Here is a 144,179-nt window from a genome sequence, read left to right on the forward strand (position 1 = left end):
TTGATTTGGGTCTTGCTCTTTGCCTTATAAATCCCTTCAAAGTTTTCATAAACCATTCAAGGAAAAACATCCAACAACTATGAATGCTTCCTGCAATGGCAACCTCATCAACTATGTGTACAAGTAAGTGCACCTGATTCATCATAATGCTTGAGAGAAAGTGCTTCTCAAGCAAGCACATGCTTTGATGGAGTCCACCCTAGCCTAGATCCACCTATTTCATATGCCCATGTAAGATTCACAATTTTCTATTGATCATTCAAAGTGGAATGAAATAGAGTGAAGGTGATATGATAGTAAGCATACCTTGCAATGCCACTGATCTTGTAGCTAGCTATTCTAACATCTTTTAATAAGTACCCTTTCACTATAATTGGGAGGATAAAGCATCCCAGAAACAAATGAATTATAACAAAGCATCACAATCATAGCTATATGAAGAATGAGGACAATCATAGTTTTATTAATCATTTAAGCACGTAGAATAATTGTAAGAACTTGTGCCACTCATGGGACTTGAGGCCACTAAGCTTATTGTCCTTTCAAAATGCTCCTTTCAAGAAACAAATATGTCCCATCAATGTCCAAAAAGATGCAATGTCCATCTTGATCATTGCCTTCTCTCTCTTGGAAAGGATTGATCATGCTTTTGGAAGAACCACTTTGGACCATGCATTTAGGGCCACTACTTAGGCATCATCTCCATGTTGCACTCCTCTTGTGTCTTTGTCACCAACCAAATGTGCCCAAATAGAAGGCCCCACATTCTTGAACATATGCAGGGGATGATCCAAGAAATGATTTATTTGGAACTAACCCCAATATGGAAGCTCCTTAAAAATCAACAGCCTCTTCATACCAAGAGGAGAATCCTCTCCATTCTCCCTCCAAGAGGTAATCCAATTGCTTATCTTCAAATATGGTGGTGGTGGATTAAGTTGACCTTCACACACAGGATGGTCGAGTGGAAGCTATCGAGCATGACCTTCATAAACCATTTACATCATATGTTTGGAGTGTCGTGCAAGTGCATTCAAACTGCCATGACAATTAGGACAAGCATGGTACCCATTTATAGCAAGTCCCATATGCATGCATGAAAAGGTCATTATAAGGCATGCATAGATCACACCAGAAAGCATAAAAGCATCATTAGGCATGCCCATATCTACAAGCACATACTTGAGCACTCTTGATATCTTGGAAATTCATGCATGGTCCACATCAAGAATTCCCTTGATGAAAATGTCATGGGTATGCCTCAGAGATCTAGAAATATCAAAGACACATATGCCTCTCCATAGGGTCTGAAGCTCCTCTATTGAAGGTGCCATATACATGCCATATTCTTAGCCTTGTACTTCCCTAGCAGGGCAAGCATGAGGTGTCCTTTCTTTATTGTTAGACATGGTGTGATATTGTAATTGACTAAGGCTACGACCCATGTTGACCAAGATGTCAAGTTTAACCTGACAGTGTCTATTACAAGGTTAGAGCATGGTATCACATTATAGGGTTGAGAGAGCATGGAGCCAAGGACAAAAAGCACATGAACACCAAAGTGCAATGGACACTAAAGCCCAAAGAGTAGGAGCACAAAATTCCCCCCACTTTAGGGGGACCTCTTGGGTCTATACAAAGTCGCGGAATCTCATGGCAAAAAACTTCTTCTTCCCTTTCCTTCAAGGTATGTCCTTCTCTTCTCTTTCTTTCATATCTAAGTTCATTCTTTCTAGGTTTTCTTTTGCTATGTTTTACCTCTAATTCCCTCAAGTTTTCCTCTACTTTCTCTCTAATTTCCTTCTCTTTTTCCTCTAAGAAGAATCATAAGGAATAGCAAGATGTGATGGGCATAGGAAACCCTTATCTCCCTTGAAGTCCCTTTACTCTCGCTCCCTCTCTTTCTCTCGCTCTTTATCTCTTTCTCTTTCGCTCTTCCTCTCTTCCCTTCCCTTCCTCTCTTTCTCTCTTCCTCCCTTCTTGTCTTCCCGTTTTTCTCTCTTCCTTTCTTTACTCTCTTCCTGTATTCCTTTTGCTCTTCCTCTCTTCCTCTCTTCTCTCTTTCTCTCCCTCTCTTCCTCTCTCTCTCTTCCCCTTTCTCTCTTTCTTTCTTTTCCTCTCTTTCTCTCTTTTCTCTTTTCCTCTTTCTCTCGTTTCTCTTTCTCTCTTTTCTCTCTTCCTCTTTCTCTCTTTCTCTCTCACTTTTCCTCTCTTTTCCTCTCTCTCTCTCTCTCTTGCTCTTCTTTCTTCCTTCTTCTCTCTCTTTTTTTTTTCCTTCTTTCTTTCTTCTTTCTTCTTTCTTCCTCCAGTCTTCTCTTTCTTTCTTTCTCTCTTCCTCCCTCTTCCTCTTTCTCTTTTTCTCTTTTTCTCTTTTTTCTCTTATCCTCTCTTTCCTCTCTTTCCCTCTTCCTTTCTTTTCTCTCTTCCTCTTTCTCTCTTACTTTTTCTCTCTTCCTCTCTTCCATCTTTTTCTCACTTTCTCTTTCTCTACCTTCGTATTTCTCTCTTCCTCTCTTTTCTATCTTCCTCTTTCTTTCTTTCTTTTCCTCTTTCTTTCTTTCTCTCTTTCTCTTTCTCTCCTTTCCTCTCTTTGTCTCTTTTCTCTCTTCCTCTTTCTCTCTTTCTCTCTTTTCTTCTTTGTCTCTTTATCTCTTCCTCTTTCTCTCTTCCCTCTCTTCCTCTCTTCCTCTCTTTACTCTCTCCCTCTTTCTCTCTTTCTTTTTCTCTCTTTCTCTCTTTTTCTTTTGCACTTTCTTTCCCTCTTCCTCTCTTTTCTTGCTTCCTCTTTTGCTCTTCCTTTTTCCCTATTTGTTTCTTTCTCTTTCTCTTCTCCCTTTTCCTCTTTTCCTCTCTTTCTCTCTTCCTCTCTTTTCCTCTTCCTCTCTACCACACTACTTGGTTTATCAGATGTATTTGAGTATTCTATTGGAGTAAGCTTGCATTCCAATGGGATATTTTGATTGTGACATAAACTAAGCTAAATCATTTATTTCATGTGGATATCTAGCAAGGTGATAGTCAAGTAGATGAGTGATCCAATGAATTGTCCATAATACCTATCATTCAATGTAGGCTGATCTTCATCCCTGGTCTTTTTCAAATTTTGATCCTCATCCCTATCATTTAATGTTGTCCACCTATCATTTAATGTTGGCTAATCTTCATCCTTGGTCACTTTCAAATTTTGATCCTCATCCCTAGCATAATGGATGTCATGTGGGTAGCATACAGATAAAGACAATGCAATAAGAAGCTACTACATGGGCAACACATATGTTGGAATGTTGGCAACAAACCTAGAAGCATACTTGGGAAGGTAGAGCTACCCTGGAGAATAAAAGAAGTAAGGATTTCCCATGAGACTAAGTTTAGATCTGATGTGCATCATATTACCAAGCTAGAAGGTGACATCAATAACCCAAGATCTACACAAAGTGTACAGATAGGTTGTGCCTATTGTACAAACCTGTACAAGTAGTTTTATAGAGGTGGAACAAGGTGTTTGTAGCTTAGGATCAAGCAAGAGCTATACGGGATCAAATGTACAAGTGTTTTAGAAATGAAATCTCTATATAGGGTATGCCATAGTGGAAGACTAATAGAGTGTCCCAAGAATTACACGCGGTAGTGTTTCACTATGGAATGAAAACTTCTTTAACTTGTGTGCACTTCACAAAAATAGATGCCTATGCAGGCCAATAAATAGATAGTGCATCCAAGACAAAGATGAAATCCACAATTATATATTTTCGTCCAACACCAGAAACAATACAAAAGAGATGTGAAGTCCCACCAAAATGTGGTCCTCCAATCTTATCAAAGCTCTTCTGTTGCCTGCCTAGCACTGCTAGATCTCTAAAGTCTGATGTCTCATAACTATTGCATGTGGGTTCCACATTGATACAAAGATGGTTGAGGTTGTGTTTAATGTAAAAAATGAGATTTTAGCTTAATTGACGTAAGATCACTCGTACGATTACATGCTTGAGAACAAAGATGGTTAGAGTAGACTTACATGACGAGCACCCTTAATCGATGTGGTATCCCTGATGCTCCATTTCTCCAAAGAATAGCTTTGCTCCTACTCTCCATGCTTGTCTGTACTCCTCATCTGTAGGACGTTAACCAATCAAAGATTTTTATGGATCCAATTAAGAGAGTTAAATGTTGTGCCATATATGGGTAGTTAAACATGCTTCTTTGCCTAGCCTTCCGCCACTCCCGAGGTGCAAAGCACATATGGTGTCCAAACGCCTCCTCACCCCCTCCTTTGATTCTCCCACTTGTCTAAAAAAAATTTGATCACTACCTTGGAAATCCTCCAATCCTCTTTATGCACCCTTGTGGGCCTAGACTTTCCCTCCCTGATCCTATCTCTCATCTCCAAACTATGATGTCTAAGTATGATGCCCATGTGCACGTGCATGTATTCATCATCAAACTAGTATTCCTTTGGCTTTGAAATTTTTTGCTTAAGCTGAGCTGTGAGAGCATCCTTTGTTGTAAGGTCCTATAGGCACCAGTCTACAAATATTTTTTTTTGAAAACATATGAGCATTAGGGGTCTCATATGAGAGAGAGCTTTAAGCCCCTTCTCATCCTCAATAATCTTGCGCATGCTATTGATATTATAAAAAGGGCCTCATACATGATAAACTCTCCCTGCCTAAAGCCTAGGGTCATTGTTTGCTTAGGTGTAGCCATTTTTTGGGAGGTTCAGGGAATTTTCTATTTATAGGTATCTTGCATGACCCATAACTTATGCATTGCTTAACAAAATTTGGCAAACTTAGTCTTCAAGTTATAGTAAACATTTCAAAATTAAACATGAGACTGAAAATTTATGGAATAAGGATTTGGAACAAGACCATTAAAGTATTACAAGTGCTATGTTGCATATGAATCATGCATCTTGAAGACTATAGGATATAGTAATCTATTCAAAAACATCAAAATTGTGTTCTTTACATACATGCAACCAAGTAATCATTCAAAAGTACACTACATGAGCTCCTTCTCAACCCAAGGACACACCTAAATGAGAACATTAGGTATGGGTTAACAGGCCCCCAATGTTGTGTAAAAGTGATGCACACCTATTTGAGGTCACGCTCCATAACTATTTTTTGATTTGTTGAAAACCAATACGGATTGTAAAAACCGGCAAATATGGCTATTGGGGATAATGGGTCTAATTATAATCTATAAAATTCATTATCTACGAATTGAAGCATTGGATTTCAAAGGGATTTGTTACGGCAAGTTTTAATTTTGTGTTTCAATTGTTTGTGCACTCAGACATTGCATTGCATCAAAGATTCTTAGATTAGCAAAATTTTTTTAAAAAATAGTTGCTAGCACTTTAGCCTAAGTTTAATCCCTAATCTAATTAATATAGCCTATTTTAATTAATTGACCTAACCTAACTAACCCTCCCTCCCTCTCCACCTCTCTGCCCTCCACTCAGCCTTACCACACTGCTCCCTCCACCTCGCTACCTCACCCTCCTCCACCCCCGCTCTGTGTATCATTGTCCTTCTCTCCCCCCTTGTGCGTCTGCCCAAGTCCCATCTCAGCCTCTCCCACTTGTATAAGACTTCTTAGAAGTGCTTTGTGACTACTTAGAAGTGCTTTGTGATAGTTATGTGAGTGCTTTGTGACGACTATATGACTGCTTAGTAGAACTTTCTAACAGTTATGTGAGTGCTTTATGACTGCTTGGTAGTGCTTTGTAAAAACCCAGTAGTCTCATAACAATGAAAGCTATGTGCATGCCTTGTGACTCCTCTATGACTACTTGATCAGTGCTTTGTGATTGTTATGACACTACTTAGTAGTGCTTTGTGACTTTTATGAGACTTCTTAGAAGTGCTTTGTGACTGGTTGGAAATGCTTTGTGATTGTTATGTGAGTGTTTTGTTATTGTTATATGACTGCTTGGTAGAGCTTTGTGACAATTATGGAGTGCTTTGTGACTGCTTGGTAGTTCTTTGTGAATACCAAGTAGTCTCATTACAGTGAAAGCTATGTGAGTGCTCTATGACTACTCCGAGTGCTTGATTGGTGCTTTGTGACTACCATGCTTAGTTGTACTTTCTAATTATTAGGAGACTTCTTGGAAGTGCTTTGTGATTACTTGGACTTCATGTCAAACATAGTCATAATGGAAAGCAAGATATCCTATTCTATTGTGTTGAGCATAATCTAAGTTAAGGCCTATGTAATGTGTTTTTATTTATCTCAACAATCCCATCTGGGATGTCTTTCCTTCTGTATCACTGATTTTTGTTTTGATACAATTAACATATAATATGGGTTTTGATTTCTCTCAACAATTAATCCCATTTGGAATATCTTTACATAGAATTATTCTCTCTTATTTGCAGTATATATAACATGAAGCGTTAGTCAATGGTAGAAACATTGAATTCAAATTAAGACTCAAGGGTACCTTCTTACAATGCTTTAAATATAGCATATGGGAAATCAATAAAATCAACAAAGGTCAATATCTTATTACTTGTAAAAACCATAAGCTTTCCATTTTGAATAATTCATGTACAAAAGTTTCATATAGGATTAAAAAGATTTAGTTTGCATTAATGTTTGTTACAATTGAAGGAGGACTGTTACAATTCAAAGTATATATACAGCTTTAGAACTAGACTAGTAGCATAGCTTCTCCAATATGTTTCCTCAATAATTGAGAGTATAGAGCTAGAAAGATTAGATTACATTTTGTTTCATAATGGCATTTGTACAAATACTGTCAGCATAGTTGGACTTTAGATTTTGATTATGACTCACTCATTGTATTGATACAATATCTGTGTAGTGTGTTTTTATTTATCTCAACAATCCCATTTGGGATGTCTTCGCTTGTGTAACACTAATTTTTGTATTGATACAATTAACATGTAGTATGGGTTTTGATTTCTCTCAACAATTAATCCCATTTGGGATATCTTTACATAGAATTATTCTTTCTCTTATTTGTAGTATATATAACATGAAGCATTAGTCAATGGTAGAAACATATGGTAGAAACATTGAATTCAAATCTCATTCAAATTAAGACTCAAGTGTACCTTCTTACAATGCTTTAAAGATAGCATATGGGAAATCAATAAAATCAACAAAGGTCAATATCTTATTACTTGTAAAAACCATAAGCTTTCCATTATGAATAATTCATGTACAAAAGTTTCATATAGGATTAAAAAGATTTAGTTTGCATTAATGTTTGTTACAATTGAAGGAGGACTGTTACAATTCAAAGTATATATACAGCTTTAGAACTAGACTAGTAGCATAGCTTCTCCAATATGTTTCCTCAATAATTAAGAGTATAGAGCTAGAAAGATTAGATTACATTTTGTTTCATAATGGCATTTGTACAAATACTGTCAGCATAGTTGGACTTTAGATTTTGATTATGACTCACTCATTGTATTGATACAATACCTATGTAATGTGTTTTTATTTATCTCAACAATCCCATTTCGGATGTCTTCGCTTGTGTATCACTGATTTTTGTATTGATACAATTAACATGTAATATGGGTTTTGATTTCTCTCAACAATTAATCCCATTTGGGATATCTTTACATAGAATTATTCTTTCTCTTATTTGTAGTATATATAACATGAAGCATTAGTCAATGGTAGAAACATTGAATTCAAATTAAGACTCAAGGGTATCTTCTTACAATGCTTTAAATATAGCATATCGAAAATCAATAAAATCAACAAAGGTCAATATCTTATCACTTGTAAAAACCATAAGCTTTCCATTATGAATAATTCATGTACAAAAGTTTCATATAGGATTAAAAAGATTTAGTTTGCATTAATGTTTGTTACAAGTGAAGGAGGACTGTTACAATTCAAAGTATATATACAGCTTTAGAACTAGACTAGTAGCATAGCTTCTCCAATATGTTTCCTCATTAGTTGAAAGTATAGAGCTAGACTAGTAGAAGAGGTTCTCTAATATGCTTCTCCAATAGTTCAGAGTACAGAAGTAGAAAGCTCAAGAAGAGATGACCATAAGGTGCCAGAATGTATATTAGAGGAACAACAATATAGGAGGAACTGGTGCAGGAGAAGCAAATAGAGGATTGCACCATTGCATCACATGCTCCAGGTGCGTCAAGTCCTCCTGAGGAGCATCCAAGTATAGCAGAAGCTAAAAGTCTCCATCGCAATTAGCAATAGAAATTACATTTAGAACAAGATGATCCAAAAAAGCAACAGCTTGTGAATGAGGATCATCCTCCTCTATGAGTTGGACCGTAGTAGCTATCTACACATGTACACAATTACTAAGATCAATGTGGCTGTTGGTCAATAAATCATTGAGAAGTACTATACATGTACAAAAATCATGAGAAATCCTATACTTTGTTATTGAGAAGTAATATAAACAGTCTCTTCAGAGATGCTTTTGTATTGAATTTTTCTCTCCCTCCTGTGCAATAGTTGTTGCAATATTTTGTTCGTAACAAATGAAGACAATGAATGAATCATGTAAATATAACAAATGAAGATAATAAAGAACCGATTTGTAAACATTCTATGTACCTTTTTGTAGTTGATAATGAATGATAATACTATCCTCTGTCTCCACAAGAATGCCGTGATGCAATTTGGCTAGTGTACAGCACTGTCGTATTGAGATTACACTTATCAATATTCCATCTTCATAGACCTTGATCTCTAATCCTTCATTTTAGGGCCAAACGAGTTAAGGTCTTACGTCCATTGGACCTAATTTATCCAAAATGAACCTACTGCATTTGTAGTAAAAAGAAAATATAAAATTATGGCTTACAATCATATACTTAATGGTAACCGTAATTGGCACCACCTCATAATAGACCTTGTTAGATATTGATTTATCCCAACCATCATCCAAGAAGCCAAGGTTCTCTTCATTTCTAGTTGCTCTATAGGTGAGCGTCATTTTGCACACCTTGACTGGATGCTTGTTAAACAAGTCAACAAAAACAATAATTGGCATGGCACATACATTGATTTTTACAATTCTTGTAGCAATGCCTAGATGTAAAGATCATTGAACTTCTACAAATAGCTTAGCCCTATATGTATTTGTCACACTACTAGGAGGCATTGATCAGTCTATCGTCTTCCATGGCAGAAGATCTTCTTTTCTCAACACACCGTGAGTGTTTGATTTGTCCAACAATTCATACAAATGGTCATAGAAGAAGATTCATGTCTGTGCTAATTGAGTTGCAGATCTACCTTGATATTGTAATTCTCCTAATGCTCCAAGCAAGACATCCAAGGATCCCAAATTGCACTACACCAGCTATCATTCTTCATATGATGATGGATACAGATCTGAAACCAAAACATGATTTAGTTTACGCAGAAAATAGCAATGTTTAAAACTACCATTCCAAAATTAAAAGGGTTAAAAACTCACAATTGGGCCTATGCCATGGAAGATAACCTGGATAATCACACAGAACAAGTTCATTGTGCATATATACATTCTCGACCAGTATTTCCTTAATACCTTTCTTACCATTTATTTTTCTAAAATCTTTGACCCTACCTTTCTAAGAGGCCAGAAATATATTATTCGACCGTGGTTTTTTCCTCCTCATTAGCTGTATTAGCACCCAACTACCTTTTGACACAACCATCTTTTGCAAGCGACCATCTGCATTCACCCTATTGGCAAACTCTATAGGTGATATGCATGTTGTAGGTCACCGAGAAACAACTCTCACCTCTATGTCAAGGTCTTTTGCATTCTGAGTTACACACCGCTTTGCATTAGGATGCCCTGCGTTTCCTACTGTCATGGATGATTTGTGAAAGGGAACCAAACTTGCAAATGGGTGACTTGCAAGTGAAAAAACTAGGAGGAAAAGTAGGAATGCAAGCAACAAATCCCGTTTAGGCAAGAAAGATGCCCTAGGGTGCCTATTGCCATGGATGGAAAGCACAAGCAAGAGAATTGGGGGGGAAAATAGGCCCAATCGTAGACTGGTGGAGAAAGCACATTTGAATCTTCGATAGTCTTGCCCCAGTGTAGTGGACATCATTAGGTTCAGCCATAGTGCAACCTAGGGAGAATCAATGTTTCAGCATGCACTTATGGATGTCGTATATCATCAATACTTAATGCAAATTAGTGGTTGGATCCAGGATTACAGATCTATCCCTTCATTAATATTTGGCACCTCATATGCCTCATGGATATGTGGCTGACTTCATTAAAGGACTAATTTCTATTTTGAAAATAATGCTTAAGTAAACCAAATTAAAAATATATGTTATTTCCCATTTATAGTAATCACAAATGAGAGTTATCCATTCTTACCAACCCATTCTCATAGAGTTAATAATTGAGAGTTGAATAAATAATCATATTCATATTAGTAAGCTATAAAAAAGAGAGGAAGACTAGTCTTCATACAAAGAGGTAACCAATTTTAGACTAAATGTACAGTCGAAGCAAATTTTGCCTTTGAAAAGTCCTCTTGTATTTATGATCATCAAAACTTTATCAAAAAGCTTCTTGTTCCAAGTCACCCAAGTGTTAGAAGATGTTGTGCATGCACTTTAAATCTTAGAATAGACCAATTTTATCAAACAAGGCTAAACTATATATTATGGATTATCACAAAAGGCTCTATAGTGCTTGTATGATTAACTCCAATAGTTTTCTTGGAGAAGTTGAGAGTTATATACAATAATGCCAAAATAAAGGAGAGCTGATGAAGTTGCTATATCTCATGTGATTGTACAAAATAACTTAGAACTTCCATATGATAAGTTCTCTGAAATCTAGAATGGTTCTTTGCAAAAGGCCATCATAAAATGTCCACCAAGAAGTAATCTTCAAAGTTGCCAACACCATTTGTTCAATCCACAATGCCATTGCAAAGATTCTACTTTGTAAAGATCATACCAATTCATTGGGCACGATCACCAACCAAATGAAGGTTAGGACAATTCATTTAAGTTGTGAAATCCATGCTTCAATGTAAGCACCACTTAATATCCTTGTCACACTATTGAGATTAGCATTAATCAAATATTCACATTTTTATCTTCAAAAACTTGATGAAAGTTTGGCATTTATAGTTTTCCAACATCAATCTAAGTTTTGTGGAAAGAAAGAAGTAAAATTGAAACTTTAAAAGGCTCAAATTTTGTCCTAAAAAGGCTTTCAAGCCTTATTTATTAAACCTTAAAAACTGGATTTAGTTTATTATCTGTCTTTTCTTGAAATCTATGATCTTTTTAATAGACTAAGATCATGATTAATTGTTGAAAGCCAACCATGAAATATTCCCTTGCATATCATTATCTTCCACTCTTTTAACATACAATTACTCCAAATAATTAAATAAATGGGGTAAGATTTTGTAATAAAATTCTTAAAGGGAAAAAGAGCTAAAAGTAAAAAGTGCAATAAAAATATAATGACATTTTGCTCTTCATTTCAATTGAAAAAATGATTATGAAATATGTGGCCATAAAACATAATCATGTTTGATGGTATTAATTGCCATTCATGGAGTAAAATTCCAAAGGGAAATAGCCAATCCTAGGCATAAAACAATGCAATTGTGCTTCATTGGTAGTATCCTATTTGCAATGCAACAAAAGTCCATTGGCAACTTCTTTTATCCTTAAAGGAGCTTAGTTGTTTTAGGCTTGGAAGTAAATGTTGGAAAAGATGCATGGAGCTTTGACAAATAGGACCTTTTAGATTGTAATAATATCTTTCATGCAAGAAAGCATGAATAATTATATCAATGTATGGAGTGTAAATAAAGTTGAAGTAGCTTAATTGATAAATTGAGTTCCCAAAATTGATAAATGCTCCTTCCTGCAAGTTCAGTAGAATATGGCTCACAAATCATCCAAAGCAATAAACTTATGGACCTTATCATTATTCTTTTCCTTTCTTTGTTTGTAGGAGGCAAAGTTATAAGAAGTTCAGAACAAGCAAATGTGTAGTATCTGTAAAAGATCTCTTGTTTGGGAATGAACAAAGAGATATGCAAGAACAAGGAAATATTTTTAAGTACTTTCATTACAAGTGATGAAAAAAATCTTCAAGGGACCATTTTTACCAAAAGAAAAAGGCACTTATTCTTCACAAGGTGCCTTGACGTATCTTGCACAACATCTAATCAATGACTAGCATATTTTTGACACAAGTAGAAGCACGTTCTAAATGGTGACTCATGCTCACATCCTCTAGATCAATATTATGATGGCCACTCATATGAGTTTATTAATCGCAAAGAAGAGAAAATAAAGTTCAGTTAGCATAGCTATGGCTAATGACCACAATTATACATTATTTAAACTTCCTATAATCCTTAAGTGTAGACGTAACACATATAAACAGCAAGGAGTTTATGGAAAGAGAGAATAAGGGTGTATTGCGAGCTCAGGCAAGAACTTCATGAGCTATTAATCGTTTAAAAAATCTAGACATATTTGACATGAACTTGTCCATTCACAGTTTGCTCTAGCCATAGATCCAATACCACCTGTAAAACTGAGGAGTATAGTTAAAAACTCATACAACACTATTCTTTGGATTCATACTTTCTCACAACATTAAAGCAAGACAAGTTCCACGTAAACAGGTGATATCCCAAGCAAGCCCTTTGTGAGCTCATGATGCTACAACCAAGTACTACGTACAAAGATCATAATGGAGCAAGTATCCAAGGGGGTCATTATAACCTCACTTCTACCAAGTATTTTGTTCTAGAAAAAGATGGGGACTATACTTGAGACAAAGGTTTTAGACATATAAAAAACATTCCTAGTTAAGATGTTCCTCCTTGAACTATCATCTAGGACCATAGTGAGCAAAAAGTTGGGAAGCATATTTTGTAGGGGACATGAATAGTCAGGGAGTAGTATGGGCTCAGCATATCTTTAACACACTAAACTTCAATTACATACTCAACCAGGCCTATATCATAAGGTCCTAAAATCCAAGGGAATGTGAAAGGGAATACATTAGAGCTAAGGGACAAGCGATGAAGTTTATAATCATTCCACAAACTCTAAGTAGGGAGAGAGATAAATTTTATATGACAAGATAGTATAATCTAATCACGTCAACCCATAAGATAAACCCTGGCGGTACTGAGAGAGAAGGCTACATATCCAAAGTATATGTAACACAATAGGCATCCTATATGATTTCTCCTTAGTATCATGAGGAGTAAAAGCATATTCACAGTAGATAGCAAGCTCATTTTGGGGTCGGGGGGTTCCAACATGGTCCTTTTTGCCAGCTACCATCAACAGACATGCATGTACAAAACGAACATTTGAATAATCAATTGTTAAGTATTAAGTACCATACATGAACAAAGAATGAGTAAGATAATGTTGCTCCTCAAACTCTGTTTTCAAGAGACCCATCCTTGGGGGATGGCTGGAGGTGCATTGCAGGGAAAGACAAAACTCGAGTTGTTCTGCAATGAGGTCCTAAAATGACTAAATCCCCAAACTATAGTGTGTCCATACAATGCATAGAGAGTCTATTGTAAGAATCAATAGACCATCCCCATTGGATCATCGAGTGCATAAAGCAAACTCAAGGGTAGGCAAAATCTGAAACCTGCAAGGTCTTGCTAAGAGAAACCAGCTGTTGATGGGCAGTAGTTCTCATGAATGAGGATGACAACATAATAAAGAAAGTTGTGGCATGTGAACGAAAAATCCACCCGATGCATTTTTACAATAAGACTAGGTTCACACCATGGGCCCGCCATCCTCCAACAGGTGATGTGAAGGGTTGCTATCCTAGGTGGCCCTATAAGAGGAAGGAGCCCAGACAAGACACAAAAGATTTGTGTTCGACCCATGAATCTTGCCCATTTCATGGGATCATTCCATCTCCTCCAACCACTACACAAATCAAAGGCTGGTGACATAAATTAGCCAACTGTGTGACCATGGGGTGGTGTGCACCACCACACAATGCGACCGCCATCCTCAAATCTATTTCCTCCTCCATGGGTAGGTGAGTGGTGTGAACCTAGCCGAACATCTGTGAATCGGCGGGCCTAAGCCCATTGGGGCACCTGCAACCGTGTTGTGAGAATGCCATGTGGGAAGGAGTAGCAAGTGTTTGGGCCTTTCCAAGTTGGTTGGATAATGTTTAGAACTTTAAATTTGACAAATTAGCCCAAAATTAAAAGTGGCTAATTTTTAGAGCCTCAAATTTGATAGATTCGCCCTAAAAGTGGTAATATGGCTAATATTTATAACTTTATATGGGGTAAGATTCGCCCATTGACCTACACTGTCATAATCTTGTTCCCTCCTTATTCTTTACCCTAGCTGGTGGTCACACTGAGAGAGACTCGAACGATTCGGACAAATGCCAAAGCAGACATGTGGCATAAACAAGGTGACATGGGCAACAAACACGTGGCAGCCACACCGACAGGGATAGAGCAAGCCAGTTGGCCCACCTCTCCAGATAGAGGGAGATAGAGACTGCGAGTTGTTAGGGAGTGCACAGATGGAGTTGTTGATTCCGGGGAAAACCTGCCAATGTGGTATGATGCCGGATGGGGCAAGACTCTACCTAGAGATCCAAACTATGAGTGGAAGCCACATGTTGCCACTACCAAACGAAAATTGGCCACATGGCATTCTAGCACATGTGGACAAGGGGGGAGAGAGAGAGAGAGAGAGAGAGAGAGAGAGAGAGAGAGAGAGAGAGAGAGAGAGAGAGAGAGAGAGAGAGAGAGAGAGAGAATATAATATAATATTGGGGAGAGAGAAAGAGAGAGAGAGAGAGAGAGAGAGAGAGAGAGAGAGAGAGAGAGAGAGAGAGAGAGAGTATATTATTGTATATTATATAATATTTATTATCATAGATATATTATATGTTATATAATTTATATAGAAGCCTAGCAAGGCTCAGACTTTCCAACATGGCATGCCAACAAAAATTGGTAGACTGTGCAAGGCTGAAGCTGCTTAGAGAAATGATGTGGCAATGGATCAATGTGCAAAGATACCACATGGCACAGCTAGGCATGACACATGGCAAATTAAGACATAGACAATGAGAAAGAGAGAGAGAGAGAGAGAGAGATTTATAGCTATCATTTTTGTGACTTTTTCCATGGTAGTTTCAGAATGTACATCTATCTCCTTCACATTCTTCCATCTCATTCAAATTCTCCTTCCTTCAAATTTAAGATCCTCCAAAAGGTTCACAAGGGCAGCGCCCATGTGCAGCCAAGGTTAGAATCCACAAAGAATGAGCAATCCATCTCCCATCTTACACAATTTATAACTATGCAAAGAATGCATACAAGCAAGAGCTCATACTTGTGGTAATAGAGGGAAGTTTCCTACAATTGATATTCTTGGAAGTTGGACTAAGGAATAGTGGTCATTGAGGCCATCCTTTGGTAGTGGCATTGCAATTGACTACATGCTTTCTGTGGAGTCTTGGTATTTTTACTACATTGTGTAGCCTTTTGAGGTCAACCTGAGGAGCATTCACAAGAACCGAAGGTCTAGACGACTCCCATTAGGCAGCGTCTGACTGCCATCTTGATTGTTGCTTGAAGTTTCCTCCTTTGGTTACATCTTCCTTGCCAAATTGTATAGGTATTGCCCAAATACGGTTAATACAATCATCCCAAAATTTTGTATTTTTGCTACATTATGTAGCCTTTGGAGGTCAAGCTCAGGAGTATTCATAAGGATCTGAGGTCTAGACAACTCCTAGTAGGCCTCTAACTGCCATCTTGACTGTTGTTTGAAGTTTCCCTCTTTGGTTACATCTTCCTTGCCATATTGTATAAGCTATTGCCCAAATACAATCAATACAATCATTGCAAATTTTGCCAGCACTCATAAGACATTTCTTGCCCTATAACCAACCATATCTTAACATTTTTCCTATGACTTCATCCCAAAAAGGGAGAGGCTTAATTTCAAGGGAACATGGTTTGGTCTAAAGTTCTCATGTGTTGATGGAGATAGAATGTGAAACATATTTGTAGCTAGGACTTTTTCCGTCACATTCTTCCATCTGATTCAGATTCTCCTTCCTTCAAATTTAAGATCCAGGTTTACAAGAGTAGCGTCCATGTCTAGCCAAGGGTAGAATCCTCAACGAACGAGCAATCCATCTCTCGTCTTACACAATTCATAATTATGCAAACCATGCATACAAGAAAGAGCTCAAACTGGTGGTAATGGAGGGAACTTTTCTACAATTGACATTCTTAGAGTCTCTAACCCATCATAGGCGGGTTATGCTACTCGTCATTAATGATGCTCATGGGCAAGGGAAGGGAGTCTTACTTGCCCTACTTGTCGAGGCAACATGATTGCTAAGATCAATTACCGTGTGGCACGTGGCAACTCACCCAGCTGCGACCTCCACTAAGAGCCAATGCACACGATCCTTCTAGTGCGACTCTTCTCTGACGAATTAGATGCCTCCGGTGATTTCCGGTCATTTTGGTGGGTCTCACTAGGCCCCCAACCACCTTCCTTGTATGTGGCGATGCCACGTGGGAATTGCCAGATGGGCGAGAGGACACGTGGCGGGTGTTTGGGCTCAAGAGGAGGAAGTGCCAAGGCAAAATGCATGATCATCGTCGTCATTATCATCATCATCATCATCCTCTTCGTCCCAGGCCAAAGCCAAGCTCTGGCTATGGCGATTCGAGCTCCTTCCACCTCTCCTCTCCATCTGGCCTTGTAGGTTGCGCTCTCTCTTTTCTCTCGCACTTGCATTGTCTTTGCATTCACGGTTTGTTGCCAATCCAGAACCTCCATCTTATCAATTTTGTTCTCTTGTTCGATCAGCGCAGCGCACTCCTCTTTGCGCGTTCTCCCCCCCGCTTTCTTACCTGCGACGTCCGCCCTGCAAGCAAATTTCAGGTAGCTCATAAGGTATATCTTTCATTCTTCGACTGTTGTACAGTAAAATTGGCTCGCAGCGTGATTTGAAAGCTTGGCGATTGGGGACTGTCAAAGCCTCTCAAGGGGTCGCAAATGTTCCTCCTTTCCGAAGGAAAAGGTTTTGATGACGCAGAAGTATATCTTGAACATTCTACATCCAGTCTCTGCAATAGGACCAGATCAAGTGTCCCTGCTGGGTTCCCGTGGAAGCCTACGCGTTTGCTGGCCTCTCGTGGGCTTTTGAATGACGAATTGCTACTCGAATTTGACTTTTGGCTTCCCTGCGTTAACAGGCGTCTTTCCAGTTTTTGCCTGGTCATCACTTAACGCTGTGCAGACAACTCGATCATCGGCCTCCTCCATTACAAAGCAGGCGTTACGCAGCAAGGTGGATACAATCTGCTCATCTACGCAGTGCAACTGCCACCAGAGCTCACAGCAGCATGGCGACTGTAGATTCCCTCCGGCATTTGCATGATCCGGATTCAATATCTTATCTCTCTCAGGCAGAAGCTGCTGCCATTGATGAAGAACTCATGGGACCCATAGGCTTTAGCCTTGACCAGTTAATGGTGGGTGCGATTGTTTGTTTCCTAAATGTGTACAAGTTACAATTGTTGAATTTACTAGTGCGGCGCTCTCTGATTTCTGTTTTTCCTTTCAGGAGCTTGCTGGGTTAAGCGTTGCGTGTGCTATAGCAGAGGTAATTTCAGGTCTTGTTTGTGAAGGTTGTGCCTTCGTCGTCCTGGTTTCAATCCTTCCTTTCAATTTTCATTGACCGGCTGGCATGTAAACAGGTTTATGAAGTGCATCAATACAGCCGTGTCCTTGTCATATGTGGTCCTGGAAACAATGGTGGTGATGGGCTTGTGGCTAGTAGACATCTCTTTCATTTTGGCTATAGACCTTCAATCTGTTACCCGAAGCGTACAGACAAGCCTATTTATCATGGATTAGTGACTCAGGTTTGTGAAAATTGTTTTAACTAAGGTTTTTTTTTCATTAGCTAATCGTTTAGCCAGAGGATAAATTATTAATGTTTATGATTGCTCAGCCAGAGGATAAATTATTAATGTTTATGATAGCTCAATAGACAGTGTGTGTGTGTGAGAGAGAGAGAGAGAGAGAGAGAGAGAGAGAGAGACGTTTAGTGTGATGATGTTCTCTAGATGAATTTGTCCAGTTGCATTTAGTGTTTAGGGAGGAGAATATATGTGTAAATATGTTCGTATCTATCGGTATTATGTAGCTTTATATAATATATGTGGAGTATACATATGTGCGTATGTATGTACATGAACATATCTATCTGTATTATGGAGTTGCATCAATTAACATATAATCCAAATCTGTACATGAGATCAATGTATACAAGAGCTGCTACTGAAAGGGGTGATGTTCCAGTCAACTCCAAGTGAATGACTGTGACGGGGATCCTAGTGCTCATGGACCTTTCTTGAAAGTTAAAAGTATATTTGCAAATTTGAATCATTAAATAGAGAGCATCACACTAGGAGCAAAGCAGAGGCGCCAGGACAAGTGAGTCAAGGAGTTATTCTGACGCCCCGTGAGATTTTGTCACAAGTTTGCAGTATAGAGTTGGAATACAGCTGCTTAAAAAAAGAGAAGCATTCTAGTTTTTGGCTTTGTAAGGATCGAGTTTTTCTTCAAACATTTGCAGAGCTTTGTGATCTTTTTGTGGTTATGGTGGAAAATGCTCTTCTAAAGGGCTTCTTGTAACCACACTTTGCTTTCTTATCATTAGAACTATTTTCTATGCCAAACTTGTATGCAAATGATGCTTATTTCTTAAAGTTAGAACAGCTTTGAAGAATGATAGAGACTGCTCCCTTAATGAAGGCCTTTTGTCTTACCAAGTGAAAGCTATTTGTCACTTTTAATTTTAGGAAGGAGGTTTTTCTATCATGGAGCCCCTTTCTCATTGTTGTTTAGTGCCACAGGCTTGCTATACACACTTTTTTTTTTGTGAGAAGAAATCTTTTATTTCTATGGAATAATTACATTCATAGCTGCTTCAAAAACGAAGTAGCTACTACTCAACAAAAGATCTCAGTATAAGCTGTATACACATCCTGATCTATCAAACGAGTCTGAAAACAATCGTAGAATGATTGTTGCAGAGATCGTTTGAAAAAAAGAAAGGATGAAAATAGTGGATCACCAAAGACTCTATGATTTCTATCCATCCATAAAGTCCATAGGGTCCAATATCGCACCCATACAAAAAATAAATCAAAACCCTGTCTCTGGGGATGAAATTCAAACAACCAGAAAAATCTGCCAAAAGTAACAGTAGGAAATCGTTGTCGAAGCCTCTGTCTGATGAGAGCAATGAGATCAGAAGTGTTTGGACAGGACCAAAAGATATGGAGCATTGATTCAGTAGAGTGCGAGCATCTGTGACAAACAGCTGAAGCAATATGTCTGTGTGCGAGTAACTGTCCAGATGGAAAAATGCCAAGGAGAACTCGCCATAGGAAAAGCTGTTGTCGAAGAGGGATTTTGTAATGCCAAAGGAGACGCAGCCTTTTTCTCCACCACTTCATTGGACGATCCATATGCCAAACAGTATTTACTCTGTTGGAAATCCAAGGTGGAGGTAATAACACTTTATATAGTGATGACACATAGTGATGACACTGTAATATGTGAAAGCTTCAAAGGACGGACATATGAGGAAGGAGAGCGTAAAATCCAATCCTCAAGCCGATGCTGAATTTCTAAATGAGGTACCGGCAAGTACGGTTGGAGCATTGCTGAAATTTTATGCCATAAAGGACGATAATGAGCTCCCAAGCCATATTTGTGAGCAGCCAAAGAAAAAGATAGAATTGTGCCATCATCCTGAAGTACATCCGCCACAGATGAAATGCCTTTGAAGGAGAGAAAATAAGAACGTCGGGGTTCTTGTATGGCCAAAGGTGGATGGAATACTTTAGACCAAAAGAGATTCTCTGCCCTCAAAGAGTTGCCCGAGAGAGAGTCCCTTCCTTTCCATTCCAAGTGGGATAGAATATGTTTCCAATCAAGAAGCAGAGAAGAGACAAAAGGGCATCCTCTGATCTTGCCTTGGATAGAGCCAAATAAAAATTCCCACTGAGTAGGCTGCCAATTCCCAAAAGCAGATGTATGAAGATGTAATAAGAGAGAGCGGATCATAAAAGCCCAAGGCTGATCTCCTTGTAGAAACTACATCATCATTTTCCCCCTGTGAGCAAGCAAATGCATTTGAATATTGAGAATGTTCAGACCCCCGTGCATCTTTGGAGAACAGAGACGGTGCATGGAGAGTAATCTGAGACTTTTCTTGCCATGTTTTGAACGCCAGAAAATTTCCATGATAGCTGACATAAATGAAACCAAATCTGCCTTAGTGAACATAGTGAGAGGCAGATAAAATTGTATGTATGCTATCAAAATGGATTGTGTAATTCGCAGACGAACATGTAATGGCCAAGTTGCAAGCTTCCAATATTCAAGTTTTGCCCTTAACTTTACTAGCACCCAATCAGTTTGTTGTGAACGGGTAAGTCCCCAGCCTAGAGGATAACCAAGATGTCGAATAAATTGAGAAGCAGGGACAATTTCCCCAGGCCACAAAAGATTGTGCCAGTCCTGTGCATGTAAAGGCAGCAATTTTGATTTTTGAAAATTGACCTGAAGGCCAGTAGCCAATCCATATGTAGAAAGAGCATGCATAATCATGGACAGATCAGCCCGAGTATTTTTTGGAGTAAAGAAAGAATCATCAGCATATGCTTGAGCAATCATGCTGTGACTGCCAAGAATCTCCAAACCGTGCAGCTGGTCAGTGTCCAAGAGGTGATCCAGATATTGAAGCAGTGGATGAGTGGCTATGGCAAAAAGTAAAGCACTCAGTGGACATCCTTGTCTGACAGAGCAAGCAAGAGTCCAAGATGGAGAAATATCTCCTGAAAGTATACAGGCAGCTTCACTATCTTGATATAGCCAATTAATGAGTTGCTGCATTTTTGTGCCAAAACCCAAAGCCTGCATAGTCGATGAAATGAAATCCCACTGAACTGTATCAAAAGCTTTGGCAATATCAACTTGCAATAACAAAACATCCTGCTGTGTGTATTTGGCATATTCAATTCCAATGTAGGCATTGGCAATGTTATTGGTGATATGCCTACGCGGGACAAAGCCATATTGTGCAGGATGCAACCCATCATGTAAAAACCCCTTTAGCCGAGCAACAATCATTTTGGTAGTGACTTTGTAAATTACAGGCATAAGAGTGATAGGTCTCCAGTCTGCCAAAGACTCACAAATTTGTTTTTTAGGAAGGAGTTTAACAAGACCTCTCTTCCATGTGTCTGGCATTTTCTGATGTTGCCATGCAGCATTCACCATATATAGTAATGGATGCTTCAAAATAGGCCAGTATGCTAGAAAAAACTCGACTGTTAAACCATCCCATCCGGGGGATTTCCATCTGCCACATGATTTGATTGCATCTGACAGTTCCCTCTCAGTAAAGGGTTCCTCCAATTCCAAAGCTTGAGTAGGGGAAATTATTGGAGAAACATTTTGCAACAGTGAATTCCGTGCAAGCAAAACTTGTTGCGAGGGCGGAGCTGCAGAGCCAAATTGCTGGGAGAAGTGATGCACACAAACAGAGGCAAGCTGTGACCGTGAAGTAGTCCATGATCCATCGGGCATAAGCACTCTGCAAATTTCTGTTTTGATTCTCCTCTGATGCAAACTCTTGAAAAATTCTTTGGAAGAGCAACCTTTATCTGTGAAGGCTCTTTGTCTTGCTCTAGTCTCCCATTTTGCCAGTTTCCTGTGATCATTTAGTTTAAGACAATGTCTAGCCTGACATAGTGTGGTTTGCTCATGCATGGACAACGAACGATGATGACTGAGTTCAGTGAGGTCTTGACAAGTAGACTTGGCCTGAGTAATGGTTTCCCTCAGAGTCTTCATGTAAGACTTGCCATAAGCTCTAATCACCATTTGCATTTTAGAAATAAAAGAAGCCCAGGCATCATCAGCATGAAGATAGCTGCTAGAGGAAAGACAATGAGCTGCTTCAGTAACCATTGCCCTGAATTCAGCATGTTGCAAATAACTATTGTTGATGATTAGATGTCGCCTTTGTGGCAATCTATCTTCTGGCATCTTATGAAAAGATAAACGCAGCCATAGTGGTGCATGGTCTGAATGCACAAAGGCATAGTCAATCCACATTTTGCATGCGAGATCCCCATTTTGTTGGGGAGCGACACTATACCAACGATCCAGTCTTGCCTGATAAGCGGAAAGAGCATTATGTTGAAAAGTGTAAGCCCGGTGACAAAGGCTGCAATTCCTTCCAAAGGTCAACCAGATTTAAATGCAAAAGTAGTTGAGACCATGCATGCCTTTCAGGAGATAACATATGATCGTGGCTGGAAGTGTTGTCTCCCTGTTGTGGAGCATTATTGAAATCCCCACATATGTAGGCATGATATCTCCACGGGTATTGTTGCATAGCATCCCAAATTACAGTTCTGTCTCGAGATGACTGAGGTGCATAAACTGAAGCAAATTCAAACACCTCTCCTCTAATAATGCATTGGAGAACAAGCCATCTGCCTTTGTTGTCATTAATGCAATGACTGGTTGAAGCTCATGTTTGATCAGAAGGACAACCCCTGAGAAAGAGTGCTCCCCAGCATAGAAAATGTCATACCCACAGAAGTGTCCTGTCTTGCCTACATAAATATGTTGGTTGTGCTCTTGTAATGCCACTATGTCAGGCTGAAATCTGTTGATGTACAGCCACACAGATTTCCATTTCCTACTGTCACACATGCCCTGGACATTGAGTGTAAAACATGTGATGTGAGCAGTCATATATACAGATATTTATAGTAATGTAACAACTATGTACAGCAGCAAAAAGTATGAGGTCAGCCTTGCATTTCTATCTCAGGGTCGAGGCCTCGCCCCTGAGAAGAAGTAGTCGCCTGAGAAGTAGACAGCAAAGCAGCAACCTCTTCTTCAGGGAAGAGTGTTCTGCTGGCTGTTACTGCAGCCCATGTAATCCCAATTCCTGTATTGATCTCTGGGGTGTTTCCGCTAGAAGATGCACCATTCCAAGTGCGGGGGGGTGGAATTCTTCGAGCAGAAATAACTTTTCTTGGGCTCTGCCAGCCATCAGTTGAAGGTTGCTTTCCTTTGGGCATGGATTGAGTAGCAGGAGGTGAATGTGAAGTGAGATTCACATTGGTAACTACTGAATCTTTGCCTTTATCCTGACTTCCAGGATGCTGTCTACTGCTTTTATTTTTGTTGGCAACTGGAGTAGGAGCATCTTTGGTGGGCATGTGTACTGGCAAGGTGACATGAGGCATTTTATGTGGGTTCAGTGGACACTGTGAAGCCATGTGTCCAAACTTTTTGCATTCAAAACAGGCCCCTGCAAATAAACCCCATTTGAGTTTATAAAATGCACTCCCCATGTTCACATTATTCACCGTGACTGAATAAGAGTCCGGTGTGGGATTATCAGTATCCCAGAGAATGCAAAATCTGTTTGAATTGCCATTTGGCCGTGGTGGGGCAGACCACTTTACCTAAAGAGGCTGCAATTTTAGGCAAAAGTGAGGCCATGCATTGGGGGAAATCAACTACTTCAACCCAGACTGGGCATCTGTGTCTGATTAAAGCTTGAAAGTCCCTTGTGGGAGACCATGGCAAGACATGCACCATTTGCTGCCCAAAAAAGAGAGGTGAATGTTCCAAAAGCATTTGTCTGTGGATCTCATCCACCATGATAACCTCGAAAAAGCCCCTGGCTGCATAGTGTACTTTACGAACAAAAGAGCCAGCCAATGTGTGTGTCAGCCAGTTGTCTATCTCTGCAGCAGGTGGCATCCGGCCTGGAAAGAATAATATAACTGCATTCTTGGCATACTCTCTGACTGGATCCACAATTTCATCGACCTCAACCATGAGGCCAACTGAGGGAACCGAGTCTTTCCAGTCTTTTCTCGTATCTGCAAATCCTTCATGCATTACATCATATACTAGTTGAGCCTCAAGTGTGTCATGCATTGGGTCATGCTGACCCTCAACCTGCTTTTGCTTCTTGCAGGGAGCCGAGCGCTCCTTTTGAAATGTTTTTTCATATGAATACTCTGCCATGACTTGGTAAGGAAAGGAGCTTGAGGATGAAGTACCTGTAAGAGGGTGGCGAAAGCCAAAAAAAACAGTCCCAAAGGAAAATTAGAGGAAGCCCACAAGAGAGAAGAGGAATTGTATGACTAGTAAGGAGTGAGCAAAGGGATAGGTAGGAGTTGGCAGAAGACCAGCTAGGGAAAAAAAGCGAAAGGAAACCCCAAAGAAGATTCAGATTATACGGTAGGGCTAGGTTTGTACGGGAAAGTACGAAAAGCGTACGGTCGCCGTACGATGGCCGTACGATGGCCGTACAAGCGTACGGATGAGGATGGTGCAGAGATTACTAACAAGAGACAATGATGTTGACGGAAGGCGATCTGATTGAGATGTACAGAAGTGTACGGATGCACAAAGTAAGGTTATGGAAAAAGGAAACGATAGCGGCGCACACACACGCAGGGTTGGAGCGAGATCACGCAAAGATTTGCAGAAGGAGCAGTATAGTCGTACGGGCTGTCCGTACTGGCGTACGATACCTGTACGATAGCCGTACAGGTGTACGGGGCAGACGGGGAAGCTGTACGGGGCTCTCACGACCGGATTGTCTTTCTCTCCAAGCGCTCACGCTCCCTCTCCACGAAAACAAACACGCGCGTGTACACACACACACACACACGGCTTGCTATACACACACACACACACACACACACACACACACACACGCACGCGCGCTCATGCGGGGGCGTGTACACATTTTATGCACCTATGTACGCACATACATACATACATATAAATTTCTAAATTTGCACGATTGGATATATTCTAGTCGTACAAAGGTAGATGTACGCACACATAAATACATATATGGGAAGTAGGTTTGTACACATTTTATGCACCTATATACGCACATACACACATACATATAAATTTCTAAATTTGTACGACTGGATATATTCTAGTCATACAAAGGTAGATGTATGCACATACATACATACATATATGTAGAGAGAGAGAGACACCAGTCTTTGTTCATTCCAAAGGCAGACATTGCCTTGGATTTTGTGTCTGGCTATCCAAAATTACCCAGTGGTTCAGATCAATGTAATTGACTGTTTTAGCAAATATCCTTCCATATAACAAGGCTTTTAAGACACTTTGTCTCGTGTCCACATTATTTATGCAACAGTTTTTAATGCAGTTTTATAGCTACTTTAGTATTGTGCATGTTTATGCAACAGTTTTTAATGCAGTTTTATAGTTACTTTAGTATTGTGCATCTGCCTCGCCTGTTGATTCCTTGGTGCAATATCAGATGATATGTGTGACCTGAGCTTTAGCTCCCAAGATGTAGAAAGAAGGAAATATTGGTTATCTGAAAAAGAATTGCCTCTAGGAATGCATTTTAGAAGCAATTCTTTTCAGAAAAGGGTGTGCAGTAATTGGCTGCACAAATCCTTCATTTGTGAATGATATAACTCTTTAGGGTTTATTGAAAACCTAAAAGTATGAAATGCTAAAACTGTAATATCTTTGTGCAAAGTATCAAGAAAGAATTGGTTATCTGAAAAAGAATTGCCTCTAGAAATGCATTTTAGAAGCAATTCTTTTCTGAAAAGGGTGTGTAGCAATTGGCTGCACAAATCAATCCTTTGTGAATGATATAACTCATTTAGGGTTTATTGAAAACCTAAAAGTGTGAAACCCTAAAACTGTAATATCTTTGTGCAAAGTATCAAGAAAGAATTGTGAGCTTTACAATTCTTACTGTTTTTGAAACCATTTTAAAAAATTACTTTGAACTTATAACACCTTTTTATTGCTTCATATTCTGCAATGTGTTGACTCAAGATGAAGCCAATCAATCTAGAGAAGCCAATCAATCTAGACTAGTTTTTTAAAGAGAATGAGTCCCTCTTAGCAAAAAACGAATTTCAAAAGTCTTCCAAGTAATGAGCTTGAGAACAAGCCAGGCAAGAAAAGACATAAACATAAGACATAATTTTTAAAAGTGCAATGTGAGGAATGTGGAAATTGAATTGTGTTGTAAGAAATGTGATTACTTTAGGAAGATGGATGACATATCTAAAATTATGGCAACAAAGAGTCTTCACAATTTTTTTTGATTAGCTAGCCAAACTTGGAAATCCTAGATATTATAAATTCTACATCCCAAATTGCAAGAAAAGCTATAAATCTCAGAAATTGTATTCTATAAGGGTAGAAAGATAGAATTATGTCATGTGCAGCTCCCCCTGTAGGGTGCGTCAATTGTACGAGCAAAAACCTATGAGCAGGTTTATCCGAGCGTGTTTTTCAAGAGATTTAAAAAATGGTATTTCTTTAGGAAACATGGTTTTTGCACTTTCATTTTCACTAGAACTAGATCCCTTTATCATTATACAAAATAGTCACTCATTCACTTTCACATAACTTTAATTTTCTTGTTCATAGACATCCTTTGTACCTTTGTTATTACCTAAAAAGAGTTTTGAAAATTAAATTCTTTAAGAAACATCCCTCATAGTCACTCTCAATGTAATAATATTATACATATATAATTACTTATTTATTAAATACATTTATATCAATATGACAAGAGCTTTCTAGTGTTTCTATAGCACAAATAGCAAGATATGTATGGATATATCGGTAACTATGCTCTAGATGTGGGTTTCTTAAAAAGCCATCCCATTATGTTGTTCACCATCCCTGAAGATTCATGTAAAGATTTGTGTATGAAATAGGCATTCCTATAATACTTTGCATATTTCTAAGTGAAACTATGTGTTCTTCTGATCCATTTTTGCTGTATTTTTAGATAGTTGGAAGCTTTTTTTTTTCCTTAGCTCGAACACTCCGAAGGTTTCACTCAAAAAATGCTCGTCCCCTTGCAGCGCATGGCATGCTGCCTACATTGCAGTTCTGCAGCCTGGACTTACAGCAGCAGGTTGCCAGCAAGGACATGATGATGCCAGTCTGTGCGGCTACTGATGTCAGCAGCACAGGTGGTCTGCACATTGCAGGTTGGCGGGAATGGCTAGAGCACTGCAACGGGCAGGTGCCACATGGCAGGTTGGCAGTCTGTAGCACCAATCAGGTTAGTCTGTGGCATCCTGAAGGCCATAGACTGGGTTGGCCCTTCTCCAGCTCTATCCCTATGTATGCAGCAGTCTGAACAGCCTCTTGAGCAGCCATTGTTGATTGAGTAGTCCCAGGAGCCCATGCAGCTGCAGCAGCAACAGTCGCAGTCGCCTGTTCAGCAACAGACGCCATAGTCTCTACAGGAGCCCTCTTTCATGGGGAGAGTTCTTCCATAATCTACAGCATAGTGCAGCCTTAGCCTCAGCTATGGACAGCCTCATAGCCTCAGCATAGCCATCCAATGGGGACTTAAAACATTCCCTCTTCTGGTGATTTCCAGGCCCCAACATAAGAATGAAGATAATAGTTAGCATAACCAAGATGTCCATAGTTTTCTCTCTCTCCCCCCCTCCCTTACATAGATGAGCTTGAGAACTTTATTGGGACCCTTGGAGGACTGGTGTTGACTAGCGTGATCCTTGCTTCAAATACTCCTCTATGCTAATAATGTGGTCCTATTATCTCCTCATCAGAGGGACTCCAGCGACACCTAGAAGCACTCCATACCTTCTATGAGACACGTGACTTGAAGGTCAACCTTGGTGAAATCATCGTCATGATCTTCAACACATCCGGGGCAGCCATGCACAGAGAGCACTTTACCTTGGATGCGTTGCCGGTGGAGGTACTTGCATCCTATACATACCTAGGGGTCCTATGCTCGGGCCCGATTTTTACAATGCGACTAGCGCTACAGGCTCGACTGAACAGGGGGTACACTGAGTTGGTGAGACTCGAGCAACAATGCTTTCATTCTCATTTCCAGGACCCTCAGACCAAGACTCTTCTCTTCGACCAGTAGGTATGTATGGCAACTCTTTGGTTCGACCAGCAGGTCTGTATGGCAGCCGTTGTTGGGGGCCTAGAAACGGAGTGGGCTCGAGTTGAGAGGTTTTAGGTTCTCATGCTTTCACGGATGATCCGCAACAATAAGCCTTTTGTTCCACATCATATAGTTTTGGCTGAGTTCAAGCCATCCCCACTACAACTCGATGCAGCACTCTAGGTCATCACATATCTCCTCCGCATTCGACATTATAGATCTTGCACCACAGAGCGTTGTAGGCTTTCTTGGTTGGCTTTATCCCCTCCCATGGCACACTTGCAGCAGAGGGTGACCAGAGGTGTTGGTATGCACGTACTTGCAAATGGTTTGAGAGTCTTGGGCTCCACATAGACATGCTACCTCCCTTCCAGTATAGCATTGAGGCCCCCTCTATCCTGCTCACATATCATGAGGTGAACCAAGTCATTCGAGGATGTCTCCTAGAGTTACACACATTTAGGACTTGGTTGGCACTATGAGCTCCTTTTGAAGATCAACTTCTACAGAGACCATTGCCTAACAGATTTTAGAGGAGGGCTTCATCGCCCTACCAGGAGACACGCGGATCCACCTCTCCCAATATATGAGGATTTCGATTTGGCAATTCCGGGTCTCATCACATGTCTCCGTATTAGAGGGCATACCCTGAGAGGGTTACCTTCTTGCAATGGGGCCCTATTTATAGGTCTGGATGGCCTCGGAAATACTCAATTGGTTGGGCAGACTGGCGGACCAGTCTGCCGTCCGCCAGTCTGCCACCTACCCTAATGGGGCCCCCTATCGACCGCAAACTATGGTGTGCTGACCAGTCTGTTGTTGGTATGTGGGGCTTATAAAGTCTGCTCCTTTCAAGCAATCCTGTTTCTGGCCCTGTTGCCCACATGGCAGCCCTTGTACCTGAAACCGGCCTCTAATCACTCAGAGGGCGGTGGAACTAAACCTTTAATCACTTCAGTACTTATTTACAGCTCACAAAGCATATATCAGAACCATTAACCATTGCATGATCACCATTTGGCATTTACCCATTTGTCACAAACAAAACCACTGAAAAAGGGATGGAGGCTAGAATGCCCCTGCTCAACAAACATAGACAAGTGCACCTGATTGGCCCCAAACACTGTGGCGCCCCTTTCGGTATTTCTTTATATTTCACAGTGAAATGATTACAAGTTGCATCTGGGAGACCTTCCCTGCAACTGAGCATGCAGCCCCAATTCACTGAGCCTTCGCAACGCTTTCAAGTCTTCTTTCTTGCTGTCCATAAAGCCCAAATTCTTCTCCTGTATTCATGCATATGCTATCTTTGCATTCTCAATTAATTGAGTCATAGAACCCACCTTGGTTTTGATGCAATAATCACGTAGCTCACTAGGCAATCCACACTATTTGCTCTTTCAAAGAAACATGCTGGTAAGAGCTCGATGGCAGCAAAACATCCCAAAACCTCTTGGTATAATCATCAAGATTCTTGCAAAGTTTGTATGACAAGTCATGCCAGTGTGAAAGTACTTTAACTTCAAAAGTTGGAGTAAGCCAAGTAGAAGAGAACACTGTGCTGTCCGCGCCATGAGAAGCTGATGCAGTGTGTACTTTCTCTTTCTGTGCTTGTGCTTTCTTGATTTCTTCTTCTTCTTGGCATTTGTTTGCACAATTTGAGCCAAGTTTTGAGTCAGCTAAGTCAAAGCAGTCACTGCACTTGCAAGTTGTGCATTCAACATAGTAGCATCATCTGACTCACTGCTAGAACTAGTATCACCGTTGAGCTAAGTTGTAGCTTCATGTGTGGCCTGCTCAAAAGGCATTTGTTGTGCTCCCTGCAGTTGTACACTAGCTGGATCATTAAGGCTTTCCTGCCTTCTCCTTTGAGGAGTTGTGGAGCTCTCTTGCTCATGGGTACTCACCATGTTTATGGCTGTAATATTCACCTGTCAAAAGGTGTAGCAAAGATATCCTTCCACCAAACTACCGAGGCCCATCTCTTGAGGAAGAGTGTGTGGTGTCTCGGCAATTGAACCAATGAAACCGGCCTCTAATCTCTCAGAGGGCAGTGGAACTAAACCTTTAATCACTTCAGCACTTATTTACAGCTCACAAAGCATATATCACAACCATTAACCATTGCATGATCACCATTTGGCATTTACCCATTTGTTCACAAACAAAACCACTGAAAAAGGAATGGAGGCTAGAATGCCCTTGCTCAACAAACATAGACAAGTGCACCCAATTGGCCCCAAACACCGTGGTGCCGCTTTCAGTATTTCTTTATATTTCACAGTGAAATGATTACAAGTTGCATCTGGGAGACCTTCCCTATAACTGAGCACGCAGCCCCAATTCACTGAGCCTTTGCAAGGCTTTCAAGCATAGAACACTATCACATAAGTGCACTTAACCCATAGGCTCAATCTAAAGGCATTCTCTTTTCCGAGTGCAATTCCATTGGCTATCCAGATGCAATCACACTGCACCCCAGCTGCACTCTCTTTGAGTGGTTTCCAGATGGCATTCACAAAGCTTTTCAAAGCTCCAAAATAAAATCAGCAAAGTACCCAACCAAAGAATGACTCGTGTAGCACTGCCTGGGCACCTGTGAACCAAGAAAGAGACGGCACACGAGGCCAACCAATAGCTTATGGCAAAAAGAAATTCAGCAACAAAATCACAACTCACCGAGCCCTGAAAACTCGAACCAAGTCCTCAATCGCCAAGAGGACATAGTAGCCAATGCCCAATTGCATTCTCAGCCAAAGAGGAGTGCAAAGGCATGAAGAAAGAGCATTTACAAGAGCCGACCAGCAAGAATTCCACTGAAAAATGCAAAAAGAAGCACTTCTGTCGCGAAGAAGTGGGAGTTCTTAGGCTCAAAAGACACGTGCTTCAGAGAGAAATACATTGAGAAGGTTTTTAAGAAGCTTCATCGCCGGAAGTCCTCCAGCACGTGGGACCACTCGAAATTTAATAGAAAGCTATAGCTTTGCAAGAGGAGAGGCCTTGGAGGTTGTAGAAGCAAAAGGGTCTAGAAAAAGCCACTTTTGCAAATTTGACCAACAAAAGAAGTGCTCAGCTCTACCCATTCTACTAAACGCACGGAGGGAAAAGCGTATCACTGTGAAGGGGAGGCAGAGGGGAAGCCATTGGGTCAAACGGAAGTTGAGGAATCCAAACGGGTGAGGAGTTATGAAGAAAAATGGAATTCAGCTGAAGAAGGCTGAAAAACCAGTCCAAAATCTCAACAAAGGGAGAAGATGAGAGAGAAAACCACACATGTGAAGTTTAGAAGGCCCGGGAAGGTCCAGGAATGGCAAAGGAGCATGTAGAAGGCACTAGAGCCATCTGGAACTCTAGGGGGGCCACTGAAGGTACATGGCCCTCTAGGGGGCCCATTAAAAATGCCACGTCATCATTTTCCAACCACCACTCTTTTAAATCCTTGGAATGCCTTTGGGCCTAGGGATTAATTACGCTTATGTGCTAGGCACCATGCCGCGTTTAATTACACATTATTAAGCCCACGCTTGGACTTTTAAAACCGAAGTTGTCACAGTCTTGTAGTACATTAAAGTACTTAGAATTTCATGCCCACGTGACAGTACCTCCTGCAATAGAACTTACACCTGCTGTACCAAATCTGTCATGGACCTACTTGATTACTGACCTGCTTCAGGTGCTGCCTCCGTACCTCTGCAGTGAGTTTTGCACCAGCCTAGGTACCCACTTTGTTGCTGCACACTGATGCAGTTCTTGTGTCCATGTGCCAGCCATTCCTGCTGGTGTGGGTGGCCCACGTGGCTGCCCCAAATCAGCAGTAAGAAGGATCTCCTGTCTGCTGTCCATGTGACAGCCATCTTGTTGCCCACATGGGAACCTCAGCCCATTCCTCTACAGATGCATCATCTACCCTTATACATCCTGAGGTATCAAGCCCTGGGCTCTCCTCATTTGGGGGCTTATAGGCGGGGCATTGGCCCTATTCATCCTACAACGTAGTCATTGGTGGTTGAGGTAGAGTTGCAAGTGAAAACTATCAAGATGCAAATTTAGTCTGAACTTCCATGAAACTGGTTTATTTGATCTGGTTTAGCATAGCAATATGTGGTTGCTGTGCGAGTGTTTATTCCTTCGTTCAAGCTGCGTCCTGAAAAACTCCAAGCTGGATCCTGCAAAACTTAGTTGTGGGTTTCGAACATGTAGTGCTGATTATAACCGTGGAGTTGAAAATTGTATTAATGATTTCAAGATGATCACATGATCACGGTATGGCATGAGACATAGGAAGGGATTATTTTTTGACAGGCACCTGCTTGTTTAGATGTGTGTGTGTGTGAGAGAGAGACTCATAATGACCATATTGGTGTGTGTGTGTGTGTGAGAGAGAGAGAGAGAGAGAGAGAGAGAGAGAGAGAGAGAGACTCATAATGACCATGTTGTGCAGCTACAAGCCCTGTCGGTGCCAATTCTTGAAGCTGAAGAGTTATCATCAGCTTTTTCAGGCAACTTTGATATAATTGTAGATGCCATTTTCGGTTTTTCATTTCGTGGTATGGACTTCAATGAGCTATTGCAGTCTCATTAATCATTGCTGGATACTTTTTAAACTTTCATCAGCTTGAAAATTATATACCTCAGTTTAAGCCACAAATTCAGCGCAGCAGCTCAAAAATCTTTGTGGGAAATGTGAGGTATAACAGGATGTTGAAATTGATATGAGAAATGAATAAACTGAGATTGCATAGGACAAGCACATATTGGGTTTATATGTTGTAGCATGAGACACACATTGAGTCACTTTATGAGGTAGCCCTACCACAGTTTTAAGAAGAGAAGAATGTCATGCCAGTGCTAAGGATAATAGTTGGAATCCGTAGCTAACACAAGCGCATGAGGGACTGATGTAAATTGAACTGTACGTAGCATTCCTTGAAGGAATTGGAATCCTTGATGCTGCCTCATCACCCACTGGAAGGAGAAGGTATTTCTGCCTGATCCTTTCTTTTCTTATGTTTGACATAACAATCAATTTTAGAGCAAGTTCCGAAATTTGGAACCATTCTGTACCTGTCCTTAAGGGCCATTTCATTCTTTCTTGATTTGTGAGATAATTGAATGGACTGAGCAACTTGTGCATGCCTCTACCCCAAACTCACTCTACAATGATGAAAGTTGTATTGTTGGATCTCAAAGATTCCTAGTCAGACGCTAGGGCTTGAGATAGACTATGCATGACTTTATGTCATTGGCAGGGTTGAAGATTTTGATTTGGCATATCCCCACATGTCACTAGTCTTGTCATGAAAGATGCCACTAGGGTTCCCTTAGCAAGCATATTGTGCTTCATAACAAATCCTAGTTTCATTATGAAGCATCAAGTGGCTTCTCAATAAGATTGCATTGAGGGTCGGTTCCCCATGCACGAAATAAAGTGCATCTTGGAATGGCTTAAGGGAGCTCATGGAGGTATTATTAAGTCCACATACATAAACCAGCTATATACAAGTCAGCTTTCCACATAGGGAAAACTCAATTTGAGCTTGTTTCCATGCCCTTTGGATTCATAGGTGCATTGACTGCATTCAACAAAATGATGCTCATGGTTTTAAAAAGCTTGCTTGCCAACAAGAACTGCTTGTCTTCCTTGATGACATCGTACTTTTCTTTAGGGATCCCGAGTAGCATTGGCAATATCGCAAACAGGTGCTACTGCTTTAAACTTATCATTACACATCAACGCAACGAATTCCTATTGGGGTTTATTACTTGGGTACATCCTCACTGCCTTGGATGTTAGAATGGACTGCTTCAGTCCAAGGCATTGTGGAGTGGGATACGCTGTCCAATAACAGGAGAAGGGAGAATGTTCATGGGTATTTGGTAGAAATATCAAATGCATATGTAAAAGATTTGTCCAAGAATTCAGTACAAGGAATATAAGACAAGAAGTTGAAGGTCAATCACATGTATAAAAGGTTTGGCCAGGATTGCAGCACCCATCCCAAAACTTTGCTGCAAGGAATCAAAGTCAAGATACAGAAGGTCACTTCTATGAAAGAAAACAAGATGGAGGCCTTCTAGATTAAGATGCTCACGCAATACACAACTAGAATCAAATTGCACACACAACCTAGCTACAAAGCTCTCATGGAGATGGAGAGATGCACACATATAGACTGCAGCAACTAACTGCAACAACACAAAGTGAACCCATACGTTACACAAGCTAAGGAGGTGTAAGAGTAAAGCCACCCTTTGATTTTTTAGCAGAGCTAAGGTCAATCCTTCTATGTGGCATTGACACAGTGTGCCCAATTAGAATGCATTAACACACATGCATAGATGCAATACTAACATCTAATTGGCTGCCCTAGAGAGCGTGAGGTGGTGACTGCATGACACGTGGCAAAGCCACACTAGGTAGATCCATAATATGGTACTATGTGGCGCCCATTTGCTTCATCCATAGTGGATGCATGTGGGGGTATGCCTCTAACCAGGTGCCAATGATAGGTAGCCTAACCTTGCAACTAAGATCTAACTACCACTATATTGAAACCATTAATAATCCTAACCACCAAATGACCCAAGGGTAGGTCAATGAGCCAAATCCATAGTTGATGACTCATGTTTCCAATACTCCCCCTCGATTAACAATGAATTAGACTTTGTACCCCATCATGTGGAAATCTTCTCTTACCTAATCCTAGCAAGAGGTTTGTTTAGGATATCTGTCACTTGATCCTTTGTCGGATAGTATACCATGTCAAAGGCTCGGGTCCTTTTTGGCACGTTTCATTAGTTCCTTGTTATGACTAGTGATGACAATGCCATCAATATATAATACAATGAGAACTTATATTGCCTTTGCCGTCATGCTGTATATAGATTATGATCAGATGAGCTCTTATTGAGATCATTTTCTTGAAAATGTTCATTTCTCTCTAAGGACCAAGCACAACGTGCTTGCTTGAATTGATACAAAGCTCTTTGTAATTTATAGACGTCCTCTCCTTGCAAATCCACGTGCTTGCTCGTATAGACTTTCTCTTTCATATCACCATCAATTCTAACGTTTATCTGAACAAGAGGCCGGTGCAAAGGTCCCACCTTCTTTTTGGGCATATCTCTTTGCAACCAATCTAGCTGTGTGGATGCTTGATTTCAGTTTGTGTTGCTGCAGGATTGGTATTCGGGCATGCTTTCCAGGTATTGTTTCAGGGCTACAGAAATAATACATGTTGGAGCCCATGCGAGGGTAGTTAGTAGGTAAAGATTTGAGGAAAGAAACGGACGAAATTAGGAAGAAAATACAGCTAGGGTGGGTGGGATTTGCTTCATACAAGCTGGAATTCGCTTCATGCAGTCTTCATTTCAGAAATCGTGGTGAGTTCTACTGTTGTTGCTAAAAGGTAGAAGCTGGAGACAGTTTGTTTGGTAAGAATTCAGTTCGCAGGAGCTGCCGGAACTGATTTGCTGGAGGCGATTGTCAAAAATGGAAATCTGCATGTAAAATTGGGCTGTTTTCGCCTGTTTACAGCAGATAGTGCAGTGTAAAACAGTTGTGAAACTGATCTAGGTCAGTGCAACTATGAATTAGGAACAAATTTGGGTGCTTGTGGAGCCTTGTGGCTCAGTTGGGTGTGCAATGGCTGAATCCTATCTCTCCCTCTCTCTAAGCTGCCCATTTCTCCTGCTGCCCCTTGCTTGGTGGATCTGTTGCCTCCTAGAGGTGTTCCGGCTTGGAACAAAGTACTTGGGAGCCGATTTGATACTCGTGGAAGCTGATTCGATCTCATTTGCTACTGTTCCTTCATTTGCTCGTGATTGAAGGTCTTCTATGCGCTGCTAGGGGCCGGTTAGAGGATAGATGCGAGGGCAGAGCTTGCCTTTCTTCCATGGACAACGGGTACGGTTGTTCTGACCTTCATTTGGATTCCATTTGTCATTTTAGAATCTTGTTGTTGCTCTCTTGTTATTCGAAGTTCTCTATTGGCCATTCAGGCTGCAGACAGACACCTAGATACAGAGGGTGTGCCTAGATTGGTGCTAGAGGGACGATGTTGAGAAATTCTTCCTGCCTTGAGGTCACTTGTGCAGTTTGGGATGTATGTTGTTGCATTGTTGCCCTAAGAGGCTAGACATTGGTTTGTGGGACAGCCAAACACCCTTTGGCTAACTGGATGTGTTATTGAATGCATTGACAGCTTTCAGTTGGACATTTCAGTTGGACACAGACACTAGGAAATGCCTTAGCCTTGCCTTGGTAGTTGGGTGCTAGTGTGTGCTTGGGATTGGATGCCTATTGAAGCTAGGAATTGGCTTGGACAGTGGAATTCCTAGTGAAGCAGAGTGCAAGGGTGAGCCCTTGTTGTAAAAGCATTTCCATTGCTAGAAGAAATAAATAAATACTGAAAGGGGCGCCAAAGCATTCGGGGTCAATTTGCTTCTCTTGTGTTTGGTTTCTGAGCAAGGGCATTCTAGCCTCCCGTTCAATGTGTTTAAACTTGGTTTCTTAGTGATATTTAACTAATGGAAGTGGCTGGAAATGATGCATTGTGGCTGTGATTGATGTGGATGACTACTTAGTTATAGTTTACTGCCCTTTAGCTTGCTAGAGGCCGGGGTCAGTGGTTCCGTTGCTGGGAGTATCACCATCTTCTGAAAGAGGTGAGCCCTTGTAGTGCTGGGACAAGGAAGCCTTTGCTGCATTTTTATTACAGCCACCAAGTTCAGCCATGATGGTGAGAACACCCAATGATTGGGGGGAGGACTTAGAGTCCTTTGACTTCAAATATAGGGCATTGATGATTGCATGAAGAAGAAGGAGAGCAGAATGATGGGAATGCATCTTTACTTAGAGTATGCAGCTAAGGCCTCTCAGGATGAGGCAGACGAGGCTGAAGAATTAGATAGGGAAGCTCTTTTTAAGATACAGTTAGCAAGCGCAGTGGGCACGCTCACACAGTTGACACAAAACCTTGCGGAAGTTTTAAATGCCCCTTCTAAAAGCAAAAAGACAGCTAAAAAGGAGCATAAGAAGCAAAGGTATACACCTCGTCATACACCCTCTGATGGACAGCCACCTGTGATGCCTTCAGTTGGTCCTGGAATGGGAAATCCCCAACAGGCCAACAATTCTCCCTGCATTTAGGGTATTTTGGAGGAGGCTCTGTTTTTCAGGCAATGGTTGGACAGCCCACAAAAGGGATGGCCATGCTTGGCACCTACTTGGCAAGTATGCAGCCAGGAATGCACAATTTCCAGCAACCAATGATGGGGGATATGCAGGCTCGAAATGCCGATATGATGTATGCCAATATAGGGATGCAGCCCGGAATGCAAATGGGAATGCCTAGGATGATGGGTGTTTCAATGAAAATGCCTCAAATACAGGGGATGGGACCTGGGCTGGTCAACGCAGCCATGAAAAGTGGCAGTAATGCACAGAGCACGGGACAAATGATGGCACCACCATTTTTGTAGCCACTTGTATATGACAATCTTGCACCCAAGGGTATACTGCAAAGAAGGTGGGGCTGCAGTAAAGTTTGAGATTGAAGGCCTTGACCTTTGTGCAGCAGGATAGGCTGAAGGCCTTGACCTTTGTGCAGCAGTTTGATGCAGCATATGATGGTGGGAATTTTACCAAGTCATCAAAGGTAAAAAAGGCAGCCACCTTTGTCAAAGACAATGCACGTTAGAGGTGGGCCAACTTGCTTTTGCAGGGTAGAGCTCCTGCAACTTGGGTGGAGTTCGAGCAAGTGTTTCAGCTGCTTGGCTCATGACCACCTTTGAGGTGGATATCATGACAGCTTGGCATAAGCTTTATGCAGCAAATTGCAAGAACTTGGAAGAGTACAATAAGAAGTTCTGGAAGCATTGCCGCCTATGAGTTGTTACAGACATGTGGAGCTGTTAGAGGAGATAGAAAAGTATTGTTGTGCGCTAAATTGGTGCTAGAGGGCAGCGTTCAGAATTTCTTCCTGCCTTGAGGTCACTTGTACAGTTTGGGATGTGTGTTGTTGCATTGCCGCCCTAAGAGGCTGGACATTGGTTTGTGGGACGACCAAACATCCTTTAGCTAGCTAGATGCCTTGTGGAATTGCCAATAATTTTCATTCAGTGAAGCAAGTCCTCCCTCAGCCCATGATGCATCCAGGGTACTTTTGAGGGGGATCAGTTTTTTCAAGCAATGGTGGGACTGCCCACAGAAGGGCCTAGAATGCAGAATTTCCAGCAGCAAATGATGGGTGGAACGCCCCCCTGCAAATGCCATATGATGTATTCAAACATTGGAATGCAACCTGGGATGCAGACGGGAATGGCTGGGACGATGGGCAATACTTGGAATATGCCACAGATGCAGGGAGTGGGACCTGGGATGCTTAACCCCACCATGGGAATGGGTGGAATGGCCCAACGTGCAAGAGCATTGATGAATCCGCCCTTTTTACAGCCCCCTGTTTATGATAATCTCACCCCTAAAGGCAAGTTGAAAGGTTACAAGGAGGGAGGGGCAGCTGTAAAGTTTGAAACATTCAATGGGATGCAGGACAGGTTGAAGGCTTTGACATTAGTGCAACAGTTTGATGCCGCCTACTCAGGTGGACACTTTACAGAGTCTTCCAAAGTCCGAAAGGCAGCCACCTTTTTGAAGGGAAATACGCTTCAATGGTGGACCAACTTCCTCTTGCAAAGTAGAGCACCTACCTCTTGGATCGAATTCAAACAGGTCTTCAACAGCATGGCTCACTACCACGTTCGAGGTAGGTATCATGACCGCCTGGTACAAGTTGGATACTACGAATTGCAAAAATTTGGAGGATTACAATAAGAAGTTGTGGGAAGCTTTGTTGCCAGTGAATTCATGCAAATATGTACCGCTGTCCGAACAGATTGAAAGGTATTGCTGCGGGCTGCCCAAGGAGATTCGGGACTATTGCACAAAGACCAAGGTCTCCAATATGTCCCAGTTGATTGAGAATGCCTTTACCGCTTATGCCCTCATGCAGGGGAAGGTTTCCGGGTTCAAAGGTAGCCAACAGAAGACACCGAAGTCAAAGGGCAGCAAGATGGAATCTAGTAGAGGAAGAGTCTCATTTTTCTAAGCTGGAAAAACAGCGGACAGATTTTCTTTTTCAGTTGAAGGAGTGTGCTTTTCTCTCACTTCCACAGGAGTTGCCCTCTGAAAGGCCAAAAGACCATACGATAGATATAATTCCCTGTAGCAGGCCTCCTAACCAACCTCCTTACAAGGTCAGTGCAGCCCAGCAAGAGGAAATTATGAACCACCTCAAGGGCCTGTTGGAGAAGGGGCTGATTCAGCACAGCAATTACCCTACTGTTCACCCGTGCTCTTGGTCCAGAAGAAGGATGGATCTTGGCAGATGTGCATTAACTACAGAGCCCTCAATAAAATTTCCATTAAGAACAGATTCCCTATACCCAGGATAGATGATATTTTGGATAGGTTACAGGGATCTGGAATGTGCAGCTGCATTGATATGAAGAGTGGCGATCAGAATTCAGCCAGACGATGTACACAAAACAACATTTCGTACCACTTTTGGTTTGTATGAGTTTCTTGTCATGCCATTTGGGTTAACGAATGCACCTACCACCTTCAACAAAATGATGGACATGATTTTTAGAGAGCACCGAGCCTTTGTTAGTACCTTCTTTGATGACATCATCGTGTTCTCTGAGGATGAGGCTGAACATAAGAAGCACCTGGCAATTGTCCTTGAGGAGCTACGGAAGCATAAGTTGCTTGTCAATGCCAAGAAAAGTGAATTTTTCGCATGAGATCCATTTTCTCGGGCACATTGTTTGTGCAGCCGCATTGATATGAAGAGTGGCGATCAGAATTCAGCCAGACGATGTACACAAAACAACATTTCGTACCACTTTTGGTTTGTATGAGTTTCTTGTCATGCCATTTGGGTTAACGAATGCACCTACCACCTTCAACAAAATGATGGACATGATTTTTAGAGAGCACCGAGCCTTTGTTAGTACCTTCTTTGATGACATCATCGTGTTCTCTGAGGATGAGGCTGAACATAAGAAGCACCTGGCAATTGTCCTTGAGGAGCTACGGAAGCATAAGTTGCTTGTCAATGCCAAGAAAAGTGAATTTTTCATGCATGAGATCCATTTTCTCGGGCACATTGTTTCCAAGGATGGAGTTTGGATGGATCTCGCCAACGCAGAGGCCATCAAGAATTGGCCACACGTGAAGAACATCCATGAAGTACGCAGCTTTTTGGGCTTGTGCTCGTACTACAAGAGGTTCATCCGGTATTTTGCAAAGATTGCATATCCTTTACATGCCTTACAGAAGAAAGGGGTCACCTTCAAATGGGGTCCCAAAGACCTATTGAAGGAAAAACTTTACTCAGATCATGTTATTATTTTGCCATGTCTTCACAAACCCTTCGCTGTCCAAGCAGATGCATGTGGGAACAACGTAGGAGGGGCACTTATGCAAGATGGTAGAGTCGTGGCATATGAGAGTAGAGTACTCCAAGATGCTGAAATGAATTTTGGCATCTGTGAGAAAGAGATGTTGGCTTTCATACATGCTCTTTCGACCTGGAAGCATTATCTTTTGGGTGCTGATTTTCATGTTCAGACTGATCACCAGTCCCTGCGGTACGTTCTCACTTAGAGGAAGTTGTCTGAGAAGCATATGAGGTGGACAAATTTTCTTTCTATGTTTCATTTTCAGATTGTGCATGTGCCTGGGAAGAAGAATGTTGTTGCAAATGCACTCTCACGAAAGCCCACCCCAGATGCAGTGTCTGTTAAGCCGCAAGTTTCAGCAGTAACCATTGCATATCATGATGAGCTTGATGCCATGAAGGATCAATATGCCAATGATGCTGATTTTGCAAGGATTTTTTATCAGTTGGTCGATGGACAGAGGCATGAGCACTATACTCTCAAAGAGGGTTTTATGATGATGCATGGGAGACTATGTGTCACGAGATAGTTGAGGCCAAAAGTGTTGACAAGAGAGTCATGCTCCACCCTATGCAGGGCATAGAGACATTGAAGCCACCATCAAAGATGTGGAGCACTATTTCTTTTGGCCATCATTGAGGAAGGATGTAGAGGCATATGTCAGGACATGCATCACCTGCCAGATATGCCGGCTGGACTGCTACAACCTTTACCTATTCCCGATCGACCCTGGCAAAGCATTGCCATGGATTTTATCTTGATCTTCCTCGTACACCATCGGGACATGATGGGATATGGACCATTATTTCCAGACTCAGCAAGTAGGCCCATTTTATTCCCGTTGTTGGAATTATATCTATAATTCAGCAGTGACCAATGTAATATAATAAGTTAGTTAGGGGCACTTTTCCCTCTTTTAGAGGTTTTTCCCCCTAACTGCAGTTAGTTCACTAACTATGGTTAGTGACTACTAAGGTTTTGTCACTATGACAAAACCTTATCTACACTACTTTGTGTTGTACTCTTTTACACACTCTATTTGAGCAACTACAGCTTCTAAGCTTTTGACTCTCTCACTCTCTCTAGCTCTCACACTCTCTGGCTCTCACACTCTCTATTCCTTCATTTGGTATCAGAGCAGGTCTAAGAGTCTCGTGCTCCTTGCTCCCTCAAGCTTCAACCATAACCTCGACTTTCAGCCTCAGCAAATCTGCCCGTACAGTCCGTACGACTGTACGGATTTTTATCGCCTGCCGTACGAAAAGTCTCCCGTACGATTTCTGACGCCCGCCGTACCTGCAGCCGTACCACGCCGTACGCCGTACAGATCTGAGTTTTCGTACCTGCAGCCGTACCTCGCCTTATGCCGTACAGCTTCGAGCTTTTGTACCTGCAGCCGTACCTCGCCGTACGCCGTACAGCTCCGAGCTTCCGTACCTCGTCGTACCTACAGCCGTACATCGCCGTACCAGTTTGTACTGCTCCGTACCAGATTGTACTGCGCCGTACTAGTCGTACTTAGCCGTACAACGCAGTACCAGTTTGTACTGCGCCGTACATCGCAATCTGTGCTGTACCGTACAGCTTGATCCTTGGCAGGTGATCTTTGACAGGCTGAGTTTGCAGACAGCCATTGTTTGGCTAAGGATTCTGCAAGAAAATTTGGGGCATTTTACAGATTGAAGCCATTGCAATCATTGGGCAAATTTGAAGCTATCACAAGAGCAAAATTGCAGATTTTTCTGAAATTTGGGGCTTTTGTATTAAAATTGCAGATTTGGGGCTTTTGGCTTTTTTACCCCTTTCTGGCTGCAATTTCTAGCCACAAATTGGGGCTTTTGTGTTTGGAGAGCATTTTTTGGAGTATTCAGTATATACTGCCTTTATTGGAGTGTTTGGAACACTTTTGGCAGATTTTGGAGAGTGTTCTATGCTTGGACAGATTTCTGACAGCTCAAGTGCAGAAATCTAAGTTGCTTATACAGCCCGTGCTTGGGTGTGGTTTTTGGGAGTTGTGCATTTTATTCCCAGTAAGGGAATTCAGCTTTGTATCTGCTTCAATTCCTTTTTCAGATATGGCCCATCAAAATCAGAATGATTTTCAGTTCGGTGGTCTTTCTCAGGAAGACAAATTGGATGGTACCAACTACTCCCTCTGGAGTTTCATGGTACGTAATATTCTGATTTCTCGTAATTTATGGGATTATGTCAATGGGGATGAAATCCGACCAGCAGATATTGCACCTGCTACCCCTCCTCATCAAGGAGGTGGAAGAGGTCGTGCACAAGGTGCAGCTGCAGGACAAGTTGTTGGTGCAGCTACAGTTAATACTCCTGAGCAAAAGAGATGGGATTCACGGGATGCCTTAGCCTTGTCTTGCATCTCTCTTTCAGTGAAAAGATCAATCATTCCGCATATCCGGTCGTGTAAGACCTCCAGGGCAGCGTGGGATATTTTGGAAAGCATGTATGCAGCACGGAATGATGCCAGGGTATCTTTTTTAAAAAGAGAGTTGAGCAATACACATATGGAGGAGGGTGACTCCATGTCAGCCCACCTCACAAAGCTACAGGATCTCAGAGAGCAGTTGTTAAATATAGATGAAATTATTCCTGATTCAGAGATGATTACAACCACTCTGAATTCTCTTCCTGAGTCTTATCTCAGCTTTCATACTTCGCTGAATTTATCATTGAGGGGGGGTGCAAATCCTCTTTCTTTTCATGAGCTGATAGGACTTCTACTTCAGGAAGAGCAGACCAGGAAAAATTTGGCTTCACGTGCAGGTGAACAAGCCATGCTCTCAAAATTCAAATAAAAAACAAAGGGACAGGCAAAAACAGCAGCAAATCAGCCTTCCAGTGGGTCAGGACAGCCTTCACAAAAGGCTAAAAGTGATGCAAGCAAGCCCAAAAAGAAGGGTTTCTGTCACTACTGCAAAAAGCCAGGTCATCACATAGCAGAATGCAGGAAAAGGATTGCAAAGGAAAAGAAAAACAGCTCAGGAATGGCTGTTTCAGATTCAGCCCCTTGTGCATCTGACAGTGGGGATGCTGCAGCCAACTTTGTTGGTCAAGATTATGCCTTTTTATCTTGCATTTCTGATTCTAGGTTGGCTGTTCCAGATGCTCGGGATAGTACAGCTTCATGCAGTGATGACACTTATGCATTTTTGACTTGCAGTTTTGACTCTCCTTCAGATGCATCTGCTTTCAGTGTTGATGAAACACTGAACATATGGTATTTTGACAGCGGTGCATCCAAGCACATCACTTCGAGGAAGTCTCTTTTTACTTCCTTGCATCCACCTCCTGTTGGTAAGAAAGTCACTTGTGCCAATAACTCCTCATATTCAGTACGTGGCACAGGAGAAATTGAGCTCACTGCAATTGATGGCTCAATTTTCAGACTTTCTGATGTTTTATATGTGCCTGGCATAACCAAAAATCTTCTTTCAGTGTCCACTCTTAACAGAGATGGATTTCAGGTCATCTTTGAGGATGACAAATGTGCTGTCCGGGACAGGGAAGCTAACTATGCCTTAATGTTATCTGGTACTCTGCTGCGTGGGCTTTTTCAGCTTGATATTTTTCAGAAAAGAGCAGCTCATGCTTTGGCAATTTCTTCCCCTACAGTTGCCATGCAAAATGCAGAATTATGGCATGCCAGATATGGCCACATGCATTACAACAGCTTGATGACACTTCAGAAATTTTCAATGGTTGATGCATTGCCACCTCTTGCAATACCTCCTCCACATGCCTGTGAAGGGTGCATTTTAGGTAAAATGCATAGATTTCCCTTCAAGAAGGATGGTTCAGTTAAAGCTGTTCGCAAATTGCAGCTTATACACAGTGATGTCTGTGGTCCCATGAGAACTCCTTCATTGGGTGGTCATCTCTACTTTGTCACATTTATTGATGACTACTCCAATTTTACTTGGGTTTATGGGCTGAAAAAGAAATCTGAAGTGTTCACAGTGTTTAAACACTTTTCAGCCATGGTTGAAAATGAAACCGGGCTCAAGATACAGATATTACGCACGGATAGAGGTGGGGAATACCTTTCTGCAGAATTTGATGCTTTCCTCAAACAAAAGGGTATTGTGCATCAGCTCACAGTCAGGCTAACCCCTCAGCAAAATGGCAAAGCTGAGAGGAAAAATAGAACCCTCATGGAGATGGATAGATGTATGCTGAAAAGCAAACACATGCCTCATAAATTCTGGTTAGAGGGTTTGATGTGTGCCAATTACATTTTGAACAGGGCTCCCACTAAGGCTTTAAAAACAAAAACTCCTTTTGAGGTCTGGAATGACAGGAAGCCTTCAGTGGATCACTTCCGAGTCTTTGGATGCCTTGCCTATGCACATGTGCCAGTTGAATTTAGGCACAAATTGTCAGATAAAGCCATCAAATGCATATTTGTTGGATACAGTGCAGAAAGCAAGGGGTATCGTCTCTACAATCCTGCTACACGCAAAATCATTGTAAGTAGAGATGTGATCTTTTCTGAAAATTCAGCTTACACTCAGGCTGATTTTCAAATGCCTTCACCTTCAGAAGATGTATTTCAAGGGTTGCTACCCATTGCATTGGGTTCCCCTGCTGATTTTTCTGATCCACATCAGAATTTACAGCAACCTTCAAATGCTTCAGTTCCGCCACGGGATGTCATGCCTCCTCCACAGGAAGTGGAACAAGTGGTACAGCAAGAAATTGCAGACATACATGCAGCAAAAACAGTCCCCAACTGGCTGTTACAGACTCTCCGGGAGAGTAAACTTGATGCCCCGTTACCTGGCAGGACTCGCAGTGCAGCAAGGCACATGGAAGGTGCTAATTCAGTGGAATCAGCATATGCAGGTACTCTCCTTGATGAAGAGGAGCCTGCCACATTTGAAGAGGCACAAGGTAATGTGCATTGGATGAATGCCATGCACGATGAGTTGCAGTCCATTGTCAAAAATCAGACTTGGGATGTTGTGGACTTGCCACCGGGTAAACATGCTATTGGCACACGATGGGTATTTAAAGTCAAACGGAAGCCAGATGGCTCCATTGACAGATATAAAGCCAGGCTGGTTGCTAAAGGCTATGCTCAGAAAAAGGGCATAGATTATGAAGAGACTTTTGCTCCTACATCCCGGATGACCACCATCCGATCAGTAATTGCAATGGCTGCACATTTTGAGTGGAATGTTCATCAGTTGGACATCAAAACAGCCTTCTTAAATGGGGACTTGCTGGAAGAGGTGTATGTCAAACCACCTCCGGGTTTTGAAATTACAGCAAATGCACTTCAAGTCTGCAAGCTTAATAAAGCTTTATATGGGCTGAAACAGGCCCCTCGTGCATGGTATGCCAAGATACATGCCTTTTTGACCAGCAAGGGGCTGCACAATAGTCCTACTGAGAGCACCCTCTACATCAAGATGGATGGGGGGGAAATATTAGTCATCCTTCTTTATGTTGATGACTTACTGCTCACAGGGTCCAATGACGACAAAATTGCAGATTTCAAAACTGATTTGCAGACCCACTTTGATATGTCAGATTTGGGGCTGCTTCATTTTTATTTGGGGATCCAGTTCTCTCATGAGAGACGTGGCACTGTTATGTCTCAGTCCAAGTATGTTCAGAAACTTTTGGACAGATTTAACATGCAAGAGTGTAAGCCCATATCTACTCCTATGGAACCAGGGCTGAAACTCACAATGCATGATGCAGGAGAATCAGTTGATGCCACACTTTATAGTCAAGCTGTTGGATGCCTCATATATCTCTGCAATACTAGGCCTGATATTCAGTTTGCAGTATCTCAGGTGAGCAGGTATATGCACAGCCCTAAAACTATGCATTGGCAGGCAGTTAAGCGCATCTTCCGTTATTTGCAAGGCACCAAGTCTTTTGGCTTACTATTTCCCAGGGGGGGTGACTTGCAGATGCATGCCTACAGTGATTCAGATTGGGCTGGTGATTATGACACTAGGCAGTCCACTAGTGGCAATTGTTTCTTTTTGGGAAAATCTTGCATTTCATGGCTAAGCAAGAAACAATCTACAGTGGCTACCTCGTCATGTGAAGCTGAGTACAGGGCAGCTTTCACAGCAACAGTGGAATGTGTCTGGCTGAGACGTTTATTTGCTGATCTTTATCTGTCTTTGGAGGGTCCTTCTCCAATTCTCACTGATAGTCAGAGTGCCATTGCAGTGGCAAAGAATCCAGTGTTTCATGCTCGCACAAAGCACATTGAGGTTCACTATCATTACGTCAGAGAGAAGTTACATGCAGGAGAGATCAGTATGATCTTTGTGTCCACACATGACAACGTTGCAGATATCTTCACCAAAGCACTACCACGTGAGAAGTTCGAGGCATTTCGCAGTGCCCTGAACTTATATCCATTTGGTGATTGATCAGCCTTGTACATGACATTGGCACTGCAGGGGGGTGTTGGAATTATATCTATAATTCAGCAGTGACCAATGTAATATAATAAGTTAGTTAGGGGCACTTTTCCCTCTTTTAGAGGTTTTTCCCCCTAACTGCAGTTAGTTCACTAACTATGGTTAGTGACTACTAAGGTTTTGTCACTATGACAAAACCTTATCTACACTACTTTGTGTTGTACTCTTTTACACACTCTATTTGAGCAACTACAGCTTCTAAGCTTTTGACTCTCTCACTCTCTCTAGCTCTCACACTCTCTGGCTCTCACACTCTCTATTCCTTCACCCGTATGGAAGAGACCAAATGGCGAGACTTTTTATTTCTCATGTGTTCAAACATCACAAGATGCCTCAATCAATTGTCAGTGATCAAGACCCGCGGATGACAAGTCTTTTCTGGAGGGGTATCTTTGAGACTGTGGGTACCATGCTGAATTTCTCATCCTCTTTCCATCTTGAATTTGATGGTCAATCAAAAGAAGCCAACTCCACTGCCTTGATCTTCTCAAGTGCTATGTTGGCAAGGGGGTGTTCCTATGGAAGGTCTAAGGTCATTGTGGATGCATGTGATAGCCTTGAGGCTGCTTTCAGCTCAGTTTGCCAGTGGTATGGATGCCTGGATGCCTCTCAGCTTGATCAGGTCAGAGTGGATAGCTGAGATTGCCTTGCCAGTTGGTCGTCTGGTGGTGCACTTGGATTAGATGCCTTAAAGACAGATAGAGGATTTGCAGAGAGGAACAGTGTAGGGGTGAACCCTTGGTGTAAAGCATTTCCATGAAGCATTAAATAAATACCGTAAGGGGTGCCAAGGCATTTGGGGCCAGTGGGGTGCATTGTGTACTGTTTTCACTGAGCAGGGGCATTCTAGCCTCCCCTTTGTTGTTGTTGAAGTTTGTTTCTAAGTTTTGCTAAGTGGTGGAAGTGACTGAAGCTTGCATTGTGGCTATTTATGAAGTTTATGACTGAGTAGAAGAATATCACTGCCCTTTTCCTTATTGAAATCCGGTTACAGGCCACCATGTGGCAGGCAACAGCAAGGGCAGCAAGCAGGCTACCAAGGCAGTATACAGCAGTAGAGCAGCCACCTGTCTATAGATGGGTACTCGTATGCGTTTGGATGTGTTGGATATTTATATAGGTGGGAGACCATATGTTATGCTATGGTCTACACCCACCGTTGGATGCTGATGATGTTGGTGGGGATAGTCTAGAATCGTTTGAAACCCAGATGGCAGCTTATGCTTGGGTACTGATGAGAACGTACGGGTATCTTGCTTACTAAGTTATTTTATTTCTTTTTCTCTCTTTTACTCTTAGTTTGTCCGTTGCTTGTTTTGCTGTCTCCTTTGTTCTTTTGCTCTTATTACAAACATTTTAATTAGTAAGATTTGGTTATATTCTATTCTTATGAAGGTGTATATGTACAGTCCCTGCTCTGTGTGAGAGAGTTCATAGTTTTTAACCTCGTGTGTCCTATCATGAAGTTAGAACTAGGCAGGCAATAGGGCAGGAGACAGAAGCAGCAGCACATGAAGGCTGCCACACAGGTGCGGAGCAGCAAACAGCAGGCAGGAAGCAACTGGGTGCCATGTCGGCAACCTGACCTGCCATGTGGACACCCAGGTCTGCCTAGGAGCAGTCAGGTCCCTCCAGTTTTCCCAGGATTGACTGTAATTTTGCCAGCAAGAGGTGGATGTGTTCAGCCTCAATTTCAAGCACCCAGTAACAAGACTTACAGGTTACTCAGTGCAACATACTACTGGCCTCAAATGAAAAGCGACGTCATCAAAATGGTTACATCTTGCTTATCTTGTCAACAAATGAAAGCAAGCCGACGACTTCTAGCAGGATTTCCTCAGCCTCTTCCAGTTCCAACTGAAAGGTGGGAAAGTATTTTCATGGATTTCATTACAACACTACCACGCTTCCAGAGGTGACACTCAGATTATGGTAATTGTTGATCGATTGTCCAAAATGGCACACTTTGTTGCTTGCAAAAGAAGTGCACAGGCTCCAGACATCGCCAAACTCTTCATACAACACATCTTCCGATACCATGGATTGCCCAAGAATATTGTATCCGACAGAGATCCTAAGTTTACCAGTCACTTTTGGATTTCACTGTTTGAATCTTTGGGTACAACTCTACTGTTCAGTTCAGCCTACCATCCAGAATCAGATGGCCAGACTAAAAGAGTCAACCAAGTTCTGGAAGAAATGCTTCGACATTATATTCAGTCACGCCTAGCAACTTGGGAAGAGTATCTACCACTCCTTGAGTTTGCTTATAATAACTCTTTCCATAGTGCCATCAGCATGACTCCATTCCAAGCAGCTTATGGACACACTCCGATTGTACCAACGAATTTTGTACTTCAACATTGAGTGGCCCTAGTTGATGAACTGGTTCAAGAAATGCAAGACATTCTACTCCAAGTCAGGGATCATATGCGAAAAGCGCAAGAGCGGTATCAACGGTCTACTAACAAACATAGACGTCATGTGGAATTTGAAACTAGTGACATGATGCTATTATTTGTAGCCCCACATCGCTAGAAGACGGTTAAGTCTGTGTTTCCTAAGTTGCGACCAAGATACTATGGACCTTTCTGGATCGTCAAGAAAAATTCACCTTTAAGTTACAAATTGGAATTACCGCCATCATGGGGTAAAATCCATCCGACATTTCATATTTCTTGGCTAAAGATATACATTCCAGGTGATGAAGCAGTTCCTCCTGCAGGTGATTATGTCCCAAAAATCAAAGACGATTATGTTCTCCTTATCCCTGAGCGTATTCTGGACCATCGATAGCGAGAGACTCGACATCGACTTATCACGGAATTCCTTGTTCTTTGGCGAGATCTGGACGACTCCGACGCTACTTGGCAATCTGACGAAGACTTACAGCAGTATCCTAACATTTTACAGCAGTATTTTCAGAATTTATCATGATATTTTCTACATCAGTTCATTATCTCCACCAGGGTCTTATTTTGAGTGGGAGGGATGTCACGATCTGTGACGTATTCCTTTCTCTATACCTTAGACTTATGGATGGTTTGATGAATGGACACTTGTGGAAGGGTATGCCCTTTCGACGGGACACTTCCTATGAGGCACAACCCTTCACAAGAGACATTCTATTGAAGAGACACTCCCATTGTAATGTACCCTCTCATTAAGGGTCACACCCTTCACAAGGGGTACACACCTCTTCATGCACATACACTTTGGAGTACACATCTTTTCATGTGTGACTCTTCACTCTCTATATAAGAGAGGCCCAACTGTATGAATGACACACTACAGACATTCAAGCAATACAAATATTCCTTGTTCTCTGCTATTTGAGTCTCTTTTCTGTTCCTTAGCACATTTCTAAATATAGTAAATTTAGGATTTCTTACAAAAGTGACAGTAGAGATTGCAGATCTATGAAAATGGCAAATGGGAGGTAGAGGCAAAGCACATGTCAAACACCAACCTATGTTTGGCTTTAGTCAACTTAAGCTGCTTGTCCAACAGCCCACATGTTTGATCTTTAAGATAACATTGGTTTTTTGTCCTTATCCCATATCCATTTGCAGCTTGAATATTGCCGAAGTTCGTGCTCCAAGTCTCCATTGATGGCTTCTCAAGGCCTACGTTTTGTGGCCAAGATTAGGATTTGGAAGCTCTCTAACTTTTCCATTCCAAATGTAAACAGGACTAATTTTTAGGTTCAACTGCCAAATGATATTAATTCTTGGCTGTTCACATTTTCCACTTCGGTATTATCCTGGCTCTATGGGTTGTGTGACTCTCAAAAACAACGAAAGGGATATTCAGGAAGCTTAAATGATTAATAAAGAATTACTGAGCCAGAAACATAAATTTTGATTACTTTGCTTGAGACTCAAAATTTGCTACTTTTGCCGTTGACAATATGCTGTATTTTAACTCAACATCTTTTGATTAGTTATTTCCTACTTGCATTGCTGCATTCTAATTAGTCTCTTTGACTTAGTCATCACACTCTGTTTAAACAGTCACATAATTTTGTTTATCCTTACTTTATGTGCATTTCCACATCGCCATGCATACATTTAACATTTTACATCGCCATGCACACATTTAACCTATATGACACATTCGAGCATACATTTTAATTTGTCCTGACCACCTGTCTCTTACTTTAATAGTGAATTCTTTGACACGTTGTGTATCATTTCTCTGAAATGTGTTTGTGCATATCCAACACGCGATGCACATCTGAACATACTGAAATGTAGTCAAAGCAAAGCAACCAAGGATGTGTTTCGTTGGGAAATCTTGAAGATGAAGGCCTGACAGTTTGGCCGATGTTTGTCTGTGCGTGTGAGCTAGAAGGTGCTACTCTTAGATTTGAGATAGCAGGGGCTGATTAGCATCGTGTGTTTGCAGGTAAACCTCGTCCGCCTTTTGACAGTCTGATCAAACGATTGGCTGACACAACCAATTCAGATGCAAAAGACACCAGATCACTTCCAGTTATCTCTGTAGACATTCCCTCAGGATGGGATGTTGAGGAAGGGGACAAGGATGGAACTGGTCTGAACCCAGACATGTTGGTGTGTTTGGGATCTCTCCTTTTTTTGGTTTTCTTGTTCTTTGCTAAAAATAGGAAGGACGTCCTGTTGGCTTTAAGAGCCCAGTTTAGTGGAAACTTTAAATTTAATCAATTAAAAGTTTTAAATATAATGACGTTATGGGTTCCTTTGGTCAGGTGTCATTGACTGCACCTAAGTTATGTGCGAAAAAGTTTAAGGGTCCCCATCATTACCTAGGTGGCAGGTTTGTCCCACCAGCTTTGGCTGAGAAATATAATCTACGGCTGCCTCCATATCCAGGCACCTCCATGTGTGTGCGAATTGGCAAGCCTGCAGTAATAGATGTGGCATCATTGCGTGAAAATTATGTGGGTTCAGTCCTGCTTGAAGAACATGCAAAGAGTGATCCAATAAAGCAGGTGCCTCTTTTTGAATGCTTAACTTGGAGAAAGAGTACAGCACATAAGAGAATTTCCTCACTTTATTCTGCTCAATGATGCATCACAGTTTCAAGAATGGTTCGAAGATGCTGTTGCCGCAGGACTGTCGGAACCCAATGCCATGACATTAGCAACAGCTGATAGTAGTGGGCACCCGTATGTGCAATATCTTAGTGCTTATTTTGATGTATGCTCACCTAGCCATTCAGAATTGGAGAAAGCCATTTTTCTTGCAATTGTGTGCATGGATTGCAACTTACTTTAAGCTGTACATTGGAACCAGTTCTGCCCGGATCGTTTTGCTGAAGGCTTACGATGATCATGGTTTTGTCTGGTGAGTGGAAACTTTGAGGTATGCAACTTATAACGCTAGAATATAAATCAGGTCTCGAGGAGCTCTGTTGAGCATAATTTGCACATGTACTTAATGGTCAGAACCTTATTGACGATAATTTGACTCAGGTACACAAATTATGGGAGCCGGAAGTCTGCAGAACTTTTTTCAAATCCTCATGCTGCCCTTGTGTTCATTTGGGACAGGCTTCATCGGCAGGTTAGTGCTTCAATGCTGGAATAGCGTTCTCCCTAGCTTTTAGATTTGTGATACAGTAATTTCTGACCACGTGTTATAATGAGGGCTGTCCATTTTAAAGGTGGTGTACACTTTATGCTCATCTAGATCAACATCCATGTCCACTTTGAATTACTCACGGGCAGGATTATCATTTGTGTATGTTTCAGGCCTTTTTTTAATGCTCAACCCTGCATTCAAAATGTTCCCTCCATGATATCTAGAGTGGAGGAAACAAAAATGGTGGCTTTTTCTTTGAGAGGGATGCCTTTGATGGCCTGTTAAAAGTCAGACAGTTTTGCTTTTGAAATTACAGAGGCCATTGTCTTCAGTGTGGTAGAGATTCTGTCCTGTATGGGGAACTGTTTTAAGCTCTTTCTTTGCAATCGCCACCCATGGAGATGTTTCTTTGGCTTGGGTCTCAACCGGTGTTTTTTTTTTTTTTTTGTGAAAAGGGTATCTTGTTATTGCTGTTTGTTCACCAATTTGAGTGACTCCAGTGAGTGAACCTGATCCTTGCAAATTTGTTTTAGAGTAAGCACAAACTTGAACCTTTGGCTTTCACACATTCTCTTTTGAATGAAAGGACTCCCTTTGTGCTGATTCTAGATCTTTTTTGAGGAGGATTCTCACTTTTGTCCTTCAGGGTCTCTTGGCCTGCACAAGATTTTGATCATCTCTCTCACACTATCCATCTTTTACTGATCCAGGGTAGTAATGCATCCCTGTTTGGCAAGTCTTCACCTATTCTTGGTAATCATGCATTTGGGTTCAGGGCCTTGATATTGCTTTTTTTTGTGGGGGTGGAGAGAGAGAGATAGAGAGATGTATTATGGGCTTCGGGAGGCCTCACGGGCCCATCAGAAAAAGTACAATTGAAGGGTAACCCATACAAGCCACTATGAGCTGAAGCAAAGGCCTCACTAAGGCCCCTGTTGAGTGCTATGCTACGAAAACTATCTAAGCTAGTACTCTGAAACTAGTACTCAAAAGATATAACCAGGTGCCATGGTGGCTCTCCTGTGGGCTACGAAGCTGTCCCAAATTTGTGTCTGTCAGGTTGTCTCTGGCCATGGCGGAGGGCGTGGTCTTCGTGATCTCTATATCCAGTGGGCCATGTCAGGAGTGATGCCTCGGCTCAAATGGTCCCCTCTGAGTAGATTTGGGATGGGCTGGACCTCCATACTGCGTGCTGATGGTCAACCTATGCATCATGTGTGGTCCCTGTGTCCCTGGCTCCACTGCTCCGTGCCGTCTCTTCCTTCTCATCCATGCTGTCCTCATGTCAGCTATCTCCTCTTGTCTACTCCACTATGTCTTGGGGCTGACCTGAAAGCATAAAATCTGTGACATGTCGCTACGCATGGTCAGCCTCCAATGGCATTGTCACCTCTTGCTGCTTGATTTGTTGCAGTAAAGTCTCTCTCTGCGGCCGCATCTCCATCAAGTAGAGAGAAACACAAACTTGATCATGAAAGTGGATCAGCTAGGAGAGTAGCCCAAAATAGTGTCCCTCTTGAAGAGATAGTGGTACCATCCTCGGATCTCATATTATGTTGGGCAAGTTCATTGGAAGTGCTCCTCTGTCTCTACCTCTGCCAATGTGCAAATGTGCATAGCCTGCATATCCTCTGCTCTCTAGGCATGCATGTAACTCTCCTTGCCTTGATCATTATCTAGTGGGATGAGACCTATATCTATTCGATGGAACTCCTAAGTGTGTGTGAGACGCATCTGTCCTCCAGATATTGAGGTTTGATAATCAGTCTGCCCTCTGATACTCTTAGGAACTGGTCGTCTTGGTAGGGAACTCTTGGGTACCCCCACCCACCCAAAAAAAAAAAAAAAAACCATTAAAAAAAGTTCGTGATGTGTAGAGCTGGAGTAAATCCAACTGTATGATACGGTTGATCTCATTCGTGAGATTTGGAGGGACAAGGCATATTGGAAGGAGGGGGAGGCGGTCCATCTGAATACCTTGACTAGCAAACCATCCGGATATAAGAGAGATGTATTAACGTTCGTGAGAGGTCAAAAAGACAAGAACGAAACGCATCATGAGATCACCATTCATTCAACGTGGAACTATAGATGCCTAGTACACTCCTGAAGGGGTAATATCTAGTACTCACATGGTGTGTTAGAACAACATATATACTAGAATTCCAAGGTGCATATATCAGTTTGAGATTGAGTGTAATAGGTTTAACTTCTTCCCTGACATTGTCTACCTTCCTTGGTTTCTGCTTCAATTGAGCTTGGGAAAGATCATGTGACATCCAAATCTTTGTCCCTTTCTATGGCACGTGTGCCATCTTCTCGTGACAGAGAAAGAAAGAAAGAAAGAAAGTCTATTAATGTCCACAGGGACCAACGGGTCTTTGTGCCAGCAAAAAATCCAGCTAATACATCCGTTCAGGGAGGGCACATCATAGCAAGGAGTGCATAAAGCAACTCTGAATTATTATGAGGCACCTGCATTGTAGACAAAAATTAAGACAGTAAACAGCAATACATCAGTTTAATACTGAGGGGCTTTTGGTTTGGATTTCAACTCCTTGATGAGGGCCATGCTCTCACGATATACTGCCTTTTTTCCATCCTTCCTAGCAGAGTTTTCTTTGACCAATTATGTTGCCTTTTGATTCAGCTGAGCTTGTGTGGGTTCCTCGGCTATCCATATCTTGGTCGCTTCAGCTTGTTAGATTGGTGAAGTAGCTTGATGCGCATATTGAGTGTGCTGAGTGTGATAATGACGTGCCCTTTAGAGTGGCGAATATTAGTTGTGGAATCTTCATCTTTTGACCATGCAATACTGGGGTGGCTACTTTGATTTTTGCTGAAGTCTCATTTTATGTATCCTTCTCTTTGAACCACCACCCTTCAAGAAGGCCTCCTATTCTAATCTTCAGTGCATTCCTGTATATTCCTTGATCTCATCCTCAATGTCAATTTTATTTGCCTTCGAATCCATAGTAGCATTGCAGGTCTGCATTACCTCGTCAATTATTGCTTGCTTCCCCAGTCCTTCAAGAACTTGGATTCAAGATTTTGTGGCAATGAGCTCCTTCTTGGCTTCTTGGATTTGCTGTTGAATCTCTTGAACTTGGTCAGGTTTGCCCTCTAGAGTGGGCATCCTAGTTTCAACCTTGGTAGGTTGATCCTTCAGGGTAGAATTTTCATCTCGTAGCTTGTTGATCTCGACTAATAGAAATGTCTCGCGTGAGCTTGAGCTTGACAAGTTAGCACTTGGTCAATGTTACCAAAGCATTGGTGAAAGATCTCCTCAACATCTTGCGTGTGACAGACTAACAGTGGGCTATATCGTTTGAGCACTAACCGCCATAGCCTAGCTGTGCCCTACACCTGGCCAAGTGTTGTGGGTGTGGCAAGCAGCAACAACAACAGAGTCGAAGCAGATTGTCGAAGCAGACATCAAAAGAGTGGGAGGCCTGAATGGGAGTGGCTGAGTGGGGAAGACCTGAGCAAAGAGAGAGGAAGATGGGCTGGGCAGGAGAGCCTGAGTTGACGAAGAATTGCTGTTGAGATGGACGAGCTATTGGTGTCGATGGCTGAGTGACGGCCGAGCAGTTGCTGACAACAAGAGCAAAGTCGACTGACTCGGTTCCTGTTGAGAGAGAGAGAGCTGGTTTTGTCAAGTATGCAAAAGAAGGCCTTGTGCATCATAATAGTTCATTTTATTAGGTTGCTTTGTTTCACATTAGTGCGGACAAATACTAAAGGAAGCATTTTTTCTTCAAGGATTATTTGGTTGAGCCAACTCAAAAGGCTTCATTTTCTAAATCAAAAGTAGCACAATCTTCGCTACTCTTGGCTCGAGACATGGTAGAAAAAGTGTTTCTTAGCTAGTTGACTCGGATTGGGCTTTACAGTCAAATCTTGATGATGTCTTACGCATTGCTTCTGATTTTTAGCCTCCCTTCTCTCTGCAAATACTAGCACACCTTCTAGAGATGATGTTGGACTTGGCAAGCTATTCCGGAGAGGCTTACTTGATGCACAGTGCACTTTTCACCAACTTGGAATTTAGGAGGGTAAGTGTTTGGACTCATATGGGTTGACACCCTTCTCCTTCATTTCTTTTTGGGACATGATTGGGGACCATGTTACTTCAGTCTTGCAGGACATTTGGGACTCTGGTGCTATGTCTAATCCACTTACAAAGGGTCTCATTCATCTTATCCCGAAGGAAGGTTGCAGAAATTAGGCTGCCCAATGGAGGCCAATCACTCTTTTTGGTAGTTCTGTAAGATATTGACAAAAGCTTTTCATTTGGGGTTGCAACCCTTTCTTCCAAATCTTGTTCATGATATGCAAACGGGCTTTGTGCATGGCCGAAGCGTTTTTTATAATATTTTTTCCTTTTGGGAGGCTTTGGAATGGGCTATGTAGAGTGACCAGGGGTTAGCCATTCTACTCTTGGATTTCGAGAAATCCTAGGATGGAGTAGATTGTGGTTTCTTGAAGGAGGGTATCCTTCTATGCTTTGGTTTGGATCAGAGGGTTTTCTTCACTATATAGATCAGCCCACGGCTAGGCGCTTATCAAAGAGATCAGTGGAGAGATTTCAATTCAGGCTGAAATTATTGGGCTGACACTTCCCATGAGGCTGTTTATGCCACTCTAGGGATTGCATTACTCAACTTAAAAAGCCGATGAGGTATTTCTTGTGGAGTGGGCTTGATGGTTCTGCAAATACTCAATCCAGAGTAGTGGCTTGGGAGACCTTTATTCTCCCACAGAAGAAGGGGTCCTCGATATTATCGATCCAAATTTCCAATGTAGGGCCTTGCTTTGCAAGGTTGTGTGTGGTCAGGGGGCTTTTGCTAGGGTAGGACCCTCGGGAAGGTTTCTTTATTCATTGCAGACAGTCCCGCTCTCCGGCCTTGGGTGGTGATTGTATGGATCGTACCAGGTGCATCTTTATCTTGAAGCATCTTAGTGTTCCTTCCTCGCTGCCATCTTGAACGCTTGGGGCAGCTATAGGATTAATCTTTGGGGAATCGCTTCGTTTCTTTAGATGAGATGGATAGGCAAGCAATCATGTGGAATGAAAGCATACTAGATCATGGTAGACCCCTTGGTACTTCTGGTTACATGTATTGGTCCAAATGGGAGAGAGGGCGTTTTTCCTCTTGAGTTTTTTTTTGGGCTCTGTTGGTGCAGTAGGGATTTATGTGCATGCAATCTCGAGTGATTTAAAATAACTACTTGCTGCTGGCCGGTTACATCGGTTGGGTTTTCATGAATAGTAACTGATACGACGTAAACATTCAAACAACGTGCTCAAAGATATGAGTTTATCCTAGAAGGAATACTTTAATACGCACTGTACATTCACGGTATCTTGGCCATATATTTGACTTTTTTGCTTTCTTAAGCGTGTGAACGTGTATGGAGTATTAATGTATTCCTTTTCGTTAAATGGATCTTGGAATAATTTCAAAAAATTTCCAGATAAGCACAAGATTGAATTGGTAAGTCATCTCATAGGAAGTGAAAGAGGAGACTGATATTCAACCATTTATTACTGATCTTTTTCATGGTCTATGTGAAATATCATTGCCAATGATGATACGGACAAGATATAGTAGTTCTCTTTTGAAGAACTCACATTTGGACGTTTTAGATAAATAATTTTTTCTTGTCAAAGAATAGTAAGAGCTATCTGAATGTTATGTTGAACAAAGTCTTATCATACAAGAAAATATCATTAGGGAAAACAATAATAAATTTTCCCAGATATGAGCAGAAAATATCATTCATCATCTGGTGGAAACTAGTGGTACATTAGTAAGTCCAAAAAGAAAAAAAAAAGAACTCATAATGACCGTATCATGTACAAAATACATCCTAGGAGCATCTTCTTTTCTAATGTGAATGTGAGTGGTATCCCGTACAAAGATTGAGCTTGGTGTACACTACACCATGCAACCGGTAAATGAAGTCATCCATCTAGGATAAATGCTACTTATTCTTATGCTAACTTTGTTTATATCTTTATAATACACACATTTGCATGGATTTTTTATTGTTTCCCACCAAAATCATTGGTGTCCGCCAAGGAGATTTATTGGGATGAATATGTCCCATCTTAACATATTTAGATGATTAATAGACAAGACAGACTGAGCTCCAGGATGAAGCTCTATCTTATGGTCCACACACTCTGCTGAACAAGTAAACTATAAGACAATCAAATGGAAAGACATCTAAGAATTCAATTGACAGTGCTTGTAGAAGTTGAGACTCCTCAGAGTCCACCAAGGGCTGACTTTCTACATTAAAAGGAACTTTTAAATCTGAATTCACATCATGCCATGACAGTCTATGCGTGGCTTTAGCAATGGGTACTTTACCTTGGGTTAAATGTATAATTGTGTTAGTCTGACTAAAATCCATTGGACTACATTTAAAATGCATGGAATGAGCCGAATGAGAGGAATATCACAATTGTCTTAATAATTATTAACATAAAAAGACTGAATTTTGAGATTGCATGGCTTCATTAAACACAAGATTTTGCTTCAGCATATTTTGCTCATTTGGGAGACACTAAGTTGCGGCATGTTAGTATTGCGATAATTCTTTCTATCTTCAATAGTGTGTTGCCCTACCAGCTAGATTTAGATTTAGATGCTCGTTTGGGAGAGACTAAAATGAAATTGTTTATACTTCACAAGTAGTTGTAGCTTGAATGAAGAGATTTGGACTACTTTTTGATTAGTCTTCTTCTTTAGTGCTAGCCTTCGTCATGGCTGAGTTTGCCCTTCACCTCCGGAGTGCCGACAAAAACTCAGTACGAAGACTTTGTATAAAATGGATGCTCAAGTATGTGTGGGTGTGTGGAGTTGTATGTGTGAGAGCATACTTTTATCCTATGGTCTATACCCACTGTTGGGCGCTGATGACGTCAGTGGGGATGTCATAGTAGCTAGTCCCTGCTATGCATGATGGAGTTTATGGTTCTCAATCTTATGAGTGACTCTTGTGAGATTGAAACTGCACTATGTTGTGTTTTTAGAGGATGAGTTTGGGAATGTTCTTGGATTCATCTAGGTATATGCTTCTGTCGTATTAGCGGACATGCAAATTTCACCTTGTGAAGTTTTCGTCCAAGTTGCGGCCTGTTGGTATTGCGATAATTCTTTCTTTCTTAAATGGTGCGTTGCCCTACCAGCTATATTTAGATTTAGATGCTGGTTTGGGAGAGACTAAAATGAAATCGTTTAGACTTCACAAGCAGTTGTAGCTTGAATGAAGAGATTTAGACTACTTTTTGATTAGCCTTCTCCTTTAGTGCTAGCCTTTGTCATGGCTGAGTTTGCCGTTCACCTCCGGAGTGCCGACAAAAACTCAGTACAAAGACTTTGTATAAATGGATGCTCAAGTATGTGTGGGTGTGTGGATTTGTATGTGTGAGAGCATACTTTTATACTGTGGTCTACACCCACTGTTGGGCGCTGATGATGTCAGTGGGGATGTCATAGTAGCTAGTCCCTACTATGCATGATGGAGTTTATGGTTCTCAATCTTATGAGTGACTCTCGTGAGATTGAAACTGCACTATGTTGTGTTTTTAGAGGATGAGTTTGGGAATGTTTCTGGATTCATCTAGGTATATGTATAGTCTTCACAAGCAGTTGTCGCTTGAATGAAGAGAATGTGGGCTTTATGAGATTTCTTCTTTAGTGCTAGCCTTTGTCACGGATGGAGTCTTCCCTTTACCGACGGAGTGCCGACAGAAACTTAATACGAAGACCCTTGTATAATGGAATGCCCAAGTATGGGGGGTTTCCATTTTTCGAGCAAAAACCCCTGAGCGATGAGCGGATAAAAGGTGGGAGGGGTCAAAATATATAGGCTCAAGTCATTTTTGGGGAGCAAAAAATTTCAAATTATTTCGAGGAATATTAAGTAAATATGAAATATTGATAAATAGATATAGATATAAATATACCTTTATATAATATACATATATAATGTCCAAGTGGTGACTTACTTTACGGCTTTCAAAAATCCTTTCTTTTCCTTTCACCATTAGTTGAATCATGAAATTTTGAGCAGACATTCTCTTTACAGTTCCTCAGGATGACCGAAGAAAAATATATAATGTCTTTTTAATAGACCCTCTAAGTGTATTCTGTCAGAGGAATATGGTTTGAAGAGCTTGCCCCAACCCTATTCCGCCAGCGAAATACCCTTGGAGAGCCTACGCAGAAGGGGTCATAACTTTTGCTCCTTAGCTCAGATTGAGGAGCTGTAAAAAGGAAAAATGTTCAAAATTTCATGATCTATGCAATGGTAGGCTTAAAATTATAAATTTTATAGTTATAAAAGAGATAAATTAAAAATTTCAAGATGTATATGAGAGTTACAACTTCTCCCTAATTCATATTATGGTAGGAAGGAGTTCAGTATGGGTGGGTGCTTGATCCTACCGGACTGATGCCTCCTTTGCGGGGCTGCAAGACCAGAATGGTCAATTCCAAGGGCATGGGGTAAGAATCCGGTATCTCCAAATAGTTCCAAGGTCCCAACCTCTAGAACTCACGTGGCAGCGGCCTCCTAGCACACGTGCAAAGGCCTGTGGACTCATCAACATGACCCCACTCCCTTAAACTATGGGAAGAAGAAGCTGAGCCTTGGCTGCCTAGAGCACTAACCTGCTGCTGAGGAGAGGTTGACGGTGGAGCCTTTGCCTTGCCCTTGCTCGCGGAAGCAGGGTCAGCTGCTGGGCCTAGCGAGATGCTCGAGGAAGAGGCCCGAGGCGAGGCTGCAACTAACTGAAGGGAAGGGGAGGGGGCTGGAGGGGAAGGGTGGGTGGTGAGGGTAATCACTGGGGAAGGGGCAGCTTTCTACCACGAGTCTGAGTCGAGTAACCCCATCATCTGTCACCACTGCTGCCTCTGACTCTACTGGGTACTCCAGAACTGTGCCAAACGCTCGTCCAATGGAAGAAGGGATAACTCTGTATTCCCTCAGAAGTCCTGAGAAGCGGAGTGTCACTGGGAAGCGAGGAACATGGTGAGTCGAGTCCATTTCTCAAAGGAATATACAATTCTTTCTTAATTTCTCATTTATGGAACCATATACTTACTTATTTTTCATTATAACCCTCATTTTAGAGAACATCATCTATATATAAACAAATAGTGAACACTTTAGAAACTCCTATAATTACCTCCCTACCAAACTCTCTTTTGAGGATTATGGTAATTCAATTAATTTAAAAGAGCTTCCCTAATCTTTAGCAATCCCATATTTGAAGCTCTCATATAACAATGTATACCATATTTCTTGGATGAGTAGGAAAAAGATATTGGAAACCTCATACTTAAAGCCATTATAATCGATCATAAATTAATCTCTAATACATTATCAAATATGGGAAGGCGAGGGAGGGATTTTCAAAATATTCGCAATTCTCCAAACCTAAGTACTTTTAAGGAAATGTGGGACAAAATGTCATGAACTTACAATGTGGGCAGCATCTTGTTCATCCATTCTCGGTCGAGTTATATTGATGGAGCTTTTGCTCTCATCAATTGTTGGAGTTGGTGCCAATGATTCAAATCCTCCATTTTTCCTCCACAGGGGTGGAGAAGTGGACACCAGAGCTCTTCGCCGTGATGATGGAGCACCAGATATACCAGATGATGGATGGTACTAGGTAGACAATGATCTTGCCACAGACGCAGGGGGGACTTGGCATTATTGACCCAGAGATGCAGAGCAGAGCCCTCTTGGGCAAGCTGGTGCGGAACCTTGAAAGCTTCTACTCCAGCAGGGGCTTCTTGGGAACACACCTCGCACTGGGGAGCAGTGGCAGTAGTCCTACAGGTGGATCTTCTCCGAGGCTCTGTTGGCAGGGAGGGGCTCGCCATTGATGCGGAGCCTCTACAGAGTGTGGCAAAGATTGGCAGGAGGACTCATACGGGCTAGGCCGTCTTGCAGGGAGGAGTTTGAGAGGCAGCCTCTCATCTGGCACCTAGATGTCAAAGATCTAGAGGGGCACATGCTGGGACAGCAGACTCATATCGGATGGGCACAGTGGGACAGGGGACCAGCCAGATCCTTTGGAACATGGAGACTACTTCCTAGAGAGACAGAGGCCCGCAGACAAGCCCTCTTCGACCTCTGGGGAGCATGTATCATGTTGCAGGAGATTGAGGAGGCGCGATCCCAGACTCCTGGTGGGAGGGACTACGGAGCCCCTGGACCCTCCATTGCTAGTCAGGACAGCTCTCGCGGACAAGGGTACCGCTCCGGATTCGCTTTTTTGGGAGTCTCTTGGTTCCCCCCAGTCTCGTTTCTATCAGGTGGAACCAAGAGGCTCATTGCAAGACGAGTCGGAGTTGGAGGAGACAGAGGTGGACCTGGAGTGGTAGAGGGTTAGGATTGTGGGTCACTTGGGCAGGACCAGGTACATCAATCCCTCCATCTTATTGACCCCAGAGGGAGCGGTTTGGCGCCTTTGGATTTGGGAGGGTAGACCCTTGTGTGACCTCAGGGGAGTGGTTTTGGCCCGCCCGCTTAGGTCACTCGGACCGGATAGAAGAGGTCTCCTTCTCGTATACCACTCGCATCGAGCGTCGTCTACAGCTGGGGGCAGCAGCATGGTCTCCTTGGAGGGAGCGCCACTTGCTAGAGCAGGATGTCCCGAGAGAGGTCATAGGCGGATTTTGGCCCCACCTCTGAACGAGTTTGAGCCCGTAGAAGATCTCTTACTTCTTCTGGCTGTTGGCGCATGGGGGTCTGCCCATCGGCCTCTGGCTAGAGTAGATGCAGATTGATGGCAGATGCACTAATTGTGGGGATGGAGTTTTGGAGACCACCCCGCACTGTCTTTGGGGATGCCTCGCTGCACAATGGATTTGGTTGGTGGCCCTTAGGATTGTTGCTAGCATGCAGAGGCTGAGCAGGGATTTCACGTGGGGGATGGTGGCCTGGCTCACGGAGGGAGGCCATGCCTTTGTGATCGACCCATCATGCTGGCTTATAGTATACATGGACAGGGGGTTTCCCGGATTGAGATCCATAACACAGCTCAGCCCACCCGCTCACGCCCACGAGCTCTCTTGGAGGATGGTGTTTAGGAGACCGTTTCTAGCATCATTGCCTGGAATGTATGGGTGGCCAGATGAAGCAGGGTGATAGGGGGCCAATCGATCCCTACGACGGCTATTCTAGTAGCCATCTGGTAGGATATCATCTTCACATTTTGTGCCATTTTGGGAGCGCAATACTCCAGGCTCGAGAGTGACTGTTGAGAGGCGGGAGCGTTTCTGCTAGACATGGCCAGCAGGAGTTTTCTACACCCTTTCCGCGAGGGTTATTTGTTGGGAATATAGACCACCAGCATGGTTGCTAGCTCCTGTTTCAGACTCTCTATAGGCGATGAGCCATGAGATCCGTAAACAGATGGTTGTTCTTGTAGCTGGCAACCAGCTCTTTTCTTTGTTTTCATCGACAGCTCCTATTGGAAGCTGGTTGTATGGTTTTTTCAAGCATTAATAGAATTTACTTCTTCTTGCCGAACTGTCAGTGGTATGCCTGGTAGTGAACCATTGATAAAAAACACCCTTGAAGCAATTGCTTCTATTTATGAAGAGACAAAGTTAGGAGCCAATATTGGGTATTTTTCTTTAGAATTGTTATTGGATAATTGATGCCTTGGATCTGATAGTAGGAAAACATTTATGGGTGAGTTAACAGGTTGAAATTTTCACTCAGGTACGTATTGAAGGACAGGTGGAAAAGGTTCAAGACAAGGAATCTGATGAGTATTTTCATAGTCGTCCAAGAGGTAGTCAGATTGGAGCTTTAGTAAGCCCCCAGGTAGCTTTTTTTTTTTGAAAGTCTGTTATAAGCTGACGTATTGTGCAGGATTCAATCTGTTATTGCAATTGCTAGAGTGTACATTTTTTAACTGACCTATATATTCTTATGTACAGAGTGAGGTACTGTCTGGCAGGCAGGTGCTTGATGAGAAATATAGAGAAATATCAGGTCAATATGCAGACGGGTGAGTGTATAATCCTCCTTTTTTCTGTTTCACCATAAAGTCGAAAGCGCACACGTTGCCTGTGCCTGTGTGTATGGGTGTGTTATTTTATGGCCTTTAGCATGAGAGAAAGAGAGAGAATCTGGTACGCCTACTGCATTGGTGATGACCTTCTAAAGGACATGGGGTCTTTTAAAAGTATCAGATCTATTAATATACCTAATCAACTTTTTGAAAGGTGTATTCATCTAATTATTGATTTGATGTTGTAGAAGTGAAATACCCAGGCCCAATCACTGGGGTGGTTTCCGGCTACGACCTAAGGCAATAGAATTTTGGCAGGGGAGAGAATCCCGCCTACATGACAGGTTTGGAGACAACTCTGTAGACTGAAAAAGAAAATGAGAAATCAAAGAAATCATGGTTTACATTGCAGTAGATGTTGTAAATTTCCCAAAGCTTCCAATTTGCATGCAGTTTAGGTTCTAACTCAACCTACCTTTTTCAGGTTGCGCTACACACTGGATGACAGGGATGGGAAGACATGGGTTGTGCAGCGCTTAGCACCATAACAGATTTGGCCACAAAATGTGTCAGCAAAATATAACCGACTCTTTTGAAGTCAAGTTTTGACAGAACCGGATATCTCTTTGTTTCTCCATGTCGATCTGATTATATGAGGAAATTGCATAGTGTATAGAATTTAGCATTTGGAAACCTTATTACAGGGGAAATCTTTTTAAATTATGAAACTGCGAGAGTTTGGACTTTGAAGCTTCTTAGAGGGAATGAAAGTTCTTGATTTGGAAGCCTTGTTAGAGGCAATTAAACCTTGATTTCTGATGAGTAGCAATAGTTAAAGAGACAGTGCAAAAGATAGGCATGTGTTTGGGGATGCTAGCCTATCCTCTTAAGCCCATCAACCATTAAATGGTATATTTCACATAATTAATATCCATATAGTGCATTGAATGTTTCTTTACTTGAAAAGGTACTATATTCATTTCATTGCAAAACTTACAAAAACTTGACCCAATAGGGCCTACATCATAGGGGCTTAATGTGACCATTTATGACCCGCACCCTAGGGCTCAACAAAGGAAAATATCATAGAACCGCCATCCCTAATTCTAGATCACATTGCATGAGGGAAAGAGTCATGTCACCAAAGGGGATTCAATGGCGAAATAGAGGCAACAGGTGAATCGAGCTAAATCTAAATTTGGTTGAAGCACTTCTTTTTCCCTAGAGAATCTAGTGAAGCACCTTTATAGACTCCAAGACTGAAGTTTTGTCACTTGGATAGGAAGGAGAACCAAAGAAATATAGGACCTTGATTGATGCCACATCGAAATGAGGAGTGCCAAGATGTTCAAAACAACCCCTTATGATCCAAACAAATTGATGAGTCCAAGGGAAGATGCAAGTCTGGATTGTAAACAATAAAGAGGGAGGCACAGCTAGCAAACACACTCTTAATGTGCTTGAAACACCACAAAAGAAATTGAGGCATTCTAGGAGTGGAAATCTTAATGACAAGGAGAGGAAGAGTGTGTAAGAGTTGTTGCAAGAGGCAGCAGGCGCATTAAAAAGAAAATTCAAAAGGTGGGCATTTTTATAGCAAAAAATGGTGAGCTGCATATCCAGCGCTAAGAGGAGTAATAAGCAACTAATGACGATCCAAATTCAGTGTTACATGATATTGGGAATGCAAGGGATTTCCTAATTCATAGAGTTTTTTTTGTGTGTAGGGGAAAAAGGAATAGGAGGGCTTTTGTTGGAACCACACAAGGTGACCTCATCTCTACAAGGCATTGCTCGTGTGAGATTATGCAAGACCTTGTAACTCAATTGTTAATAACTAGTGATGAATAGCCCCCCTCACTTTTTCTCCCGATGTAGTCATGGTGGGATTCTATAGGGAGCATTTCCTCCCTTTGATTGAGCATGGATTATCAAGCTACCAGGATATCTATTGATTCATCAAGCCACTAGGAAGAGTTTGGAGGAGCAATTACAAGCGGTAGCATGGGCACTTCAAAAAAAACTCAAAGGTGGGCATTGTGGTAGCAAGAATTTGTGAGTTGCATTGCTAAGAGAAGTGAGAAATAGCTAGGGAAAAATAGAAAATGAGGGCTTTTGTTGGACGAAACACATTTGAGTGTGATCTTTCATAGCAAAAAGCATATCTTAAAAAATAAAACGCCTTCCTTCTTTTTGTAAAGTATGAGAATTACTTCTCTTTAGAGGACCATCTCATCTTGTAGACCATGGAGATGACTTTTCATAACAAAAAGCTAAAATAGGGTTTTGTCCTCTTGGTTTTCTTGGGGGGGGGGAGGGGGGGGGTATTCTCACAAAAAAAAGTGTGTGTGTGTGTGTGATTTGTTTATTATAATTTTCCTTCCACTCCCTTATTTTATTATCTATTATTATTTAAAATTTAAAATAGATAAATAAATAACAACCTAGTGAAAATTAATATCAATAATTGTTTCCTAATGTTGGTGTTTGTGTTGGTGTTTCGTTTGTTTAGTTGGGACTTCAAAACTTAGTTACTTTTTTTACCCAAGAGATTTTGGAATCTTTCAAAATCTAAATGGCAACTTATGCTTGGGTCCGAATGAAAACATAAGTGTAGCTTTTCTTACAAAGTTATTCGTATTTTTTATTTTTCCAATTTACTCATAATTTTTTCTAGACGACTCCCTTTCCTGCTTGTTCCATAAAAGATTATAATTTATAAGATTGGATATATCTAGTCTTATGAAGGTATATATTCTTGGTATAATTCGGTGCCTCGTTTAGAATCCCCAAAATTATGTAAGAAGAAACCTTTGTAAAGTATTAGCTCAATATGTATTATCATAAGGTACATAATCTAACAAAAGCTCAAAAGTTGTAATCTTTGTCTAAGGTAAAGTGAATTTCTTTAGTAAGTTTAAGATAGTCCTTCAATTGGTTCCTTTTCCCCTGTGATGTCACTTGATAGGTTAGCAAGAGAACGTGGTAGTCAATACATGACTTGAATATATCCTTTTTCCCCTTCTCATTTTGCTTGGGAGCATGGTGGACACCTGATCATGGCACCTTATTCCTAATGATGCATGGAAAAATAATTCCTTGATAGAAAAACACCCCAAAATAAAGGCAATAATATTTTTAGAAGCATATAAAATCTTTAGTGTGAAGGGATTTGAGTGGAGTTATTAAATTAGTTTTTTTTCCTACTAGGTTGTCTTTGGGTTGCCTTGTACTATTTCAAGAAACTTTTGTGACCTAGGAGCGAAAGTATGCTAATAGTACAAGTCACATAGGTACTTGATACATAGCAATGCTAAGTCATAATAAAAGTGCCAATAGGTACATGGCTATGCTATTTCAGGGTCAATTCAATGTTTGATAGGAAACAACAATTTATTTTATAGTAATAGCTAGATTATGATGGTCCTACAAAAGTGAATAGGAATCTTTAATGCTTCATAGTATATAGATTACTTATGTTATAGTAGTTAGCTGTACATATCATAAAAATAGTTGTCAACAAATTCAAATGACATGCAAGACTCATCAATAAGATAAAGGGGGTCCCTAATGTGTGGCCTCTTACCTCTTTTATGCATATACATATCCTTTTTGTTAAGTGGTACCTTAGTTTATTTTGTCCAATATGCAACAATAATATTTTGTAACAGTTGTTAAACATGTCACATTAGGGGATCCCTAATGTGTGTGACCTCTTACCTCTTTTGTGCATTTATATACATCCTTTTTATTTGGAGGTATCTTAGTTTGCTTTGTCTAATATGCATCGATAGTATTTTGTAATAGTTGTTAAGCATGTCTCATCATTGATTTATGCATGGCTTCAAGGGCCCAAATTCCTTGTCCATCTCAATTTGCAAATGACCTTCTCTTGCATGAAAATCCCTACTATGGATATTCAATATCCTTGAGGTCCAGCATAAAAAGATGCTACAATTTAATAAGGCTTGCTCTCTCATATCGGAAATACAAATAACAATATATATGAATTGCGCATTAGAATAAGATGAATTGCAGGATAGGAAAATTACAAAACATAGAAAACCACAGAGAGATCTCTTTCCTTCGTGATTAGAAAATTATACAACGCGTGATCCATAAGTGGATTGAGACTTGAATAGGTACACCTGACAGTTGGTGTCCTTTCATATGTGAAACAAGTAAGTTTACTACTAATGACTATTTAAGGAAACTATTTAAGGACGGATTAACACCAAATTCTTCTCTAAATATTTATCCAGTTATCACTGGCACTCCTGGTGGATAGGAATTTTTGAAAAAATTCCTTGACCTGAACCCACCAATGGAATTTTAAGATTCATCTAGTGGTAATTAGTAGGCTCTCTGAGAGTGCTCTCAACAGAAGCAATAGCGGAAGAGGGAGAAAGAGAAACAGAGAGCCACACAAGTTTTGGTGGGTGCCGAACCACCCTAATCTTCTTTTTCATTCATTTATATATGTGTTTGAGTATTGTACATAACCGGGGTAAAGGCACAGTGACCTTTAACCCCCACAACCTCCCACTTAAAGGACAATGTGCCTTTAAGGGAGAACAACCAGTGAGCATACTATCCAATGCCCATTAATACACGACAATACTCAAACCATTGACTAGGTAGACTCTTCGTCAGCATATCTACAGGGTTATCATCTGTATGAACCTTGACAAGCTCTATGCGCTTGTTCTCAAGTACCTCCCTGATGAAATGGTACCTGACCTCAATGTGTTTGGTCTTTGCATGAAAGACCGGATTCCGTGCTAGCTAAATAGCACTCATGGAATCACTATGCAATGTCGGTACACCTGTATGAATCCCCAAATCTCCCACTAGCCGATCAAGCCATATAGCCTCCTTGCAACCCTTTGTGGCTGCAACATACTCAGCCTCTGTGGTAGACAAAGCAATGCACTTCTATGCGCGAGACATCCATGACACTGCACCACCTGCAAAGGTGAACACATAACCAGAAGTGGATCTCCTACTATCCACATGCCCTGCATAGTCTGAATCTGTGTACCCAAGTACACGCATGTCTCCTCTACCAAAGCAGATGCACATCTCCTTGGTACCCTTCATGTTCCTCATGATGCACTTAACTGCCTCCCAATGCCTCTTTCCTAGATTAGCCATATACCGGCTAACAACTCCCACTGCAAATGCAATGTTTGGTCTAGTAGCTATCATAACATACATACGACTCCCAACTGCTGATGCATAAGGAACCTTGGCCATCATGGCCCTTTCCTCATTTGATTTGGGACTATCTGTATGACTCAGTTTCACATATGGAGGCAATGGAGTACTCACTGCCTTTCCCCCCTCCATATTGAAACGCTGCAATACTTTTGTAACATTTTGTGAAAGCCAAAGGAGTTTCCTACTCCGATCATGCGTGATGCACATACCAAGAATATGACCTGCAAGTCCCAAATCCTTCATATCAAAGGCCTCATGCAACTTGGCCTTTAATGCATCTAGCTCATAAGTATTCTTGCTAGCCAATAGCATATCATCCACATATAGTGCCAAGATTATCAGGCTATTATCCTTAGCCCTTTTAGTGTAGAGGCAGTGATCAATTTCACTCCTTCTAAAACCCTGGGACCGAATGAAAGCATCAAACTTCTGATACCATTCTCTAGGCGCTAGGTTAAGACCATAGAGACTCTTCTTCAGCTTGCAAACTAAATGCTCTTTGCCCTTTTCTTCAAAGCCTTCCGGCTGCACCATGTAAATTTCCTCATGCAAATCCCCATGCAAGAAAGCTGTCTTGACATCCATCTGCATAAGCTCCATATCCTCTGATGTCACTAGTCCAAGCATGCATCTAAGTGTGGTCATCTTCACAACCGAAGAGAATATCTCATCAAAGTCCACACCCTTCTCTTGCTTGAACCCTTTAGCGACCAAACGGGCCTTGTACCTAGGCACATCATCACCTGTGATTTTCATTTTGTAGACCCATTTACATGGCAATGCTTTCTTTCCATGTGGCAAAGAAACCAAGTCCCAAGTCTTATTCTTCATAAGTGAACTCATCTCTGATTGCATAGCATACTCCCACTTGCATTAATCCTCATGCATCATAGCCTCTCTGTAGCAAGAAGGCTCCCCGCAATCAGTAAGCATCACATAGTCTACCCCAGGAACAAACCTATTAGGCGGTCTAGACACTATAGATGATCTTCTCAAGGGCATTTTAGCTTGCTGTCCCACCTCCATATTAGCCACATTTGGCTCAAAATTTCCACCAATAGATGATCCATCACCTACCCTTGATTGTATACCTGTGGGAGTACTTGGTGGTGCCATTTGTTGCACATTTGGTGCATGGACAGCTTGCTATCTATCAACATATGTAGGTGGATTCACATCCTGGAAAGTGATTCTCCTCATTTCCACATCCCTCATGGGTGCCTTATGCATCTTCTTCTCATTGAAGACTACATCATGGCTACATATGATCTTCTTTGCTTCTGGATCCCAGAGACGATAGCCCCTCTCTCCACTTTTACCATAACCCAGAAAGATGCATTTCCTAGACTTAGGATCTAGCTTCTTTCGAAGCTCTTTTGCCTCACACCCAAATGTACGCAAATGATAGTAAGAGGGCTTCTTGCCACTCCATACCTCTTCAGGAATACCACCATCCAAACTCTTACTAGGTGATCTATTGATCACATGCATTGTAGTCTTCATTGCCTCAGCCCAAAAACCACCAGAAAGACTTGCATTGGAAAGCATGCATTGCAACCTTTCTTGAATGGTATGGTTCATCCTTTCTGCAACTGGATTTTGCTTTGGAGTACGAGGGGATGTGAGCTCCCTCTTAATCCCACGTGTATCACAAAAATGCTGAAAGTCATGAGAGAGATACTCTCCACCATTGTCGATTCGTAGGTGTTTAAGCGTTTTACCTGACTGATTCTCAACCAAGGCCAGCCATTTCTGAAATACCTAGAACACATCACTCTTCCGAGCTATAGCATAAGTCCACACTTTCCTAGTTGCATCATCAATGAATCTCACATAGTATTCAGCCCCGCCTAATGACCGTGTAGGCATGGGACCACATACGTCTAAATGCACCAAATCAAGCTTTTCAAACTCTTTCTTTCCCCTTCTTTTATGGGCTGATTTATTCTGCTTCCCATAGAGACAGTGCTCACAAAATTCAAAATCAGAGAAACTCAAATGCAGTACATAACCCAAACGGCATAAGAGTTTCATTCCATTCTGGCTCATGTGCCCCAACCTACAATGCCACAAAGAAGTGCTTGGCTGCTCGGTTATTGCAACAACATGATCAAATACCCCTGATACATGTAAGGGATACAAAGTCCCACACTTGGCACCCCTAGCCAAAAGCATAGAGCCCTTCTGAATTTTCCAAGTCTGAAAGCCAAAAGTGGTGTGAAAACCAGCATTATCTAGCTGACCCACTGAAATAAGACTCTTGGTCAACTTAGGCACATGTCTCACATGTTTCAAAACAAATGCAGACCCATATGCAAAAGAAAACTTTATGTCACCTACTCCCACTATGTCACATGCATAGTCATTTCCAAGATGCACAAAACCTGTCTTTCTACTGTCATAAGTGGAGAACCATTCCCTATGGGGGGTAACGTGGAATGAAGCACTAGAATCCAAAATTCAATCCTGGGAATATGCATCATCTAAAGTGATAAGCAACTCTGCAAATAAACTAGACATGAAGAGAACGTCATTGTTACTATCATGTGTGACTGCATTGATCTCCTCGATCTTCACTTTTCCTTTGTCCTCCCTTGGACTCTCTTCCTTTTGATTTGCACCCCAATTTGCATTCTTTTTCTTATCCTTTTGCTCTCTTTTCAGCTTGTAGCAATCCTTTTTCATATGGCCCTTCTTGCCACAGTGGTAACACTCAATGTTCCGTGCCCCAGATTTGCTACGAGACTTCCCTCTTTCTTGGGACTTCCCCCTGTACTGTGATCTGCCCCTTTGCACATTTAAGGCTGCATCCTGCTTGTTGCCATCCATAGACTTTTGTCTAATCTCCTCGGCCAACAAGCTACCCACAACATCATCAAATTTCAGTACTCCACCAAGTGCAGAGTTACTGACAGCTATACGGAAGGTATTCCATGAGGATGGCAATGAACATAAGAGAAATATTGCCTTAGTCTCCACATCAAAATTCATCTTCTGAGCCTGAAGCTGGCTGAAAATAATATTGAATTCATTCAAGTGAGAAGTAATGGAGACCCCTTCCTTCATCTACAGCTCAAACAACCTCTTCATGAGGTAAACTTTATTAGAGGCAGTTTCCTTTTCATAAGTGGCACACAGTTTCTTCCACAAATCGTCTGTAGTCTGCTCATTTACTACTATGAAATAAACTGACTCTGCAAGATGAAGTCTAATATTAGATTTTGCTAATGTATCCAACTCATTCCAATCATCCTTAGACATATTTGCAGGCTTAGCTTCAATCCCTGCCAAGGGTTTAATCTGCTTCTTTTGAATAAGCACATCCCTTATTTGTTCTTTCCACAAAGAAAAGTTTGTCCCATCAAACTTTTTAATGCTGAAAAACTCCTTTTCAGACATGGAAGAGGATGCCATAATGCAAATAAAGCAAAATCCCAAATGCTAGTGCTTGTAAGAGAGAATCACACCAAATACCAGGTGCACCCAAATGTGTATGCCACAATAGAGTGAAATATCACTAAAACTCAAAGCTCAAAGCATCAAAAGATGCAGTTGACTCATATGCATGTACTATGCATCCATATGAGCAAATCTAGCCCAAAAGAAAATGCCAACTGCAATGGCAATCCAAAATGCCAATAAGTGCCAAATGACAAGCATAAACACCGTCCACTGGCATATGCATCAATAATATCTCATCCAAGAGAGCATAGCACTATCAGTGCATCACCTGCAATGTGTCAAAGCTGTCCCTCAGCATAAAATAGCATCCATGTGCAAAGCGTCCATAAAAATAGCATCCCACAAGGTAATTTGGGCCTATCAGCGCATCCAATAAGGACTGCAATGCATCCAAATGGCCTATAAATCATCCACTACAACCCAATGCACACCACGAATGAGCACACACTACTCAAACTGCAACCAGAGTGATCTGCATAAGGTATGCTCAAGAAATCCTAGTCCAACGGTAATGACCGCTACTGAAAATAGAACTTGAGATGCCTCAAAACATGGGCGCCATTGCATAACCAGACTCAGCAAGAAAATCTGCAAATATCTCTCTTCTGCCGGAACTCCAAAATCCCAACCGATGAGTGAGAAATGGGAGTCAACACTTATCCACTGCCATGTGGCATAAATCTAAGGTTTCAAAACCTTAGAATGAAAAATGCATAAGAGAGACGAAATCGAATACAGAGAGATCTATAACTCTAAAAATACTCCACCGAATCGCACAAGAACTGATAGGTAGGGGTTTTTGGGCATCCGAAATGCAATGGGATAGACGGTTTTGGAAACCGTGGTCTCAATCATTGGGTCCAACACATGGGCTGAAAAACGTTTTTGGAAACAGAGCTGTTTGTAAACTCCACCGGCGTGCGAATGATGAGCAACATAGAAGTTTTAGGACCTCTTGAGTCCACCGGAACTAACGAATCTGCAAATGGTTGCTCCAAACTTGAGTTCCAACACTCGGGTAGAAAAACTGTGAGTCAAAAATCCAATGAAATGATCCCAGATTCAAGAATGAAGGTGTTTCCAAGCTCTTGAAGTGAAGTGGACACCAAAGGCAAGCAATAGTTGCCTCTACAAGTCAATATGGAGTCTCTACCATCGAACGGAATAGGGAAAAGCTCAAAAAACGACTTTTTCTTTGAAAACACTTAATAGGCTCTCAAAACCACTTCGCAAAACCAAAGTGACTTTTCCAAAGGTTCCTCCAAGGTCTCTGCACACTCGGATGCAAGTAAAGTCACCCACAAAGCTTCCCACAGAGCTTCTCCTTCCTCCAACAGAGCTGCTGAGCTTCTAGGCATTCACGCACACTCAGCTAGATCACTCGGGCTCTGATACCAGTTGAGAGTGCTCTCAACGGAAGCAATAGCGGAAGAGGGAGAGAGATAAACAGAGAGCCACACAAGTTTTGGTGGGTGCCGAACCACCCTAATCTTCTTTTTCGTTCATTTATATATGTGTTTGAGTATTGTACATAACCGCCGGGGTAAAGGCATAGTGACCTTTAACCCCCACACTCTCTTCATGATGCAAACATCACATCAATCCAAGACCATGCGGTTAGTCGAGTGAAGAGCTTGGTGTTGTACCAAGATTCAAACTACTCCCATACATAGCTATCTAACTAGTTCCCAAAAGAAAGTTCAAAAGCCAACAATTATTTCTATGTAGCTATGCTAAGTATAAAAGTAAAAACAAAAAATAGAACTAAAGGATGGAAAGTAATATTGGAGAAATACTGTGTTTTAAAAACACAAGAGTTATAGATATCATGCTCATGGGTGTGTATCTTTCGCTGTTCTAGCTTGTGTTACTCGCTTGGAAATATCGTCCAGAGGTGGTGATGCTAGTAAAATCTGGGAAGACAATTTCTCATACTCAAGAATGAAACGAGAATCATGAAACTTTGAAAAAGATGGAACCACTTCAGTGCTCAACAGGGATGAGGGATCATTATCAGATTTAGAGGACGGATCTGGTGCAGTCATAACTTCAGCTATCATAGAATTGACTCACAAATCTGATCTACAATATTATCCAACATTGTTTGGAAAATATTCAAAACTTCACTCCTTGATGGTTCGTCAAGTACATCAGCACTCTGGCTAGCATGCTGAATCAAAGATTCTACTACAAATTTCTCAGCATCTGTATACCCCCCTTCTAATGTGCTTGTAGCAATATAAGGTGAACCTGAAAATGTAACCTCTGTCTCCTCAAAATCTCTGATAGGAGACCTCAACACTTCGAAAATGGAAAGAGATTTGCACATTTGTGCATGATACTACTCTTTCTGTAGTGCTTCAATCTGCCCTTGCAACATTGTAACTCTAACACATTCTTCTCTCTGTAGATAGTTCTGGAAGGGAAATGCAATGACGCGTGATACTTTGTCTTTGATGTTAACCCACATTGTCTGCATGTAAGATTTCAATTGGTTACCCATCTCTTCAAACTCCAATGCACCCACAAAATGACCCTCAATATCCAGGGTATCCTCATCCACCATACTTTAAATCTGCTCCTCCACTCTAGTCAATGCTTGAACTTTCTCTATCAATAGCAAACATTCAGATTTTAAACATAATTTTCCTCTATAACAATATTCGACCGTTGCATTATACTATTGCTTACGGTATTTAATCATGATCTAACTTGTTCCACCATCCTGCTCCATGTAGCTAATAGATTTTGTAGCTGTCCAATTTTGCTCTCTAGCTGATTATTTTCCCCCTCCATATCCCAAATTAACTGCTAGGTTTGATCCCTTACTAACTGGGCTTGTTGTTGTATCTCATCCTTTTGCTTTATTAAAGATTCCCTCTCAGTTTCCCACTGATGTTTTTTTTGAGTATCTGTAATCTTGTAAGTTTGTTATGCATATGGGTTTTAAACTTCTCATGGCCCATCCTATGTGTTTTGTGTAAGTCTTTTTCCGACCTTAACTGCTCAGACACTTGTGCCAAATCCTCACAGTGTTTCTTGCACCTCTCAACCCTTTGCAAGTTATATTTAACTAACACTATAAAAGCACTACTAGCATCATCCAAACTCAACTCTACACAGAGGATGACTGACCTTGGTTATTAAATAATAAGCTGTGGAGAATTGACCTGGACATGGTCTAATCAGAACATCATATTTAACTGGGGAAGAAGGGACATCAATCTCTTGTCGAGAAGACCGGGCCTTAAGTGATACCCCTTGTGGAGAAGCAACAGTCTGCTGTATCTGGGGCTCTCTAAATGACTCCCCAACTATATGAACCAACATCACATTATCTCTGTTGGGTGAACTAGATATTGGATTCACAAGTGTATCTTTCACATCATCAAGAATTAACACCGTGTCTTACTGCCCTGTTACCGGCTCGATCTTGGATGATCTAATCACCAGCCCAACTCATCTTGGATGATCTTGGATGATCTAATCACCAACCCAACTCATATGACCCTGATTAGAGTGCTTGAATCGGAGTTGAAAACTTTTCTTCAAGCCGGTATTTGGCAGATGCAGCCTAGGTGGAGATGGCAGAACGTCTAGCAAACACAACTGCAATCTCGTAAGAGACTTTCAGGTCCTCCTCAGCATAACTGGTTCCCTGTAAATCCATCTGATCCTCTACAGATAGTGGCATCTTAACCTCCTCTTCCTCATCTCTGGGTGGTGGAATCAAAATAGAATGGTCCCCTTTAGCATGGTCGGCATACTTAAATAGGGATGCCAACATAGGTTGCAATTTAGATTGCATGACTCTGTGCATGCAAGTTTGTGGGAGCTCTCATCGTCAGTGAGGTGGTCGGCTCTATAAATTCGCAAGTCCTCTTCTGTGGAGGACTCCAGGTTTGCATTTAGAGAAGCAATCTAGCCACGAATGCATTCAAGAAGTTTCACACCAATGTATGAGTGATCCCCCTTCATATGTCATTTCCAAGCTCAATAGTTTGATTCCTCATGATGTCAAAGATTTAAAAACATGTGGACTTAGCACTTAAGGAGGGGAAATCTAGGGGGAAACTTGGACTTAATGAGTGGATTGGGGGTTTCGCTAAAGCACTAGCGAAGTGAGGATTTAAAGTTTGTATATCATTTGAGTAATGCCTTTATAACATAGCCATGTCATGCCCATGCTTACTTTGGATGCTTCAAGAGTTGAGGTATTCCAATTCACACCACAAAATTTTGCCATCATCACATTCAAGACACGAGTGGATAGGTTGCCAATCCTTTGCCAAACCAAAGCCCTTGTGAGCTTCTTGCACAAAACATAATGCAAGAAGTTAATAGAGGCAAGTCATTATTTGAGAGTGTAGGCATTCATGAAACATTTTATGTCCATGGAATGTGTGTGCATTACATTATATGGCAAATATGCACTTTATTAAACTCACAATAGCAAAGACATCATAATTAATTGTGGAGGTTTTTGAAAACATTTAAATTTAGCTAAGAACATTGTTCAGTATTTTGGCTATTGGATTTAACTCTATTTTCCTCATCTTCACCTCCTTCTATCAAGTGAAGGGATAATAGTCGCAAGAAGATTTCACAAATTCAATTAGCTCTCAACTTGCTTCTCTACAACTCATTTCATGAATATAGCTATAAGTTCTATAGAACACTTGTTCCTAACAAGGTCTATCTTGATGTTGTTGATGGATGGTAGAAATGAAGTGATAATCAGATAAATATTTAGAGTAGAATTTGGTGTTAATCTGTCCTTAATAGTCATCAGTAACTGTCGGGTGTACCTATTCAAGTCTCAATCCGCTTATGTATAATTTTCTGATCATGAAAGAAAGGGATCTCTCTACAGTTCCGTATGTTCTGTAAATTTCCTATCGTGCAATTCATCTTATTCTAATGCGCAATTCATATATACTATTATTTGTATTTTCGGTATGAGAGAGTTAGATTTTGGGCTTACTGGCTGAACCTTGGAACACTGGCGATCCTATTGGACAAATTCCATGTCAACTCTGAGGCCATGGTTCCTTTCGTTAATGCACATCAGGTCCAGAAATGAAGGGGAATCGTAATTTGCTGTTTGCGAATTCCCAATAAACTGTCATGAAGTTACTGATACCTGGAATGTGAGTACCTAGAAACCTGTCAAGCTCGCACCATTTTGGTGGAGAGATGTCTTCACGCATGCTCAAAATCGGCCGATGCAATGGGGCATGCTGAACTGGGCGTAGCGGAGGGAATGGATACTGATCGATCCTCAACTGCATGTCACGCTTTGATGCTAACACAGGCCTCGTTGCATCCCGTACATGGTCATGACACGATCTGTGCCAGCAGCACTCAGATGTCCAACCGGAGTTTTCCTCAATAGTAAACGTCAGGTTGTATGCCACCTCACCCCATGTGAGTGAGCTGGTATGGAGAGATCCGGGCTTTGTGGCCCTGATCGGAACTGCGGCCTTGACCAGTGGCAAACCAACTGAAGACTACAGTACGACCCACTTTAGGTCGGAGGACTTCGACAAATGAATCTAGTCATGAAAACTGACGGAGAGGACGATAAATGTACGCAAGTAGCGGACGGGTTGGAGACCATTGTGGAAGATTTGATAGATGATTCCGAGAAAGACGAGGTCTATAGTAGTACCCCCAACAGTCCTCGATTCAAAACCACAGCAAGCAATTGAAGGTTAACCAGATCAACCACTGTTGAAGATTTTTGCGCCACAACGCACAACGACGAATTGAGTCTTTACAACAACGTTTGATGAACGTGCCACCCGAAAGGTCAAGCGCAGGAAGTAAGAGGCAGAAGTCTGCCAACTTAGAAAATCCGATTGGTGAGCCTTTCGACCTGAAAAATCCCTTTGCGTCATTTGGTGTTCGTCAATCTCAGCATCCCCTTGATTTCCTAACTTTACGTTCTCCTGAATTCGAAGGCTCCACTCGTGGCACCCTTAATCCCACCACTAGTTCATGTGGGCGATATTCCACAAAATTCGATGACAACACAGACTGCCGCGGTACACAAAAAAATCCAGTGACAGCACAGACTGCCAACATTCCATAAAATCCGGTGACAGCACAGACTATCGGTACGCAGATAAATCCGGTGACAGCACAGACTGCCGGTATTCCTCAAAATTCGGTGATAACATAGACTGCCGGTATTCCTCAAAAGCCGGTGACAGCACAGACTGCTGGTACGCAGAAAAATCTAGTGACAGCACAGACTGTCGGTATACAAGTGACAGCACAGAATGTCGGTATACAATAAAATCCAACCGCACCACCGCTTTTGCTAGCCTCAGTCCAATCCGGGAATGGCACCGTCGGCCGGCATAGGGGCAAATACGAGGAGCATATGCGCCGTACCTTCCAGGTGCAAGAGGATGATTTGGAGGAGTTCAACCTTGGAACGGATGATGACCCGAAGAATGTTTGCATCAGTGTTCTGGCTGAAGGCGAGTTTCAGGAAGGTTTGATTTTGCTGCTCCAAGAGCATAAAGATATCTTTGCATGGGAATAAATGGATATGCAGGATGTTGGCCCTCAATTGTGTGTCCATCGTATCAATCTAAAGAAAGATGTGAAACCAGTCATCCAACAGAGATACCATATGAATCCGAACTACACCAAGCTTGTGAAGAAAGGAATGCATAAATTGTTGCGAGTAGGATTCATTTTTTTGACTGAGGAAGTGCCTGGTTGTCACCCATCGTGATTGTTCCTAAAACGAATGGCAAACTCCGGATTTCTGTTGACTACCGAAAGCTGAACATGACAACCATTATGGATCCCTTTTCTCTACCGTTTTGTGACACACGTTTTGTGACACATTACTAGATCCTGTTGCGGGGCATGAGGTTTACAATTTTCTAGATGGTTTTAGCGGGTACAACCAGATTGAGATGGCACAGGAGGACAAAGATAAAACTACCTTTGTCATGGAATGGGGGGTGTTTGCCAGTAATGTGATGATGTTTGGGTTGAAGAATGCACAACCTACATTTCAGTCTTGGATCCAGAAAGGCATTCGCACCATATTTGACCACATTCATGCGGGGTTTTTTGTATGATTTCAATGTGTTTGGAAAGTGGGATGAGCATTTACATCATTTGCAGTTGTGTTTTGAGACCTGTCGTAAATTTCGATTGAGTCTAAATTCGGTAAAGTGTGTCTTTGTGGTAAAATGTGGAGTATTGCTTGGTAATATCATCTCAGAAGAAGGTGTAGCGATTGATCCATGGAAGGTAGAGGTGATTCAGAAGGCAAAAGTTCCTAGTAATATGAAGGAGCTATAGTGGTTCATTGGGCAAGTCAAGTGGCACAATCATTTCTTGCGACATTTGTCGCATATCTATCAATCTCTAACAAGACTGACAAAAAAGTATACATTGTTTTTGTGGACAGATGTGCAGTAGACCGCGTTCCGTTGGTTGAAAAAGAATTTGGTAGTGGCTCGGGTTCTCCAACCACCTGATTGGAGTTTGCCCTTCCATGTGTTTGTGGACGAATCTGATATCGCCATCAAAGCTGTTTTGATGCAAAAGTAGTAGAAGGGCTAGTATCAATCTATCTATTACGCCGGATGTATCCTCACATCAGCAGAACGAAATTATTCAGTGATAGAGGGTGAGTGCCTGGGGATGGTTTATGCTTTGGGAAATTTTTGGCACTATCTCCTTGGCAATAAGATTGTGTTCCATGTGGATCACCAGGCTCCACCATACTTGGCCAATATGCAGTAGCCCACCGGCAGATTGGCTAGATGGATTCTGTTACTATAGGATTTTGACTATACCATTGTCCATACGTCAGGCTGCGAGCACCTTGTGGCGGACAATTTGAGTTGCCTACCAAAGGGATTCTCGATGACCTGCCAGATGCCAACCTGTTTGAGATCGAACCCATTCACGCGACGTATTGGTATGACCGAATGTTACAATTTCTACTTGACGGCATCTTCCCCAAAGAGATGTCTTTGGATTAGAGGAAGCGGATGGCGATGAAAAGCCGACCTTTCATAGTGATCACAGGGATGCTCTATAGGAGGGGGGCTGACTAGGTGCTCAGGCGGTGTGTCCCATAATATGAGCAAAATGCGATATTAGTAGAGGTGCATCACGGAGCTTCTGGGGGTCACATTGCGAGGGAAATTACGACTAAAAAAGTATTCCAGGCCAGATTGTGGTGGCCCACTGTAATCAAGGATGCACCGAGTTCACCAAGAGCTGCACGTCCACTGAATCGAGACATAATTTCTCCTCTTGTCCACCCGAATGGTGGTCTTTGTTGACACAACGTCGCACCATCTAGTTCACCTCTGACACCGTGCCACACCTATTCTTGAATGCACAGGCCCATCGCCATCACCATAGCTATTAGACTCCATGCATAATACTTCAAAATAGAGTCATGCACAATCAAGAACCTCTAATATTGGAGAGTGGCATGTGGCATCCTGCCAACTCGCATTCCAAGTCCACTAACATTAGACGTGAAGACGTGTCATTAGATGGCTTGCATTGAAACTGTAAACACGTGGACCAATAATCATAAACACAAAAAATCAACAAAAATGATCAATTTTGCCCATCTCCAAGAGGAAGCCTTCACATGCCAATGATATCACTATTGATTTCTCCAAACCTTGATTAATGGTACTCTAAGGAGCTAGACAAGAGTCCTTAGAGGAAGCCCCCATAACTTGGCTAGGTAAGGTGTGGGACAAAAATAATCTAGAGGGTTGAATATGTAGCTCTACCTGCTCTTGCCATCCTCATAGGAAGAGCAACCTCCTGGGTACAGTTGATGATGCGACGTGCGCCCTCAATACATTTCATTGCCCCTGTAAGCTTTACAATTCATGCCTCTAGCTCATCAACTTTGCAAAGTCCAAATGGTGTGTGGCTCAAGATAGCTGGCGAGGCGCCACATGTAGGTGATGAAACTAGCACATTGTTGGATGGAGGTGTGGTGGTACCCTCCCACTCCCAAAACCTTCGTTGTGGAGGATGTACATTGTAGACAACTAGGTTGGTGATGGTGGGGCTAAGGACACTCTACAAAGAGCTAAACCCACCTACTATACGAAAGTATGGCATCCAGGGGCTATGGGAAAAACCTCTTACACAGCCATGAAGAGGATATCATGTACGGAAGACTTGTTTTAATGGCTGAGTTGTGTGAGATTGTGGGAGACATCCAAAAAAGATCTATTTGCTTTGGGGTGAATTCTAAAGGGGCGAGCTCATCTGGGATCCATCCATAGCCGCTTTGACAGAGCCATGTCTTTGTCCATCACAGTGACATGCTTTGCATGGATGGCACACAAGTTCGTGACCTCGAACAAAGCAGTGGTGGTAATTTGCTCCACAGCCTCCTGGAGATCCCCCATAGCTCCTATTACTCTTACAAGGAGTTGCTTGTAGAAAATCACAAGCACTGGGAGAAAAGAATTCACCATTTGAGGAGGGCATTTCAACTACTGAGAATACTATTGACGCTCTAACAGATATAGAAATTGAAGAATGGATTTAGGAAAACATGGAAGATGTTAAAGAGATCAGACAAGAATGGTCAAAAGAGTTTGAGGAGGATATCAATAATAGAGATGCAATGGTCAACTAATCTAGTTGATGATGACTCAGAAGAAGACCAGACAGGTCTGGAAATGGATTTCCTCCCTAAAACTTCTATCAGTACACAAAACTTGTAAGGGAGCCCTTAGACTTAGATGGGCATATCCTTTCACTTTATATTCAGGTTCACTTATGGCAGTGCCCACGAGCCTCTAATGTTCTAAAGTACGAAGTCTTCATATGAACTCAGATGAAGAGGAGGTGGGTTGCATTGTTAAGAAATTGTTCTCTTTTTTGTTTCATTGAAGGCAAATGACTAACGATAGGGGAGTGTCCCATCGCAGTATTGTTGCAACCAGTAACCTGACCCACCTACAACGTGGCTAGAGACCCGCTCAGTCGGGTCTCAAGGTTGGGATCCTAGGCTCCCTTTCATTTCAAGGAATACAATTTAAGATTTTATTTATAAATCTCTATATCTAAATACTTCTTAGGAATTTTAAACATTTTTGGAGATTGTTCTTTGGAGTCTGGGACTTGCCGATTGCTTGCAGCCTACTTATTAGTTTTTTGGTCGTCAATTAGCTAAGCAGGTCTCTGAGTGTTCCAACTTCCTTAAAGTAGTAGTAAGATATATATGTGTGTGTGTGTGTTCGTTTAATTTATATATTATATATTTATTTAATTTAGTTTATTATTTGAGAAATTATTTATAAATTAATATAAACTATACTCTCTCTCTCTCTCTCTCTCCCCCCTTGCTCTCTTCCTCTCACTCTCTTTGCGGATTTCCAACACATCAATGGCAAAACAATTTAGTGACACCAAAGTTGCTAAAGCCTAATAACTAAGCATATATTTAGTTCATGTCCTAGAGATTATATGTTACTCTCATATTATTATCTTTTTTATTATGAGGAGTCACTTGTCATGAGGTGTACTTTTGGGTTCCATCTAGTATGATTTTGGGATTCAGAACTACTTTGAGGTAATCATTTCCTTTTGTGATTTGATCATACATGTTGATGACACAAAGCCTTTACGATGATTGAATACTATTATCTACCATTTTTATTCTCTATTTTTTTCAAATTTCATCATATATCTTTGTATTGAGCAGTGAGATGAATGCATATTGAATTCTTTTCATATTAATAATAGAGAATGTTATATACATTTAGTTTAGAGAATGTTATATATCTATTTTCTAATCAATCATGAGCAAAAGTTTAGTAATTCTCATTTTGAAACCCAATGCAAGCATGACCAACCTATTCTAATATTTTTCAAGCCTTTATAAATCCTTAACATTGTTGATACTATGAGTTTGAGGGCCCTAATCAAGTTCAGTGAGATTAGAGATGCCAAAGTAGAGTGGGTAGGATGCATCAATGAATGAAATATCAAATGATAGTTTTGTTAAACTGAGGAAGAAAGAAAAACATGGGTCCATTTGGAATGAATATTATGATAAGGATGAGACATCAGCCCTATCACCTTGCCAAAGTAGCATTGTTGTGATCAAAAGATGAAAAGGTCAATTTTTACACCAGATTTCAAATCGCTCCAATACACGATGTCTAAAAGAGGTGGATTTACAACTAATGTAGCACCATAATTATGTAGCATTTTGGATCTTATTGATCTAAAGCTAAAAGTGGGAAGATCATTGGTGTGGACGTTAAAACCCTGGAGACTGTATGTCTGAAGAGCATCATCATGCAGACTATATATCCTTGTCATAATACCTGCATGCAAGTTTGACTTAAAAGGGAGCAGCTTTAGCAAGGATATGGCTCCAAGTAGCTAGTAGTGTGGTTGAAACTAGAATCAACGATCCACCACAGGTGAATAAAGCAACCCAAATGACATCCTAGAATACCTTGAACATGGCTATCTTGGGAGATCAACCAAGAAACAATTCGGCTTGGATCACTATACTTGGAACTATTGCATTGGACCAATTGTAGATCAATCATCAAATACAATTTGATCCTCTTTGAATAATAGAAGAAAAGCAAACAAAACAACTTCTCGCAGATAACAATAGTTTGAGGATGATGATAACATGATACATGAATAAGTAGAAGTTGCTGCAAAAAGTTCGAAAGTGATTTTGACAAAGATGAAGAATAGAGGAGTTTACAACCTAGTCCAAGAGACACAACCCCATTGCAACAAAGGTTTGGGATACCACCAACAACACAAATTCAACCATACATACCTCAAACTCAACCATCAAGACCACTCAATCAACCACCATAACCACCTCAAGTGGGCAACTAGAAGTTTAAGTTCATTGAATTCCAAGGCAAAGATCAAGAAGATGCAAATAGCTATGTGGCATAGTTCAAAGCACAATGGCAAGCGAGGAGTTTTGATACTTGCAACAATCCATTGGAACACTCATCTCAAAAAGGCAATGAATTGTGTCACATGGTTTGGTGTCTGTCAATTCAATGACTATGACTCCTTGAAGGAAACATTTTTGGCACGATTCGAAATGACATCCAAAAGAAGCTTGGGGATCTAGGGAAAAAGAAGCTCTTAGTGAACTCAATGCAAGATTAGACCCGGTAGAATGACAGACCGATGAGACATTGGTGGAATATTTTTGCAAAGAGTTGAAACTTAAAATTCAAACTAATGTTGGGGCACAAGCTCACTAGTGGTACAAGAGGGTTCGATTCACTAATTGCATTAGCCAAGCATGTAGAAAGAAAATTTGGCACGACTAAAAGATTGGAGAAGAAAACTGACATAGATTCCAAAAATGAGTTTGAATTCAACCTGAAGAAAACAAACAGTGAGTTTAAAGAAGAGTTTGAATCTGATGGTGATTCATCGGATGCTAATTTTGAAGATGACAACAAAAGAAGAAGAGATGTGGACCACATTGTCTATTGTGGATGAAGCACTACTTAAAGAAAGGAATTTTGATTGTGAGGTATGGGAACAATCCTCAAAGGCCAGATACATCACCTCAAAGGAAACAATGCCCACAAGCTAATGTGATTAGTATACAAGAATTATGTTGTGCATCCAGGAGTAAGGTATCAATGATCACAGAGATCCTCATGAGCACTATGTGACTGCTCTAGGCATGTCATAGTTCAAACTCTACAAGACAACCTCTAGAAATCAAGTGTTTTGGTAGTTAACCAATCAGCAGGATCAAGTTTGGGAGAAGACTTTGGGAAAATCAGTAAAACAAGACAAATGGTTTTGATGCAAAGATCAAGACAAAGTAAGAAAGGGCATGCTAATAGAGATTCAGCAAATTAGGCAAAAGAAAAACCCAACCCAACATACATGAAGGAAGGAACAAAATCCAATTAAGAAAACAATTTGATGTCAAATAGTGATTCCAAAGAGACCTCGAATGGGAATATGGAGGTAAGCCATCAAAGCAAGAGAATATGTCAGATGAATTGTTTAAAGTCTTATAGAAAGTTCTCCTCCAAATCACGTTGGACCCAACTGTTAAGCATGGTCCCAAAATTTTGAAAGAATTCGACCAAAGAGATCTCAAAGGAAATGGATTCAGAGGAAGAATTCTCAAATCAAAACAAGATGTGTGAGGAGTCACCAATTTCAAGAGTGTATTTTGGATTCTCATATACATATGCTTGTATGAACATTTTTAGTTATGAATCATTATGAATCTATATTTGGTACATACAAGTTTGATGGATTCTTTATAATTAGTCCAATGCACAGTATCTTTTGTAATACCATTGCAATACTTTAGTTTTGTATTTTGGTGTTGATGATCACTTGTGTTTGTTGTTCTAAAAAAATCCATTACTTTGTAATGAGTACGGAACTTAAAAAATCCATTACTTTGTAATGAGCCAATATAGAGATCATGCTGCTATGGATAGTCTAATATACCGCTACCCGTATGTCCGAAAAAAATGATGGGCAGTGTTTGGACTCCTATTACACATGACATCAAGCTCAACTTAGGAAAGAGCAACTTTGCCAACAATGGAATCCTCTACTAGTCACAGTAGATGTTGGCATCCAATCTAATGAACCACAAAATGTAGATAATGAAATCCAAATGGGTACCTAGAATTTCAATGAAGTAATATAAATTATTACCCGAGGTGTCCAATCAGGAGAAGATTTGATTTCATATCCATAATCAAAACCATTGAATTGGTCATATGGTAAGCCGATCGTCATTTCCAGTTTAACCCCTTTGTCAAAATTGAAAGAAGAACAAGAGAGAGTATCAATGATCTCATCAGATGGGGATGAAACATATATGGAGATAGTATCAAAAGTAGGACGATAATCAGCACCTAAACAAGAAGAAAATGAATGACAACAATGATGGTGAGATGACTATAGGTAACTCCACCTACAAGTTTGCAACAAAAAAATCCAATGACTCCACCAAAGATACAACCACCTTTAACACCACCAAGTTCTCTTCTTAGCATCATGAATCCCAACCAACATCATGGAAGATCACTTCATGGATATCCTAATGCAAAGCACACAAACTTCTTTTAATATCTACAAATGGCACTAGGAAACTCTATTTGGCAACTACAACCTACCTTGCACTCACCAAACTCAAGGACAATGATTTGGCACAAGAATTACATAACAAGCAGGTTGTATCTCTCCAAGCAAGATTATTTGATCCGATTGGAGTTTGAACAAGAACCGAAAGATGGTATTCTAGATGAGTTGTTGGATGCAGTCTTATCAAAGGAAGAGTAGTAGCTTGTCAAAAGTGTGCAGATCTCTTCTAGCATGATCCATAGTTTACCAAGAATTGTATTCAAATGTAGGCAAATCAGTCTTTAACTTTTTAACATCATGAACATGTCCAACCCTTATCTCAATTGTTGTACAACTACATTTCCTTTGCAAAACAATGACAATTTAGTTCTAGAATGCTAGCTTCGAAGATAAAACAAATGTCTTTTTCTTCCTTGTGCCCCATATTTGTTTTCTAATTCTTTAATGAAGGCACCATATTTGCTAAATTTCACTTCTATATCTTGATCAACCACCACTGACACAAGGTTGTTGGTGATTGATGAAACATGCAAAACATTATACACATCCTTAACTCTACCATCCATCATCACTAATGACACTTTACTTGCATGCTTAATTTTGTGTGGCATCATCACCTTTATAACTTAACTTGGTGTCTCAAGTGGCCACATCTCATTAAACCACTCTCCATGTGGTGTCATGTGATTTGTAGCTCCAGATTCAACATACAAATAATCATCACTATATGCCCATAGCAAACAAATAAGGTTCACCATCTCCACTCCTATTGGATGTGTAGCTGCCATGCTGCGATCTTCCATTTTCATGTCACTTTCGTTCTTCCAACAAGCTTTTGCATGGTGCCCATATTGCACCACAGTATTGTATTCACCATCTGTACTTTGTTGAACTGACAAGCACCTCTTCCATGAGAATCTATTCTCCCCCTTGCTCTAAATGAATCTCTTTGACCTCTACCAAGCATATGTTGTTGGGATTATGATTGCTGCTATGAAGTCTCCATAATCTTCTCTTCCTCTAAATGAGGATGACCCCATGTTCTCTCTACCTCTCTCTATGGAGAGTGAAAGACTTGATCACGAGTATTTCTTCCAATACTGCAAGAACCTCCAAGTCCAAGCTTCACTTCCTCATTTAGTAACAAAGCTACCAATTCATTAGAATCTAGAAAATTCTCTCTTACAGAGATTGACATATCAATTACTTATAGTCTTTTCTAGCATCATTCAATGTGATTGCAACCAAATTATCATCTACAAAAGGAGCCTTGATAGATGCTAATATCCTTCAATTTCCATAATATACTCATGGGTTGATTTTCTATCTTGAGGAACATTTTTTAGCTTTTGTTTTAGTTGTAGCTTTCATGCATTAATGTTTGTACCATAAATTTTGGCCAAAGTGTCCCCATGCATCTTTGGGTGATATACAATTAGGAATATAGCAAACCATGCTCTCTAAAATGCATATGGATATCCAATGCAGCACCTTTTTAGCCTTCTCATACCATTGCTTGTGCAATCTCAATTGCTTAGCTATAGCATTTTGGCTCCTCATCACCTACTATGTGATTCCAATATCCTTTTCCCATGAGGAAGTTCTCCATCTTGAACCTCCAAAACCTAAAAGTTATTATTATTGAGTTTCTTACCGACAATTTGGAGTGCATTATTGATGTTACTGTAGCCATAATGCAATAATGGCTAATGTGCCTCAATAAGTTTTACTTCAAGCAATGATCATCTATACTACTAAGTCTATATCCATAGACCCTTTACAAGATGTTATACATCCACTTTGTATCAAGAGTCAACAAGCTTATCACAATACACGTACATTAATAGATCTTTATAGCCTTTTGAAATTTGTAGTAGCAATACACCTTCAGGTGTCAGGCTTAAAACTTCAGTTCAAAACTCCACATATCACATTAAGTAGTCATCGAAACATATCTATACAAAAGAAGCTTTCTACCTATAAGTATAATTGGAATCTGATTATTGTAGTGAAAGCCATCATTGTTGAGATTCTTCTTTCACTTTTCTAAGATTTCTAGCCACAAATAGCTTACATATGATAGTTCTTCCTTATGCACTTTGCACTGATTTAGGGATTGAATTTGATCTCAACTTAGCTCAATATGGAGCTTTCACTTGCAAATTCTCAATGACGTCAAAAATTTTATTTCTTCTCTATCTCTAAAAGTGGGTTGGCAAATGAGCCATAACTAGACATAGGTAAAGCAATATGTAGCATATATATGAAAGGGGAACCATCTATATTGCCCTCTCTACATCTTGGAAAAAAGTGGACAACAGCCAACAATGGATAGGGGAATGGGCCGGGAGAGGCCATTTTGGGAAATACAGCAACTGCAAAACAATGAGTGATTGGAAGCCATGAGCCATTTCCTGGCCACTTTCTTTCTCCAAATGATTGACCATGGCCCATTCCCCCATGTGGAGGGCCATGGGGAGGTGATTTGGTAGTTAACTCGAGTTAAGTGTTAGTGATGCACGTGTTGATGAGACTGGTTGGTTGCATGTATTTTGGGGGACGTTGTGGAGCTTTCATTTTGGTACTCTGGCACACCTTCGTGGTGCTTATTCTCTGAGGTTGTGTCATTGGTGTTGCTTTGCAAAGCGTCATGTCATTGCTCTTGCTCAATGATGCTACATGGTTTGCGATGTTTTAGTCTACGATGCTCTATGGTTTGCATCAGTGGTAGTTAGCTGTGAGTTGAGATTTGTTGTTTGTTGATTTTTGTGACTTTGTGTTCTATTCTTATGGTAGAGATACTATCCTTTGAGCTTTGTGCTAGGGATGAGTCTATGGATGTTGGTACTTAGGGAGATGGTAGTGGTATGTAGTTGGATTACATAGGGGCTTCTAGTGTTGCATCTATTGATGGTGGGGAGTGTTTTGATCTTGGTGGAGTGCCATTTATGGAATTTGATCTGGATATATTGGTATAGGTGTCTAGGGGTGGTGAGAATCATAGTCTGATGAAGGATGAGTGGGCAAGGAAAAGATTTGATGAGTTGGGAAGATGAAATATTTGGATTACTCTACACCTATAAAGAAGATGGATTTGAGGGAGTTGAATAGTTTGCTGCAAATGTTCTTCCTTCAGGCTTAGAAATTGAACAAGAAGCTTTACCTGGCTAAGAGCTTGATGAAAATATATCGATGTTTTAGTAGAATTCTTCGTAAGAAGCGAGAAATTTGTGTTGTTGTTTTTGGTGTCGCAAAGGTGCCATTTAATATTCTTGATAATCTTGTATTTTATTTGAGTTAGAAGAGCCTTTTAGCTCCTATGGCTTGGTAATTGGTGAAGCAGGGGTGTCCTAGATCTCAGCAAAAGAGTTCTGTAATAGGTATTGATCAAGAGAGAAGGATTTTGGACAATATAGACTTCAGTGTAACTTTACGTCGAGGCCTACAAAGACATTTGATGTTCTATTGTTTGAGTCACTTTTGTGTGCATGGTGGCACTGAGCTTTATATGCTCAAGAGAAATATTTCTTTGTGGGATCTGATTCTATGGGAGTGATTTTCTTATGATTTTTAGTGCTTTTTGTCGTTCTCTATTATTTGTTTGTGGGTTTGTTTTTTATCATTTGTGTGTTAGGTATAGTGAGAGGCTTTCTAAGAATTATATGATTGACTTGAAGCATTACAAGGACGAGGATCTTAGGCCTCCTATTTGGGTTTAGGAATCAAACATGGTTCTTACTTTCTACCAGCATGAGAAGCATCTGCATGAGGAGGATGGCTATGATGTCAATCTGAAGTTTATTTTTCTGGAACCACTTAGAGATCATCATGGCATGGTAGGATTTTGTGTAGTTCTTGTGTTTCGAAAATTTTATTCTTGAAGTAGTGTGCAAGTGAACTTCTTGCATAACAAATATCTAGCCTCGTGATAGTCAAATATATAAGAGATCCACTGAGCTATCCATAGTGCTTGTCATTGACTATAGGTTTGTCTGGATCTTTGGTAAGTTTCAAACTCTATTCCATGGGAGTGGCTACAATCTTGCAATCTGCCATATGAAACTTCTTTAAGAGACTATCAACATATTTCTGCTAGCTCATGAAGGTGCTGTCTAGATCTCTCCAGAACTCAATTCCAAGACAATAGTGCATAAGTCCAAGATCTTTCATGTCAAACTTTGTAGATGAGTCTTGTTTCGCTTGTTGATGAAGCTATCATTGCTACCTATCACAATCAGATCATCTACATACAAAAGTGCAATAGTGATGTCTTCCCCTTGAATTTTGTAGTAGAGACTATGATCTACATTTGACTTCATGTATCGTAGATTAGGAAAATAATTGTCAATTCTGCTATACCAATTTATGGGTGCTTACTTCAAGCCATAGAGACTTTTCTTGACATGGAACACATGATGCTCTTTCCTTGGTTCAACATACCCTACTGGTTGGAGCATGTAGAATTCCTCGTCTAAGAAAAGCATTATTGACATCTAGGTGATACACTTTCCATCTAGTGAGTGTCGGTAGTGATATCAAGAATCATATGGAATCCATCTTTACTACTGAAGCATGTCTCATCATAATCTTAATTGTATTGCTGTGCAAATTGTTTTGCAACAACTAGTCTAGCTTTGTATCTTTCAATGCTTCTGTCTAAATTGTACTTCAGTTTGTAAACCCATTTGTTTGCTATGGCCTTGTTTCCTAGTGGAAGGTCACATAATTCCCAAGTATTGAATTTGTACAAACCTTCCATTTCTTCACTCATAGTAATTTTCCATTTTGGTTTGTCAATTGCATCTTCAAAGTACACTAGCTCTTTTGTAGCCATGATCGTAGTCCTAGAGCATAATTGGTGGTTTCAATCTGAATTGCCTTGCCTTTTCGAGCATATGCCAATCTGGCTAGTGGTATGCTTTCTCTAGTAGACTGCCTGAGTTGTTGCTCTTCTTGGGGTGTCTCTAGCAATTATTTCTCTTCTTCATCAATCTTTTTTGTAGGTGACTAAGTAATCGTGCATCTATCTCATGTGTATTTGATGTTTTCCATTCTGATTCTTCATCAAATATTACATCTCTAGAGATTATGACTTTTTGGTTGATGGGATCATACACTTTGTATGCTTTGCTTTCTTCACTGTAGTAGCCAACCATGATGCATTTACGTTTTTATGAGATGATCATCATGTATGTGGGCATATGCTATGCAACCAAATAATGCATGGCTTGTATCCAGTGACTACCTAAATTGATCGGTCGGAAGCCAATTAAATAGGTAACATTCTTTTGTCCCTCTAATGGTTTCATCTCTGTGAACCATTCCTAATGCTTTGTCATATGAGATGATGCACCGCTATCAATGTACCGAGGACCTTGATCTACTTGATCAACTTGACAACTACATTCCCCTTTTGAATTACAAATCTATGTCAAGATATATTGTGTTAGTCTTCTACATATCGTCACTTGCAAGAAACATATTCTAAGTTTCATTGGCATAATGATTGTGATTTGAAGATCCACCACGATGATTTCCTCTTCCATGGAAATTCCCTTGATTGCTGTTGGATTGACCTCCTTGGTCGTATTGCTTCTTGTGGCAATCTCTTTCATAGTGTCCAAACTTATGACACTACTTGCACTGAATGTTTGACACATTGGTGGATACATTCCCTTGTCCTTGAAATCCTCCTCTATTGAAATGATTTCATCTTAGATGTTGATGTTGATGCTATTGTGTATGTTGACGTTGTTGATGATGATTTTGTTGATGATGAACACTTTACTGAGATGCTCTACCTTTGCCTTTACCTCTACCTCTACCTTTACCTCTGTCTGAAGCTATGAATGCTTGAACATTGGAATGACCTTTGCATGCATGAATGGTCTGAATCTAGAGTTCTTCACCAAGTAACACTGACTGTAATTCTTCTAGTGTTGGAATTTGCCTCTGAATGGCAATACTCTAGACTAGATTGTTGTATCCCTCTCCTAGTCCATTCAGGATGACTTGAGCCATTTCTGTGGATTCATTGTCTCTCCTACAACTGTGAGTTTATTCTTGTAATCCTTGATTCTGAGTATGTAAGCATGATGACCGTTGTAGAAACTCTAGTTGATTTGGTTTCTCAGTGTCAGAATCCTAGATGTGTTCTTAGACTCGAAACGAGTTGCAAGCATACCCCATGCTTCTTTTGATGTCTTCACTGTGTTGAGTTGACCAAGCATGACATTTTACACATTCTGTTTGATTAAATGATATACATATTTGTCTTTCTTGTCCCATTATTCCTATGCTCGGGTAATGGCAACATCTACTATAGATGTGGACACCATTGGTGCAAGAGTAGATCCTTCAGCTTGTGCTGCAGCAATGGTGGGAGTTTGCGGTTGAACCGTTAGATGGTTTAGGTGTAGACGCATAGACACGCTCCCACTTGTCTTGAAGTACAAGAATGGTCTCAATTCGGTATTTCCATGTGCCATAGTTGGAGTGGTCTACCTTAACAAATGGCTCCAAATTAAGGTCACTAGTGGTAGACATGGTGCAAGATCGTACTCAAAGTACCTATGAAAAAGATTGTCTGGATTAACTACAAAACACTATCTGTATCAAGTGCATTATGAACTGTTGATGAAGATAGAGCTGCAATATATATCCAATCTATTACAAGGCTTGTGGCAAATGATGCTAGGAATAGACAAGAGGCTTTACAAGGCTCAACTTATGTGCACAATGCTAGAAAATGGCAAATAGTCTTTACAATGGTGGCATGTGAGTATAACATCAAATATTGTGTAATTTTCCCACTAATCAATTGGCCAATGCGTGTGAAAACTCTGAAGTCTACTCACAAAATCATAAAAGGTTGGGTTTCAGAAAATATGATGATGTGAAACTGCATGAGAGCATAGGGAATGACTTCGAGTAGAAACTCTTTGGGAATTTTTGGGCATGGCTTTGATTGACTACTTTGGAGTTCTCTCTTCTAAGTGTGATCTAATCTACTTAGATCTAGATCTAGATCTAGACCAACCATCAAGCAATGAAAAAGCAGCAAATAATTCCTCTTCTTGTGTTCATTATAGGTGTTGGGTCAGATGCATCGATGTAGAGGCTTATGTATGTGCAAGGCTAAAATGTGTGTTATACATGGACCAAAATGTGCGCATGATGTGGCAAGCACATAGAGCATGAAAAATTAAGAGTTTTTTCTTTTTGGAGCATCCTCAAATTCTTCCTGGATCAAGAGATACAACTTGATCTAGGTGGAGGGGCAAAAAAGGTGCAAATGATGATGCAAAAAGAGGGGTCACATGCAGAAACAGTGCCTGGCAAGGGGTGTGCCTATGAAGTATTATGCTGAGGTGGCAATTGGGTGCCATATGTAGTGTGCACACTATGCCTATGCCTAGCAGGGGTTGTGCCATGTGGCAATTGACTAGCCAAGGCTGACATGGCACAATGAGGTGGCTACTGAGATGACAGCCTAGCTGATTGCCAACAATGATGACATGGCATTTGCTGAGTCAGTGGGGTGATGTGGGAAGATGATGATGTGTTAGTGTTGTTGGGGTGGCAGATGGGGATGCCATGTAGAAATAAGGCTGACGTGGTAGCCAAGCAGCTCTGCTGATGTGGTAACTATAGATTCCTATTGATGTGGCAAGATAAGCTAATGATGTGCCACATGTCAAATGGTTGTGGTGCCATGTTTGATATGGATCAAGCTTTGTCGCCAGAACCTTTAGAAAATTTCATGGAATATTGAAAGATGCTCCAAAATCATGGGAGATTCCATCACGAAGAGGAAGATGTCATCTTCCCCGAGTCATTCTAAGAGTCGTGGTTGGAGGAATTACTAGAGCCTGGTCGATGGAGAGGTCGCATAATGGTGTAGAGCGCTAGGTTAACCATTTGGAGGCGGAGGCGGACCTTGTGTGAGCACAGTTAGTCATTGCATTGTAGATGCTTGTTTGTTGGAAGCTTATTCATTACGGGCATTGCATGTAAGAGTTGCTCTAGGGGTGCTTGCATCGCTTGTGGGGAGATAGATGGAGTTGCTTATGTGTAGCTATAGGTTGAAGGCATAGTCTTGTTGTAGCATTGGTCATGTGAGATGGAGCTCATCGTGGAAGGCATGTTTGCTTTGACGATCATGGGTGATAAGGCTTGACAGCTTGTATGTAGGTTGGAGCTCGCTAGTCGACTAAAGGTTGAGAAGCCAGATCATAGGTCTAAGCATTCCGCTAGGTTGCTATGGATCGATGGCTGTCTGCTAGAGTGAAGAGGCACTTGATATGCCTTTTTGTCTTCCCACTATGCTGCCTTGCTTCTTTGGCATTGCATTTGGTGTCCAAGCCATTGGCAAGAGCCTTGGAACTATGTTGCCTTGTTGGAGTGTTGTTGGAGAAGAGTGCAGTCAATTGCAATGATGGAGCTGGCCACCTTAGTTGCCTAGAGTTGATGAAGCCTTGTCTTGCACTTGGTCGTTGTCCTGCTGTCCAAGTATGTAAATAGGTTGCCTCATGTAGATAGCCTTAAGAAATCATTAATGTCACTAGGTCATCGATGCTTGAGGACCTTTAATGTGCAGCTGATAGTTTTCTGTTAAGTTTGTGCACCGGGCTTGCATTAGAATAAGCTAGGAAAGAGCAACACCTCTCTATTCTCTCTCACTGAGAGAATTTTCTAAAAGGAAACAAGACAAATTTCACTCACTTTCTCTCAATGACTATCTCACAAGTCTCCCTCTCTCAAGTGACAAAAATTCTCTCATAAGAATGAAAGGAAATGTAAGGAGATTAATGGAAATCTCTCTTCCTCTCAGCTGAAATCTCTCAAGAGAAAATGGACAAAAATGAATGGAAGTCATTTCATCAATGGAATGAAAGATGAACTCTCAATCTCTCACACTCTCACAGAAGGTGCCTCAGCAAATGGTTAACCCATGTGCTTTGATACCATGAACAAATATGGAGAGAGGAGAGGAGAGAGGGCACAGCTAGGGAGCACACCAAAAATGACTAATTGTATACTAGTATTAGTTGAAAATGATGAATATATGCAAATCCCTTTAGGGTTAGGGTTTTGGTTTCCAAACCTTTCCTTTTTAGAACTCTTCTCAGTTAGTGCTATGCACATACCGAACATGATGTTGAGATGAATCCTCAATTGGATCGGCACTACACACAATTTGAGACATGGTCCAACAAAGAGCAATGAATATCTAAAGGCACCTTTCTCTTTTTGGTTACAAGCTCAATCAAATGTACCTCTCCCCTTTTGATCAAAATTTCAAGCGAAATCTCTCTCTCTCTCTCTCTCTCTCTCTCTCTCTCTCTCTCTCTCTCTCTCTCTCTCTCTCTCTCTCTCTCTCTCTCTCTCTCTCTCTCTCTCGCTCTCTCTCTCTCTCTCATTATCTGCTCAATCCATACATAATTGCAAGCATTTTGAACTTTGCAATCACTCTTGCCCTCTCCTCTCGACACAAAAATACTTGACGAAAAGAAACAAATGCTCTCCCCGCATCATCCTCCTGACCACCCCATTTTCCATGGTCATCAAACCAAAGTAGCGTTTCGAACTCCATCTCTGTCTCTCTCGATACAAAATTGCAAGAAAAAAAGCAGAAGTCTTAAGCAAATTGGAGGGCAAACAAAAGTGTGAGGAGGAAAGCAGTAAACAAGGGCCATTGGCGATGAGGGAGCTTGGGGAGGAGGCATTGAGGCGGAGTCTCAAGAGGACCTTGAGAGCACAGGCAGAGCAAAAGTCACATTAAAAGAGAGAAATGCACCTTCCAAGGCAGGGAAGCGTAGGAAAAGTAGTTACATTGCCAAGAAGAAGAAAATAGTTACACTGCCCTTGGATCAAATGAAATCTAAGGGCTACAAACTTGCAATCACCAGTATTTCCTTTATCATGTAAAGAAAATTTGAGGAATCTATGTGATGATGCAAATCTGCAAGCAATTTAGTGTTGCCTTGGCTAGTGACGTTGGCTTGGTCAAAAGGGCAAATATGATCTTTAACTTGACTAGATCTAGGTTATTTATGCCCATCCATTTAGCATCATTTACACTAAGGTTCAATACCCAATTGGTTCAGCTTTCATGGCATACTTTAGAAGATAGTGTGAGATATCGAAGTTTTTGATACACTAGATGTTCATGTGTTAGTAGTAGCATGGTTGAGTGATATGGAACAATGTTCCTATTCTTATATGCTCATCTATAGCAAATCCACCACTGAGTCTTTTTATTGATCGTGGTAGAGGGATTTGGTTGTGTTTCAAAGGGAAACCCGTACTTGCATTTGAGCTTGCATGGTTGCCCTATGCCTATACACCTATATCTATTTTGTTTTAACCAAGTCATCAAACGAGATTGCAATAATTCATTCGAGCAATAATTCATTCGAGCCATGCACATCTACAAAGTCATTTCTTGGTATGTGAGCCACTATCTCCTAGCACATTTTTGGAAGGATGAGACCCCAAAATATGTGAAGGAAAAGTAGCATTCTTGGCACACTTTTAGAAGGATAAAACACCAAATGATGTTAAGACAATTGAAAAAGAAAAAGCTCTTGGTGGGAGATTATGCACAAAAATTATGCATCTAAATGCGAGGTTGGAACCAATAGAAACACCAACCAACAAAATGCTCATGTAGTACTTTTGTATGGGACTCTATCTGGACATCCCATGTGCAACAAGAGAATTGGATTGAATGCACTAATTGACATTCCAAAGTGCATCAAGAGGCGATTTGGGTCCTCTAAGAAAAAGTCCAAGAAGAATAGTTTGTAGTTGGATAGCAATTCCAATTCTAACAAAAAAGAGTCCAATTTGAAATTTGAGAAAGATTCAAATTTGGAGACTAATTCAACAAACAAAGATTTTGATGATGACAACAAAAAGAAACAAAAAAAAGAATAAGAAGACTAAGAAGTCAAAGAAGGAAGAAAAGAAGCACAAAAAAGGCAACCAAAAAGCAAAGAAGGGAGAAACTTCATTTGAGTTAGATAAACTCTTAGAGGAGAAATTGAAAATTCTAAATCTAGACAAAGGAAGTCAAAATCATATTTATCAGATCTACTCCAAAAATCATAATACAAATGTATGCTCGTACTGGTATAATCCAAATGCATAGATAAAGCCACCTCCACATATCGACAGGACTCCAAGAACTAAAACAAATGTAGTGTCTTTGGATTCAAATCCAAATACGCAACAATTTCAGTAGGAAAATTCTTGGAATCAAAGTTCACTTTTGAATCAAGGAGTACACGAGAACTACATGTACTATTGAAGCACCGACAAGGACCAACCTACTCATTATTGTTTGAGCACCGGATAGAGTAGGGAATCCCAATTGTGCAATATTCTACCTATAGTTATGGAAAATATCCTTTGGAAAAAATCAATAAGCACCACAAGCAATGAGGTAATCCTTCAGGAATGGCCACATGGAAGGACATGGTAAAAAAGAAGTATATGGAAATAGAAATGCACATAAGATGAAATTGTTCAGGATGCATGTAGAGAGAAAGTGAAGTTGAGTCCATCCAAAGGAGCAATTAGCAAAACTAGTCCAAGACAATTGCAATTCAAAAGAAGGCCAATCCAATATGGCAAGATAAGGAACAAGTAGAAATAGAATTCTCAAAAGATTCAAAAAATTTAGGGATCCAAGGAGCCTGGTACAATTTGACAATCCAAAACAAAACTAAAAATTCAATCCAAAGGGCCCAAAGCATGAAGCTCAAAGGTCGAAAGTTGGTAATCCAATCTGAAGAAGTCAGGTATGCAACCCAGAGCTAAGACCGTGAAACTAGAAGTTTTTTAAGCTTACTTATTCAAAGCATTGAAACAAGAATAGATCCAGACCACATTGGACCAATTGTTATTGCATGGTACCAGGCATTTGAAAGCAATTAGCAAACTATCAAGAAGAACTAAAAGACATAGATTACAAGGTGTCGACCTTATAAGTATAGTTCTAGGGCCCAGAATTATGGGAGCACTCTTAGATGGTGGTTCAGACATACATATACTACCTCAATTTTTGTATGAGTGGTTGGGCATGACTAGATTGGATCCCAAACCATTTCAAGTGAAGATGGTTGCGGACCAAAGAAGAGTCAAGCCAATAGGCATTATATAAAACTAGTAAATTTTTTTGTAAGGACCAAAGAAGAGTCAAGCCAATAGGCATTATATGAAACTAGTAAATTTTTTTTTAAGGACTGGTCTTCTGAGTAAACGTTATTCCCCTAAAAATAAAAAAATGTAATGTGCCATACCCAATGCTCCTTGGAAGACCATGTTTCAAAGAAGCTCAAGTCAAATAGGATTGGGGAGCATTGAGAATATTGTGCTTGGACGAAACAAGAAGCACAAGCTGGAAGTGTTACCCAAAGTTGTTCTATGCAAGGAGGTATGGCCCTCGATTGCACAAGGGATCAATATGGTTTCAAAAATCAATGATGATGAAAAGTAGCAATTCCTTAATTTGAATCTCTCGACCATCATGCCAATCTTTAATGTTGATGTGGATGAAATTCTTTAGAAGGTATGTGCAGGAGGGATGGAAGGTATGTATAAGAGGGACAAAAAGAAGTCAATCGTTAGCTATTTTTGCAATGGAAGCAATGGTTTTCAAAAAAATGTAGAAGGAAACTAGGAATAGATACCTACTTTGGAATTGCAATCCGATAGGGAAAAAGAGAATGAAACAAAGATGTAATCAACAAGGCATGGACAACCTATGAGGAGCACATATAGAAGCTCTCTAGGCCAAAGAGGAAGACCTTCAAGAGTTAAACTTGGGTATAAAAGAAAAACCCCAAATCATAAATATCATTGTTCATGTGCAAGGAAATTTTTGGACTATGCATTATATGTAGAGTTCTGTGCAATTTTTGCATGGTACTACACAAATATGAAGGGTGTTGACCCAAGATGGTGTGTACACTAGTTCAATCTAAAGAGTATTGCCCAAGAGTGTGCATGTACAGGGTCAATCTAAAGAAGGTTGCAATTTCAGTAGTGCATTAGGGATACAGAGTGAATACAAACTTTATCAAATATGTGAAGCAAGAAATCAACAAATTGCTAAAAGTGGGATTCATCTACCCATTAGAGAAGGTGACTTGATTGTCTCCCATTGTGACAAAAGAAAAATGGAAAGTTCTAGATCTGTATGGATTATCAAAAGCTAAATATTGCCACTATAACAAATCCATTCCAGCCTTTTTCTAATACCTTCTTTTCGAATCATGAATAGCAAGCATATTGTAGGAGGCACATCAAGATGTTTCAAGTGAGCACTTCTTTAAGGAAATGACCAGGAGGACAATATTCTGGGTGACATTATGGCAGCATATTACTGTGATCAAAGATGCATTCGTTTAGCTAAGCACTGTTGGTTTTGTCAAAGGATTGGCCATCCAATGAATGAAGATAGAATGCCACTAAATTGGTGTTGCCTTTGTAACCGTTTCAAAAGTAGGGACTTGATTTTGTCAGCTCATTCAAGCCAACAACAAAATATATGGGAAACAAATACATTTTGATAGCAGTTGACTAATGCACCAAGTAAGTCAAGGTAGTTGCTCTTAAAGATAATCCCACAAAAAGCATGGCAAAGTTCCTATAGCAAAACATCATACAAAAGGTTTATATGCCCAATTGAGTTGGTTTCAAATTGAAGGGTGTTGACCTAAGGTTGTGAGTACACTAGTGCAATCCATCATGCCAGATTGAAGATTGTGGAAATGATGGCTCACACCTTAGTATGAAGGGTGCTGACCACAAGATTGTGGATTGTGGAAACAATGGCTGACACCTTAATATGGAATATGAAGGGTGTTGACCCAAGATTGTGAGTATACTAGCACAATCCATCATGCCAGATTGAAGATTGCGGAAATGATGGCTCATACCCTAGTTTCAAAAATAAGGACATGGACACGTTAAATCTACTAATGATTTTGAAAAGCATGCAGACTCGATCGTCTAGTTTGAAATTGAATTCCACATTGGCATTCAAGACATGTTTTAAGGTAATTCTTAGTATATCTCCATTTTGGTTGGTCTATGTTTTGGAAGCAGTGGTTCCAATAAAGTTTGTATTATCAAGTCTAAGGATTGCAGTAGAGAAATTGAGTCTAGGTAAGTCTATAGAATTTCAAACAAAACAAGTAGCTAAAAATGATCACATTCTCCAAGAAAGGCAACAAGCAGGCATACCATACGTCATCCAAGAAAGGCAAAAAGCATGGGCGGATCAGAGGATCAAGCTCAAAATATTTTAGGAAGGGGATTTGGTCCTCTTGTATAATTTCAACCTCAACAATTTTTTGATTTTGTTTTAAAAAGTAGTCAACGAAATTTATTTAAACCATTTATTAGAGCTAGGTGGGGCATAATCCAATCAACAGTTGTAGTTGGTCACCTTTTTGGGATAAGACATGGCAAATCCCACCGTATTTGAGTGAAGGGCTACTGGCACATATGGAAATTTCAAACTAGACGTTCAAGTCTGCATGCTTTTCAAAATCATTAGTAGATTTAACGTGTCCATGTCCTTATTTTTGAAACTAAGGTGTGAGCCATCATTTCCATAATCTTCATGAAATCTTGCATGATGAATTGCACTAGTATACTCATAATCTTGGGTCAACACCCTTCATATTCCATAATGTGAGGTGCAATCAAGACATTACCAGGCACCAAAATCCCTAGAGAAGTAGCTATTGGAGCATGTCTTCAAGTGTGTAACTTGTATCTCATTCCAAAATGCACTCAACTTCGATTGAGAAGCACAAGATCTTGTTTGCTCCTCACAAGGCTCCCAAAAACCCAATTAAATAGGTTTCGAGCAATGTCATGGAGTCTAAGCAATAGTCCTTAAAAGCTTAGCTCACAACATGTTTGCCCTCTTCCATTCTCTCTTCTCCCCCTTCCATTCCCTCTCACCCTTCTTTCAATCCCTAGAACCTCTTTCGTTCAGTTCCATGCGCCCCTTCCCCCCTCTCCCTTTGCCTCTTTCCCTCTCTGTCTTTTCACATTCAACCGCAACCTCACCATATTCCCCCTCCCTCCCTCATGCGATGATGCCTCAAGCATCACGTCACTGACCATTTCCCTCCATTTAGCACTTTTTTAGCCACCCCTTAACTATCTATGTGTTGCCCATGCACCCCCTCGTGCCCTCGAAAACCCCTACCTACCCTATACACCCCCACCCACCATCCCCCTTAGGCACTCTCCCTCCCACCTCAACTCTCACCGCCCCCCCCCTCAAGGACCCTCCGCACATGCATTGTATTTCCTCACCATCCTTGCCCAACCCCCCCTCCCCAACCCCCTTATGCCACAACCTATCCCTACCTACCACCCCATCTCCAAACCATAATTGCCCTACCACCCCCTCAAAACGCCCTCCCTCCCATCCAAGGCACTCCCCTTGCGCCCCCCTAACTACCCACCTTGCAACGCTACCACTATGCTTGAGTTGGCACTACCCTTCATCGACCATTGATGGACCATTGGCCATGCCCCTTCACAGACCATTGATAGACCATTGCCACTAAGCTAGCACTACCCCTTGACTCCCTCTCAAAAATCATCCCCTTCTTCTACCCAATGCACACTACTCTGGTCCACTGCAATTCTAGTCCATCCACCGCATGTCGCATACACATGAGCTTGCCTCATGTGTGTCAATTTATATTCTTGTCAAGATAAGCCTTGTTATCCAAATGCTACATATGTGTGACTTAGCATGTGAGTTCATGAAAATCATCGTCGTCGCATTCCCCCACCAAACCCTAAAACTAATCTAACCCTAACCAAAAACTAACTCTAACCAAACTACACCTAACCAAACCCACTAACCATTAGTTAGTTATAGTTTAACAAATGAGCTTAACTCTAGCTATCCAACTTAGTTAGGTTAGTTATTTCAAATCATAGTTAGTATAGCCTAGGTGAACTAATCTTACGTAAGGTCGATAACCCTAAGTTAAAGCAATCTAACCATAGTTAGACTAACATAACTAAGCTAGCCCAAGTTAGTTAGACTAACATAACTAAGCTAACTCTAATTAGTCTAACCGCATTTGCTTTAGTTTTTTTAAGTTTCAAGAATGTTTACACAGCCTTAAAGACCAAGGACTCCTTTCAAGAATGTTTACACAGCCTTAAAGACCAAGGACTCCTCAAACGACCTTATTTTTATTGTATGTTTGACTAGTCATAACCTACTCAAACCAAGGACTCCTCAAACGACCTTATTTTTATTGTATGTTTGACTAGTCATAACCTACTCAAAGCCCTACTGGACATGATTTCAAAGGCCAATGCCTACACCAATTTCAAGCTCATTTTGAAGGAAAAATCATCATAACTTCAACAAAATATATGTAGTAGGGGTAGCCATTCAAAGGCAATATTCCAACATCAATTCTAAAGATTATTGGGCATATTTGTCAAATTATTACTCAAAGGGCAACACTCCATCTAGAAGTTGGCATTATCCAATACAAACATTATCAATTGGAGAATTTCAACATGAAAAAACAAGATTGTGGAATCTCCATCGACAGATATCATACTCTTATGTCGAGTTTAATTGAACTAATTTGGTGGCACTAACAACAGTCCAAGCAACTTGTGCAAATCAATTGAATATTTATTTGACACTTTAAGAACTTTGATGATCCACAATAAATAAAATCTACAAACCTCATTTTCATGGTTGTCAATACCGGGTCAAGGAAACAAACATCAACCATATGTTCTCAAATAGAGTAATCCCAAAGAGTTCATTGCTTTGTTTGAACAAAGACGGATAGAGAAATTTCAAGGCAAGAGAAAGATAATTTAACCTCCCATACTCATCCAAAACTTTATACTATAATTTATAGGAACAAATGGAACAATGATGGCTTTCAACAAGAAGGGTTCATCCACAAATTCCGACAATCATGAAAGATCAAATGAGCGAAAAAATTGACATTATCTAGGATAGTTCAAAGGAATTAAAATCATGGCAAAATATTTTAGCAAATAAAAAAGTAGTACTACAAAGGGAAATCCATCACTAAGTGAGCAGTAATTATTTACAAGTTTTGTCAAAGGATTGCATGAAGAAATTCAATAGAAAACGGATCATTATAGTAACAAAAGTATCAGAGAGAGAGATGATGTTGCAATGATTATTGAAGAATCAATTGGGAGAGATCAAGGAATGATTAAAGCACAATTGGAAGGGCAAATTTTCGTACCCAGAGGTGATATAACTTCTATCACTTTGCATGGTTTAATCCATGTTTACTAAACTACAAAAGATCCAAGGCAAGTGTGCTCAATAGTTGTGCGCACCTATATGGTCTAGTCCATATTTGCTAAACTACAAAATCTCCAATGCAAGAGCACTCACCACATCACTTGCATACATAGGAATTACTCCATTACTATTGGTAATTCTTTAACAATTTTACTTATTCTCTCCAAGTTTGGGTGCAAAGCATTACCAAGTTTGAGTAAAGCCCAAACATGAAAGGGTTAGAGGTACTACTTGAAAATTTTCCTCCCTCGTGTTTCTTGAATCTCTTGAACAAGGACAAGCCATTGGAACGTTCCTCAATCACTTTAAAAGGCCTACTCTATGTTTACTAAACTAGAACGGTTCCAAGGCAAGTGGCAGAGTGCTCTCAATAGTTGGAAGCTCTACTCTTGAATTTCAGTAAATTTTGTGAGAAGAAACCGACAAGCAATACAACGAGAAGGGGAATGCAAGTATTGCTAGATGAAAGGTCATTGCATGTGAGACTAGGAAAACATAGGCACGTCCTAGGAAGCAAATCACTAAGCTCAAATTAGTGCACGTAAGGAACAATTTTACGCTTGGGAGATAACATCCATCAGCACTCTATGTATGATATACGATAAATGGACACTATTATCATGCAAATTATATTTTGCTTGTAGTTTATAGTCACACTTTGACCACAATAAACCCAAGATAAGAAAGGAAGATTAACACAATAAACCCAAGCCAATAAAGGAAGTTTTGCTAACCCAATGAAAAGATAATGCTTCAATAAACCAAGTCAATAAAGGAAGTTTGTTTGACCCAATGAGAACATAATGCTCAAGCATCTCTTGTAATATGTGCAAATACACTACTCATTATTAAAACATGAAGTAAATGTAGCACCTGCCCATGCACAATAATACAATAATCCTCTTGTACATTAAAGTTTTTTTTTTTTTACATGGATGTAAATATATTCTCCTTTGCAAAGTAGCATGTCCATGCAAGCATCCGTTACTATCTAATAACAATGTGAATTTCATTCATGTGGCCTACCGTGAGAGAGAGAAGAGGAAGAACCTGAAGAGAGAGAAGGGGGGAGAAAAACAAATAGCAAGTGCAACTTAGCCCAATCATAAAAATGTGCACAAACATTCATGAAAATCGAATTTTCTCTTTCACTAAAGGAGTGAGTAGTTGCTACAGCCTACCTATCCAAGGCATGCCAATAATGGTGGCCTTTTACGATCATATTGGATATTCAAGAACTTTTTCATCCTGCACTCACTTTTGTCATCGTAAGTCTTAGTATTGACATCTAGATTTCTAGTTACAGAATGTGGCCACAATTTCAAATTTACATGTTTTCAAAACCTCATAAGAAATGTTCAAATGGAACAATCATTTCACCTATTTGAAACGAAGGCCTCAAAATAAAGTGTGTTGTATAGGGGCAAGAAGTTGTTTAGAATCGTTTGATAGACGTCATGTGAGATGTTACCTTGCCATTTCTGTTGATGTACTTTCGCATCAAGGATTATGAACTGAATTTTATCCTTGAAGTCGCATTGAAGACTGCCTATCTTTCCACAAAAAATAATTTTCTGGTAATGTAGGAAATTTCACAAGTATTAGCTGCAACCTGTTTTGCAAGGAAACATTGCAAGCTCTTAACTATTCAAATATGCCAAGCAACATCGAGACACACACCACACACACATATATATATATATAAAGAGAGAGAGAGAGAGAGAGAGAGAGAGAGAGAATAAATGTATGGGGGAACATACTAAATCACAAGGGTAACATAGTGCTGGAAATATCCATTCTTATTAATTTACTTTGATAACCACCTCTGAATCTTCTGTTCCTTCAAAGCATCTGTGAGTAGCATCCTTGATATGACCCAAGACATCTCGTTTGTGCACAACTATGTGGCTCTTAAATAATGTTCTGAGAGCACATAAGCATAATTCAAGAGCTTTTCTGATCAGTACATGAAGCCATACCATTCATGGACCTTCTGAAATCTAAGAGCACCTGCTACATGGGGGACGAATGAGTTCAATTTTTGGGCCACATCAAGCCAAGATTTCAGATAATTTTACAAAAAAAAACCAATCCTTCAACACCCAGCAAATGGACCACGATTCTGATGACCTGACACCACTGATAGCATATTTGAAGTCATAGTGCTGCATAAGTAGTATAAGAGAAGGCCGTTCGCCAACTATCTGTGTAAAAGAGTTTAACAAAAGCAAACAAACAATAGATCAGCTGAGAGCCTTTGCCAAGAAATACAAAGAGTCCTGATGATGATTGAAGGAGCTAAAGGGATTTTTCACCAGTACAAAAGAAAGGGTAAATGGAAGACAAATAAAAGAATTAATGAACGAATGTGATGAGAGCTCTACAAATTTGTATAACAAGTTTAAACAATGGCTATCAACAATCATAGTTTTAATACTCTGCATAAATTTCCAATTCTGGATTTTTACATCAACTTTTCAGGCAATCTACTACACAATTAATTTAGCTTTTCAGGCAATCTTCCGATGGAATCATTTAACTTTTCAGTCAATCTACCACCGGCATCATTTTTCGGGACATTTAAAAACAAGCCAAGCTTTCGGATAATTTTACAGCAAAAGCCAAGACTTGACGTTGTGGATATATAGGATGAAGAGTCGCAGGAGTTACTGTCGTGGCGATGATTGGTTTGCATATTTGCAGTCACAAATACAATCTCTGCGTGAGCCCTCTACCACTCGCTGTGCACGACGTATGTGCAACTTGATAGAAGGCACTTTCCCAGCTATCTGCATACAATTTCAGCTTAGAGCTCCTCATAAAAAAGAGAAAATTCAGAGAGAAAAGATATAGGAAATACAGGTAAAAAAGATTATGAGAACTCGTCACAGTTCTATCAACAGCTTTAGAAAATTCCTATTCAAACGACAAGCATGATCTGTACCATTCGCCAAGTCATGTCCTCTGGTCCCAAAGGCTGTGCTGGGTGGGAGTACTGAAAGTGCTTTGAAGCCTGCAAAATTTTGAAAATGTGAATCTCTCTCTCTCTCTCTCTCTCTCTCTCTCTCTCACACACACACACAACACACACACAAGAGCACAGACAATGGCTGATAACAGATTTCTTCTTCACACATGATGCCACACTCAGTGGCCACCGTCAAGCACACGATCTTAAGCCTGACTATATATACAGCATGAGTAAAAGATAGGCGAGGATGAGCCAATGAGGGCTACGCCAAGGAGCCAAAGGAGACCAACCGACCGAGGTGTCACCCTTGATCCTGCCCATCGAATACAAAGATCTCGGAGACCACGACTTGAGACAGCTCGACAGCTACAGATAGGTGACATCTTTGCTTCCCATCGGAGAGACACCACAACTCCTGACATGTCCTCGGAGCTTTCGCACTACCTATTGGAGTCTCCTAAGAGCTTTGAGAGTGTGCTTCTGAGTTTTTGAGATTATTGGCTTAGCTTAGCACTCAGTAAGGGCCTTAGCGAGCCCTTTACTTCAGCCCGTAGCAGCTTGTATGAGCTATTCTGTTAATTGTACTTTGTCTCATAGGCCCGTGAGGCCTCCCGAAGAGGTTAATATAACTCTCTCTCTCTCTCTCTCCTATAAGAGTGTCAACATTCTAAAAGTAATGAAACAAAGCAACGAACCTTTCATGTATAAAGATACACGATTAATGCTCTTTTGTGATAGAAGCGCAAACACGTTCTAATGCAATCGATGATATTTCATGTCTTTCATATCCCCTTGAAAAAGTATTTCTTACAGTTTTAGGCAGTGTCAAAATTGGAATGCATGATGATCTGTAACAACTGTTTCCCCCCTACTAAGACCTAGTGAGGTGGAAGGCTGAAATGGTTAATACGACAGACAAATGAGGTTGCAATATTTGTTTATGAGGCTGTACCATGGGAACCCCATGCACAGACTTGCATACCGATGCTGGAACTTGATGCTGCCTCTTACAGTTTTAGGCAGTGTCAAATATGGAATGCATGACGATCTCTAACAATTGTTTCCCCTGTTAGAATTATTGACATATTCTAGGCAGTACCAATTAATCCATAAGTGAGTTACGGGCACTTTTCCCTCACTAGAGGTTTTTCCCCCTAAACACAGTTAGTGGGTTGGAGTGGTTTTGTCACTTCGACAAAACCACCTCCACGCAAGGCTATCGAGCTGGTTTTGCATCAAGTTTAAGTGATATCGATGTATCACATAGGACGGCTCATGAACCGTCTAAAGAAAGATGGACGTGCAAGCTGGTTTTGAAGATCTGAAATTCGCATTGACTCATGCCCCTGCATTGGTATGCCTTGATCTTTCACTCATTTATTGTGGATGCCAATGCTAGTGGCAAAGGATTGGGGGCTGTTTTAAGGCAAGAGCATGGCGCAATAGCTTTTCAAAGATGAAATGTGTAATGGAGTGGACACAGCCATCACTTTGCCAAAAGGATAGTCCCTCTCACGGATCTTCTAAAGAAAGATGCTTTCTTCTAGTCAATGGAAGTGCAGCATGTTAAAAACATCCGAAGTTTGTGTTAGCTCAAGCCCCTGTGTTGGCATGCCCTGATTTTATTGTGGAGGCAGATGCCAATGGCAAAGGATTGGGGGATGTTTTAAGGTAGGAGCATGGTATGATAGCTTTTGAAAGCAGAAATTTCGAGTGGGCCAAAATGTGCATGTTCTCTCACAGTTGCCACCCATGGATGAGGAAGCCGATATCATTTACATCTCTGTGGTTACAGAGATAAGAGTACTTCGTAACAAGGTATACATTGAGTACCTCATCAAGTGGAAGGGATTACCAAAGGATGAACAATCATGGCAGCTAGAAAGCATTGTGCAAGAGCACCCCCATCTTTTGCCAAGCTGATCAACAGCAATTTGTTGTTCTAGCACCCCTATATGACAGCGATAGCATGAAATTTTGTGGGCAAAATCGTATGGGAAGGCATAGCCCTTGGGGGCAAAAAGGAAGCTGAGAGGGCCAAACAAAGATAATGGGGGGACTCTATAATTCCTATTTCCCTTATTGTGTGGGCAGGTTTTGATGCGACACTCCTTATCTAATCTACAACTTCGTCCTCCTCCTCCTCCTCTCTCTCTCTCTCTCTCTCTCTCTCTCTCTCTCTCTCTCTGTGCGTGCGTGTGTGCGTGCGTGTGTGTGTGTGTGTGTCTTTACCCAGAGGTTGTAATTAGTTTATGCTCTGTACTTGTCTCATAAACCCACGAGGTCTCCTAAAGATGTACTTTCAGGATCCACCGACAAAGGGCTGGCATTTCGACACCCCAATGAGGTAGACTGCTATCTACAAAACACTTTTTGGGAGAGTGATCTTTCAACGACAGAGGAGAGGAAATTTGAGCGGCTACAAGTGATCATGGGATCAAGGATGATTAGGAGTAAGCCCTTAGTCCCTCACCACATAATATAGGTGGAGTTCGCTATGACAACTCTCCAGGTTGATGCCATTTTCCACACAGTGACATTCCTCCACAAAGTTGGGGCACTACCCCATTGGAGATTACCGAGGCTGGCACTAGGGTCATCCCAACGGGGGTTGACACAATACAGTATGCACGCATATCCACATGGTTTGCCAGTCATGGTGTTCAGATGGACCGGTTTCCCCCTTTCAATACAGCATGGATGCGCCGCCTGACTCAATCCCACGAGATGAGATCAACCATATCATTCGATTAGATCCCTCCACCTCCATACATCTCGAACTTGGGGGGGGGGGGTCCCTGCCAAGATCCAGTTTTATCGCGACCACTTCTTGAAAGTAACAGAGGATGAGCTCATCATCAAACCCTCGTATCTCGAGGACGGAGGAGTTTCACATGCACTGAGGATTGCCATTGGACAGATGCAGGTCTCATCCCATCACTGAGCTGCAGGTATACCCCAAGAGCAACGGATCTGCAAACTTATGCACGTTGGGGACAGGGAGATTGAAGAGCACTTTCTATGTACCTGCCCAGCCTACTATGAGATCTGGGGGCAATACCACTTCCTCTTTCAAGAGGAGCACAACTTTGGTCCAAGCTCACAACCCATCCACTTCCACGACCAAGTCTACATTGGGCTCTATCTAATCGAGATGCAATGACACTCTTGTGGCAGATCAGAGAGCAGGAGGAGGTGGCAGCACCAAAGGCCATTGAGGCATACTGAGCATAGAGGCATGTCATAGATTTTTATGCGTTTGAGTCAGCTCAAGGGCACACTGGGGTGGAGGAGGAGCTAGCGAATATGAGGGCTGCATGGATAGCATAGAGCGCCAACCTGATGCTAGCGAGCGAGGGACACAGAGAATGACCAGAGCACATGATTGAGGTTCGGCCTATATCGTCCCTAGTCAAAGAGGGGACCGCCGAAGACGATTGAGCTTTTCATTAGCTTAGTAAAGTACTCAGCAAGCATAGTTGCACAAAACACCGTTTCTTGCAGCCGAAACGGAAACGGAAACGCCAACCGTTTTCGAAACAATAAAACGGTGTTTCTAGTTGCTTGTTTTTTTTTATTTAAAATATTTTTATTTAAAAAAAAAAGGGTTTTTCTAAAGCACCCTCATGCCTCTCCATTCTCCTCTACCCTCTCCACTCTCCTACTCTAGCCTCTCCACTCCCCTACCCTCTCCATCCTCCTACTCTAGCCTCTCCACTCTCCTACACTCCCCTTCCTCTCCACTCTCCCACCCTAGCCTCTCCACTCTCCCATCCCTCTCCATCCTCCCGCTCCTCTCCTCGTTCGTCTCCCTCCTCTTTCTCCCCATACTCTCCCTCATCCTCCCGAGTCCTGAGTCCCCATACTCTCCCCCCCTCCTGCTCATACTCTTCCTCCTCCCCCTCCTCCTCCTCCTCCTCCTACTCTCCCTCCCCCTTCTCCTCATAAATTTATTTTTACACATAGATTGTACCATGTTGCTGTTTCTCATTTCGTGGTTCATATCGGCCTGAAAACTCCATTTTCGGCATTTCTATCGTTTCCGTTTCCCCCGTTTCCGTTTCGGCGTGCAATTATGTCAGCAAGGGCCCTAGCATGCCCTTTGCTTCAGCCCTTTGAGGCTTGTATGAGTTAATTTCCTTGGTGTATTGTGTCCCATAGGCCTGCGAGGCCTCCCGAGGACGTTAATCTATCTCTCTCTCTCTCTCTCTCTCTCTCCAACTCACCAGAGAGCCATCACTGTGCCGGGCTTCGGTTTCTGAGCCCCAGCTCCATGGTTGACTTGATTCAGCTTGTACTTGACTGGTGTTTTACTAACTACGATTTTGCTAGCATAGATTAGAATTCAGCAAGGGCCCTAGCGCACCCTTTGCTCTAGCCCCACTGAGGCTGGTATGAGTCTACTTTTTTTTGCATACTTTGTCCCATAGGCTCGTGAGGCCTCCCGCGGACGTTAATACATCTCTCTCTCTCTCTCTCTCAAAATCATATAGTTTGTGTTGTCCAGTAGGGGGAACAAGCCAAATTAGTACTCAATGATAAGATGGCAAGAAGCAAGGTTCTCAGGCAAACCAATAAGCTGAGAGGTACTAATATATAGATCTCAGAGGAGGCAACTCAAGATGAAAGCCACACAATTGACCAAAGTGAAGGACGCTCACAAGGAAGGAAAATGGGCTGTTTGGAAAAGCATTCAAATCCAAACCCCAAGACTCTCAATCTTAAGCTGATGTAATGCAGGCTGATTATCTCTTATAGTAGAACATAGCTAACCTATAATGATTCCGGAGATGCTATATGCACTCCCTAGAGAGTCTCAGTCTATAACTGATGTTGATGTTTATCCCTTTTTTGGTTTGCACTTTGTTTCATAGGCTCGCGAGGCATCCTAAAGACATTCTCTCTCTCTCTCTCTCATCCCTTCCTTCTGCCATCTCACCCCTTCTTTCTCACTCCTTTCAGCTATTCTGTTCCCTTTCTCTACATCCGTCCCGTCACCTAAACTACAGTCCTACATAGCTTGCTTGGATATAGTATGAAAAGGAGTGTCATGGTAAGCAAGCAACTGACAACATGTGTAATCAATGATCTAGATAGGTTAAACTCCATTATGCTGCATCATACAAAAAAACAGCCCTTCAAGATCAATCAAATGCATGAAGCAAGAGGTTGAATTGGAATGCATGACACACCTTAGCAAGTTGAGATCGCATTTCTAAAAGCTGTGATGAGCTTATATTGCGCAAATGGTTTACCAACCATCCTGCTTGTACAGCTTGCATTGACGAAGCAAAAACCACCATCTGTTTGCAAAGGATGGTCATCTAAGAGATTTATGATAAAAGTTTTTTCGCAACCCACTTGTTAAACAAACATCAAATCGATGCATCAGGACTAGACTGCATTTTCAATTAAAAGTATGAAGAATGCACAACAAACCTTTCTGTAATCCAGTATGCCTTCAAAAGGAAGCTCCAATTCGTCACTGACAATGACAGGGATGCATCCACTCACTATGGCATCAAAAAGCCTAGCTGAAGATGGAGTGTCTCCAGCTGGGCTCAGGCAGAATATGGAGCTGAAGTCCGAATGCTCCAAAATGCAACACATTTAGTAGCATGCAGTCTGCTGAAAGAAACAAAGCATGAGCATCCCAGATAAATGACCTGCATGCACAATTTACACACCTGCGCATGCCTTCTTGTGCAGCTATTCTTCCAATGTCTCCTGCAGAACCCTCTTCCACAACAACACCAACTTCATCTTTCAAAATTGCCATCAGCTTGCTGCGGATTTTTCCACCCTGTACTATCACAACAAGTTCATACACGAGAATAAGTTAAATCCATCATGTAATCTTGCCAGTACCGAGCATACATTGAGTTTTACAGGAAACAATCATTCTTTTGATTATTAGAACATGAACAGTGTATGAAACTTGTGAAATCATAAAAAGAAAAAGCAATCATAAACACACTAGCACATCCATAGACTGAGGTCCAACTGATGGCTTTAATGTGGGGGAGAGCATCATGACCTGTACAGCATACACTCTCGCACACTACATACCAACAAAGGCATCTCTCTCTCTCTCTCTCTCTCTCTCTCTCTCTCTCTCTCTCTCTCTCTCTGTACCCATACAAGCATAAACACACTAACACATCCACTTCAATGCAGGTACTGTGGGAGAACATCATGACCTGTACTCACTCTACTTTGCCCTGTCTCGGGTATTCTTCAAGTCTAGTTCCCAAAAAGCAGCCCTACACATAGCTGTCAGTTTGACAATCAAGTCAGGGAGTAGCCATTTTGTCTGTGGATTCTTGAAGTGTGTCTAGAAGCACCAATATTCTTGTAAGAACGCTGTATCCCTCCAAGAATCTGTCATAAGCAAGGGAACTGGCACTGCTAAATCATTACACATCAGTGTAAGGAACAACATACAGAACTTAGCATCTAGCGCCCACTACCTCTTGACCAGCCAATCCAACAAAGAGATGCCTATATAGAGTGAGTTCTAGAATATCATGCAAAAAAGTCTCAGACGAAGCCCAAAATTCTGACACGCAGACAGAAATAGGTGGTTTCTAGCTATATATAGAGGTGCACCTTGTAATAAATGATAATGACTTATTCTGTTGTCCCATAGATCATGTCCGGTCTCTAGTGGACATTAATAATATTATATATACCTTCATAAGACTAGAATATATCCAATCTTACAAAATAATTTTTTATGGAACAAGCAAAAGAACAAAGGAAAGAAGGGAGTTTGTAAGCGACTTTAGACAAAATTATGATTAAACGAAAAAAGTAAAAAATAAAAAAGACCAAATATGGAGGACATGGGGAAGGTGTACCATTTGGATCTTGAGAGCTGCACATTTGGGATGCAACACAGGGCTGCCACGTGGGCAGCATGCAGGCTGCCATGTGCGCAACATGTGCAGCACAAGAAGAGGTTGGGCCTGTGTGTGATGCCACATAGCAGTCAGGCAAGGTCTGCAGGGTCAGATCAGACCAGTAGAAATGTACCTACAGCAGGTCTGCAGGCAGCAGAAACCTGCGCAGCAAACAGGGAGTATGTCATGTGCATGGATCATATCTGATGTGTGTCAGTCACACGAGACTAGCTTAGGAAGCCTAGGGATGCTTAGGGCTAGATGCAGGCGATTCTCGAGCTGATTTGCAAGGGCACTGACAGATTAGGGTTCCCGCTAATTTTTAGTGTTGCTTTTGGACCTGATCCTATATAAGAGGTTCATGGCCTCAGTGGTCAGTATCGTGAGTGGGAGCAAGCCAGTTCTCTCTTGCGGGTCTGATCCTAGATTGAGTGCGGACTCGCACCTGCTATCTAGCGTTGCCCTGGCTTTGTCTGCAGCTCCTCTATCCCCCCTCCACCCCCTAGATGTAGGCCGAAGGCAAGGTCGTCTGCTGCTCCAATCTGCTGGCCGTGTGGCAGGCTGCCACTGGCCCAGGCTCCACCAGCCCAAACCCGACACTGCCACAATTAATGCGCCTCCGTGCTGCTGCAGATCCGCACCTGTCCAGACCCCCTCTAGGCTCTGGAGCCCTTGCAAACCCTGCTGCAGTTGTCCATACCAGGGCTGACATCAGCACCATGTCATCACACCTTTTTCCTGCTGGATCCCCCACACAGACATCCCTTCTCCAATCGCAGACAGCCATGTGGCATGGCCATGCCTCTATTGTCCCCCATGGTGGCTCTTGATTGCTAGGTACTCCCTCTTTGCTTTCCTTTGTGAATATGCTGCCCACATGATAGCCATGATGCTGTCCATGTGGCAGCCCTATCCTACCCTGCTCCACTCCCCCAATGCACTCCTCATTTGGCGGCTCACAGATGCAAAGGTGACCACTACTATTCCAACACCCCCTCTCACCCACACATCTTGGCTTGATCCCAATCCGTCGATGAAGATGCTCCAATAGCCCCTGTGTCATAGCCCTCTAGAACACTTTGGTGTCGATCCCGCTTCTTGGCTTTTCATCCAATGGCTCCTGCTCCGTCAAGTCCGATTCCAAATAAGGACACCATCCTGGTACATAGTTCCATCTTTGGTAGCACCTGATGGCACCACCCCTTGAGTCACATACCTGCTTTCAAACTCAAGCACTCCAAATACCAGCAACCAACAACTGTCCCCCTCGCGATGCGTGAACAGCCTGAAGTCCTCCACGCACCATGCTCTCAAGGTCTGGTTCAACCCGTCTTGCATCTGGCAAGGTCTACAACCAAATAGCATACTCAAGAAGTTATATCTCAAGCATAACTCAAGATTACATGGACCATCAGCATCCTTGTGTAGTCACAGCCTCCATCCGACTCTGAAGCCGTAGATCTTGTCGAAGATCTCTCCTCCATGTCGGTGATACTAGCAGAGCACCCAAATGGCTCCGAGTACTCATCGGTGTCCTTCACCTTCACAAAGGTCGACAAATGAGGCCCCAAGGGCCCCCTTATATAGAGCTGAATGCCCCTCCAAACAGCCGACCGGGTAGGGGGAATTGGGCCGACGCAAACAATGTTGGGGTAAAGGCACATTGCCACCCTTTTATTAAAGATATGACACCTATGACTGTCTTAAGACAGTCATAGGGTGAAAAACCTAATCCTAATAAAACCTAATCTTAAGACAGTCATAGGGTGAAAAACCTAATCCTAATAAAACCTATGAGTTTGTGGTGTGGCTCAACACTTCACACCCACATCTTTTGTGTCTCCCCTCTCTCTCTCTCTCTCTCCCCGTTGTTCCACTCCCTCACTTCTTTCCCTCTCAACTGGTATCAGAGCCTTCACCTCTCCCTCTTCCTCTACCCCTCCCTCTACCCCTCCCTCTCCCCTCGGGCCTCGTGCCCTCAGTAGCCTCAGCAGCGAGCTCGGCATTGAGCAGGGCAGCGCGCAGGCAGCGTGTGGGCAGCAGCAGGGAAATGCGCAGGCAGCGCGCGCGGGCAGCAGCAAGTCATCGCGCAGGCGACGCGCGCGATCAGCGCGCAGGCAACGCGGGGCGCTCGCATACGCAGCAGCAGCTACCTGCTGCTAGCTGCGCACCGCACAATCTATACGGTCACGTACGGCCGTCCGTACCGCCGTACGGACACCGTACAGGCGGCCGTACTGTACGGACGCCGCCGTACGGCCTGCGTCAGGGAGAACTGCGTCAAGGAGGTCGTTGCGTCAGGGAAGGTGCATTTCGAATTTCTTTTTTGGGATTTGTACCCTGCACAGGTACAGTAGGTACAACAAGTACAGCCGGTACAGCAAGTACAGCAGGTACAGCAGTTTTTTTTTTTGGAAAGAAGAAAAAGAGAGAGCACTCTGCTCTACATTCCCGCTTGTTCAGTTCTCACAACTATGTGTAGAAGGTACAACAAGTACCCTCGTGTCCCTCGTGCTTGAGGTGACTAGTACCACAGTGTGTGGTGGTTGCACAGTTATCTTGTTTCGGGAAGGTCAAATGCCTTGATTTTGCAGAGGGCTTTTATGCTTTTGCTGAGTGCAAATCTCAACTTTGCCTGGAAGTTTATGCAGTGTATGCCTTGAGGCAGTGTGGAGCCAGGGTGCCCACATTGGTCTTGTTTCCGCAGTGTATTCAGTGACATTTCTTGCAGGTCACATTCTGTGTACGACACTTTGAAAATCTCAGTTGAGCCACGCTTGGCCAGGGCGCATCGAGTTTACTCAGTCCCTAACGGTCCATCGTTGACAGTGCTCAAAAGATTTCCTCTTCAGTGTTTGTACTTTGGGATCTGTGTTGTTATTGTGTACACAGGGCCGTTTATGCATTGCATTGTCAGGTGCAAGTACCAGGAAAGCGCTGTATTTTGTATGCTACCTCAGTGTTGAGGTGTTTTTCACTTGGTACAGGTGTCAAATCAAGGGGCTTTTGCCCAGATTTTGCTTGTGAGCACTTGAGTTACTGTTTGAGACCTTCAGATGCCTTTTATCCCCTTGGCAGAAGGGTGATTGCTTGGGATTTGTCCCATTCTCTGTTGCAGGCTTGTGATAGGCTGAAGTGTCTGGAGCCTCTTTTCAGTGAACAAAACAGTGTATGATAAGTGGTTTATCCATATAAAATCAGTGCAATACCTCATCTGAGGTGGGAGAAGTGTCCAGGACAGCAGTGTTTTGTGCTTCGTCAGCTGATGATGCACTGATAAAGCACTTGTGGAACAGCTGCAGCATTCTGAAATTACTGTTTTATGCCTATCTGAGCACGGTACAGTGTGTCAGAAGGTACAGTAACTGGAGGGAAATTTTCTGTTTTGCTGCAGATTTTTTTTTTGACAGTAAAAACAGCACTATTGTGAGTGCTCCTGGCTCTTGATAGAGCAGGTTTTTCTGAGAAATCAGAATTTTATTCAGTCATTTTTGACTTACAGGGAGTCAGGTACTTTCCTTATCTGATATGGCATCAGGGGGAAGTGAATCATCAATTCTGAACATAAAGAAATTGGAAGGGGCACACAATTATGCATTATGGGCAGAACAGTGTTTGAATGTACTTCTGTTAAAGAAGATTTCTAAGCCCATAAGGGTGAAGGGTGTCAAGCCATCTGGGATGTCAGATGATGAGTGGGAGGAGCTAGATTTGTCCGCTAGGGCTGCTATCATGCTTACTCTCAGTAATTCTCTTGTGTTCAATGTTCAGGCTGAAAAGACCTCTTATGGCCTATGGTAGAGGCTAGCAGAGTTGTATGCCCAAAAGAGTTCAGCCAGTAAGGTTTATTGGTTGAAGAAGCTGGTTGATCTTTCGCATGAAGGAAGGTACAGCTATGACCTCACACTTGAGTGAGTTCAATGCCATCTTTACACAGCTGATTGCACAGGGGTTGAACCTTGATGAGGAGTTCAAGGCTACTTTCTTGTTGTGTACCCTCCCTGAGAGTTGGGACACTTTCAAGACCACCCTGTCTAATTCAAATGTCACTCTTATGTATGCTGATGTAGAGAGCTATCTCCTTATGGAGGAGATGAGCAGGAAGAATAATGCGGGCAGCAAGTCTTCAAATGCTTTGCAGGTACAGGAAAGAGGCAGGACTCAGCAGAAGGGGAGATCTGCTAGCAAGTCCAAATCCCGCAGTCAGTCCCGTGGCAAAAAGGATATTGAATGCTTTTACTGTGGCAAGAAGGGACATGTGAAGTCTAAGTGCTTCAAGTTTATACGGGATCAGAAAGCCAAGAAGGCTGAGACAAAGGATGCAGGCAGTGGAAGCAAAGGCAAAGGCAAGGCCAAAGCAGATGACTTGGATGCAGTGAATGTTGCAGCAGAAGACAGTGAAAGTGACAGGCATGATGTTTTATGCTCTTCTACTGTAATTGCACATACATTGGTTATTGATGGCCATGACATGCACACCTGGCTCTTGGATTCAGGTGCTTCTTTTCATGTTACTCCTCATAGGGAGTCGTTTACTTCCTACACAGGTACTCATGGAGTTGTTCACCTTGGGAACAACTATGCATGTCAGATTGCAGGGATTGGCAGTATACAGATAGTATTCCCTGATGGACGCACATTTATGCTTGATGGTGTTCGCCATGTGCCGCAAATCAAGAAAAATCTGATTAGCACTGGCTTGTTGGATGACAGTGGTTACCACACCACATTTGGGGATTCCAAATGGGTGATTACTGATGGCCAGGTTGTAGTGGCTGAGGGTTATAAGAGTGATACCTTGTACCCTCTTTATGTTTCCAGTGAAGGTAATCATGTTGTTGCCATAACCGAGCTGCCAAAGATTTCATTGTGGCATAGCCGGTTGGGACACATGTCCGTTAAAGGAATGCAAGAACTGTCACGTTTGGGTTATCTGCTGTCTCTTTCATTTTCAGATTTGCCTACTTGTGATCATTGCATATTTGGCAAGCATTCTATGACTCCTCATAAGAGGAGAACTCCCCAAAATAGAGCACCGCTTGATCTAGTGCATGCTGATTTGTGTGAGATGCCACAGCTATCACTAGGGGGTGCAAAGTATTTCATTACTTTTATTGATGATGCCACACGCAAAGTGTGGGTCTATTTCTTGAAGCATAAAAGCGATGCCTTAGATGCTTTCAAGAAGTTTGTCGCTCAGGTTGAGAATCGGACAGGTCGCAGGCTGAAATGCCTCAGATCCGATAATGGGAGTGAGTATGTGTCACATGCTTTTGTACAGTTTTGCGAAGCTAAGGGCATTAAACAGGAACTCACAGCCCCTCATAATGCATCTCAAAATGGTGAGTGAGTGGATGAATCGAACTATTCAGGAGAAGGTTCGATGTATGTTGTCTTATGCTGCATTGCCCCATGGCTTTTAGGCAGAAGCCGTGCAAACAGCAGTTCACATAATTAACAGGTCGCCGAACAAGGCTTTGGGGTTGAAAGTGCCAGAGGAGGTGTGGTCTGGCAAGCCACCTTCATATAAGCACTTACGCGTGTTTGGCTACGAGTGCTTTGCTCATATACGCAAAGAACTACGCACCAAACTGGAGCCAAAGTCTTCCAGATGCATCTTTATGGGTTATAGTGACGAAGGTGAAATGGGGTACAGGTTATGGGATCCCGTTAAACGGAAGATTATACGCAGCAATGATGTCATCTTTAAAGAGGATAGTGTACACAAAGAACCCGTGCAACCTGTGGAATACAGGAGGGTTGTTTATGATGATGTCGGACAGCAAAGAATGCCCATCAATATGCAGCAGCAAGCTGCTGTAGATAACCCTGTTCCAGAGGGTATACAGGCTGAAAATCAGCCAGATAATTTTGCCAATGATGCACCACTGGATATGCCAGCAAATGGGGCTGTAGAACAGCCAAATATGGTGGTACAGCCACCCGTCATGCATGACGAACAGGCTAGACAGCAGCCTAATCCGGAACATTTTGTTAGGAGGAGCACCCGTGTACAACGACCTCCTGACAGGTTTGTTCCAGGAGCCAATAATGTGGCTGATTTTATCATGCTGACAGATTGTGGTGAGCCTTCCAGCTTCAAGGAAGCTATGGGAAGAACAGAGAAAAGGAAGTGGGAGAAAGCCATGCAATCTGAAATGGACTCCCTACTTCAAAATGATACATGGGACTTGGTGCAGCTACCTGCAGGCAGAAAGGTTTTGCCATGCAAGTGGGTTTACAAAGTCAAAGTGGATTCAAATGCTTTACCGAGGTATAAGGCCAGATTGGTTGCCAAGGGATTTAAGCGGGAGAAGGGCATTGACTTTGATGAGATCTTTTCCCCTGTAGTCAAGGTGACTACTTTGAGAGCAGTGTTAGCTCTTGTTGCTCATGAGGACATGGATTTATGTCAGATGGATGTGAAGACTGCTTTTCTTCACGGAGATCTCCATGATGAGATCTATATGAGTCAGCCAGAGGGATATGCTGTTAAAGGGAAAGAGCAGCTTGTGTGTAAGCTCGAGAGGTTTGATGCCTTCATGCAGTCCCAAGGGTATCATAGGTGTGAGACCGATCATTGCTTGTACACCAAACGGGCAAAGGATGGCAGTTTGATGCTACTCATTCTATATGTGGATGACATGCTGATTGCCAGTAAATCTCAGAAGGAGATTAGTGCTTTAAAGAAACAACTGCATAAGTCTTTTGACATGAAAGACTTGGGTGATGCAAACCATATTCTTGGCATGCGGATTACTCGTGACAGGTCCAAGGGACTTTTGTTTCTGTCACAAAAGGAGTACATTGACAAAGTACTGCAGAGGTTTAAAATGGAGGGGGGGAAGTCTATTAGTACCCCGTTGCCTCCACATTTAAAACTCAGCAGTAAGGACAGCCCCAGATCAGATGATGATAAGGCTGAAATGGCCAAGGTTCTGTATGCATCTGCAGTTGGTTCTTTGATGTATGCCATGGTTGCCACTCGTCCGGATATTGCTTTTGCGGTGGGAGTCATCAACAGGTATATGGCAAATCCAGGCAAGCGGCACTGGGAAGCAGTGAAAGGTGTCTTGAGGTATCTCAAGGGTACCAAAGACTTGTGCATATGCTATGGTAGGCAGGATGCATTGGTGCATGGTTTTACAGATTCAGACTATGCAGGGAATGCAGATAACCGGAAGTCTACTACCAGTTATATTTTCACATTTGTAGGAGGTGTTATATCATGGGTGTCTCGGTTGCATAAATGCGTTGCACTGTCAACCACTGAAGCTGAATATGTTGCAGCCACTGAGGCATGCAAGGAAGCAATATGGCTTACTCGGCTGGTGGGAGATTTGGGCATTACAGGAGATATGCCAGTTTTGCATTGTGATAGTCAGAGTGCTATCATGTTGGCAAAGAATCCGGTCTTTCATCAAAAGACCAAGCACATAGATGTGAAATACCATTTCATCAGGGAGGTACTGGAAGACAAGCGACTTGAGCTTGTGAAGGTGCATACTAATGATAATCCTGCAGATTTGCTCACTAAGAGCTTGCCTACAGAGCGGTTTGCACATTGCCGCCACATCATGGGATTAGGATGAGACCATTCTTATTTTATGGTCTTGTATACAGTAACTGTATATTGCTGTAATTTTTATTCTTTTCTCCCCTTTAGGCCATTGGCCTTTAGGTGGGAGGTTGTTGGGGTAAAGGCACATTGCCACCCTTTTATTAAAGATATGACACCTATGACTGTCTTAAGACAGTCATAGGGTGAAAAACCTAATCCTAATAAAACCTATGTAGGATGAGACCATTCTTATTTTATGGTCTTGTATACAGTAACTGTATATTGCTGTAATTTTTATTCTTTTCTCCCCTTTAGGCCATTGGCCTTTAGGTGGGAGGTTGTTGGGGTAAAGGCACATTGCCACCCTTTTATTAAAGATATGACACCTATGACTGTCTTAAGACAGTCATAGGGTGAAAAACCTAATCCTAATAAAACCTATGAGTTTGTGGTGTGGCTCAACACTTCACACCCACATCTTTTGTGTCTCCCCTCTCTCTCTCTCTCTCCCCGTTGTTCCACTCCCTCACTTCTTTCCCTCTCAAACAGTCCCCCGCCCCCCCCCCCCCAACTTTGCTCATTTGTATAACTTTGAGGGCTGGCTAGCCCTGCCTGGCAGGCTTCTGCCACTGGCCCAGGCTCCACCAGCCCAAACCCAACCACTTTCCAGGTCTATTTGGCCTCTTGTGCCTCCATGCTGCTGCAGATCTACACCTGTCCAGACCTCCTCCAGGCCCCAGAGCCCTTGCAAACTGCTCCATAAACCCTGCTGCAGGTGTCCATACCATGGCTGACATCAGTGCCATCTCATCGCACCTTTCTCCTGTGGATTCCCTATGCAGACATGCCTTCTCCAATCGCAGACAGCCACGTGGCATGACCATACCTCTGCTGTCCTCCATGGTGGCTCTTGATTGCCGGGTACTCCCTCTCTGCTTTCCTTTGTGAATATGCTGCCCACATGACAGCCATGATGCTGTCCATGTGGCAGCCCTATCCTACCCTGCTCCACCCCCCCAAGGCACTTCTCTTTTGGGGGCTCACAGATGAGGAGGTGGACACTACTATTCCACCACCCCCACCTAGTTGATAGCCTTTGTTTCAGAGATTCCACAGGCAGTCAGCTGGGTTCTCTAAAAGCAGGCCAGTTTTTTCTTTTATTCCCCATAATCAGTGCCTCATGGATTGTTAATTGGTACGATTGGTTTTTCAAGCAATAATAGAAAGTTCTTTTCTCTATTTAAAAAAAAAGACAAGGGATACAAGTAGTGGGGACAAAAAGAAAGAACAAACACTAAAATTAAACCATCAATTTTATTTTTGCAGCTAAAACTTTTGCTCTAACATCCCAACTTTGATCCAATGATCAAATGTCTATAAAGCTAAATGTAGTTCAAAGGGTCTCTGAATGGACATAAATGAACAATGTACAAAATTCATCCCCATTAATAGGCACTCACTGTCAACATTGTAAGACCATCAACATGCTCAATAAAAGTTACAAAGTAAGCATCAGGAAACAGCTTTACAAATTTTTCATGATCCATATCAGAAATGAGGACACCGATTGCAATTAAGAGGTATTTGAATGAAGTCCCCCTATTGTTACTTTGCACAAATGCACATAACTATAAGCGTTGTCACTCCATGCTGTTAAAGTACACCCTAACACACCTGTAGCATATCTCACTCAACACTGTGTAACAAGCTAATCCTACTTTAAGTACACTGATTTATTAAGGCTACATGAGCTGAGCCAACTGATAAGACACCAACATGTAGTATGTGTAGGCAACGAGCACTCCTAAAAGTATCTGAATCACATACAGCATTACGTTTCATACGGCCTCGAAAGAAGAGAAGTGTCCTTCGATGGGCAGAGGTATGGGCCAGGCACTGCTGTCGGCAAGCCTCTACATTCGGCACATATGGGAGCACCACATCTTTCTCCAAGTAGACTTCACCTGGCTTGTACCTGAAAGAAATGTAGAAATCTATATAAAGTCATTTACAAACCACAACCAAAAACATGGGATCATCTATTGAGCACAGTGGCAATTGAGGATGGCACGTAGAAAGGTAGTTTACTGACCAGTTACCACTTGCATCCATGTCAGGGAGCAGCCATATTGCATGCTTCATATATCGACGATGAGACTTGAACGACCATGGATGATGAACTGGTAACACATGATCTCTGCCTTCCGAGCGCTGCCAAGCTGGCTGACTTGTGATCCACATGAGTGCCTCCTGCACTCCATGTCTGGTGTTGTTATAGCTTATAAAATCAAAACCAGCCACTAGAAAGAGGTGAAGTTGATGGAAGCTACAGTAAACAACGAAAACAACAGAATGGAATGACTAAATCTTCATCCAGAAACAAAGAGAAATGAGTCCGCTTGTAACCGGATTCTGGAACTTTAAAAGAAGCAACATAATGGTGTGACGGTCCTTAAACCAAGGACAAAAATGGACTTGGCACCCCAACTTGGCACCAAGGAAACCATGAAATCCATTTAAGATTTCCACTCTTGGTCACATGACAAACTTAGGAACTAAGAATGAATATGCACATACGACATACACAATGCACAAACAATACACAATTTACTCAATACATTCCAATATACAATGATAACACACCTTCAGAATCGGGAGGGTGGAATGCATTGTAAATCTATAGTATACAACACATGAAAAGGCTGTAAACTATAGTAAGACTAATGAGATAACACATATTACCTAAGCCAGAGACACATGCAGCCCAGCCACATGTCACAAGTATCTATGACTTTGAGTCATCCCCGGGACATAGCGAAGTGGAGGAGGAGGAGATAGATGATATGAGGGCAGAGTGGACTAGTGGGAGATGGCATGGAGAGGCGGAGCAAAGAGTTGCTGTTGATTCAGGTGCCTCTAACCACATGACCAGTCATGGTGAGTGGTTTCATGATGTTAGAAATTTGGATAAGCCAGGTTATGTTGGTACTGTACATCTATAACTAGCAAACATAGCTGCAAGATCCACCTCATATTTCTAAGGATTTTGACAATTTCAGTGGTGTCCTAAGGTACATTGAGCAAGGTACATGCCTCCCATTCTTCTTAGGTTGAGAAGGAATTAGACCGAAGGTGAACGATTTTGTAAGCTGCGCATGAGAAAATAAATAGAGGTGAAAATTATAGGTTCTATTTGGGCCACTTTCTCATTTGATCATAATGTCGCATCCAGACATTGTGAGGGTGGTGTTGGAGGTCAATTCTTCACTCTTTATAAAGTTCCATAAGCATTGGGAGACCATCCACATGGGACCCTACGAGGCCCAGCCTTTGATCACGCAAAGCCTAAGTGGGTCAATCAGCCCATGGGCTCATCAGCTCATCAGCTCATCAGCCAATCAGCCTTGAGCTGCATTGAGGCACCCTCAGGGCTCCATATATAAGGAGTCTAGTGCCCCAATTTCTTAGTGAAGTGCTCTCCAGATCTTATCGTGCTATGTGTGTCTTGCCCCCTATATTCTTCTTCTTTCACCATCCCTTGCAGCTTGTTGCAAGGAAAATGTATCTTTCTGTTAGGGCTAGGAGGGCTGCTATCATCACCTCTTTAATCTTATTTTCTTATGATATTTAGATCATGTGTTAGCCCTTTGATGTGGCCTTGAAGACCCATCTACCTTTACTAGCTGCAACTGATCGCTCTCACTATTCAATTTTCCGCATATGATCAACCCTGATTTTCTTTGAAGTAAAAGGTTACTCAACCTCCAAAGGTTAAGTACGCTTGCTTCTCCTTAGCAACTTCTAGCTTTCCAATCCTTATCTAATTGAAGCTTTTATAACATAACTTTTTGGTCATGTAGGGAGTTTTCCAAGTTCCCAAGCCTCCTAGAAGGTCTTTCTTATGACTTCTATGTAAAACACTAGAATCTTTCACTCCAATGTGATATACTCATTTGGTTCATTCAACAAAATCTTTCTTTGTACGTCGCAATTTTGGCAATCTAATAGATTTTTAGGGTCTCAAAGAGACGGTGATATGGCATCTCTCTCTCTCTCTCTCTCTCTCTCTCTCTCTCTCTCTCTCTCTCACACCCCCCCCCATTGTCGAGAAACTTGTACCCATCCCATTGTCGAAAAGCTCCCGCAATTAAAGAAACCTACACGCAGAAATGTCCAAAACTGCCTTTGTTGGCTCTGAGGATAGAAAAACTTGCTACTGGCAGCAAAATTAATACAGCAGGGAAACATCAAAAACAAGATTAGGTCACTCAAGGAAGAGAATGCAAAACAATAACTAAACTCTGCTAGTTTCAGCCAACATCATGAATGTTTTATTTACATAAGATGTTTCAAATAGCTAACTGAAGGATGACAACCAAGCACATTAAGCAAAAGAGGAACCTTGGAAGGATCGCCCAACCCTGTATAGCAGACTGCGCTTTGCTTTCTCCAGCAGAAAGAAGCTGATTGTCGTAAAAAAGGGGATATAGAAAATGTCTGCCTCGGCTTGGTCATAGACTCGAACCACGGTTTTCACAAGACGTTCTGATTCCGGAGACAGTAAATCCGCCCACAACCAGTAGTCCACCGCATGCTGGTCGTCAATACCAAAGCAACTGGAATGAGGTTTGAAACCAAGTTTCCTGATAAACTCACTTGAAAGGCAATGTCTAATCCACCAGAAAAAACAGGCACTTTAAATGAAAGTTTTCAGCAGGCTACACTAAAAATGAAGCGTACCTGCTCGATTAAACGATGGACAGGGCTACCGTTCGATGTCAAATTTGTCGTTTCTTCGTATGTTTCATGAAAGAGCCACAGAAGATCATACGTGAACTTGCCGGGCATATCGTAAACGTAGACCTTTAGACGATGAGGCAGACCGTTGTCCGACGCATCCAGCACCTCTCTTTCCCCTACAGCACCGTCGAGATCCTTTGCTCGCGCAGCGGTTATAGATTCCTCCGAAAAGAATAAACTTTCAATACCGGTGGCTCCGGAACTATGAGGAGCTACTCTGGTGGCTAAAAAATTCTGAAGCGATCGAACGAAAGAATGTTCAACGGGTAAGACGGAAAGTGAAGAAGAGTGAGAAAGGGATGGCAGAGAAGGAGAAGAAGAAAGAAAAGCCAAGGCGGCGAGCAAGGCAAGCAACACGGATAAGAGAAGGATGAAGGGAAATTTGAATAGGAAGCTGGAGCTGGAGGTGAGGGACGTTCCTTTGATGATGCCGAGATGGCGCTTCGCCATAGCCAGAGGTAGAAGATGCGAAAGATCAAACGGGGCGAGATGCAGGGAGCTCAAAGGTCGCCATAGCTGAACGCCTTAGCTCAAAGTGAGATTGATGAGTGAAGTGAAGTGAGAGTGATGAGTTAGTTACAACTCTGAATGTTTTTTTTTTAAATATAAATAAAGAAAAAAAAACTCTGAATGTTTTTTTTTTTAATAAATAAAGAACTCGAGTGTTACTCAGGGGCTGGTTCACAAGATTCACACCACTCGGCAGTCATCAGATTTTCGAGTGTTGTGTTCACTCCAGTCGGCAGTCACATCACCAACATGTAGTTCGTGTACAAGTTATAAGAGATCGAATGGGCCAATCATGCAGCAGTTGGAGGACCAGTGGGCCAACCGGATACACATCTTTTTGTGTCAGTGTTTGAACCTGTCCCTCCTATTCGGCCAACATTTGCTGAGTATTGGTGAGAGGACGTTTCCACAAACTACCCGCTCCCTCTCTCTGCCCATCTCCGACTAGGCCCACAATCAACAAGAAACTTGCCAAAGGATTGGCTACATCAACATAAATGCCCGTTGGGAGACTCTAATTTCCCATCTCGAAAGGGCACTGCATTGCCACATTGTGGCATGTAGATTAACGAGGCGGCTCATGGGAATGATCTGGGCATAGGGAAGAATTGCCACAAAGTGGCATTTCTGCCCACGTGGGAATGAGCTCTCAGGAGGGCCTTTAGAGATCCCCACCCAATAAGCCTCTTCTATAGAGGCACAATGCCGTATGTAAAAACATTATTGAGTCCACCATTCACGCTGCCTAGACAACATTGGAAAACTAGACCCCTCCCCAAGCATGTGGGTGCGCACTTTTCTAAACTAAAATTTCGATTAAATTTTTGGCTTGTCAAGAAGGGTAGGTCTTATTGGAGATTCACACTTCTAAGAAGCAAAAATGGCATTTGAATTTTAGAAATTCTTTGACTTTTTATGATTGGCCAACTTGCACTTGCTCTCTCTCTCTCTCTCTCTCTCTCTCTCTCTCTCACACACACACACACACATACACTCAACTTTCAATTCATCATCTCCTAGAGTCTCTACCCCCTTTTCTGCACACCATCTCCACTATGCATCTAATTCATCTTCTTTCACTTTTTGGATTTCGGGCAAGCTTATGAATGATTGAATATCATTCACCTTATTTGGCAGTGCAACTAGTGGTGCTTAAACATGGCAACTCGTGACATTTAGGCAAAACCTTTCCCTGGCAGGCACATTTGGTGCATGCATCCCCTGCCTGCTGCCAGTTGGGAAAATTTTGTGGCTTTGGCTTTACGTGTACCGGCCCTTACTCAAAACATGTTCAGTCCACCATGAGATGACATAGAGCAAAGGCAAAGAAAAGATCCTTAGATACACTTGATACAGCAACCACAATTGTTATTGCTGAGAGTGCATTTCAACTCAAGGTTGGAGATTTTTCAATCTGCAAAATCAAAAGCTGATTGAGAGTTAAACGGCTTTTTATGCTCTAAAAAGTTCATGATAATTGTAGATACATTTGAGGTCAAACTTGATGTTCTCCATGGCTGCAATGCTATGAAAATGGATGACACATGTTTGTTTTTGTGAGTTTAAGAGCTCCTAGAATGATGGCACAAAGGTTGGGAAGTTCAATTTTTAGCCAATCATAAATTTTGGAACAATGGATTTGGTAACGTGGGAATGTGCTCCAAATGCCAAAGAGTTCCACTACAATGTTAGAAGATCTACTTGTGATCGGAAGGAACCTTAAAGATGGACCTACAATAGCAATTTTGCATTCATGGCCAATGTAATAAATTAGAAGAACTGTAATAATTCAAAGAAACAATGCAAGTTCAAGAATGGCAACAAGCAATGGATGAAGAGTACAATGCTCTTATCAAGAATCAAACATGGGCATAGATAGATTTCCCCACTTCTTGCCATTTCTGGCATCTCATACCGGACACATTAAGGTCCCCTAAGCTACCCCACGTGCCTTGAGACCTACGAAAATAGCTTGCACCTTGTTTTTTTTAATAGTCAATGGACACTTCAAGATTGGCATTTAGTGCTCTTCATTGCCATCAACCGTTGCCTACTCCCTAAGCCCTTCGATGAAAGGAAATGCACTGCAGAGCTACTTCCATGGAAAGGCTACGATTGCTCGTTCCTTAAAAAACACCATCCCCTTCTGCATCCTAAGACATTCCGTGTAGAATACATGTATAATATTGTAGCAAAACACACAAGTGACCTCCCACCTACATCCCCACATGCTCAAGCTATGCATTTGTATTCTACGATGTATGTTGCACACCGTATGGCAAGCCATGCAAACAATGGTAGGTCACGATGTGTGTAATGAAGTGTTATAACATAGAATAGGGATACAAAGGATGAATACACAATTGCATCTAATGTGGGGCACCACATGTACTTGGATCCCTACATTTAGCACACAGGCTTGCCACATAGGGATACATAGGATGAATACACAATTGCATCTAATGTGACACACCACATGTACTTGGATCCTTACATTAGCACACAGGCTTGCCACATAGGATTTGATTGCACAGGATTGATCTACACTACATTAGTGATAGGCCACTATTTGTGTGGCTTGCCACATGTAATGCTATCACCATAAAAAGCAGATGCATGTGGATATGGAATTGCATCTAATGTGTATAGTCATATGTGGTTGTATCCTACATAGTGGTTGTCTTGTAATGATCTTTCAAACGTTGCAACATCCATGGAGTAGTCTCTCCTCCCCTCACACTTCTCTCTACCCACACCCTTACCAATCTCCCCCAGTCCCTCAGCCACCTCCTCCCATCTCGTGACACCACTTCCCCTTTCTCAGTGATGCCTCATCTCACATGACCCTTGGACGTCGCTCAATCTCTCCACCTACCCCCTTATCTCTCTCCCCCTGACACTTGGCCACCTCCTCCCCCTCACACAGCTCTCTAACTGGCCTATTACCTCTCTCCCCCAACCCCTCAGCCACCTCCTCCCCCTCTTGTGGTGCCACTTCCCCTCTCTTAGCAATGCCCCCTCTCACAAGACCCCCTCACTACCCTCAATCTCTCCATCTCTATCCTTACCTCTCTCCCCCAAGCCCTTGGCCAACTTCTCCCCCTCACATCTCTCTCTATTGAACCCCTTACCTCTCTTTGTGTGACACATGGCCCCACGTCTCCGATTGCCCCCTTAATACATTTTGTAAATTAGAAATAGGGAAGAGGACGAGGGAAAATAGCTCAAATCTTCTTGTGTTGAATAAGAACTTTGAATTGCGGCCAAAAAGAGAAATGTTCATATCCTTGAGATCTTCAACATTTGGAAGAATTTATTTGATAGAAGGTGTTTAGTTTACAACGCTTTATGGGGGCACTTCAAACTTTAAAACTAGATAACTTTCTATAGGAAGTTAGATGCAAGAGTTATCCAAACGTTCTGGTGTCCAAATTTTTGTGCTCTTCAACTTTATGGGAGCAGATTCCACAACTCGGCATGATTTGGGGCAGTGATGACTGGAAACCAATTTCTAACAAGCCCATATGAAATGGGTGTGTGTGTGTGTATGTCAAATGTGTGCAGGACAATGCAAAATACCATATTCTTCCACAACCCATCTTCATTCTTCTACATCGCTTCTCCTTCACATTTTTCTATTTCACATTCTCACTACAATATATTAGTATCTCACCCCTTATATTGTCACACTCATAATATTACAACATATATCTTAACACTCCCCCTCAAGCTCAGAATGAGCTTGCACATGATGTATATATACTCAATGCTTCTCAAAAGTATTGGAACTTCTCTTTCTTGTGCCTTTTGCAATATGTCAACTTATTTGTCTTCACGAACTCCAAGTGTATCTCTCCACTGGCTCTTATGAATGAAGTAATAATGCACTTCAATATGCTTTGTCTAGGCATGACATTTGGGGTTCTTTGGCAACATTATTCTATTGATGTTGTCACAATGGGTTGTGACATTTCACCTGATCTCAGTCTACAAACCATTGAGCAACCACCTCAACCATGTCTCCTCACAAGCTACAACTACAGCTCCCCTATACTTAGCCACTATACTAGGAAAATCAAACATTGGTTTTTTCTTTCTCAATTGACTTGCCATGACTTTCTTTCTCAATCTACTTTCCATGGCCGGCGTAAATGCGTATCCACTTGTGCTTCTTCTCCAACACATTCCTAGCCTAGTTTGCATCTATGTATCGATAGAGTTCTATGTTTCTACCCTTTTCATAGAACAAGTCATATCCACAAGTAGCTTTCACATATCTCATGATTCTTCTCATTGCCACCTAAGTGACTTTTGCATAAATTTTGTCTTATGAATCCAATGGCATAGCTCAAAGCCATTCTAGTTATGGTAAGGTAGATGATAATTCCTACCATCTTGTGATACATTCTCACATCCTAGATGTATGCACCGATGATATCATGCTTTCCATTCTGATATATAGGTGTGTCTATTAGCTCACACCTTGTCATGTTGTACTTCTCCATCATACCAAGCACATACTGATATTGCTTCATTTGCTTTTCTTAGGGCTCAAAAATTTATCTATTATTTGCTGCCCTGTCTAGCCTCGGTGGTTCAAAAAAAAAAAAGGACCTGGCATCTTCAAGGGAAAAAATCAATGGATTTTTCTTTGAAGAAAATGTATGCCTTATGCCCCAACTACACTTTGTTGCAATGCTTATCGTTCTACTTGTTGCTATTTTGCTCTACACTTTGCTGCTACCTCTATTTTTCCTTGATGTTTGCTCTACGCTGGTGTTGATATCTTGTTGCTTTGTTCCATTACATTGTGTCATGTGTAGCTAGTTGTACAACTTGTTGTTGCTTATTATTAAGCTTGTTCAAGATTTGTGTCTACTCATGCTTTACTAGCATTGCTACATTGCATCAATTATTGCTACTTTTCATTCCATTATTGGCTGCTAAGCTTTGTGTTGCTACTCATCTCATTTTTATGTGCCTTGAATTCAGATTTACTACTTATATTGAACATAATTATATAGGTTTTGAACAAGCTATTAGACCTTGATTCTTCTAATATACAACTTGTGTAGCTCTTCCACATCATTGCTGTTGATGCATACTCTTTGTTGCTTATTGCTTGGGATATATTTCTTGTGCAGCTCTTCCACATCACTGCTATTGATGTGTACTCTTTGATGCTTATTACTTTTTATGTGCCATGAATTCAGATTTACTCTCTATTTATATCGAACATAACTTATGTAAGTTTTGAGCAAGCTATTAGACCTTGATTCTTGTAATATACACCTTGTGCAGCTCTTCCACATCACTACTATTGATGCATAATCTTTGCTGCTTATTGCTTGGGATATAACTGATTTTTCAATTGAACATTCCCTTGATGATTTCTCTTTGAATCTCTTTGAGTGAGCTTTAGTTTGGTCCTCCACCTTGAAAAATAAATAAAGATTTGTTTCAAATATTTTGAGCTTGACGTCAGTTTACTTGCTCAATATTCTTCTTAGTAACTTCTAGAATTTTTCCTCTTAGGTGATGGATGCTTGTACTTGCCTCAATGCTTGTGCTACGACCATGCCTTTCTTTTTCTGTTGATGCTATAGACACTGTTGTGATGCCATTCATCTATCCCTCCTCTTGTTTTCTATTGTCTCACAACAATAGAAAAAACTCATATCTCTATGTGATTGATACAATAGTAGAGGAAAGAACAAGCCTGTGAAATGACATCCTTTTTCTTATGTAGCAACCAAAAGTTTTGAGGCTAGAAATTGGAACTCATGATGTTAGTTCATTCATTTTGTGTAGCAATAGTTCAATATACAATACGAGTTCTAATGCCACACTATGAAGAGTGTGTGTGTGTGTGTGTGTGGAATGTGTGCATGACAATGTGAGAGACTAGCTTCTTCTTTAATGCATCTTCATGCTTCTACATTGCTTCTCGTTCATGTTCTTCTCTTTCACATTTTCATCACAATATACTAGTACGAGTGCTGAACCCATGCTTTGCATGGGCAAAGATGCATGATCATCCTCAACCACTCCCCATCTAAAGGTGGATCTTTGATTCTTAAATTTTGGCTAAGTCTTAACCCATGGCTCTGAGACCTTCCATCTCCCCCTTTCATTCCATTAACCTTCCATCTCCTCCTTCCTCCCGAAGGTGACCTTCCATCTCCTCCATTCCATTGACCTTCTATCTCCTCCTTGCCCCTAAAGCTGCCTCTTGTCTTTCCACCTCCTCCCCCCTCCAAGCCTCCATCCAAGAGCTCCCTCTTTGTGACACATGGTAGGCTCTTCTCCTCCAAGTTGCCATGTGTCCTCTCCTTTTTTTTTGGTGTCCATGGTTAATAGGTTAAAGATTACACGCTCATTCTTCTACATTGCTTCTCCTTCACATTCTTATCTTGCACATTCTCATAGCATTATACCAGTATCTCATCCCGTTATCTTGTCAAGGATATATATGCACATACACACTCATAACATTATAACATGTATCTTAACAATCTTCCCAATAACCACTAGTTGTGAGGATGAACAAAGATCCAACGTCTCCATTTTTGGGTCATTGGGCATCTTGATAACCAATGGTTATGAAAATTCTCAAAGACCTTAACTTCTCCAACTTTGTGCAAAAAATCTTCATGACCACTTGGTCTCATAAAGATATAAAATGGCCCAAAGATCTCTAGCTATGGGTCTTTGTGCATTATTACAAACATGTGATCATTAATATGTACAAAGATAACCCAAAATTAGAAATGTTTGGTTCTTTGTGAATACTCATGAACACAAGGTTGTGAAGGTGTAGAATGGCCCAAGCATCTTCAACCTGGTGCCTTTGGGCATTTTCACAACCACATGGGCTTTATGAGTCTTCACAATGACATGATTAAGATGACTGAAAAAAACCCAAACATCTCTAGCTTTGGGCCTTTGTCCATCCTCACAACCATGTGGTTGTGAGGGTGCACAAAGAGCCAAACATCTCCAACTTTCTGGGTTGATGTATCTTCACATGCATGGAAAGCCCAAGTTGTAGATATTTGGGACATTGTGCATCTTCATGATCATGAGGTCATGAAGATGAAAAAAGACCCCAAGTTGGAGATATGTGGAACCTTGTGCATTTCATCACCACATGGTCATGTATATGAAAAAGATCCCAACTTGGAGATGTTTTAGGTCTTTTTATACCTTCACAACCATGTAGTCATGATGATGCTCAAAGATGCAAACATCTCTAGCTCTGGGTCTTTTTGTATATTGAAAGCCACATGGTTCTAAGGATGTGAAAATACCCAAACATTGAGTATTTGAGCATCCAAAAGATGCTCTGAGACCCAAAGTTGTAATTGACTTTGAGAATCCTTACAATCATATAGTCATGAGGATGCTTAAAGATCTAGAGTTGGAGACGTTTGTGTCTTTGAGGTTCCTCATGGCCATGTGGTCATGAGGTTGGAAAAGATGCAAGCACATCTAGCTTTGCGTCTTTAAGCATCTTCAAAGCCACGGTGGACATGAGGATGTGTGAAGTTAAAAACAGAATCTTAAAACAAAGTTTTATCTACTCCAAATGCAATGAATCTGTGTCCCATCATGATCTAGAGGCCCACCAATTTTGTTCACATTTTGACCATCGGTACTTGCAAAGTTCATGCTAAACCCACACATGTGGATCATTCATATGACAAGATTAAACATTCAAAAGTTTGTCGTTTCATGCTTCTTGTGTGCCAAAAATTCCACAACCCAATACATGCCATTATATTTGTAACTCTATCAACACAAGGGAGAAAAAAGGGCTCTTCCACCACCTCATATAGTAGCAAAGAAAAGGTGCGCAACTTGATCATAGGTTTAAAACCCCTCCCCAAGGGAGAAAATCCTACAAGAATTCACACAGTAAAGAGAGTGGAGAAAAGATAGACCAATGTCCTCTGCCTCTATCTCTCAAGGTACTAGAGTTTGACTGTCCCTTGGATGTTGACTAACATGTCTCATGTGCTTCAATCCCAACAACATAAAATTTATAGGGTAGTGAGACATGGAGAAGGAGGCAAGACTTCTTTGGCTCAGTAGGATTATTAAGAGATAGTTAAGAAGGAGATGAAGAAGGAGCCCAAAACATACAACAAACAATGGAGTGGGTGGTTGCTAGGGTGGCTAAAGTGGGACAATCTCAATTATGATTAGGGGAAGGGCTATCTTCAATAATATTTTGTAAGTTCACTATTGCTTGTCTTCTTTTAGTATGCTTGGATTTCAGCATCCAAATCATTTGAACTAACATATATTCTTGTAAATGTTAGGGTTACATTGTAATATCCACCTTTTAGTAGCAAGTTTTAAAAAAAATCAATGTAATTTCCTTTTAAAAAAAGGTTAAAAAGGAAGTCAATTTCTTGTAGTGTTCCTACATTTGCACTCTAGTGTATAGTTAGCCATCTTGGTCTTGCTGTTTTTTAAAAATCAATCTCTCTCTCTCTCTCTCTCTCTCTCTCTCTCTCTCTCTCTCTCTCTCTCTCTCTCTCTCTCTCTCTCTCCCTCCCTCCCTCCGTCCCTCCCCCCCCCCTCTGTCTCTCTCCCTCCATCCCTTGATTATTAGATCCTTCCAATAAGGCCCATGATTATTAACAATCAGATGGAGATGAATTTGTGATCTTGTATTCCTGAATTCAACAAAAAACTATACCCTCAATCCTCACATCATGGGCTTTCAATGGGCATTGTGTGAGCTCACTCCATCTCCACATCGATCTCCAAACATGGATGGGATACACATCCATTCTCCATGTTTTGTTGAAATTGAAAGTCTTCAAACTTGCACTCATTACTTACATGATATAGAGAAAGTTGTAACAAACATTTTCGCTCAAAACAATAAGGATTTTTATTAAGGATGGTTTACATTTCACCATATCACAAGGGCATAGGCACTACGACAGCCTATTCTGATTGCTTATTTGCAACACTTTTAGGTACTTAAAATTTTCCCTAACTAAACAAAAATGTTTCATTGGGAAAAAATAGTGGAGCATTAGCAAACAAGTCATTGTTGGTATATTTAGTGGTATATCCACTAATATTATTGGCAATCTCTACATCGATATAGTCATCCATATTATCAATGATATAGTCATCAGTATTTACACTAGTATAACAACCAATGCCTATTCTAACGATAATACGGATGCCTATATTAACAAGGAGGCCAATGTTTATTTTTGGGTAATGGTAGAAAAATGGCAATAAAAAAAATTAAAGGCAATATTATAGGAATTCAGGTAAGATTCCTACCCTCAAGACATATGGTGGTCCCCTAAAAAGTGATCAACAAAGGGGTTTGGGGATTAGATTCTTACCAAAACTATGGCTTTCTACTAGAGGAAATATATGTAGATTCTCTATAAAAATATGGAAAGAGCCTTAGACAAGGCCAACATTTGGCATAGATATTGCTTGAAAAGGATGGAGGGTCACGACTCTAGTGACAAATTCCATGCTCATTCCATGACAAGTCATACTATAAATAAGAACTGGTTGAGACTGCAAAATCCTTTATAGAAAGTGGCTTTTTATACCTCCCATAAAAAGACTACTTTGTGCCTTTCATTATAAAAAAATATAAAAATATTGAGAGCATCCACACCAATCATTCTATTGAACTCAAGTGATAGTCAGTTTTTTTAATTGTGAACCCCGCAAGGTTGAAATACCTTCATATAATCATGGCAAAGTAGAAAAATGAAAAGTCAGTATGCAAATACAAGTGAATTGGCAAAGGATGAAAATATTTGTCTATGATTAATTATTCAAGAAGTGGTATTTACATGACTATTTTTATCCACAACCAAGTCATGCGTTTGAAATATGTTTATCTCTAGTTCTATCCCTAAGTCCACATGCACAAGAAACTCTGTGATATAAACCAAGGACCATGGATGATTTTTTTAGGTTAGTCTTGTTAAGAAGTGAAACTTTTATATTGTTGTCAAAGTTTGTACACTCTAATAAAAAAACTTTTTCCAAGATGTGAAACTTTAATGCTAAAAGTTTTAAAATTTTGCCAAAATTTTAAAACTTTTATCTCTAGTTCTATCCCTAAATCCACACACACATGAAACTCCGTGATATGCACTAAGGACCATGGATGATTTTTTCATGTTAGTCTTGTTAAGAAGTGAAACTTTTATATTGTTGTCAAAGTTTGTACGCCCTAATAAAAAAAACTTTTTCCAAGATTTGAAACTTCAATGCTAAAAGTTTAAAAAATTTGCCAAAGTTTACATCTTTCCTTTTTAATCTAAAAGAAAATATATAAAATCTTTCTTTGTATTTGAGGTCATTTTGTTTGCAAGCATGGGTTTGGAAAGCTATGCGTGTAGGGAGCAAAGAGATGTCAGATCTAGGGAATAGTAAATAATGAGGGATTCAAGAAATGATTTGGTATTTTGTAAAATATAATCAAATCAACATAAATAATAGTTTCAAGTCCAAGGTTTGTTATTTTATTGCTTTTTGGGTTCCATTTTTAGGGTTGGGTGAGGATGTATATTCGTACCTCCTAAATACCTTGTCTCTATATAACCCAAAGCTCCTCTCATGGGCATTTCATTATTGTGGGTGTATCTCTTTCCTCTTTGTGTTTGTTGTTGTGATCTTCAAGATGTTCGTCTTAGTGTCAATTATGATCTTGCAGTGCATCTTTCTCCATGTCAGCTTTCAATGTAAGCTTCATCACCCACGAAGAGCCTTTAGTCTCATTATACGACCCAAAATTAGATGTGGGATGTGTTTGTTTCCTCATATGAACCTACTAGCATACTAGGGGATCTTTCAATGTCCCCATATGCACTTGAGTCTGTTATAGGGATTTAGCAAGAAGACGTAGTGCATGAGTTTTGAAGCTAGCAAGGAAGGTCTAATGTGGATTTTACTTCCACTTGAGCTATGAATGGACCATTGTGACTTATAATTGCTTCAACCACACATGTGAATTCATCTACAAGGTCTAAATATATTGGACATACTCCAGCAAAGAGCCTAAGAAAGTGAAGGTTACACATTGATAAAAGATTCAAAAAGAAAACATGCACTACCATGTGTTTTTTTCAGAATTGTAAAGGGAGAGTAGGTCTAAGAAAGTTGAGAGATGTAAGGACAAGTAATTTGGTATGCATTGTGAGAAATAGCATTATTACTTGAATGTAGCAATCACCCCTCTCAAGAATGAGCAGACATAGTATCATTTGGAGAGTATACAAATTCATAGATTAGCCATTAAAACATTCATAGCTTGAGGAATACAAATCTTGCATGTGTGCAAAAGAGGACAAGGTGTTTTAGGAATCCACATCTTATAGGGTCTATTGGACATATGGCCATATCATAGAGGGAAAGATGCTTTGCTACTGTGAATGCAAAAGTCACTCCCACAAGAGGAAAATCAAAATTGATGGATAATTATACAAGATTTGAGATTTACATACTATGGAAGGAGGAAAATTACACTTGATGGATAACATATTGGAATTTACATACTATATAAGTAGGAGATGTTAAAAAGCAATGAACAATTTGCTTGCTATAGTTGTTATGGAAGAACTTCTTTGAAAAGGTGAAGATACCTTAACAATGGGTACATGTAGCATAAGTCCAAACCTCAAGAGTTGATAATAAAGGGAAAAAACCTCGACCAAATGAGGTGCCAATTTGATTCTCTAAAAGATTTTCAATATGTTTAATAATTTATGTGCATCTTTACATGCAACTCAAATCAATAATGCCCTTGGGAATCATCGAGAGCAATAAGATCAAGAATACTCAAAGTTGGTGAAGCATAGAAGAAAGTCATTGAAGGACCCGATAAGTATCTTGGAATCTTTATGGATTATGGATCAAATTAAGACCTATTTGCAACACTTCATGACAGTTTGAAAAGTTGTGAAGGGAGAGACATTTGTGCAAATTCATTGCATGGGATGTATTTTGTATCGCAAAAAGTTCTGAGCTAAAGTATTTTTCAAGTATCCAAATTTGCAAGATGATCCAAATCTATCAATCACATTAGCTCATCGCATTAATCACATTGTGGTGGGGTAAGGCCCACTTCCAAGAACACTATACATCTAGCTCAATAATATAGCAAGAGGAAATAAAAACTAGACATTTCTCATTTACCTATGTATGTTTGCGGATAAGGGAATTGTTGATACTATCAAAGTTGGATTCCTCTTGGTTGCTCATACTCACGATCACATAGATCAAATTTTTTGTACATTCTTCAAGAAGCTTAGAAGAAATGATACATTCACTTTGGTGGAGATGATAAATTTTGTGAAAGGACCTTATGCCATAGCATTGAGGTTTACACTTGTAAGAGACTTATGATTTTTGAGAAATTATTCAAGGTGGAGAAGGCAAGGAATGTTATACCAAGAGATTGAATGACTTGAGCTTTGAGTATCAATTTCTCATAAAGAAAAAAGAAAATTAAAAAACATATCTATATGGTAAGCAATATGCCTCTTTGCTAAATTGGGTGCCCATAGATGGATGATTTATAATTTTTATGCTTCATTCCATTCTATAAACCTCATGCTTTGGTGCAAGCACCTCTAGTTATTGATAGTGAGGTGAAGCCGACACAAGATCAAAGAAGGGATGTTGACTATGAAAGGTGCATATTCGAGAAGAGAAGTGTGATTAAGGAGGTAAAAACAAGCTCTAGAAGTGGAGACATTGGAGTGTCGGGGAATAATTTATTTGAAGACAAAGACCTCAACCTTGATTGATTGTGCAATCCTTTTACCATCTTCTCCTCCTACAAGTTATACAACAGGGGAAGATGGTGGCTAGATTGCATAAAGTAGTAGTGTTATTGATACAACCACCCTTGAGGTAGAAGTTTTAATCAACATCCCTATGTGGGGGATGTACCTTAGTGCATGTTGCATTGAAGACAAGAAGAGATGATTGAAATGGGAGAAGGTTCCATTGAAGGTTGGATCCATGATTGCAACTCTTGCTCAAGAGGAACCTCTTAGACATCCATTTTTGGATTGCAAAAGTGGAAGAACTTCAAAAGTCTATGCAATGGCAAGTGACTTCCATTGTTGTGCAATGCTTTAGGAATATGCATGCTAATCCATTGAAAGGGAAATATGCTCTTGAATTAGTTGCATGTCCAAAAAGAATAAGGGCAAGAAGCGGCATAAAAAACAAGACACGATTGGGTGTAAGGAAGCGTGGCCAAAAAGGGAAGAGGGGCAAAAACAATTGCCCAAGACTTGATAAACTAGAATCAGACAAAGTAGATATTTTTGTATATGAATTTCGTTAACACAAGCAAGGCAATTGACAAAGGGGACACAACGTATAATTTTCCAAAAGATTCCAAAGACATTATGTAATGCACAACCTTGAGCAAAGAGAGTGGAACATTGGAACATATAGGATCAGAGGATGGGTACTACTCCTTGTAGGATCACTAGCGTCAAATCAATGTAATTTGTAGCTATTTGGAATTTGAATGTGCTATGCCATGGACCTTTTATTTGCATTGGATGCATAGGTTTATATTCTAAGGCTTTTGAAAAATTAATGTATTTTATGCAAATTTGCATATTTTATGCCATGGCCATTTGCATTGGGTCCATAGGTATATATTGTAAGGCTTTTGATAAGCTATTGTATTTAATGCAATTCTCCAATTCTATGGAAAGGTTTTCATGCCTATTCATGTGTGGTATTAAGCACATTTCATGTGTGGTATTAGCCGATTTGCTTAAATAAGCACTCATAATCATGGGCACACATATGTTCTTGTGTTATGCATGGGTAGGGTTCCAATATGGACAAGGGAACTCGCAATGCTTTCATGTACATATTAATTGAAGTATGACCATGATTTCTTCACGGTTATCAATTCAGCAATTCAACTATGACTTACCATTTTTGTAAGGAAAGATATCACAAATGACATTGAATTGCAAAAAATAGGAGAAAACCCACAAAGCATATGCAATCATAATAATTACTCATGGCACATGATATGGGGACCAAATAGGTTGGACCCCACCTTGAGGGGACTTTATTCACTTACCAAGGATACATCGACTTAGAACACTTGACCACATCCAAGGCACCATTGAAAATCGTGTCCTTTGCTTCCATAGGAACATCAAGATCTTTGCATGATATTGAAGAAAGATCATTGACAAAATCCCTAATGCCTTCTTGTAAACAAGAGAGATTCCAAGATCTAACACCTCAACACATTAGCTTCAATCTCAGTTCATAAGGGAATTCAAGATTTCCATCTTCATACAAGTTGCACAAAGACTAAAGGGAGAACATAGACCTAAAAGAATTCAACATGTTTATCTTCTTTTAGATTACATAAAGACAACAAAGAAAACATAGAACAAAGGGAAATTCTCGCCCTTCTCTAGATGCAACTATAAAAAGGAAAAACAAAGCTCTTCCACATTAGCATCATGAGGATCCTCCTCCTCAAAGAAGTTAGAAAGCCATGTAAACATGAAAAACACAAGACAAAGGGTATGTTAATTATGCTAGGACGTCAATCATGAATATGGTGTCATCCTATGGTGGAGGAGGTGAAGGAGCAAATGACCTATTTCTTGGCTCTCTTCTCACTCCTTGGCCCGACATCATGTCTAAAAAGTGACACTGTGAAGAAGAGCTTGTGGGGAGCATGTGGGCAAGTGGCACCCCATGAAAATGTATTGAGGAGGGGTTCATACAACTTACAAGCAAGGAAAAGGGGCAAAATTGTAGATGCCACTTTTGATAGCATATGGGGTGCAATCACAATGGTCGAATGGTGTCCAAGCAAGGAGGTATGCCCTCTATATAGAAGTGGCAACTAACTTGGTCCCTAGTCAGCCCACCTATTGGGAGCCCACAATATGGTCAATATTTACAAATGAATTTCAAGTAAGTGGATAAATTTAACCCTTATTGGAGTTTAGGTGCGGTCATGGTAACCATTGCTTATGAGGTTTCTTTCTTTCAAGGCATGCTTTGGGATCTTGCCTCAAGGAAAAGAGGAACCATACCTTAAATTTGTGCCATTCAAGTAGTGAGTCCTCTTGAGTCATAATACTACATTGCCTTCTCATCATCTTCAATAGTAGCAAACAAACACGATAGGACCTTCTCCAAAAATATAGCCAATTATGGCTATTTTTGTTATATCACAAATTTGGTATGGAGGTAATATTCTGTGGCTTTTACCATCATGTAGGTTTAGTGTTGATTGGCTAGACTTTGGAAAATGTCATTTCATAGAGTGTACTAATGGATCCTTGGAACAAGGAAGTCCACACAATCTATCACTACTTATGATGTCACTATTGTTATTACATGATGCTCTACCCTTCAGTGTCCTTTAGGTCTTGAAAAAGTGGTGTACGCAAATGGCTTTAATTTGGAGCCTTTATTTCAAAGATGCACTTTGCACCCTAATTATAAACAAAAGAACAACAAAATATCTTTCCATTGTTGGTTTCCCAATGGCCTAAGGTACCATCTAAGAAGAAGTCAAAATACTCTACCTTAAAAAGCATAATCTTGCAAGGTTAGCCCTATAGTCTCATGCTATAGCATTGAGTCAATGTTCTCATTTTTTTAGAGGATGGATTGGCATTCCTTAAACTATAACTTGTTGCAAGTAGCAAAGCTTGTATTGGGCTAGACAAGATACTTCTCCATCCATAGGGTCAAACCATTGTTCTACACAAAATAATCACCTAAATCCTATATGACTATGCTATTTTTATGCTCGTGTGATCTGCACGACTCATTGTCTAATGTTGTAATAGTTATTATCTCTGGTTGTTCTTTACAAAAGCTATTGTAGAAATTGTAGCCCACATAACGTTTCCGAAACGAGTCTCATAATATGTGTGCCACATGTCATGTGGGCAAGGAGGTGCTAGCTTATTGGCTCTCTCTGATTGTAAGGTCCTCTTAGCTTTAACAATTGTGAAAGCAGGGCCCTCACTTTCAACAGCTTTGTTATTAGCTTTAAGAAGTTGCTCTTCAAAGTCCTATGTGTTAGGGACAATCTCCTCAACACCTTATTCATCTGAACCATCTAATTCCATATTCTCATCTCTGAGGATCTCAAAGATGTTATTGTTGGCAATTGCCTTACCTTTATCTTTGTGCTCTTGTATCTTTGGCTAGGTCTCCCTCACCACTCATCCAGTTGGTAGTTCTTTAAAGAATGTCGTTACATACTCTAACACATGGAAGCTTACCTAATTGATGCTTCCTATCTGCTTGAAGAGGTTCTTGACCAGTTGAAACATGTCTTGATTCTTCTTGATCATTCAAACAAGAGCTTGAAAATATTTCTTGAGATGGACCCCTATGTAGCCATTTTGGGCCCACAAGAGCTTTGAAGAAGCTCCAATATCCCCCTTGGGTAGCTCTTGTGCAAAAATACTTAGGTGGCCATTCATGCATGGGCTTGTTTCTTGTAACCTTCATTGAGATTGAGTGGTACCCACTTCCATTGATCTTTTGACTGTCTTTGGCATTATGTGTGAGCTCTTGTTGGGTTCACCA

The 144,179-nt window shown here is 41.2% G+C and overlaps 2 protein-coding genes across 8 annotated transcripts; one reads left to right on the forward strand and one right to left on the reverse strand.

The window, feature by feature from the left end:
- Positions 1–16,662: 16,662 nt before the first annotated feature.
- LOC147894695 (pyridoxin (pyrodoxamine) 5'-phosphate oxidase) lies at positions 16,663–65,462 on the forward strand. 7 transcript variants are annotated; one of them, XM_087384504.1, is made up of 15 exons: positions 16,663–16,758; positions 16,872–16,953; positions 17,256–17,534; positions 17,627–17,665; positions 17,760–17,927; positions 32,523–32,628; positions 51,424–51,590; positions 51,746–51,988; positions 52,077–52,165; positions 52,293–52,343; positions 52,472–52,562; positions 64,338–64,442; positions 64,559–64,629; positions 64,884–64,976; positions 65,117–65,462. In XM_087384504.1, exons 1-15 carry the CDS (start codon positions 16,715–16,717, stop codon positions 65,178–65,180), a joined length of 1,692 nt encoding a protein of 563 aa, XP_087240630.1. In that variant the 5' UTR covers positions 16,663–16,714; the 3' UTR covers positions 65,181–65,462. The 7 variants fall into 7 exon arrangements, with proteins under 7 accessions (XP_087240630.1, XP_087240629.1, XP_087240631.1 ...); XM_087384503.1 differs by having other exon boundaries at positions 64,881–64,976; positions 65,117–65,461; XM_087384505.1 differs by having other exon boundaries at positions 16,872–16,941; positions 64,881–64,976; positions 65,117–65,461.
- A 41,170-nt stretch (positions 65,463–106,632) lies between these two features.
- Positions 106,633–127,576, reverse strand: LOC147894696 (Exostosin family protein). Its single transcript, XM_087384637.1, has 10 exons — positions 126,996–127,576; positions 126,676–126,849; positions 124,348–124,505; positions 124,083–124,230; positions 113,480–113,595; positions 113,232–113,370; positions 112,985–113,095; positions 107,766–107,834; positions 107,492–107,610; positions 106,633–107,025 (listed from the first exon to the last, which is right to left on the reverse strand). Exons 1-10 carry the CDS (start codon positions 127,503–127,505, stop codon positions 107,022–107,024), a joined length of 1,548 nt encoding a protein of 515 aa, XP_087240763.1. The 5' UTR covers positions 127,506–127,576; the 3' UTR covers positions 106,633–107,021.
- Between the last annotated feature and the right edge of the window lie 16,603 nt (positions 127,577–144,179).

Source organism: Dipteris shenzhenensis, chromosome 14 (assembly GCF_047967505.1).
Source record: "Dipteris shenzhenensis isolate YYH24624 ecotype China chromosome 14, Dip_SZ_1.0, whole genome shotgun sequence".
In the NCBI taxonomy this organism is placed as follows: domain Eukaryota; kingdom Viridiplantae; phylum Streptophyta; class Polypodiopsida; order Gleicheniales; family Dipteridaceae; genus Dipteris; species Dipteris shenzhenensis.

Bases quoted from the DNA above. Each gene is read 5' to 3' on its own strand.
- LOC147894695 (XM_087384503.1), top strand. From the start codon at position 16,715: ATGGCGATTCGAGCTCCTTCCACCTCTCCTCTCCATCTGGCCTT. The intron at 17,928-32,522 runs GTTTGTGAAAAT...CATGTTGTGCAG, and splicing joins ATCATGGATTAGTGACTCAG to CTACAAGCCCTGTCGGTGCC. The intron at 51,989-52,076 runs GTGCCTCTTTTT...GATGCATCACAG, and splicing joins AGAGTGATCCAATAAAGCAG to TTTCAAGAATGGTTCGAAGA.
- LOC147894696 (XM_087384637.1), bottom strand. From the start codon at position 127,505: ATGGCGAAGCGCCATCTCGGCATCATCAAAGGAACGTCCCTCACCTCC. The intron at 126,850-126,995 runs GTACGCTTCATT...ATTGACGACCAG, and splicing joins TCCATCGTTTAATCGAGCAG to CATGCGGTGGACTACTGGTT. The intron at 113,371-113,479 runs GTGTGTAAATTG...TTCGGACTTCAG, and splicing joins GCACAAGAAGGCATGCGCAG to CTCCATATTCTGCCTGAGCC.